At 50.8% G+C, this 137,114-nt stretch overlaps 1 protein-coding gene, 1 long non-coding RNA gene and 1 pseudogene across 3 annotated transcripts; all 3 read left to right on the top strand.

The window, feature by feature from the left end:
- On the top strand, window positions 1,094–118,587 carry FAM188B (family with sequence similarity 188 member B). 2 transcript variants are annotated; one of them, XM_018047112.1, is made up of 19 exons: window positions 1,135–1,236; window positions 6,070–6,109; window positions 7,079–7,198; window positions 13,401–13,636; window positions 17,462–17,708; window positions 21,641–22,068; window positions 58,301–58,359; window positions 63,220–63,326; window positions 66,553–66,669; window positions 67,869–67,957; window positions 77,160–77,258; window positions 78,869–78,932; window positions 80,006–80,071; window positions 85,266–85,333; window positions 96,709–96,772; window positions 100,141–100,302; window positions 106,600–106,780; window positions 107,360–107,432; window positions 118,167–118,587. In XM_018047112.1, the coding sequence occupies exons 2-19, from the start codon at window positions 6,104–6,106 to the stop codon at window positions 118,213–118,215; spliced, it is 2,235 nt and encodes a 744-aa protein (XP_017902601.1). In that variant the 5' UTR covers window positions 1,135–1,236; window positions 6,070–6,103; the 3' UTR covers window positions 118,216–118,587. The 2 variants fall into 2 exon arrangements, with proteins under 2 accessions (XP_013818813.2, XP_017902601.1); XM_013963359.2 differs by lacking the exon at window positions 6,070–6,109 and having other exon boundaries at window positions 1,094–1,236.
- LOC108635851 lies at window positions 107,494–111,251 on the top strand. The gene is made up of 2 exons (XR_001917972.1): window positions 107,494–110,212; window positions 110,645–111,251. It is a non-coding gene; the product is annotated as an uncharacterized LOC108635851 (long non-coding RNA).
- On the top strand, window positions 114,671–117,448 carry LOC102169550 (annotated as a pseudogene).

Consider the following 137,114-nt stretch of genomic DNA (forward strand, 5'->3'; position numbering starts at 1 on the left):
TAAATAATTTTTTAAAAAAGAAAGAAAGAAACGAAACAAACCCCAATTCAGAGTAAAAGCCCAAGCCCTTCTGAAATCACAGGCTTTCATCATGGATCCTGCTGCCCCATTCCCTCCTGGCCTCCCTGTTTCATAAGCACTCAGACTCGATGCGGTCTCAGGACAGTTACGCTAGCTGCTGCTTCTACCTGGAGAGCTCTGCGCTGAGCATCTGTGTGGCTTTTATCCTTCTGTTTTTTGCTGAAATACTGTTGTTATTATTCAGTTGCTAAGTCATGTTTGTCTCTTTTGGGGACCCCATAAAGTGGAGCCCTCCAGGCTCCTCTGTCCATGGGATTTCCCAGGTGAGAATACTAGAGTGGGTTGCCATTTCTTTTTCCAGGGAATCTTTCCAATCCAGGGATCGACCAGTGTCTCCTGCATGGCAGGCGGTTCTTGACCACTGAGCCACCAGGGAAGCCCGTGTGACCTTTAGCAAGGTCTTAACCTCTCTGAATCTCAGTGTCTTGTTTTTAAAGCATAGGCCAGTAGTAACCACCTGGACTGGAGGCTGCAGGATTAAAGATGTGATGATGCATGTAAATTCTTGCTGCTTAGTGACTGGCAGTGTCCTTATGGGAAAGCAGGCACCAAGGAGGCCAGGGACTCATCCTTTAAGTTCAGCACCAAGTCAGCAGAAAGCCCTGGGCCTCCTTTTCCCTGTACCTGGGCCAACTGACCTTAGCCAGCCTGTGGGAACCCAGGAGAAGGCGGAGGTGCTGGGGCTAGATCTCTAGGGGCCACTTCACTATGGGTTTAGTCCTTTAGGAATCAGGAGGCAGGCACTCTCCCCCATTCACACCTTGAGAGATAGGGACAGTAACTTGGAACAGTAACTTGATCCAGGAAACCCAGATGGACAAGGCCAGTGCCAGGACGCACAGGTCGGGAGCCCTGGCCTGGTCCCTGGGATGCACGGGGTTTGTGCCTTCTGGATTCTGCTTCCCGCTCTCAGAGCAAGTTTGAAGGATGCTCCTCCCTTTTCCTCCCGCCTTCCCAACCCGCTCACTCCCAGGGGAGGGGCGGAGTTCCCCGGCCCTGCTGACACCGTCACCACGGCAACGCGGCCATACTGGCCTCAACCGACCTGGGGTCTGCATCTGCGGCGCTGCGGCCTCGTGGCTAAAGCGGAGCATGGACAGTCTCTTCGTGGAGGAAGTGGCGGCCTCCCTGGTCAGGGAGTTCCTCAGCAGGAAGGTACGTGGCGCCACCCTTACAGTTATGAGAAGTTGCTTGATTGTGGGGTGGGTGAGGGGAGTAGTCTGGAGACTCTCTGGTCCTGAAGACCTTTTGGGAGGGAGCCCTTCCCCTGCCCGCTGCCTGCCCTAGAGACGACTGCTGTGAGAGCCCCTTTCCCCGGGCTTTGGGAACTACATTTCCCAGGAGCCATTTCTGTCTCCGCTCACTTCCCGTAAGCAGGGACAGGACAGCGGCTGCCCTTAGAGGCATCTCTCCCTTCCCGGCTCGCGAACCCCGGGGCTGCGCCCTCCTCATTTTCCTAAAATTCCCGAGGCTCTGGGAGCCCAGCAGGCCGGCATGGGTGCCCGACTCTGATGTAATCAGACTTACATCCCACTAGGAAAGAACTTCCTCCCAAAGGGAACCCAGAGGGCTAAAAGAAGTTCTTGCCAGTCAAACCCTTCAGTCCTGTTCATCAATGGGAAGTTCAGTCGAGGTCGTTTTAAGTTCTTCTGTTATCTTGTACCGGGCTTCCCTGGTGGCTCAGCTGGTGAAGAATCCACCTGCCATGCAGGAGACCCCGGTTTGATTCCTGGGTCGAGAAGATACCCTGGAGAGGGGATAGGCTACCCACTCCTGTATTCTTGGGCTTCCTTGATAGCTCAGATGGTAAAGAATCTCCCCGCAATGCGGGAGACCTGGATTAGATCCCTGGATTGGGAAGATCCCCCGGAGGAGGTCATGGCAACCCATTCCAGTATTCTTGCTTGGAGACTCCCATGGACAGAGGAGCCTGGTGGGCAGCAGTCCATGGGGTGGCAAAGAGTCCAACATGACTGAGCGACTAAACACAGTAGAGCACATTATCTTGTACCAGGAGAGTTTTCAGGGAACTCAGAAGTTGGGGCGGTCCTTGGCTGTCGCCTGTCCTGACAGTGGAGGTGAAGGCGGGCTGGGGAAGAGGTTGCTGGGAGTTGCACCATGTATACGGTAGGAGTGTAGGGAGAGTACCCATTGCTCTTACACAAGATCTCCTGGAGAAGGAAATGGCAACCCACTCCAGGATTCTTGCCTGGGAAATCCCTTGGACAGAGGGGCTACAGTCCATGGGGTCGCAAAGAGTCTGACAAAACTTAGCGATTAAACAACAACAACAGAAGAGGAATAGTAAGACCTGCCCATGGCAGATTTATAGTGAAGATTAATAATGATCTAAGGCAGGTTCCAGCCACTGTATCTGGCACACAGTAGGCATTCAACATCTCTGATGTGCCCTGTTATGAAAGTGTCTTTCTTTGCTTTTCGAAAATGTATTTTTATTTAAAATGTAATGTGGCCTCAACTGTATCCGCTCTGTTTTTATGACTAATTGACCCATCATCACCTAGTCCTGGGTGCACACAGGATATCAATGATACACCCTGTGAGGATGACCGCTGCCATCGTTTAAGTCTGGGCTACCGAGCTGAACTCCCTGAATGTCTTCCCCATGCCTATCCTCTCTTGAGTACAAACGAAATCCAAAATCCTCACCTGTTGTTCGAGGCTCCCGTGTAGCCTGACCCCAGCTTTCCAGCCCAGTTTCATTTCCAGCTTCTCTCACGTGCTTTCCCCTGTTCCATCCCGAGTCCCATTTCCTTCAAGAGGTCTCAGGTACCTGTGGCTGGAATAACCGACTCATTTGTCTGTGGTCTGCTCATGGGCCCTCATGTTATAGTTTATGCATCTGCCTGTCTCACTCACTAGACAGGTTCACATTGCTGAGACTGAACCGGGCAGAGCCTTTGCAGTTATCTGGTTCACCTGGTTTCCTCTCTTCTGACTTTTTGTCGGGAGACACTAACCCCCAAGAGGAGAAAGGAGTCTGCTACCCACAATCACTCAGAAAGGCGTGGAGAGCCAGGACTGCAGCCCAGATTGGCCGCTTTCTGCTCTGGGGCGGAGACTGTGGACTCTCCTTGGGGCTTGGTGCAAAGCGGGTACCTACCTACCTAACCAAGAGAGTTCCCATCCTGATATGAGGTACCTTCCAGGTGCCTGTTTATTTTCTCAAACCCTCATAACAGTGCTGAAAGACATGTATAATTATTCCCTTTCACAAAAGACTATGATCAGACTGGAGGTAAATAAACTTGCCCAGGGTGAGCGGGTCAGATCATGCCACTCCTCTGCCCAAAACCCTCGATATGTTTCTTTTGCAATTAGAATAAATCCCAGGAAAGGCCTTTCCCGGGCCTACCAGGCTCCCTACAACCTGGCTGCCAGCTCCCCCTTGAACCTCACCTCCTAATGCTGCTTCTTTTACCATCCATCCTACATCATGCCCAGCTATGCTGGCCCCCTCCAAGTGTGATCCCTCCACAGGGAGAATCAGGACAGTCTCCTGGCAATGGCAGGACCCACCAAGCTTATGCCCAGCTGCACTCTCCTGCAAGCACGTGTCCTAGCCTGCCTCTGCCACCTCTTGCAGGTGGTCATGCCCTAAGCTTGTCGTTGCCATAATCCCAGTTCCAAGCCTCCCATCATCCTCACTTCCAGCTCATTCCCGTCAGCAGTCCAATATAAACTATTCTTCAGCCTCACTCCCATCTCCATTCCACTGTTCTTGCCAACTTTCCATGGTCCCTCAGCCCTCTTGTGGCCTCTCCCCACATCTTACCCACACATCAGCCCTCAACACCCTGCTCAGCTCCCTTGTCTGTCTCTCCCTTCTTTATATTTGGCCTACTCCTTGCTTGCGCTGCAGAGCTCAATGAGGCTGGAGAAAAACACACTGTTATGTTGACAGTTCTCTCACTCCTGTGACGCCCCAGAGATGCCTGCCCACCTGGTTATACTTCTCCAGTCTTGTTCTTAGTCATTCAGTTGTTTCTGACTCTTTGCGACCCCATGGACTGCAGCCCTCCAGGCTCCTCTGTCCATGGCATTTCCCAGGCAGGAATACTGGAGTGGGTTGCCATTTCCTTCTCTAGTCTCCAGTGTTAGATGGACATTTCACACATCTCTGTCCTCAAGCTCCAAAGCCCTTCCGCCTCTTAATTTCACTGAGAAAATAGAAGCATTCATAAGAAAACTCCATCATGCCCGACCACTACAGTAACTAACCCTCTTGGGCCTGAAGCATTTGCCCCATCCTCCCTCCTGCTCTTAGGAATGAGTTCTCCATCCTCTGGGTAAGGCCAAGCCCCCACTTTGTGCCTGTCCTCTCTGTGAGCTCCAGGACACTGGTGCAGTTACCAGCCTCTATCTCTACTGTATTGTACATTTTTGCCTCTCTGCTGGGTTGGTCCTGTCAACATGTAAACATGCTTCTACAAATCCCATCTTGACCCCCAAGCCCCTCCAGCTACTGGTCTATTTTTCTTCTCCCTTTTATAGCAAAACTGTATGAAAGGACTATGTATGCTCTGATTCTAATTCTTCTTGTGTTCTCAAACTTTAATCAGGCTTTTTTCCCCGTCAATCCATGGAGACAGCTCTTGTCAGGTTCATCAGTGACTTCTTATTTTTAGTCTTTACATTTATTGATCTAACAATCGTGTTGAACTCAGTTGGTTATGCCCTTCTTGGAAAACTCATTCCCCTTGGCTTCTGGAGATCACCTCCTTTTGGTTTTCCTTCTGTACCTCTCTGGTCACTCGTTCTTGGGTTCTTGGCAAGTTCCCTGTGGCTTCCTGAGCTGTGCATGTGAAAGTTGCTCACTTGTGACCGACTTTTTGCGATCCCATGGACTGTAGCCTGCTAGGCTCCTCTGTCCATGGAACTCTCCAGGCCAGAATACTGGAGTGTGTAGTCTATCCCTTCTCCAGGGGATCTTCCCAACCCAGGGATCAAACCCAGGTCTCCCTCATTGCAGGCAGATTCTTCAGCTGAGCCACAAGGGAAGCCCAAGAATACTGGAGTGGGTAGCCTGTCCCTTCTCCAGCAAATCTTCCCGACCCGGGAATTGAACTGGGGTTTCCCGCATTGCAGGCGGATTCTTTACTGTCTGAGCCACCAGGGAAGCCGTGTGTGTGCCGGTGGATTTACAGCCTTAGTCTCTGACTCTCTTGTTTTCTCCTTTTTCAGCCACTTCCACCACTGTTGTGGGTTCCATTACTGTCGACATGCTGACAGTTTCCAAATGTCTGTCTCTAGCCAAGACCTCTCCTTGAACTCTTACACTCTTTCCAACTGCCTAGTTTACATTTCCACTTAGATATCCAATAAACATCTCAACTTCACACATTCAAAACTCCATTCCTGATTCTTTCTACCTCCTTCAATTTTCCCCACTTCAGTAAGCAGCATCACTAACTGTATGGTTGCCTGGGCCAAAGCCTTTCCCTGGCTCTTTCCTTCTTGTGCAGCCTGAATGCAGTCCATCTGTACACTTGTGGGCTTTACCATCAGAGCGCATAAAGAATGTAACTACTTATTTACACTTCTGCTACAACTACCCTGGTCCAAGCCACCTCCATCTTTCATGTGAATTGTTCTATAGCCTCCTGGTCTTAATGCTTAATCCCCTGTCCCATACAGTCTGTCCTCAACCTAGAAGCCAAGCAGTCCTTTGCAAATATGTTAGTTCAGAATGCTCCTTTTTTCCCAGTCCTCCAATAGGCTTCCCATTTCACAAAAGCCAACAAGGCCTTTGCTCAGTAAGCTCTGGGCAACCTCTCTGACTTTTATTTCCTGCCACTTTCCCCTAGTTATATGGCTCTAGCTCTACTGGCCTCCGTGTAGCTGCCACAGGGCCTTTGTACTTGTCGTTTGGGTGAGCTCTATGAGGGTCAGGACTTTGGTCTTTTCCCTCTTCTGCCTCCAGCAGACAAACTGGTGGACTTGTGGCTTGTTCCTTTCATTTCACAGATGGGGAAACTGGAAAACAGGAGTGAGCACACGGATGATGGTCAGTAAATAGCTGACTAGAAACTTCCTTTTTATTCTCTTTGGTTCAAGGTTGCATGCATATGTCGTTTCACAAATTCTTCTTGGCCCAGCTCATGGCAGGCAGCAGCTTTTTTCTTGTTTTCCCAGCGCTGAGAGCCTCTGCAAAATTCTGAACACAAAGCCTGGGGGAGCCACTGAAGCCTGACTCACACTGGGGTCTGGATCCATCAAGAGCAAGGGGCTCCCTTATTGCCAGGCTGATCTGCATGTGAGGCATCTCCCATTCTTCTGCCTTTCAGTGATCATCACTGTCTGGGGAGGTGGGCAGGCTGCAGCTGCTGTGGTTGTTTTCAAAAGAAGGAGCCAGACTCTTAAGGGGCCCCAAGGGCTGGGCCTTTTGGGAGTTCAGGGCTGGAGGATGGAAAGCAGCTGCACTGGAACACAGCAGACGCTTACCACGTGCTTCCTGTGAGTCTGGGTCCTGGTGTCACCTCCTCACAGTCTGGGATGGTCAGATCTCCAGCTATGTGGGTCCACTCTGTTATGCTGGACAAATCAACCCTGGCGCCCCATCTGCAAAAAGAAGGGAATGACTGTTGGCCTTTTGCTTATGTGTTTCCTCCTATTTATTTTTAAAGCTTCATATCCCGTGGCCCCAAATCTAAGCCAAACCCTGAGCTCCTGAGCGAGTGGTGGGCAGCGAGACAGTTACCTGGATTTCACTTTTTCTCTAAAATGTGCTGACAGCTTCAGCCTGGGTTCCGCCTACAGGGTGGCTGTAAGATTCGGAGTAATAATTATGAAGATGATGTCAAGTGTGAAATTACATAAGAGTAAATTCTTAAGTCAGTTTTCAGTCCTCCCAATACACTGTGAGGAAGGTGGGAGAAGATGACGGTAATGAACATTAACAGTCTTTTTGTTGTCGTCGGAGCTGGGAAGGTTTAGATTTAAAATGGTAAATAGTGATTTGGGATGCTTCCCTCAGGGCTTAAAGAAGACGTCTGTGACCATGGACCAGGAACGCCCTCGCTCGGATCTCAGCATAAACAGCAGAAACGATCTCCGAAAGGTTTTGCATCTTGAATTTCTCTACAAGGAGAACAAGGTACATGCTTTCCAAGTGTGGTGGGGAGTTCTGGAATGGATTTTGGCAATGTCAGGGTACTCACGAGCCCTGCCAGGTCATCAGAGACCAGTGGCTAGAGGCTTGCCGCACCGGCGGTTAGGGAGAAACAGACAAATCCCGACTGTGTGCTGGGTTTCTAGCTTCTGTCTGCCCCACCCCACTGTCAGAGCACGCAAGCACCGTATGGGGCTCATTTTTGCACCCAGGCCTGAGCCTGTTAACAATTATTCCCTGTGTTCCTTCCTTTCCCGAGAGACTATTTTTAGTAAGACTGTACTGAAGAATATAGCATTCAGTTATGCTAAAATTTTCCATTCTTTGCCTCCTGAAGAAGGAGTGGTTTTCCTTCTTCAGCTCGGAGTAATACATTTAATTCAGGCAGATGGGGGGTTTGGGTTCAGCTAACCCAGATGTGTTGAAGTTGAGATAGCAAATGGAACAAGTACCTCCTTGGGTGGTGATGGGGGTGCTTACTTGATCCCCCGCCTCGATCCCCACACCGTCTGTTAGAAGCCTTCAGGACACTGCATGGTTTTCTTCTGTTGTGCTTATTACGCTTATAATAGAATATTTGTGTGGGTGTTTACTTAGAGTCTGCCTCCCCCACTACTCTGGACGCTCCAGGATACCGGTTGTATCACCATACTTCACCATGATGCTTGATGATGTAGTAAATAGTCAGTGTGTATTTATGAATGAATGAATGAATCAGTAAAACTACCATCCTGAATTACTGGCTCTTTCTGTTAGAAGAGAGAATCTTATGATTTAACTTGTCGACCAAGAATGATGCACAGTGTGAGAGTTGTGAGTTAAGTTTTATCTGGGGCAAAGTGATCACTGCCGCCTGGGAGGCAGCACCTCAGACAGCTCTGAGAGACTGTGCCAAAGAGGCAGCACTGCTGCCGCTGCTAAGTCGCTTCAGTCGTGTCCGACCCTGTGCGACCCCACAGACGGCAGCCCACCAGGCTGCCCCGTCCCTGGGATTCTCCAGGCAAGAACACTGGAGCGGGTTGCCATTTCCTTCTCCAGTGCATGAGAGTGAAAAGTGAAAGTGAAGTTGCTCAGTCGTGTCTGACTCCTAGCGACCCCATGGACTGCAGCCCATCAGGCTCCACTATCCATGGGATTTCCTGGGCAAGAGTACTTGAGTGGGGTGCCATTGCCTTCTCCGAAAGAGGTAGTGGGGAAAGGGCAATATGTAAGATTTTGGTGAAGCAGGAGTTCAGTGCAAACAAGTGCTTACTTTACAAGAGATTTTGTGCTTGTCACAAGGAGCTGATGTCATCATGAAGGGTTTTAATGCTTTTCTAGGTATGAGGAGGTACAAGGATTAGGATCCTGAAATCAGTTCCTAAAAATATTTCAGGGTGGCTCAGAGGGTAAAGCGTCCGCCTGCAACGCGGGAGACCCGGGTTCGATCCCTGGGTCGGGAAGATCCCCTGGAGAAGGAAATGGCACCCCACTCCAGTACTCTTGCCTGGAGAATCCCATGGAGGGAGGAGCCTGGTAGGCTACAGTCCGTGGGGTCGCAAAGAGTCGGACACGACTGAACGACAAACTACTCTAACTACTACTATCCTGAAAATATCGGTTCCTGAAAACTGTCTTAAGACTTATTCCCCCAGTTCCCCTGGAGCACAGAATGCCTCACTCTCCATCCTGAACTCCCTCAGGGTGTGCCAAGAACTTCAGCAGCACAGGAGTCAATCTCTACAGAGGCAGACAGCAAATGCCCTTAGCAAGCGCCAATTTGTAGTTGACAGATTCAAGAACGGGCTCTCCAGCAGATGTTGCCTTGTGGGAGGGCGTAGTGTCAGAGGTGGAAAGAACCTCATGGACATATTGTTCAGCATTTATCACAAGTGGCAGCCAGGTGAAGTCTTTCCAGAAGCCCTGGAAAGACCTTCATGTTCTGAGTCCTGTGGTGACACGCGGGCCCCTCCATCTCCTGTACCTACTTGGTTGAAGTCCTGTAGACAGCAGACACTCAGCAGTCACCCACCAGCTCTCTTACAAGGCAGGAGAGTGGATTGTATATTTTACAAAGATTTTTTTCCAGAGAAAGTGAGACAGTTAAGCAGAAAATTCAATTAATCATTGGGGCACAGTGAGATTTTTGTAAAAATGCACCTTTACCTAACTTCCCAGAAGCATCTTTGTCGTTCAAGTTATTTTTATTTCTTCACTGTAGTATGGTCTCCCTAAGGTAGCTATTATCTTAAGATCCTTAAGATATTTTCATTCAGTTCAGTTCAGTCTCTCAGTCGTGTCTGACTCTTTGTGACCCCATGAACCATAGCACGCCAGGTGTCCCTGTCTATCTCCAACTCCCGGAGTCCACCCAAACCCATGTCCATCGAGTCGGTGATGCCATCCAACCACCTCATCCTCTGTCGTCCCCTTCTCCGCCTGCCCTCAATCTTTCCCAGCATCAGGGTCTTTTCAAATGAGTCAGTTCTTCACATCAGGTGGCCAAAGTATTAGAGTTTCAGCTTCAACATAAGTCTTTCAATGAATACCCAGGACTGGTCTCCTTTAGGATGGACTGGTTGGATCTCCTTGCAGTCCAAGGGACTCTCAAGAGTCTTCTCCAACACCACAGTTCAAAAGTATCATTTCTTCAGCACTCAGCATTGTTTATAGTCCAACTCTCACATCCATACATGACCACTGGAAAAACCATAGCCTTGACTAGACAGACCTTTGTTGGCAAAATGATGTCTCTGATTTTTAATATGCTGTCTAGGGTGGTCAAAACCATCCTTCCAAGGAGTAAGTGTCTTTTAATTTCATGGCTGCAATCACCGTCTGCAGTGATTTTGGAGCCCAGAAAAATAAAGTCTGTCACTGTTTCCACTGTTTCCCCATCTATCTGCCATGAAGTGATGGGACCGGATGCCATGATCTTAGGTTTCTGGATGTTGAGCTTTAAGCCAACTTTTTCACTCTCCTCTTTCATTTTCATCAAGAGGCCCTTTAGTTCTTCTTCACTTTCATCAAGAGGCCCTTTAGTTCTTCTTCACTTTCTGCCATAATGGTGGTGTCATCTGCCTATCTGAGGTTATTGATATTTCTCCCAGCAATCTTGATTCCAGCTTGTGCTTCTTTCAGCGTTTCTCATGATGTACTCTGCATATAAGTTAAATAAGCAGGGTGACAATATACAGCCTTGACGTACTGCTTTTCCTATTTGGAACCAGTCTGTTGTTCCATGTCCAGTAATAACTGTTGCTTCCTGACCTGCATACAGGTTTCTCAAGAGGCAGGTCAGGTGGTCTGGTATGCCCATCTCTTTCAGAATTTTCCAGTTTATTGTGATCCACACAGTCAAAGGCTTTGGCTAGTCAATAACGCAGAAATAGATGTTTTTCTGGAACTCTCTTGCTTTTTCGATGATCCAATGGATGTTGGGAATTTGATCTCTGGTTCCTCTGCCTTTTCTAAAACCAGCTTGAACATCTGAAAGTTCACGGTCCACATATTGCTGAAGCCTGGCTTGGAGAATTTTGAGCATTACTTTACTAGCGTGTGAGATGATTGCAATTGTTTGGTAGTTTGAGCATTCTTTGGCATTGCCTTTCTTTGGGACTGGAATGAAAACTGACCTTTTCCAGTCCTGTGGCCACTGCTGAGTTTTCCAAATTTGCTGACATATTGAGTGCAGCACTTTCACAGCATCATCTTTTAGGATTTGAAATAGCTCAACTGGAATTCCATCACCTCTACTAGCTTTGTTTGTAGTGATGCTTTCTAAGGCCCACTTGACTTCACATTCCAGGATGTCTGGCTCTAGGTAAGTGATCACACCATCGTGATTGTCTGGGTTGTGAAGACTTTTTTTGTACGGTTCTTCTGTGTATTCTTGCCACCTCTTCTTAATATCTTCTGCTTCTGTTAGGTCCCTACCGTTTCTGTCCTTTATTGAGCCCATCTTTACATGAAATGTTCCCTTGGTATTTCTAATTTTTTTGAAAAGATCTCTAGTCTTCCCCATTCTATTGTTTTCCTCTGTTTCTTTGCATTGATCGCTGAGGAATGCTTTCTTATCTCTCCTTGCTATTCTTTGGAACTCTGCATTCAGATGCTTTTATCTTTCCTTTTCTGCTTTGCTTTTCACTTCTTTTCTCAGCTATTTGTAAGGACTCCCAGACAGCGATTTTACTTTTTTGCATTTCTTTTCCATGGGGATGGTCTTATTTCCTGTCTCCTGTACAATGTCACGGACCTCCGTCCATAGTTCATCAGGCACTCTGTCTATCAGATCTAGTCCCTTAAATCTATTTCTCACTTCCACTGTATAGTCATAAGGGACTTGATTTAGGTCATACCTGAATGGTCTAGTAGTTTTCCCCACTTTCTTCAATTTAAGTCTGAATTTGGCAATAAGGTGTTCATGATCTGAGCCACAGTCAGCTCCTGATTATTTGATTTATCCAGTAGTTATTAGCTATTATACAATAAATTGGACCTTATATTTTACAGGAAAATAATATACTCATTAATCTATCTATGTCATCACAATTTTCACGTTCACTCAGCTCAAAACTAGAGTGATTCTGGGAAAGCCCTGCGATTTAATGTTAATTCTAGTAATTTGTTTTCCCCCTTTAATGTGCCATAGATAAAATACCTATATAAAACTACAGTTTTGAAAAATGGTATCTAGATTCATATAAAGGCTGTATCTTTATGAGCAAAATGATACGAAAAACCACAACTATAATTCAGGTATTTAGGGCCCCAAATCTTTCATACTGAAAGGAAAATAAGAAGGTTGAAGTAAATTATGTAACGTCCCCAGCCCCCCAACTCTCTTCCTTGTAAGTTTCATTTAGACTTAGGCAAAATAGTTCGGGTCCTATTCTAAAAAATAAAACTGTCCCCTGATTTTGACTGCCTGATAATTCTGTTGAGTTTGGTCATAACCTGTGGGTCTTGGTCCCAGAGTTATACTGCATAGGTCAGGGAAATAGTAAGGGGGAAAGACTGGATACACCCAAGGGTTCCCTCTGTGCCAGGCTCTTTATCAGGCACTTTATCACTCTGACTGCAAACTCACCACCATGCCTGGCTGCCTTTCTGAAGGGCCTGAATGTTACCCGGCAGGTGGGGTGCTGACTGACACATGGTCTATCTCCTGAGACCAGCTTGGATAACTCTGTGCAAATTATTTAGGAGAACTTCTAAAAGGAATCAGTGTTCTAATCTTGGCAATTTTGGTTTAGTGAGACTCAGCAAGGCCCGATAATTTGTCTTTGAAAAAAACCTTCAAAGGTAATATTTAGTGCTGTCAGGGTAAGGGAGTACTGATACTACTTGTTTCCAAAATCTACTACCAAAGAGTTTCATTTTATCTTTTTTAAAGATTGGGACATAAACTGAGTCAATCCTGACTGCCTCTCTGTGCTCTTGCACTAACCTTCTGCTGTTTGTCTCTGTCATTTCTTGTGTCCAGTGTTAGATGTAGAGTGCACAAGCTAAGAAGGGGCTTCCCAGGTGGCTCCGTGGTAAAGAACCTGCCTGCAGGGCAGGAGCCACAGTAGACGAGGGTTAGATCCTTGGTCAGGGTTAGATCTTCCATGGGAAGGTCCCCTGGAGGAGGGCATGGCAACCTACGCCAGTAGTTTGCCTGGAGAATGCCATGGACAGAGGAGCCTGGCAGGCTACAGTCCATAGGGTCTCAAAGAGTTGAACAAGACTGGTGACTTAGCACACACACACACACACACACACACACACACACACATTATATACAAACTAAGAAATCATGCAGTTCCCAAATGTTTATAAACTGGTAGAGTTAGTGATCATAAAGACTGAATTGTTTTTTGAATGAAAGGATATATATTTTATAAATTTATTTCCAGATGAAAAAAAAACAAGAAGAAATTTGATTAGGTATGCCTCTATTCATATCACATTTCATTACATTTGTTCACTGAGTCTCCTGTCTCATGCATTGGATGCTAGTTCTTTGAAGGTATTGGTTTTATTTTTATCCCTGTTGCTACCTAGCACAGAACTTGACATATAATAAGTAGTTAGTGAGTGTTTGCTGAGAGAATGTATGGATGAGTAAGAAGTTGATAAACTATGTCAAAGAATTTCAGTGGCTGCTTTTCCCACCCTTCCTCTAAAGCTGTAAATAAATTAAGGATTTTTTTTCTTCCAATGATAGGCAAAGGAAAACCCTCTAAAAACAAACCTTGAACTCATTACCAGATACTTTCTGGATCACTTTGGGAATATTGGTAACAGCGTCACTCAAGAAACACCAATCCCTGAACTCTCAGTACCAAAGAAAAGTAACAAATTACCATTGAGAAGCTCAGAGACCACTCTGGTAAACATATACCACCTCGCAGATGAAGATGAGAGTTGGAGAACACCATTGTCAGAGATAAGCAAAGCCAGGTACCTCTTCTCATTTATACTGTGGATTAGTTTCTTATTTCTTCTGTAACGAATTATGATAAACTCAGTGGCTGTAATAGTGGCTGTAATGTAAACTCAGATTCTCCAGAGAAACACGACTGGCAGGAGCCAGTAGGGTATATAAATGTGTATAGGTGTAAATATACATTGGCTTCCCAGGTGCTGCTGGTGGCGGAGAACTCGCCTGCCAATGCAGCAGACACTAAGAAATGCGGTTCAGTCCCTGAGTTGGGACGATCCCCTGGAGGGTGGCATGACAACCATCCTCCAGTTTTCTTGCCTGGAGAATCCTACGGACAGAGGAGCCTGGAGAGCTACAGTCCACGAAGTCTAAAAGAGTCACACACTACTGACGTGACTTAGCACGCATGTATAAATATATGTGTGTATAAATGTTATGCATTTAAATAAAGATTTAGTTTAAGGAATTGGTTTCTGTGGTTGTAGGGGCTGGCAAGTCTGAAATCTGTGTGGCAGACTAGTATGCTGGAAGCTCAGGCAGGTGTTCTGTGTTACGGTCTTGAGGCAGAATTACTTCTTTGGGAAACTTTTGTTTTTGTTCTGAAGGTCGTCAACTGATTAAATGAAGCCCACCTATATTATCTAGAGTGATATCCTTTACTTAAGCAGCTGATTGTAGATATTAATCACATCTAAAAAATATCTTCATAAAGACTAGTGTTTGAGCAAACACTTGGGGAGCATAGCCTAAACAAGTTGACCTACAAAACTGAACCGTCACGATGTCCTAAAGTGACACCAATTTATTACCTTACGGTTGAGGTCAGAAGTCCAGAATTGGTCTCACTGGGCTAATGGCAAGGTGTCAGGAGGGTTGAATCTGAAACTTTGGGGGGAGAATCTGTTTCCTCCCCTTTTTTGAAATCTGGAGGCTGCCTCCATTCCTTGGCTTGCAGCCTTTCCCTCTGTCTTCAGAGCACATCACTACAACCCCTGCTTCTGTTGCCACACCTCCTACTACTGACTCATCCTCCTGTCTCCCTCTAAGAAGGAGCCCTGTGATTGCACTGGACCCACCCAGTCAGTCTATGGTAATATGCCCATCTCAAGATTCTTTTTATTTATATAATTGCTTTACAACATCGTGTTAGTTTCCTCTGTACAACATCATGAGTCACTTGTGTGTAACATTTATCCCCTCCCTTTTCATCTCAAGAGTCTTAACATAATCATGTCTGCAAAGTCCCTTTCCTTTGCCGTGTAAGGTAACATATTCACAGGTTCCAGGGTTTAGGGTGTGAACATCTTCAGGAGGCTGGTCACTCAGCCTCCCACACTCTACGTTTTCAGAATCCCTGTCATAGAGCACGGTTATTTTTCTCTAGAGGCCCTGGGAATGGACCACTTTGTGATGGAGGATACTTATGATTCAAAATGTGTAATTTAATTTCCATGATTCAGAAGGTTCAAGGGCTTCCTTTGTTTGCATTTTCTTAAAGACAGGAGTATAGAATTCTGAAAGGCCATGGAACACTGGAGAGATGAAAATATCTGAAAAATAAGGCCTTTTAGAACTCAGGAAAAATGAAGCGGCATTCTTTTAAAAAAAACTATGTATTTATTTATTTGGTTACACTGTGGAAAGTTCTGAAAGAGATGGGCATACCAGACCACCTGACTTGCCTCTTGAGAAACCTGTATGCAAGTCAGGAAGCAACAGTTAGGACTGGACATGGAACAACAGACTGGTTCCAAATAGGAAAAGGAGTACATCAAGGCTGTATACTGTCACCCTGCTTATTTAACTTATATGCAGATGCTTTTGAACTGTGGTGTTGGAGAAGACTCTTGAGAGTCCCTTGGACTGCAAGGAGATCCAACCAGTCCATTCTCAAGGAGATCAACCCTGGGATTTCTTTGGAAGGAATGATGCTAAAGCTGAAACTCCAGTACTTTGGCCACCTCACGTGAAGAGTTCATTGGAAAAGACGCTGATACTGGAAGGGATTGGGGGCAGAAGGAGAAGGGGATGACAGAGGATGAGATGGCTGGATGGCATCACTGACTCGATGGACATGAATTGAGTGAACTCCTGGAGTTGGTGATGGACAGGGAGGCCTGGTGTGCTGCAATTCGTGGGGTCGCAGAGTCGGACACGACTGAGCGACTGAACTGAACTGAACTGAACTGAGAGTACATCATGAGAAACGCTGGGCTGGAGGAAGCACAGGCTGGAATCAAGATTGCCGGGAGAAATATCAATAACCTCAGATATGCAGATGACACCACCATTATGGCAGAAAGTGAAGAAGAACTAAAGGGCCTCTTGATGAAAGTGAAAGAGGAGAGTGAAAAAGTTGGCTTAAAGCTCAACATCCAGAAACCTAAGATCATGGCATCCGGTCCCATCACTTCATGGCAGATAGATGGGAAAACAGTGGAAACAGTGCCTGACTTTATTTTTCCGGGCTCCAAAATCACTGCAGATGACGATTGCAGCAATGAAATTGAAAGACACTTACTCATTGGAAGGAAAGTTATGACCAACCTCGACAGCATATTAAAAATCAGAGACATCACTTTGCCAACAAAGGTCCGTCTAGTCAAGGCTATGGTTTTTCCAGTGGTCATGTGTGGATGTGAGAGTTGGACTATAAAGAAAGCTGAGCGCTGAAGAATTGATACTTTTGAACCGTGGTGTTGGAGAAGACTCTTAAGAGTCCCTGGGACTGCAAGGAAATCCAACCAGTCCATCCTAAAGGAGTTCAGGCCTGGATGTTCATTGGAAGGACTGATGTTGAGGCTGAAACTCCAATACTTTGGCCACCTGATGTGAAGAGCTGACTCATTGGAAAAGACCCTGATGCTGGGAAAGATTGACGGCAGGAGGAGAAGTGGACGACGGAGGATGAGATGGTTGGATGGCATTATTGACTAGAGGGACATGGGTTTGGGTGGACTCTGGGAGTTGGTGAGGGACAGGGAGGCCTGGTGTGCTGCGGTTCATGGGGTCACAAAGAGTCCAACACGACTGAGCGACTGAACTGAACTGAACTGAACTGGGTCTTATCTGTGGCATGAGAATCTTCGATCTTTGTTGCAGCATGTGGGATCTAGTTCCCCAGCTGGGGATCAAACTTGGGTCCCCTGGATTGGGAGTGTGGAATCGTAGCCGCTGGGCCACCAGGGAAGTCCTGCTCTCTTACTCTCTTAAACATACACACACATACACATGCACCGTCTTTCTTTCTTATTCTTTCTCTCTCTCAATGCCAAGCAACACAGGAAGAGAAGCTATTTCCATGCCTAACTTTGCTGAACTTTAACTGGGAACACCAAGTTTGCCAAAGGTCTCCATCCACCACCATCAATAGTGTGCAGTAATGGGGCTCCACCCCTTTCAAGACTATGCAATCCTCCCCCTTATCCATGGGGAATACATTCCAAGCCCCCCAATAAATGCCCAGAACCCTGGTTAGTAAGTAACCCGATATATACTATAGGTGGCGTGGGGTGGGGAACTATTGTATTGAAGGGCGACAGTTCTCCTTAATCACTGGGTCTGGAAGAAACAAGGATGCTCTTTATGTTGACAATTCAAGGAATCCTATCATCAGTCATCAACCCTGACTTTGTTTCTTGTTTCTGGCCTCATTTTGTAGGCCAGACCTGCCCAGATACAGAAGTCTTTTCTTTTCCTTACCTTTAATGATAAAGCTGGTTAGAAACCACCACAGATTTGTGAATGGGCTTACTGTGAGTGCCTATGGACTGTGCAATTTATTATTATTGCTAGCGATTTTCTTTGAGGACTGTTTTAATGGAAATATCCCTTTTTTGCAGACATGACAGTCTTGATGGGGATGTACTTGGTCATTTTGTATCATCCAAAAGGTCCTCGCACAAAAGTAGGCCCATAAAGACAGTCCCAGGTGAAAGGCCCCCTGTGGCTTCTGCTTGGGAGAAGATGGACAAACTTCCAATGTCAGAGCCTTCCTTGGACACGAAGAGGATGGGAGAGAAGGTCAGGCCAAAGTCTGGCCTGATTGTCCGAGGCATGATGGCCGGGCCCATTGCCAGCTCCCCGCAGGTGGGCCTGATGCTTGAGCTATGAGCATGATGAGCTATGAGCTATGAACTATGAGCTATGATGCTTGAGCTTGATGCTGTGAGCATGGAAATTGAGGATGGGCATGGCTTAAGGGGTGCCTGGGTTTATTTAGGGTGCCCCACAAGACAGCTCCAGAAGGGAGGAAATATATCGTGGGATGGGCAAGAATAAGGGGCCTTTTATCAGTCCCTAGCTCTACTGCCAGCTCCTGGGGCCATGGTCTCGTCACCTTCCCTGCCCTCAGTTTACGCATCTTATCAAGCAGGTAGCTACCATGGTTCTGTGTTCCTGTGCCGAGTGAGAACACATGGACCTAGGTTTATCTTTGCAGTTCAGGAGTGGGGGACCCAGCCAAGCCTAGAGAACGTACTTATTATTTTTAAAAACATGATAGTGAAAAGAGAAAAAGAAATCTCAATCCTTATAGTTCGGTTTTGCTTTAAAAATGTTCTAAAAATTTAACACCGATGTTTTATGGTCTCCCTTAAAGAGAGGCGACTGTAGGCTCCTGTCAGGTGGGAAACTAAAGCAAAGGAGAGAATGAATGTAAAAGGAGTTTGTGAAACAAAAGAGAAACAGAACAACAAAAGAAAATCAGACACCAAACTCATAGTGTGGTGTCAGTCGAATCAGGGCGCCTAAGCAATCCAAAAAACAGGTCATCTGTGTCCACACTGGTCACCCCACTCTCGGAGCAGCGTGTGTGCACGCAGGCAAGGCTTCAGGGGCCAGCACTGTTCTCCCAGTTCATCTGGAATTAAAGGCAAAAAGCAGCGGACCCTCTCTCCGCCCCTGCCTACATCTTGTGAGGTTTTCGGACAAGGTCTTCAAAGGTCTTTTGGACGTGGTCTCTTGGCCATGGTCTTATTTGTTAGACCCAGGTCTCCAAGAACCCTTTGAGATCTGGAATTTCATGGCTCAGAGATGGTCATGCAGTTGGAAAAGGGAAAAGTTTCTTCATTGTCTTTTCAGAAAACTAGGGGTATTCTTTACTAGTACATCAAAGCTAGACAAGTTGTTTCTTAATGTGGAATGTGAAACCATCCCAATGAACTATTTTTGTGTTATCGGTTTTCATTGGTTTGTCTTGCACTTTGAATGAATCTTTTACCACTGCATGGCTTAGTAACATGATGCATTGGTCACGTGAAAGTTATTGTTTTATGAAGTTATATATCCTCTGAATGTTGATACATTTCATTATACAAGAAACCATATAAAAAATAACATTTGTTAATGTCATCACTCAACTCATCAGAAAGCTTTTAAGTATCGAGAAGCCCTCAAGTTCATAATGGCAAATATGTTTCTCCAAATTCTGATTTTTAAGGTAGCTTGTATTTGATCACTGGCAACAATATATAATTTGTTTCCCTTGAGTTCAATTTATTTTCAAGAAAATGCCTGCCAAATATCTGTCTGAATTAACCGTAGTTCATCTGTCAGTGGTTCCATGAAAAACAGCAGCCAGTTCAGCTCACAACTCAGATGGCTGCATATAGGGCTTTGCCTAGTCACAGCCTTCATCATCTGCATCCCGCACAATGTTTATTTATACCTCCTACTTTGTCACACAGACTGTTAAAGAGATGTCTAACACAGGATCAGGATCGGATGCAATTAACGTTTTCTGTGCATCAGCACAGACATTCTTAAGTGAAATTGGCATTTTTATTGTAAGTGCGGTGGAATACCTCGAGCACTGGTATAGTTTGGTGCCTCTGCCTTGGTTCGTGCTGAAGGCCCAGGAGGTTTTCCCCCCAGTGCTTTTGGATCATCACTGCAAACATCACTGTGTGTGAAGAACGCACATCATATCTTATTATTATAATGAAAATAGTTTTGAGCTCTCTGAAAGGGTTTGGGCATGGACCCCTAAGGTTGATGGGCTATACTTTAAGAACTGGTGGGCCAGATGAATGTTAGGGTCCTGTCATAACATGACTTGCTTTTTTTATACGTATTTATTTGTTTGGCAGTGCCGGGTCTTTGTTGTGGCACGAGGGATCTTCGATTTTCACTGTGACATGAGGGATCTTTAGTTGTGGCATGTGGGATCTAGTTCCCTGACCAAGAATTGAACCTGGGTCCCCTGCACTGGGAGCTCAGAGTCTTAGCCACTGGACCACCAGGCAGGGCCTGCCTACCGTGACTTTCGAATCATCAAGTCTGTGCAGTTCAGTCCCCTTCAGCACTGAGGTGTGAGGGTGAGGGCTTGGACCCGCTTTTCTACTGAGAGATTGCCACAGACTCCTCCCCAAAGAAGAAAGCAGTTCTCCTCTGAGGTGTTCTTTTCCCCTGGGGTATCTGAATCTTGTGAAGGGACACTAAGGTGGCCTTTCCCCAGGTTTTCTGGAAGGTGTTCTGTGGGTTTTTGAGTGCTTTGGCCATATAAGAGAAAAGAGCAAGCTTTGCTAGGTATTGCATCATTTTTTACTGCTAGGTCAGCTCTGCACTTTTGAAGGATGAGTAAGAGGCTGGGTTCCCTGCCCTTGGCCGGAAGTTTGGGTCTCCTTGGGAACAATGACTAATGTTTTCTTTGCTCTGTGGCAAGGAATGCCCTGGGTGGCTTTCGGAGGAGGTTTATGATGCCTAGTAATTTCCACTGGGTGGGAACAGGACAGAATTAGATGTTCTTTTTTTGGCACAGGCTTTATCATTTGGCTCAGGATTATTTCTGGAATTGCTGAGAGGTCCAGAAAAAGCTCAGCAGGTGTATTTTTGTCCCCTCCCTCTACTCCTCCACCTCAGATGGGTAACAACATGAGTTCCCATTTCACTGGTTAATGATTGATAGAGAGGACACTTCAGTTGACTCCTCTGAAGTTCCTGCATTTTGAAAGTGAGCAAGACTTGATTGCTTACTAGGTATAGGTCACTGAACTGGGAAGCTCTGGGGAAGCTTCCCAGAGAGGAAGGAATAACGGCCTCCATCACTTGGTCTACTGGTAGGAAAGGGTAGGGCCATGAGTATGTCCCCGCATGGGGACAGGGGCAAAGATACTAAGCAGTGGTGTTATAACATTTGCTGGCTGCTTTGAGGGGTTGGCTCTGTGCTACTGCCGTACATGGGTCTGGGTCTCTCCTTTAGCCCTCACCGTGGTCTTGTGGGAAGTCAGCACTGCAGGTCCCCAATCCTTTATCCAAAACCTTTGGGCCAAATATGCTTTGTAATTTAGATTTTTCTTTTTAAACTTCAGAAAGGAAATACTGTGCATAAACCATGTACCACAGAACACCTGAAGTAGGATTTGGTGTAGCATCCCGTAAACAAAACATATCTGCCACAAAACATATGAATATTCATGCTTGAAAAAAGACCACAAGGGAATTCCCTGACAATCCAGTGGTTAAGGTTCCTCACTTTCACTGCTGAGGGCCTGGGTTTGATCCCGGGTCAGGAAACTACGATACCCCAAGCCCCGTGGTATGGTGGGGGAAAAAAAAAAAAGACTACAAGTAACTTCATAACAATTAAAAAGAATTTGCCATAGGACTCCAACAGAAATGTTCATTTTTTTAGAGGTTTTGGGGTTTAGAAATTACAGACAGCAGATTGTAGACAGATTAGATTACAGGAAGGGCAAGTGAGGAACAAAGAAGTTCAGTGACTTGTCACAGGGGACATAGCAGGTGGCGATTCAGGAATTAGAACACGTCTGACCCTGGAGCTGTCTGTAAGGGGTGTGGGAGGAGGCTGAGGCATGCTCCTGGGGTTTATGCTCGTGGGGTGCTGTGAAAGCATGGGATAAGTGGGGCCCCCGAGAGTCTCCTCAGTGGGTAGGCAGAATTTTAAGAGAAGGAATTGAGGATGGAAAAGGTGGGAAGGGAACAGCATAGTCTTGAAGTAGGTTATTTCCCACCTCCCTCCAAGGGATCCTCACCTCTGCTTTTGTCCTTGTCCCTTCCAGGATTCCCTCCGCAGACGCTCGCTGAGGCGGTCCCCAGCCTTGAGCAGCTCTACCCAGCCTCACAAGGAAGGGAGCCCACAAGAGCCTGAGCTCTCTACTCACACCCCCACCTGTCCCACCCCTCTGGAGGGACCAGCTTCCAGCACCGCCTCCACCCCTAGGAGCCCTCGGGGCCCGCTCAGCGAGCTGACCTGGGAAAAGCGGAGAACCTCGCCTGGCAGCCCGCCTCACCTACCAGGCAAAGGGGTGCTCCCCAGGGGGAGTGGCAGGTGGAGAGACCTTTCCGAAGACAGTCCAGCTGTGGACAGTGGCTCGGAGGCCATCAGAATCGCCTCGAAGTTCTCCCTGTCCAATGGGAATGTCCCGAAGATGCAGGAGAGGCCAGAGAGAGCGTTACAACGGCAGGAGAGCCAGCCCCCACCCCTCAGGTGAGCGTACTATGCCCAGGTGATGGTTTCTCAGAGAGCCATCCAGTCCTGACTGGCTCCTTGGGCTCTGAGTGCGGCTGGTGAAGTGGGGGAAGTGGTGGTAGTCATCCCACCAGGGAGAAAATAGCCTAGAGCCCACACACTAGGAAGGTTTGGGGAGGTTTCTTTGGCTCTTCTTACTTCTCAAAGGTCAGGCTGATATGGTTCAAGAGAGGTATGGAAGCCAGAGGTATGGAAGCCAGGGGTATGGAAGCCAGAGGTATGATGGTGAATCAGCTCCCACAGGGCTCCTTAAGGGGCAGTTTTTTAAAACCCTATCCTGAATCCTTCTCTTTTATTCTTTCACAATGAACCTTGAGGATTCCTACACTGATTGATTTTTGAATGTTAAACCAACCTTACATTTCTGGAATAAAATACACTTGGCTATCATATATTAATTTGATATATTGTTTGATTTAATTTATTAGTATTTTGTATAGGTTTTTTGTATATAAATTCATGGAGGAGACTGGCTGGCAAATTTCCTTTCTTGGAACAACAGCCTTGTCAGATTTTTTAATCCAAGATATGCTAGAAGTAGTTCCTTTTTTTTTTTTTTAACAGTCTTTAATAGTTAGTATGAGATTGGTGTTATTTCTTCCTTAAATATTTGAGAGAATTTTCTGAGCATTGACTTAAAAGGTTTTAAATTATGAATTCAAATAAAAAAATTTAAATTAAAATTATCTTTTTAAAATGTTTTTAAAATAACATTTATTTCTTAGAAGTTAGCATGTGCGTAATAGGAAACCAAAAAACTCCGGAAGCAAAACACAAAGCCATTCATAATCACAGGCAGTTTAGCATTTGTTTGTCTTTCTTGGTAGCATTTGTGAATTTTCACAACTAAGCAGCCGTTTTTATGTGTACTTAAAATTTTCTATTTCATTTTGTGTCAGTTTTGGCAAGTTGTATTTTTCCAAGGAATTTAACCATTTAATTTATATTTTAACTTTGTGTATATAAAATTGTAATTATAAGATCATGGCATCTGGTCCCATCACTTCATGGGAAATAGATGGGGAAACAGTGGAAACAGTGTCAGACTTCATTTTTTTGGGCTCCAAAATCGCTGCAGATGGTGACTGCAGCCATGGAACTAAAAGATGCTTACTCCTTGGAAGGAAAGTTATGACCAACCTAGATAGCATATTAAAAAGCCGAGACATTACTTTGCCAACAAAGGTCCGTCTAGTCAAGGCTATGGTTTTTCCAGTGGTTATATATGGATGTGAGAGTTGGACTATGAAGAAAGCTGAGCACCGAAGAATTGATGCTTTTGAACTGTGGTGTTGGAGAAGACTCTTGAGAGTCCCTTGGACTGCAAGGAGATCCAGCCAGTCCATTCTGAAGGAAATCAGCCCTGGGATTTCTTTGGAAGGAATGATGCTAAAGCTGAAACTCCAGTACTTTGGCCACCTCATGCAAAGAGTGACTCATTGGAAGACTCTGATGCTGGGAGGGATTGGGGGCAGGAGGAGAAAGGGACGACAGAGGATGAGATGGCTGGATGGCATCACGGACTTGATGGACATGAGTTTGGGTGAACTCCGGGAGTTGGTGATGGACAGGGAGGCCTGGCGTGCTGCAATTCATGGGGTCGCAAAGAGTTGGACACGACTGAGCAACTGAACTGAACTGAGCTGAACTGATAATGTCTTCTTATTGTCTTCAATCTTCAAGATTGTCTCTGTTTCCATGCCTGATACTGGTAATTTGTGTTCTATTTCTCAGCTAGTTTTAGTAGGCGGTTGTGAATTATATGCTCTTTCTTTCAAAGAGGTAACTTTTAGCTTCATAGGTTTCAGTTCAGTTCTGTCGCTCAGTTGTGTCTGACTCTTTGAGCTCAGTCGTGTCTGACTCTGTGACCCCATGAACTTCAGCATGCCAGGCCTCCCTGTCCATCACCATCTCCCGGAGTCAACCTAAACTCATGTCCATTGAGTTGGTGATGCCATCCAACCATCTCCTCCTCTGTGTTGTAGGTTTGGTTTCTAATTTATTGATTTCCACTCTTTCATTCTGCTTTCTTTGAGTTTAGTTTGCTATTATTTTCTATTTTATTGATATGTATCTTGAATTATTGATTCTCCGCCACTTTTTCTTCTTTGTCCCTTCTTCCTCCTCCTCTTCTTCTTTTTGGCATTTCTGATTTTAATTTTTAGAAGGTTTGTTGACTGCTATTCCAGAATTATTTTCAATATTTCTTACATATATTAACTGCTCCCATTGAGTGTTTACTTAGTGCCTGACACCCTACTGGACACTTTTCATACATTATTATATAATTCTTAAACCAGCAAGGAGGTATTCCTCAACTTACAGACGAATCCAAAGCCCATCATGCCTGTGACAGCATCCTATACTCTTCAGGTCATTGTGTTTTTGTTTATATGTGTTGTATATGTTTTAAGAAAGTGTCTGTGTGCTCAGTTGTATCTGACTGTTTACAGCCCCGTGGACTGTAGCCTGCCAGGCCTCTCTGTCCATGGAATTTTTCAGGCAAGAATACTAGGGCGGGTTGCCGTTTCCTACTCCAGGGTATCTTTCTAATTCAGGGATCGAACCCATGTCTTCTGAATCTCCTGCATTGGCAGGTAAATTCTTTACCATTGTACCACATAACAAGCCCCTGTGTACCGAGGTCCAGCCTCAGCAGAGTCCAGGGATATCCTCAGGATGGACGACGTCAGCGAATGAAGAAAGATAGAGAAAGAGATAAGGAAAGAATGACACGGGGTGACCAAGCTTCAGTGAGCGAGGCCCCTCAATTTATTTTCAGAGAGGGCTCTTATACCCTGAGTTGTACATACAGCAAGGTGAAAAATGAGAGTCAACTCAACGTTCCATCAGTATTAACTTTTATCGATATCAGGTTCCTTCCTGCAAGAGTCTTATTTTTTGTACATTATCTTCTGGCCTGGAGGCCTGTTGATATTTTATGACCCTTTTTGATAAAGGTTGGTCAGCCAGAACAATAATTTTCCCTTGAAGTGTTTCTTCTTAAATTTCTAGCCTGCGTCACCCTTAAAGTACAGGGTTACATTTTTATGGAGCAAAGATTCAGTGGGTTACAGCAAAGAAAGAACTTATTAACTCAAAGTCTAATGTTACTAATGCTAAAGCTGCTGCTTGTTTTTTCTACACCCTGACTATATGCACTCCCAGGAACACAATGGATAAGGGAGGTGAGAACTTGGCAGCAAGCATTGGCTCAACAATGTTGCAAGAGTCTGGATGAACCTGCCAAGTAAGCTAGAATGCTAACAGGGGGTTTGAATTGAAACACTCTTATCTTGTCCAGGAGACTTATTAGCTAAAGCCCTAAGTTAACACTTTCCAGAGAAAGGTGGTCGGGGCAGCCCCCTGTTAATGTCAGAAGAGTTGGTGAAAGACATAAAATAGTAAGACAGACAGATTCTGGTTTTGTGGTAGATGCTTGAGCAGGTCCAGGGGATCCGTCGAGTCCTGAGGCCTTGCTTATCAGGACTCTCCCGCATGACCTTGTCATGGGTGGGATGGCCCAGGGAGTCCCTCGAGTCCTGCATGACCTTGTCATGGGTGGGATCTCCCGTGCTGGCTCCTGGCACATGTGTATGTTTTAAGCACTAGTAATTTACTTGCAGTGTTTTAAGCACTAGTAATTTCTGCAGGATTGGTATAAGATAGACATCCTGGTTGTAATACTGCTCTTTTAATCATTTACTGTGCATCTAATATGTGCCAGACTTTGGTCGTACAAGGGAAGCTAAACAGATGTTGTCTATTAAGTCCCTTTGTGACCATGGATAAGCTGGGCCTACTTTGCTTAGACATTTTTGGGCTAGTTTATTTGGTACATATACACATAGAATTATTATAACTTCCTGTTGGAGAGACTTCTATTATTATGAAATTTCTCTTCATTTCTAGTAATGCTTATTGCCTTAATGTCTATTTAGGTATAGCTACCTCAGCTTTCCTGTGATTAGTGTTTTTATGGTATATCTTTTCCATATATTCCATAAATATATATTTGTTCATATTTAAGGGTACCAACTAAAAGCCTTTGGGGTTTACCAGGCTTTCCCCCTTTAAAAGCTAATTATTTAAACTGAACTAAAACAAAGCAGAACAAAAACAGGTGACCCATTTTTCCCACCTTCTACCCACCTCAGCCTTCTTCTTTTGTAATATCTTTAAAGCTACAAATTTCCCTCTAAGTAATGCTTTGTCTTCAGCTTCTTATAGACTTGGATAACTGTGATATTGAATGGTTTGGCTTGGAGACGAACAGAGATCATTCTGTCGTTTTTGAGATTGCATCCAAGTACTGCATTTTGGACTCTTTTGTTGACCATGATGGCTACTCCATTTCTTCTGAGGGATTCCTGCCCGCAGTAGTAGATATAATGGCCATCTGAGTTAAATTCACCCATTCCAGTCCAGTTTAGTTCCCTGATTCCTAGAATGTCGACGTTCACCCTTGCCATCTCTTGTTTGACCACTTCCAATTTTCCTTGATTCATGGACCTGACATTCCAGGTTCCTATGCAATGTTGCTCTTCACAGCATCGGATCTTGCTTCTATCACCAGTCACATCCACAACTGGGTATTGTTTTTGCTTTGGCTCCATCCCTTCATTCTTTCTGGAGTTATTTCTCCACTGATCTCCAGTAGCATATTGGGCACCTAATGACCTGGGGAGTTCTCTTTTGGTATCCTATCATTTTGCCTTTTCCTACTGTTCATGGGGTTCTCAAGGCAAGAATACTGAAGTGGCTTGCCATTCCCTTCTCCAGTGGACCACGCATCCCACACGTTAATATATTATATAATCATATAATTTAGTTTAAATATTTTCTCATTCCTGTTGTGATTTATTCTTTTGACCCATGGGTTATTTAGACATGTATTGACTAATTCAAAGTCTTTGGGCTATTTTTATGGTTATCTTTTTGTTGTTGATTTTTAGCTTATTTCTACATTGTTCATAATATATTCTCTATGATTTCAGTCCTTTTGATATTTATTGAGATTTCTTTATGGTCTAGTGTATATTTAAAGTTTATATCCTATGGGCAGCATGTATTTGGATTTTTAAATCTAGTCTGATAATTTTTTGCTTTAGTTGAAATAATTATTGCATTTGCATTTTCCTTTTGCGTAAAGAACTTAACTTTCTTTAGTATTTCTTTAACAGGTATGTTACATTTTTTTTTTCAATTTTTGTTTAGTGATGTCTTTATTTTGACTTTATTTTTGAAGGATATTTCAAAGGGTATAGAATTCTAGATTGGTGGTTTGTTTTTTCAGGACTTTAAATATTTCATTCCATTGTCTTACCTTTGTATTACTCTTTTGAAGGTAGTGTGTCTTTTTTTTTTTTTTTTAACTCTGGCTGCTTCCCCCTCCCCCCCCCCCTCTTTTAAGATTTTCTCATTCTTTGATTTCAACAGAGTTACTATAATGTGCCTCAGCGTGGTTTTCTTTGATGATTCTGCTTGGGATATGTAGTGAAGTGAAGTGAACGTTGCTCAGTCGTGTGTGACTCTTTGTGACTCTATGGACTACACAGTCCATAGAATTCTCTAGGCCAGGATACTGGAGTGCGTTGCCATTCCTTTCTACAGGGGATCTCCCCATCCCAGGAATTGAACCCAGGTCTCCTTCACTGCAGGTGGGTTCTTTACCAGCTGAGCCACAATGGGATATGTAGAACTTCCTGCAACTTGGGATTGATACCTTTCATCAGTTTCAGAAATTATTATCTTTTCAAATATTGCTTTTATCCCATTTTCTCTTTTCTCTCCTGGCCCTCCAGTTACACATACACTAGGTAGGAAAGAATGTTTTCCTGTATTTTCCATCTTTGTTTTTCTTCTCTCTCTACTTTAACCTAGATGTTTTCTTTTGATCTACCTTCTGGTTCATGTTTCTTCTCTTTTGCCATGCTATTAAATATATATAATAAGTTCTTAATTTAATTATTTTTCAGTTTTATAATTTCTATTTCTTTTTAAAAAATAGTGGTCTTTTGTGAGATTCTCCATCTTTTATTTTCTTGAGCATATTATTCGCAGTGATTTTAAAGTCCTGTTTGGTAACTTCCATATCTGGATCACCTATGGGTTTATTGATACTGTTTGTTTTTCTTTCAGGTTTTGATCATTTTGTCCTGTTTCTTTCATTGATGAACTGATTGAATTCCAGATGTTGCATAGGAATAATTGCAGTGATTAATGTTGTCTGGTTAATATTATCTTCCTCCAAGAGAATTTAATTTTCTTTCAGTAGATATTAATCTCTAATTAGTTTTAGACTTTGTAAAATAACTTGTCATTCTGTTATTTGTCCCATAACTTTGTCCATTATCTCCTTTGTTGAACAGAAATTCTTAATTTTGACATAATTAAGAAATTTCTTGTTTGGCATATGATTTGCATTTTTCTTTATTAAGTTCATTCTTTTCTTTAAATTTTGCTGATGTTCTCTTATGTTTTTCCATTAACTTTATAATTTTAGCTTTTACATTTAGGTATTTAATCTTTTGTATTTGTTAGGCTGAAAGACTCACTTTTATTTTTCTCCATATATTCAATAGTAAGACAGTTTTCCTAGCATTACCTACTCTACAATTTGTTCTTTACCCCATAGATTTATGGAGCTGTCTTGATGCTTTGCTAAGTTCCCATATAGATGTTGTTGTTGCTAAGTTGTGTCCAACTCTTTTGTGACTCCGTGGACTGTTAGCCCACCCAGCCCCTCTGTCCATGAGATTTCCCAGGCAAGAATACTGGAGTGGGTTGCCATTTCCTTCTCCACCCATGTAGACGTGAATCTGTCTTTGATCTCTCTGTATTTCATTGTTTTTTTTTTTTTTAATAAAAAAAACACATGACCATAGCTTTTAGTACTATGACATTGTAGTTATAGCCTATTATCTTAGTAGGATCAGTTCCCTATTTCTCCTTTCTTTTAGGATTGACAATATAGATCTTTATTCTCTGTTCACCCAACATGTCTAGCTTCTTTCTTTCTTTTTTTTTAATTTAAATTGGTTTTGCCATACATTGACATGAATCCACCATAGCTTCTTTCTACATGAGGCAGAACTGGGTCATCCCCTTGCTGTAAAGGTCCTGCTCTCAACCCATCTCATGACTGTCTCTTTCTTGTCAATCAGATGTTCTGTACTCATAGTGGTTTTCTTTGACTAACTTCACCTCCACCCCGTCACCTCTAGCCTATTTTATTGTTATTACAGCATCTGGCATTGCCTGAAATGGACTCTGGAGTCTGATGACCTGAACTGGCAAACCACCTCTGCCCTTTACAACACCTATGGCCTTTGACCAGTTATCAAACCTTTGAAAGATACTATGAACTTTGTCTTATAGGAAGAGGGAGGTCAACATGCTGCCACTGGCCCCTTCCTCAGTACCAGGTGAAGTACAACTAGGAGTGTTTAACATGTGATGTGATCACAGTGTTGATCTTTTTATCAGTAAACATTTTGGGAGCTTTGCTGTTTACCTTCTACTTACTCCCTGTACGCTGAGCACCATGCTAAACACATGTGTATATTATCTCATTTGCTCTTTAGGATAATCCATTGAGGTGGATATTATTAGTTTTTTTCTGGTGGAGAGGGGAGTTTGTCATTAAATAGTATTCTGAGTTTGGAACAAATTGCCCAATAAAACAAAGGGTATTAACTAGATTGGGGTAAAATGCATATCATCTCTGAGACTGATAATGGATAGAAGACACAGCAGACCGCGAGTCCTGGCATGCCCAGCGTGGGACAGACTTCCTCACCTCATCTCAGGCCCAGGCCACGAGGTGGGGGTGGGGGCGGCCCTGGAAGAGCAGCTCACTCCCAGAGGAGATGGGGTGCAGCTGAGCCTGAGGCTCCTCTTTCCTTTCTTTCCCCAATTAGCCAGTCAGACAAGACACACCTCATTCCTCAGGATGGAGTGAATAGAAAGGAGGAGAGGAAAGGTCCATGGGGTAAACCAGTAGAATTTCCTCCAAACACCCAGGACACTCTGGGCACTGAGAACAAGCATCTTCCCTCCCCAGCGATTATTATTCCATTTTTTGGTGAGAAAGCTGAGGCACGGAGGATTAAAGGAGCCTGTCAAGTTTCTGGGGAGATGCAAGTCACCTCCGTTAGGCAGCTTTGTGCTGTTTGCAGCTATACGGCTCAAAGCTGTAGCACGCTTGGTTTGAAACCAGGGCCAAAGTAATCCCACTTGATAAATCACACAGGACACTGCCTCCTGTCCTTCCCAACCCCTCTCCAGCAGTTCTGTCTGCCCATCACTTGTTTTTTTTTTTAATGCAATTCAGTAAACATAGGTCTAAGTTCTAGTGTGTGTAAGATCCTGTAAACTCTTCAGGTAGAGAGTTGTGTGCGTATGCAGTTCTTATAAAACTGACAAGGGGCAGTGAGAAGACAGCAGACCTGGCTCATGCGCATTGCACATACTCCATCACTGGGGCCTAGTGAAGCTGGAGGGAAGGTGGCTACCGGGGGCCTTTGCTGGGCCTTGCAGCATCAGGTTCAGGGATGGCCATAGATGTTATACCCGGGGGCGGGGGAGTGAGCATGTGTCCTGGGAGAGGGGACAGGTGGAGGACGGGACCTGCTGAGATGTCAGGGAACATGCATGTCTGTGCAGTCAGGCCCCTTTTGACCCTGGTTCCTGAGATCTGACTCAGTTGCTGAAGGAACTATTTTCTGCTTTGATTTTTGTTTCTTTCCAGTGTCCTTTGACTTTAGAAGATACTTTAAAAATATTTAAATCGTCTGGGCTCTCACAGTGGGGGTCGTGGCTGTTTGGGGCCACCTGTCATTTGTTGCTGGCTTATCAGGACTGCCCTTGGTGTGTTTCTCTCACCATCAGTCAGATCTGCTGGGACTCTGGCCCCGACCAAGGCGATCCTGTAACGCTTGCCTCACTCTGCCTCTTCTACACGTTTGCATGTCTTGCTATCACCTACACGCCTGGCCCAGAGGAGGCCCTCCGCAAATGTCACGTGCAGTACTAAGAACCTATCTTCCAAGTCTTTATTTACATTTCCCAGAGCTCACTGTTTCAAGCCTGCAGTTCCCCAAGTGGCACTTGGGGAAGGTTGACAGTCTGGTTGGGAGCAGCCTCACTTGTGGTGCTTACAGCACTCTCTCGGGGTATGGTGGCCAGTCATTTGTCTGAGTCTGTCAGAGTGAACCCCTGGGCCTTCTCAGGGCCACTGGTACCATGCTGTGGTTGATTTTCTGCATATTAGTTCAAAGCACAATATGCTGGATGTTTGAAAATAGGAATTGTCTTCCACTTATGTTTTCCAGATGTGTGTGGGCTGTGGAAGCTGCAGCCATGTACTTTTTGCCCAGTCTCCTTTGGAACCATGGGTGTAATCGGGATCAGGAAGTTAAAAAGCACTGTTGGCCTCCCTTGGGAGTTCAACCCATGGCAGTGGCCGCAGTAGCAGTGTCTAGCTTCTGAAAGATAGAGATCAGAATCGAGTCTCATTGGGCTAAAGTCAAGGTGATGGCAGGGCTGTGTTCTTTCTGGAGCCTCTAGGGGGAAAGGGGGCGACAGAGGTTGGATGGCGTGACTGACTCAATGGACATGAGTTTGAGCAAACTCTGGGAGATAGTGAAGGAACAGGAACGCCTGGTGTGCTACAGTCCATGGGGTGGCACAGAGTAGGACACGACTGAGCGATTGAACAACAGGCGAGAATCTGTTTCCTTGTCTTTTCCAGATTCAGAAGGTCACCCACCTCCCTTGCTCTGTGGCCCATTTCTCCATCTTCCCAGCCATCAGTGTTGGCTGCATCCTTCTCAGGCTCCCATTTCTGTGGTTCTCCCTTTTCTGCCTCCTTCTTCCCCGTTAAAGGATCTCTCTGGTTCCCTTGGGTTCCATCAGGAATATCCAGGGTAGTCTGATCTCAAGATCAGTGGACCAGCGACCTTATCTCCATCTGGAACCTAATTCCCTTGCCATGTAACCCAACATTTCACAGGTTCCAGAACTTAAGAAATGAGCATTACTAGGGGTGGGCATTAACCTGCTTGCTACAGAGTGCAACTGTTTTTTTCTTGCAGTGTTTAAAATCTTTTTTGGTCTCCTTATGATTTTTAAAGTGGTTACTTTTAACCTCTCAGGTATCCCTTTCTACCACTCCCAGAAGAATTGTGTTGTTTTCACCTTTTCCAGGCATTCTCCCCTGTTTGATTGTCTTCATGTCTGTCTTTCATGTGGGTCACCTGTGGGAAGGGAACAGGAAAGCCCGGTCAGTCCCTGGAAGCTCTAGGATTAGGCGTGGGGAAGATGTCTGGCTCTGGGGCTGCCTTGGTGTGTCCAGTGAACTCAGGGCAGTTGTGAATTTCCTGAACGCTGATGGATGTCACCTTGGGGACGGTGAATGTTTTCCCAGAAGACAAGCTTAAAGAATGATGGGAATCCATGAAATTCAGGTTTAATTTCATTGGATTTTTTTAAAAAACGATATTTTCAACTGGGTGTTTTAAAAGCAGAGCAGAATAGATGCTGCTTTAGGATCTGTCTCAATTCTTAACTTTATAGTTTGTCAAGGGTAGAAAGGTCCTTAGGATCCTAGCCCTTCATCTGGCAGTTGGGGAGCAGGACTCAGGGAGCAGTGGGGAGATGACTCACCTGAGCTCTTGCAAGGGTCCTACAGTCCTTCTATAAGCTCTGCTTTCACTGGCTATGTTTAGAGCTTTTGCTCAAAATATGTATGACCCTTCCTGTTCTCAGTATAAGCACAATTGTCACCAGTCAACACATGACATTCCTATTCCTCATGCAGTGATTCCCTTGGTTTCAGAGAGACTTGACTTTAGACCCTAGTTCATGGAGTTAGTCCTCAAAAAATCCACATCAATTCACAGAAATATTCATTTATTCAATTAACTTATTAATAAGTCTTTAGTGAATGCAATAGTGTGTTATAGCCAGCTTGTCCTGGCTCACAGAGCCCATTGTTGCCATGACTGATGTCAAGCTAGTAGCTTGAACTTGGTCATGGTAGGAGTGTTTAAACCACGTTTAGCTATGTGTGCATGCTTAGTCATGTCTGACTCTTTGTGACCCCATGGACTGTAGCCCACTAGGCTCCTCTGTCCATTGAATTTTCCCAGGCAAGAACACTGGAGTGGGTTGCCATTTCTTACTCCAGGGGATCTTCCCAACCCAGGGATTGAACCTGTGTCTCCTGTGTCTCCTGCATTGGCAGGCAGATTCTTTACCATTGCACTACCTGGGAAGCCCCAGAAAATTGGCAAATGCTGAAAATTAGCATCCCCCTCACTCATCCTGGAAAGCTGATTAACTCCTGCCAGCACTCCACCTGTGATAGGCTCCTGTGTGCCAGACACAGTTCTATCCACTGGGGATTCCATGTGGATAAAACAGACTAAGTCTCTGTTCTTGTGGAGTGTATACTTCTGGTGGGGAGAGGCAGCCAGCATAACCACCCAACAGGTAAATATATAATGTACCTGTGTGCTGCGAGGAAAAGTATTAATAAATCAAGGAAGTGTGATGGAGAGCCCTGGCTTTGGGGCTGCTATTTTACAAGGGGTAGCTGGGTAAGCCTTTTTTGAGAAGATGCACAAGAGGAGACCAGAAGGAAGACAGGGAACCAACTTTTGATCCCTGAAAGCAAATGCAAAGAGAGAGCAGCCATGCATAGGTCCTGGGGTTGCTTGTTCAGGCTGAGCAAAAGAGGTAGAGAGGAGGAGAGGGAGGAGGTGAGGGAGCAGGGGGATCTGGAGGCCTCTGAAGGTGCTGGCTTTATCTCTAGGTGATGGTGGAGCCTTTGGAGGTTAGGCAGAGGCAGGGCCTGTGGTGACTTGTGTTAAGTAGGATCCCTCTGGTTGCTGGTTGGGGTTGAGAATAGATTCAGGAGACAAGGCTGAAAACGGGCAGGGGGCAATGCAACCGTCTTCAGGAGAGCTGATGGTGGCTTGAATCGGGTAGTGGCAGTGAAGGTGATGAGACATGAGCTAGAGGAAACACACACACACACACACACACACACACACGCAGATCTTCTGCTTTTTCAGTTTAGTTTTACTCCAGTTCACTTTTACTAAAGACCTATATTAGTTAAGCAAAATAAATCTAAACAGGATTTTCACTTTTAAGGAAAAGACAAAAAGTGAAAATAGTGATCAGCGCTTTGCACTTCAGTTCAGTTCAGTCGCTCAGTTGTGTCTGACTCTTTGCGACCCCGTGAATCGCAACACGCCAGGCCTCCCTGTCCATCACCAACTCCTGGAGTTCACTCAGACTCACGTCCATCGAGTCAGTGATGCCATCCAGCCATCTCACCCTCTGTTGTCCCCTTCTCCTCCTGCCCCCAATCCCTCCCAGCATCAGAGTCTTTTCCAATGAGTCAACTCTTTGCATGAGGTGGCCAAAGTATTGGAGTTTCAGCTTTAGCATCATTCCTTCCAAAGAAATCCCAGGACTGTTCTCCTTTAGAATGGACTGGTTGGATCTCCTTGCAGTCCAAGGGACTCTCAAGAGTCTTCTCCAACACCACAGTTCAAAAGCATCAATTCTTTGGCGCTCAGCTTTTTTCACAGTCCAACTCTCACATCCATACGTGACTGCTGGAAAAACCATAGCCTTGACTAGATGGACCTTTGTTGGCAAAGTAATGTCTCTGCTTTTTAATATGCTATCTAGGTTGGTCATAACTTTCCAAGGAGTAATCGTCTTTTGATTTCATGGCTGCAGTCACCATCTGCAGTGACTTTGGAGCCCCCCAAAATAAAGTCTGACACTGTTTCTACTGTTTCCCCATCTATTTGCCATGAAGTGATGGGACCAGATGCCATGATCTTCGTTTTCTGAATGTTGAGCTTTAAGCCAACTTTTTCACTCACTTTTGCACTAAGTCGTTTCAAAGGCAGCTTTCACCGGGAACGGCCGTCAGAGCGGCACTACTAAGCCCCTTCCCCTGGAACCAGCCTCAGCTCTGTGCCTGTAAGCCTCTGGGCTTGATCTCAGTTTGTTCTGTGCCTCTGTTAACAAGATGTGTCCTGAGGTCATTGCTTCTTGGCTTTACCCTACTTCAGCCTAGGAAAGCTTTCATGGGAAGGCTTTACTTTTGAGTGGAAGGGGAACCTGTAAGTGGTTGAGTCAACAGGATTTGCCCATGGATTAGATGTGTGCATTAGAGAAAAAGAGAGGCGAGGATGATGCCAGAGTTTTTGGCTGAACAACTGGGAGATGGGGTTGCTGTTCCCTGAAATGAGGAAGACGGTGGAAGGAGTAGGGTTAGGTCATGGACGTTGGGGCACAGTCATTGCCCACCTGTCGGGATATATTTTATCAAGTCAATTGTGTTTCTTTGTTAACTGGCCTCCCTGTAGCCTGTGAGTCAGGGACCTTGTGTCTGGAATCTGCAGATATGAGCAGTCAGCTGTCCTGTGGTTTTCATTTCAGGCCCTGTTGATGCTGTTGTGATGCAACTGTGCATCAATTCTCTCCTCTTCTGTCCTCGGGGTCTTAGTGAAGCCGTGAAGAGGTAGTTTCTCACACCAGGACTGTTACTAGAGCCCATGTAATAGGATTGCTCACGGCTCTTCTCTGAGGACAGTAAAAGCAGTTGTCTTGCCTTTAAATCGAGCACTTATTTTTCCTGTGTTTGCAGGTAGAATGTCTGCTTTGGTCAGATCTCCAGCCCTTTCTGGGCCTCTGTGCTCCTGTCTGTAAAGGAAGGGATTGGATGGACTGCTGTTTAGGGTCATCTCCATCTCTGAGGACTTCCCTGGTGGCGCAGTGGTAAAGAGTCCGCTTGCCAATGCAGGAGACATGGGTTTGATCCCTGGGTTGGGAAGATCACCTGTAAAAGGAACTGGCAACCCACTCCAGTATTCTTGGACAGAGGAGCCTGGTGGGCTCTCCGTCCTGGGGTTGCAAAGACTCAGACACAACTTGGGGACAATAACAACCACCACAGTCTCTGACAGCCCCTCATCCTCCACTTACACATGGCCTTGGATGTGTCCAGATCAAACTTTCACTTTGTCTGAGGTCCAGGAATCAGTCTTTTTGGCTGACCCCTGATGTTCATCTTGTGTAGAGAAGGAGCATTCAGACGGGGTTCCTGTGCCATGGGAGTCCCTCCTGGACTGTGGGCTTCTCTGAGCTCTTGTAGCCTTGCAGGCAGGGCTCAGCAACCCAGATTCTCCTCCAGCCCTGAGCATGGGGTCTGTTGCTGGAGGCATGATGATCTCCTGTTCCAGCTGCAGGGTTTTGAGTGGGAGGCAGGCTGAGTGCTACATGGTTTAATCCTGACACCCCCGGCCCCTTTGCCTGTTACTTGTTGAATGATTTCTATCTTAGGTCAAAGTCCCAAGAACAGCTATTCTCAGACTCTGCTCCCTGGACCAGGAGCACGTGCATCGCCTGGGAACGTGTTAGAAACACAACTTGCCTGACCTGCAGAATTGGAACTTTGGGGGTGAAACCCAGCAGTGTATTTTAACAAGCCTTCTAGGTGATGGGCTGCAGGTCGAGTTTGGAGAAGCAGTGTCCTGAAAGCTAAGCCTGAGATGGAGGGCCAGGCACATGTAGTCTATCGGGGGTGTGCTCTCAGGAGAAAGGCAGTGAGGGACACATGCAAGGGCAGGGAAGGACGTGGGGGTGGGGCAGGCTCCTCCCGGCAGGGAGATGAGAGTGTGGACTGACCCAGAGCTGCTTCCACCTTTAAGCCAGGAGAGGGCCTATTTTTCTTGTATCAGCCATTGGCTATGGGGGGCCCATACTGGGGGGCAGTGTGCCACCTCCTGGCTGACTTTTATGAAGGATAGGTCTCTGGCAAAGGGTGCAGCTGTGAGCTGTTAGCAGCCAACACAGATGGCAGCTGGGATGAGGGTGACCAGGCAAGGGACTCCTTGCATCTTCCACATCAGTCCTCATGATTCCTTCTACACTCTCCCAGCTCCCAGGGGCATAATGGAGATAGACATTTCCAAAGCTTGCTCATGGCTCTCACCTCATAGGATGCCCTGGTGAGGCAGGCCAAACAAGGGTCATTTACAGGTGAGGAGACAGACCCCAGAGGGGCAGGTTGGAGTGAAACCTGATATAGGCCGGCAGACAGCCCCTCCCATCGACACCCCTCAGCTCTCACTGTGAGAGCACCGTGTTAACCCATCACTGGTGTCATAGCTGAGCAACGTCTCAGACAGGAGGTGGATTTGAGCTTTCTTGGTGTCCAGATCCGGCACTGGGGATGTGAAAGGATGAGATGGCTCCCTGCTCTGAAGCCCATGCTCTATGTAATCGGGTGCTAAACTGTGGTCCTCGAAGAGTGGAAGATCCAGGAACAGATGGGGGCTCTGTCGACAGGGCAGGGCAGCCTTGGGCTTGAAGAGGCTGCATTTAATGCAAAAACCTCCTGGTGAACTTGTAACACTGGGTGAGGAATAGCTGTGATTAGCCTGCCTTGTTCTGCGTGGGTCTCTGCAGCCTGGGCACAGCCACTGCCTCACCACTGCCTCAATGTCCCCGTCTGTGTCAAAGCCAGTAGTCAGTTCCAGGGATTCAACGACTGGTACTGGGTGTGCCCCGTCCAATTTTCGGGTTTTGCAGGAGAATGGACAGTAGGTGGCAGCAGACCCGCATCTGTCTTCAGGACCCCCAGAGACTTTGGGTGGCCCTGCTGTGTGACCCTGCCCAGGCCCCTACCGACGAGGATGACAGTGCACTTGGGTGGGAGACAGATGAATGAGATCCAGTCCCTCTGGTTCTCACCCTGCCCAGGCTCCAGATCATGAGCCCAGGCCTGTTTGCGTCGTGAGAGGGAGCAAATGTTGCCATCTGGGGCCTGGCAGAGGCTGAGCAGAGGATGTGGCATTTGCGGTTTATTGACTGTTCCCTCTATCCGAGCATCCTGAGTCTGACAACTGCTGTACTGCCTGGGATGAGTAATGGAGAGAATCCCATTTTCATTTGTCTCTGCACATTATTTGGACTTTATGTCAGACTAACGTTTGAAATTAGCTGACTCTTGAAACATACGTCACACACAATTGCTTTCCTGTGGGCCAGAAGCCCCGTGTAGACAGGTGGCCTGGCTGGGACTCCTGTGCTGTGCAGCTTCCCCTTCTTGCTGACCCCAGGGACCAGTCTTCTGGGGTGGCACGGCTGCCCTTCACACCCGCCGTTGGTCCCTATGCCCAGCTGGTTCTCCTTCCCACCTCTTGCCCACATTCACACTACATGTGCATCCCCCATCCAGTGGAATGCCACTTCTGTCTCCTCCGAATGCTGGCCTCTCCCTAGTATTGCCCAGGAGAGAAAACATGAGAACCGACTCCAGCACATGTTAGGGGCCACTTGGAGCCCTCCATGAGCGGGGTTGACGCTCTCTCCCCTGTGCAGTAATTAAAGCTGCCACATACCTTCAGTTCTGGGGTTTCTGAGTTTCTTTGATCCAGTGCATCCCCCAGGGCAAAGAGACTTCTCATGACTTGAATTTCCTTTGAGATCAAGGAAGTGTGGCTAAAGAGGGAAGAGAGGTTGTACCCCCGTCCTTGGAAGGAGGAATGGTCTCATTTTGTCCATCTCTGGACATCAGAATGGCAGCTCTGAGAGCCTCCCCTACCCACGCCCGAGCCTTGCCAGCTCTGCTCCAGGCCCAGGTCCATGGCACAGACAGAAATATATTCCATGCAGGGGAAAGCTGCTGCTGCTAGATGGAAAGAGGCCATTAATGCTCAGGGATAATTTGGGGAAGATGAGTGCCAGCAGAGGAGGTATATGGAAGCTCTTTATTTCCTGGGGGCTTTTCCATCCTCATTCCAAGATGCCTATCAGCTGAGCTATGAGCTAGCTTCCAGCAGACTCTGGCTACCAGACCAGAGAGAGGTCCATATAGAGATCAGCAACAGAGTCAGGATGAGAGTGAAACGAGAGAGGTATCTGAGGTGCGAAATTTAAGGAGGCAGTTACTCTTAAGGTGTTTCACCTGTGGTGTAGTCACCTCCGTCGACTTGAGACTGAGTGCCTCCTTAAATTTTGCATCCTAGGTACCTAATTCCAGCCTGTCCCATAGTCTGGCTGCTTCTCTTCTGCTCCTTAGTATCACGGATAATCCTCGATAGAGCACAATGATTGATAACTCGTTTTTACTTCCATGAAGTCTCTGAGGGTTGGAGAGGGCTGTATTTCTTTGTTGTCATTGTTTTCCTAGCTGTATCCCTGGACCTGGAAATCTATACTGAGCAGAAGAGAGCATGTGCATCATAAGGGGAAAGAAAGGGAAAATCATGCTGATTTTTTTGGGACAGTGTCATGAAACTTAAACTGATCATCTTTAATAGAACTGGAGCAATCCAAACTTTATCTTCAAGTTCACTTGGCTTTCATTCACTCCTTTATTTCTTATTCATGTATTCATGAAACTAACCATCCATCCAGCCAACCAACCAACCAGCTGTCCAACTCACCAACCTATCAACCCACCAATCTACCAGCACAGCCCATCACAACTGTGATGTCCCATATGGAAGTCATCTGGAATGTTGCCTACTTTAGGAAGCCTTTCTGATCTCTTCCCTTCTCCTATACCTGGACGTAAGCCCCTTCTCGTACTTTTCACAGCACATGTCACACTGGAGAGAGCTGACAGGCTCCTATGTTTCTCCTGCTGGATTGTCAGCCATCTGAGTATGGAGGTGAGTTGTCTGTGCCTCCTTTAGTTTTGTTCAGAATTGTTCCAAATGTATCGGATGGAGCTAAATGATAGGCTTTGCCTTGGGGACAGGGGGAAGTGAATGTGAGATCTTCCCTTCACTCAGGGGACACATAGGAGAGTGGCACTAGGGGTTTAGCAAGTAGGGAGGTCACTTAAAAATAGGAGGCAGCATCTGTCCCAGAGCCAGATGAATGGTGCCCCTTGAGGTGCCATAGGATCTTAGAGGAATGGGTGTCCTGGGCTAGGCCTTGGAGGCAGAGCAGGGCTGGGATAGACCAGTTGGGGGCCAGCCAAGGGCCTCACTACTGTGTCTGACATACTCATCTCTTTTCTGTACCTTCCTCCAAGTCTGAGATTTTAGGGGGAAAAGTTTGCTCGTGTCCTTGGGATCTCATTCCTAAAGACTAAAGTGGCTCCCTGGATCTTCCTCAGCCTCTCCTTTTTTTTCCTGGGGCCTGCATTGGGTTCTACTGTATTTGCGATATTTTTAGATGATGGGCATGTATGGTGGCTCATGGAGAAAGAGCCTAAACTTGGAACTTTCCAAAGGATTGGAAAAGGGCATTGATTTAGGACAAAAATGGGCATCCTTGTTCCCACCCTAAGTATAACTCTGACAGTTGGCAGGTACCTGGGGGCCTGGGAAAAAGAGCTGAAGTCTTTCCCCTGCCAGAGCCCACTCCGTCCTGCTGGAGGGGACCTTCCCTCGTGAGCCCTCAGCTGCTTTTCCTAAATGGTGGCTGTGATTCACTTGGGCTGCTGTCTCCACCTTGAAAAGATGGCCTCTGAGGCTGAGTTCTGTCGGGGCATTCGGGGCAGAGTTCTGCAAATCAGAGATGACCCGCCGGGGTGGTTTCCTGTATAGCTGGATTCCGTGTATGTGCCTCATTCCAGAAAATTCTATTTTGTTTTCTCTGCTCATTCCACAAGAAGTTACTAAAGCCGTGGGATTCCTTCCATTTCCTGTTGAGGCCAGTTTCGCAGCCATGGGTCCCTTAGAAGTAGGGCCGCTTCCCGATAGAGTAAACAGTCCTTGATCTCTGTCGAAATACCTGTTATTTAATTTTATTCAGTTCAACAAAGTGTTTATGGAGCGCCTCTTGCTTGTTCGAATAGTGTTGGGGAGAGAGATGCTGAAGATGTGGTTCTTGCCCCAGAGAGACTGAGACATCCGCACACATAAGTGTCCACAGAACTGAAAGAAAAGAAAGAATGTGAGAAGGGTCTGGAGCTGGAGTGTGGATTGTTTCAGGGATAATTAAGCTGTTGATACCTATCGAATACTCATTCTGTTGTAAGATTGTAAGAGCGTTTGATGTATTACCTCATTTAATTCTGACAGTACTAGGAGGGTTATCAGTCCCATTTTACAGGTGGGAATACTGAGGCACAGAATGGCTAACCAGCCTGAGTACTTGCAGGCAGTCTGGCTCTTAGGCACCTCAGTCTTAACCCCTATCCTGAGGCTGTCTGAGGAAGGGCTGATTGGGAGCTGACCTGGGCAAGGACTGAGAGGGTTGGTCTGGCAGTTCAGGGAGTGGATGCATGCCAAGCTGAGAGGCCAGTGTGAGCAAGTGTGAAGAGGTGGGCGAGGTGGTATAGCTGGAAGCCAGGGCATGTGTGGGGACCAGGATGAGAGGAGACTGGAAGACTGGATGGTGCTTGAGAGTCAAGTTAAAGAGCAGTAGAGAGAAAGTCCTCTGGCATTTTTAGTTAGGTGGTGGTGGTGGTGTTTTTTTTTTTAACTAGTTAGTGCTGTACTTCAGGAAGATTAGCCTGGGCGCGCTGCAGGACTAAGAAGGGTGACCGGGAGCAGGAGCCTGACATCCAAGGTGTGGTGGGCCCTGACCCAGCTGGACAGAGGGGTGAGGAGCAGGGGATCTGGGAGGAGAGTCCTTGGGACTTGACGTGCAGGGAGGTTGTAGGCCTGGAGGGGCTGGGAGGCCGGGCATGCAGACGGCAGGGAGAGGGGACACGACGGGAGAGGGACTGGGTCAGGAAGCAGAGGAGGAGGCTGTTCCTGGACGTGTCCAGTGGGGCTATTATTTCCACAGTCAGGAGTGAGGCAGAAACACAGTTCTAAGAGGCTGAGAGAGGGGTGTCTGGGAGGGGCTGAGAGCTGAAGTCCTTGGAGGGGGTGGTCATGTCCAGGGGTCTAGGATAAAGGTGTCAGGGTCAGAGTCCTGCAGTGTTTGGTGTGGTAAGGACAAGGAGTGATCGGAGTGGAGAAGGACTCCAGAGGCGAGGGAGGAGAGGGTCTGCAGGAAGCAGGAGGTGTGGACAGCTGTCTTCGAGCCCTTGACTGGGAATTTGGGGAGGTCGCTGGGACTGGTGATGGAGTGGTTTTGGAGAGAGCACTTTCAGTAGAGACTGGGGACAGGACGTCTCCTGCAGCGGGGTGAGGACACACGGGAGAACACGGGGCTTTTTCAAAGAAGTTAGAGGGGATGGGGAGGTAGGGACAGGACGGCAGTTCAGAAGGGGAGAGGGTTAGGGAGCAGAGTCTTTGTCTTCAGGACGGGAGAGATGTGAGCACATCTGTAAGCCAAGGGCTGGGTGCCAGCAGCAGAGGGGAGAGGCTGATGGTTCAGAGAGACCCCAAGGAGGCAGGAATCACGTGCTGGGGCAGGCTGGGAGTGGGCAGCGGCCACAGCAGTCAGATTAATTTTCTGCCACGCTCCACAATGATAATTGATGTCCATAATGACGGGCCCGGGGCATTACAAGTTCCCAGAGTACCTTTGAAATCCTCAGTGAAAGAGCTAATTCTGCTCAGCAGTTTTTAGGTTCTTTGAAATGTATCCCAATTAAGCAAAGCTTTGTTAAGTTACTGAGGACTGCTGTTTGGGAAACAGCATTTTATTGTATTCTGAGACTGTGCAGTGGGGCTTTCCATCTGTAATATATTTGGCAACTCAGCATGGTGGGTTGAAAGGGCCCAAGATTTAGAACTGGACAGATCTACCTCTTACAGGGTGACCTCAGGCACAGTGTGTATGTGTGTGTGTGTGTTAAAAAAAATTGTTACAACTTCATTTCTTCATCTAAAAAATGGGACGAGGTACCTACTTTTATGTTTATGTTATTTTTATATTGTGAAGAGTCAGCAAAATAATGTGTGTAAAATGTTGGGCTTACAAAAGTTAATAAATACTTATGTTCTTGCCTACTATTTAGTTACCCTGAATGCCCTGTGTCTAAAATGGATGGATGCATTCCTGAATAAATGGGCATTTTGTAAGAAAGGGATGGGAAGTGAGAGATTAGAGGCAGATTATACACGATGGTGATGGTCAAAGAGGAATGTTCAGCCCTGTTGCGTGGGTCACAGTCGAGGACGCTGAGGCTCAGAGTGCGGGCTGGGGTCCCAGACCCGGGCTTAGGGCAGTCCCTGCTCTGTAGGGGGTGGCCACCCCGTGCACTGAGGGCCCAGGGGAGGTGTGTACACATCATTCTGTTTTCCAGAAGCTCTCCCGAGGCCAGGCCTGGACAGTGGGCTGGCACAGTGAACTGCCCTTGCTTGGCCCACACAGCTGTGGTCCCTGCTCTCAAGGCTGCTGCTCAGGGCCCTAGGCTTCATCAGATTCTGAAAGGCGGTAAACAGCAACGGGAAGTCCATGATGGAGGATGGAGCTTCTATAAGTGATGACAATGTTTCCTTTAGTCCCAGTTCACTTTGGCCTTCTCCCTTCTTATTTTGAATAAGGAAGAAAAATGGAGCAAACTCAAAAAGTCACTGATGGAAACCAAATCAAAAAGGACTCTGATGCTGGGAAAGATTGAGGGCGGGAGGAGGAGAAGGGGACCACATAGGATGAGATGGCTGGATAGCATCACCGACTTGATGGACGTGAGTTTGAGCAACTCCAGGAGATAGTGAAGGACAGGGAAGCCTGGCATGCTGCAGTCCCTGGGGCTGCAAAGAGTCACATATGACTTAGCAACTGAACAACAACAACAGCTCATCTGAGAACTGGAGGCTCTTTTGCAAGGCTGCCTCATTTTTTTACTCACCTCCTCATGGAACAATGACACATTGAGTGTTCCTATTCCAGAAGCTACTATGCAGAGGGCAGATGAACTTATAAGGGCATTTCAACAAGTGTCTAGGAACCAGTGCCAGAAGCTGCCAAGGAAATCTAGCCACACCACTCTACAACCCAGAGCCTCACCTCCCACAGTGTATTAAAAGAAGAAAAGAGAAGTTGAAAGTATCCATGTTAGACAAAACCCCAAAACAGATCTGGCCTATTAAAGACATCATGGCTAATTTATGATTCTTTTTAAAGAAAATAACTCCAAAAGGATAGACTTATCAGATGCAGGAATCTGGGAGAGCTTAAACAAAGATCCTGGTTTTAAAAAGCGTTGTCATACAAATAAACCCCATGTGGATTTTGCAGGAGACTGTTCTTATTCTTACGAATTAAGGCCACAGTAACATCTGCAACTTGCTTTCAGATAGTGCAGCAAGAAAAAGAAAAGTGTGTGCGTATGTGTGTGTGTTTGGAGAGAGAGAGGGAGATGTAGAGAGGGAAAGCAAATACCGCAAAATATTAACAATTTGTCACTGTTGGTGAAGCGTATACTGATGTTATTGTATGCATTCTTTCAATTTTCCCATAGGTTTAACATTTTTTCAAAATAAAAAGGGAAAATATATATGGAACAAATAGGAAAAATGAATGGTCAGTAGGATCTATTTTTTATCTCTCAGTAAAGATCACGAAGAATGTAATAGGGTCATTAAATGCTAGAATCTGGGTGAGGTGATAGTATAGACCCAAGGCGAGCCCAGGAGACACAGGGAACACCCTAACTCAGCCATTTCTTGTTTTATATGGGCATCCTCACGTCCTTCGATCTCCAAGGAACCGGTGACTGTGACAGAAGCAAGAACTTGAATGTGTTTTCCGGATGCACAGAAAGCAGCCTCCACTGGTGTTGTCCTGGGGGGCACTGGGAAGCCCACTCTTACCTCCCTTCTCACATCCATCTCCCCCTGCCCACGCTGCTGGGCCTGGAGTCTGCACGCCCACACTGCAAGCTGGCCACATCTTCGCTCTCCGGACATTCTGGATGTTTTCTCGAAACTCACAGTCCTTTGATTACACCCACACCGTGAGGCTCAACGTGACATTTCCAACAGGAGACTGCCCGACGTGGGTCCAGCTGCTTCATCTGGTTTTTCTATTTGTCCTGGAAAAGGCTCCAGATACATTTGGTCAACGCTCTTCCTGTTGGCCGTGCTTCTGGGACCATTTCTCACCCACGCAGTCCAGCAGAGGCTGCAGTCTGTAAGTCCTTGCACGTCCACCCTGCCGGGGGCCAGGTCACCCCTGCAGAAGGGTGTGGCCGCCTGGAGGAGCAGAACTCGAGAGAGTTTTGCAGGGCGTGTGTTTTCAGTCTCCTTCGTGGTATGTTATTCACATTTAGATCCCTAGAAACCAAGGGAGCCAGAACCTTGCCAAGGGTCTCCTTCATTCCACTTCTGCAGAAGTTTCACTATCAAGGAGAAAAGAGAATGTGCTGCTTTGATTTTTTTTTTCCTTCTTAAACTCTCACAGAATATTGTTACCGCATAAGGATCTGGGAAGGAATACTTGCTCTGTGCTAAAATCCAAAGTCTCTACTTCCTGACTTCTGTGTGAGGGGGGTCCTTTGCACCCCCTACTTTGGGGCTCATGGAAAGTTCCAGCACAGTTTCCCCACCTTTGAGCAGCTGTGTTTATCAGCATCCCAGCTCCCACTGAGTGCCCAGGTTCTCCACCTGTGAGCCCCCCATGATGAGTTCCTGGGAATCCTCCTGGGAGGCAGGGGTGGGAACCCCAAGAGGGGAGAGCAAGGGCTGTCACACTCTTGTTGGTACCTGGGGACCCTCACCCCCCACGTCAAGTGCAGACACTGCCTGAAGAGGCACAGGGAGGCGGTCGATCTGGCTCAGGGACATGGCTAATTTTAGTCCAGGGTGTGCATGTCCTGATGGGGACTGGCTCACCTAGGGAAATTCCACAGCTCTCCAGTTTTATGTGTTTGAGTGGTGTAATGCTCTAAGTTTGCAAAGCTCCCTTGGATCTAAAGCAGCGTCCCTTTCTCCTTTTTCTAAGAAAGACCCATAAAACAATAAGTCTTCTGTGTTTTTGGAGTAGGTCAAAATTTCCTGGAGATTCCTTTTGTGTGTGTATGTGATGGGACAGCGTGTGGTGGAAGAAAGAGGGGCTCCAGGAGCCAGTCTTGGCTGGGTACAGAATGCTCTGTACGAACTTGGACAAGACAGTCATAGGGTGCCTGGGGTGGAGGAGACGGTGGGCTTCTATTGGTTGGATGGGTCATCTCTGAGTGGGAATTCATGGATCAGCAAAATACAAACAAAAATGCCAAAACAAACTGCCTGGAATCAGGTTCATATCCAGACGTTGTGGGCCTGAAACTTACACCGTTTGGGTGTCTCTTGAAGATAAAGAACACACACCTACCTCATTTTTGCAAACCTGACAAAAATAGAAGACTGTGCCAACACTTGGGCCTCGTGACAGGGCCTGTGTGAGACGATCCCTGAAGCTTAAGTCCCATTAACTTCATGGTAAATCAGACACATTACTTTGCCAACAAACGTCCGTCTAGTCAAAGCGATGTATGGATGTGAGAGTTGAATTATAAAAAAACCTGAGCACTGAAAAACTGATGCTTTTGAACTTTGGTGTTGGAGAAGACTCTTGAGAGTCCCTTGAGAGACTCTCGCAGACTCTTGAGAAACTGCGAGGAGATCCAACCAGTCCATCCTAAAGGAAATCAGCCCTGAATATTCATTGGAAGGACTGATGCTGAAGCTCAAGCTCCAATACTTTGGCCACCTGATCTGAAGAACTGACTCATTGGAAAAGACCCTGATGCTGGGAAAGATTGAAAGCAGGAGGAGAAGGGGATGACAGAAGATGAGATGGTTGGATGGCATCACGGACTCAACGGACATGAGTTTGAGCAAGCTCCAGGAGTTGGTGATGGACAGGGAAGCCTGGTGAGCTGCAATACATGGGGTCGCAAAGAGTCGGACACGAGTGAGCGACTGAACTGAACGCAACTGAACTGAACTGAAATCAGATACTCTTCAGGTTGTTATTATTATTTGCTTTTCTTGCTAAGTAAGAACATTAGAACAATTATGTAAAATTTAAATATATATCCAATCTTGAAAGAAAAGTCCCAGCTTTGAAATGAACAAATTAAACCTAAGGAAAAATTCACTGTATTGTTACCTATGGCCCCCATTTGGTCATAGACCTGTGTGCCAAGGACTGGTCTGTGTTGGAATATTTCTGACTTTCCAAACCTCAGTGTCCTCATTTTTGAAATTAGGGCTAAAACGTCCCTTTGCTGCTTCTCTGCAGTAAAGCTGCTTATGAGGAAAAAAAAAAAAAAAAAAACCTGTGCTTTCAAAGTGCTTGGTAAAGTAGAAATAAGCACCCAAATAAACCCTTCTTACTGTAAAGACAAAAATTAGAACCCTTAGACTGTCACAGAAAGGACAGTGGAAGCTCAGGGCAAGAGAGGATTCATCCACGTCTGCTTGGGGAAAGACAGGAGCTCCAAAAAAAGGTGTTATTCAAGTGTACACCTCCTCACCTTTTTGAAAAGTAAATGAACCCCAGTTTCTTTATTTTCAAATTGATATGAAGTTAACCTTGGACCCAGACAGTGTTGTTTCAGACTTGCTGCTTTAGGCCCTTTTATCAATGCTTAATGCAGGGAAACGTTTTGTGAGTTCAAAATGAAAATATTTCACCCCAAAAGTTGTTTTAAGCCACCCTTTGGCCTATTTTATCAAACAGAACTCAAGTGGGTTTAACATTTAATGGGACTCGGAAAAAGTCCCACTTTCATTGGGACAGCTCCTTCCCAGGGTGTGTTGTCCTTTATTCGGACAGTAAAGAGCAGCTGTGGTGCCAAAGAGCAGCTTCTCCTAGCAGCTAAGTAAATATCTCCGCACAGCTTTCCAATCCACGATGGAGACCGGCGGCAACTCTTATGTAATGCCTTTCAGGCACACTTTGGAACCTTCCCTTTTATAACTCCGAGTGTGACTTTGGACTTCCTGGGACAGGGCCAAGAGGCAATCCTTTCCATCCTGGGCTGTCACACGAGACTTGGGGAGGGCAGGGCTGGGGGAATCTGTGTCTCTGACAGAATCATCCCCTTAGGTCTTCACTCCACAGTCGGGAGCCCTAATCAGAGACAGCCTTAGTGATCCCACCTGCTGGGTGCGCAGTCTGGGGCTCCTGGTGGGAGGGGGCGAGGCTGCTGGTGTGGGCCAGGTACCACCTCATGCCTCTCGCTGCAGCCCTGGTGGCTGGGCTCTTCCAGCATCCCACAGGGTCTTCCCAGGTGGCTCGGAGGTAAAGGACCCGCCTGCCAGTGCAGGAGACGCGGATTTGCTCTCTGGGTCGGGAAGATCCCCTGGAGAAGGAAATGGCAACTCACTCTGGTATTCTTGCCTGTAGAATCAATCCCATGAACAAAGGAGCCCGGAGGGCTGTAGTCCATGGGGTCGCAAAAAGGAGGACAAGACTTAGTGACTGAACAACAACAACAAGCATTCCACAATGGTTGGGCTTGGCTGAGCCATGCAGCCACGTGCTGGTGGGCAGAGGGGAGGAGGGGAGACCAAGGGGAAGGAGGATCGTGGGCTGGCAGCATTCTGCCTGTTGAGCTGCACAGTGCGGGTGGTGAATGAGTGATTACTCAGTGATCTGGCCGCATCCCAGAGCTGTACTCCAGGGAGACCACTTGTCCTTCAAGAGGATATTTTTCTTCCCCTGGAGCCACCTCCTCTCTACCCACGTTTTCACTGCCTGTTGAGCAATGCCTGCCGCTCGGCACCAGTCACCTTGTGGAGCTGAGTTCAGCCACACCCAGGAAACTGCAGCCTGCGAGAGGGGCCGAAAGATAGGAGTTGGGAGAGCCGCAGATCCTGCTGGTGTGCATTCATTAAGGGGAGAGCGACCACCCTGACCCAGTACATTTTGGGTCTTTAGAAAACACCGTTGGTGCCTCCAACATCCAACAAGGGATAGATGAGAATGACCTGTGGTGAGAGTCTGGAGCCTAAAGTTCTGTTTCTGGCTTTGCCCACTACACAGGGCTTCTAGGTAAAAGCTCTCCCTCCCCTTCCCACCCCTGACAGAGTGGCAGGATTAGATTAGATGGTCTGAGTTAGCGTTTCCAGCCCTTACAAAGGCATGAGCCTTATCTGGGTGAGGCTTCCCTGGTAGAGAATTCAGACCATAAAGAGTCTGCCTGTAATGCAAGAGACCCCGGTTCAATCCCTGGGTCTGGAAGATTCCCTGGACAAGGCACTGGCTACTCCGGACACCCGCTCAGCTTCCAGAGGGAGCATCCGTTGAATACTAGTTGTATGCCAAGGCCTTGTGCCAAATTGGGAGAATAACATGAAGGAAGGTCACAGCTGGTACAGTTTTGTTTTGCGAATTGTGTGCCCTTGAGGAACTCTCCCAGTCTGATGCTTCGGTTACCCAGGGTAAATTTCTTCTCTGTTCCTGGAATGTGCCAGAATCCAGCCCTGCTCAGGGAAGGAGAATTGTCGGCCTTGGTTTTCGATCTTGCTCTGGCTCTGCACGCTTCTGGCCAAGGGTGTGTGTGCCAGAGTTTGTGGGGAGGGACGCACACAGAAAGATAGTTGAACTGAGAGATCTTCACCCCACAAAAACAATGGTTCAGGTTAGAGTACGTGTTTTCTCTCCAGCTCAATGGGCCAAGCCGATGGCTTTTCCAGGAGGATGCAGGGCCGTTGGGGACCCCCCTCCCAGTCCGTTCTCACCAGGCGATCCCTATCTTTGTCCCACCTTTGTCCAGCCCGGATGAGAGAGTCTTGGGTTTGCAGCCCAATTCCCAATTAAAGTCATTCACTTGTTTCAGGAAGATAATTTATTTGGGCTGAATTGTTAAGGCAGATTGCTTTCACAGTATCCAAGCAGAGTGCTTTCTCACAGGAAATGTCAGACCAGGCAGTTCTAGTCAGGTTTTCCACATCCGTAAGAGAAAAGAGAGGGGAAAAAAAAAAGATTCCTTTTATATGTTGAAGGTCAACAGTTGGAGAACTGACAACTGCCGGGTATAAAACCGAGATGTGTACACACGATGACTTCTTGATAACCCAGCCCTTGATGAGACCTCCTGTTCTTTGACGGCTTAATTTTAAAAACGCCTGTGGATGTGGCGGCCCAGGAAGGTGGAGCTCTTCCCAAGGCTGGGACGTGGATCCCTCGGGCTGAGTACCCAGAAGGTGGAGACACTGGCGGAGCCCCCTTTCTTACTCCAGAGCACGGTTTCCTAATCTGTAAGCCCAAAGGTTATGCCAGGTGACTATCCAAGTGCCTTCCAAGTCTAACTCACCGTGATTCTGCACCTTGCGCCTTCTTCTGGGGGAGTTTGGCTGAGCCTCTCTGGGAAGCCAGAGGGAAACAGAGAGCAGGAAAATCGAAAGACGAAATCTTTTCTTCTATGGAGAACTTTGTTTAAAGTTCTTTTTATATTCGCTTGCCCTCAGGGATCCCCCTCACTAAGGCTAACCCCTTCTGAAGTTCAATCTTTAATAAGAGCCTTTAAGGCCAGGGCTGTGCAGAGTCACTGTTAGGAGGACAGGAATGCTGGAGTGGGTAGCCTTTCTCTTCTCCAGGGGATCTTCCCAGTCCAGGCATCGAAACCAGGTCTCCTGCATTGCAGGCAGATTCTTTACCAAGAGGTGGTGGTTACGCAAATTTGTGGATGCATTATATGCCGCTGGATTGTTCACTTTAAAATGGCTGATTTTTTTTTTTTAGAAGAAAACAAAGAAAGTAAAAGTATGGCAAAAGGAAAGTGTGAAATATAACAGGACAAATGACTTCAAGTATATCAGTAATTGCATTAAAATTAAAACTCGCACAAATTAAAATTGCACAAATTAAACTCGCCAGTTAAAAGACAGAGACACTCAAATCGATTTTTTAAATTAGCACCACGGTATTTCATATGATACATGTGGGAAAAAGGAGAACAACCAAGCACAGGGAAACGGGGAAAAAATAAATCACTTGGATGCCAACCATTTAAAAGCTAATGTAGCTAAACGCTATTGGATAAAAATCAAAATAGGATGAAAAACATTATGAGTGATAAACCTGCTTGTTACAGAATAACAAAAGGAGGAATTCGACATGAAAATTTAGCCCAACATGAACCTCTGTAAAATGGTTAATGATTGTCCTGCCTCAAACATTTGTGGTGAGAACTCAACAAGTTAATACATCAAGTGCTGAGAATAGTATCTGGCAGAGTAATTGCTATGTGTTAGCTGAGATGACTTAAAGTTTTCAGTTTAATCAATATCTCTACTCCCTCAAAAGAAATGCAAGGATTTTAGAAAGCTTTAATTCTGCTCATTTCCCCCTTCCAGGTTCCCTTGTTTCCTATTGTCTAGTATTGTCCCTTTGTTTTCAAAAACTTTCTCTAGGTTAGTTGTTATTGCCAGCTCTCATTTAGGTTCATCTACATGTTCACAGATTTCTTTTCTGCCGTTGCTTGCATCCTGCTCTTTCCCTCCGGGTTCAGTTTTCTTCTCCTGCAGTTAGTCTCTTAGTGGTTCATTCAGTGAAGGGCTGTGATGGTTAACATTTTTGTTGAAGTAGCAGTTGTTTATAGATGACCTGCCTTTCTCTAAGGTTTTTCTCATGTCTTCAGTATTCTGTAGTTTCAAGATGAGTGTCTAGGTATGCATTTACTTTCACATGTACTGTTTGAAATTTATTATGTTTCTCTGAGGATTCATGTCTGGTGGATTCTTAGCAATTATCTTTTTAATAATTTCCTCTCTCATATTCTCTTTATCCTTTCTTTCTGGAACTCCTTTTATTTTTTTTTTTTAAACTAATTTATTTTCTGGCTGCACCATGCAGCAAGTGGGATCTTAGGTCCCCAGCCAGGGACTGAACTTGTACCCCCTACAGAAGAAGTATAGTCTTAACCACTATACCACCAGGGAAGTCCTTGGATCTCCTTTTAGATGTATAATAGGCTTAAAATTTTTTCCCTCCATGTCTCTTATTTGTTCTTTCATATATTTGATCTCTGACCTGCATTCTGAATGTCATCTCATTGTTACCCGTGATTTATTATCGCTTCACTGTATCTAATCTCCTTTTTTAAGTTTTCCAACAATTTTCCCCCAACTTTAAAAATGTTCTAACACATAGAAAAGTTGAAAGAATAGTACATGAAGCCTACTTTCTGTAATTCTAAGATTTTTTTGGATTTCTTTTCTCTCTCCTCTTCTTCCCTCGTCCATAAATATTTTTGATGGTTGATTTGAAACTGAAATTCGAATATTATGGCATTTCACCCTTAAATATTTCAGTTTGCGTCTCCTAAGAACAAGAGTATAACCACAGCACCAGTATCAAAACCGAGAAATTTCACATTGACTCAGTAACATCCACTAATGTAAAGCCCATGATCAGATTTCTCCCAGATGGCTCCAAAATGTTCTTTGGGCTTTAGTTTTTCAACCCAGGATCCATTTAAAGTTCACTTGTGTTTGGTTGCCATGTCTCTCTAATCTTTCAGTCTCAAATAAATTCGCTCTCTTTTTAGTTTTTCGTGGAGAATGTAGGCTCTTGTCTCATAGGATGACCACATTCTAGATATGTCTGTTTCGCTATTGGGTTTATGCTAAGCAGTTTTGGTTAAGGACAATACTTGCGTGATGCTGTGCGCTTCCCATTGCTTCGCATCAGGAGCACAGGATGTAAGTGTATTTTTGGTGATGCGATGCTAAGTTGTGTCGGTCCTCTAGGGTTTCTGCCAGTCTCTGTTATCATAAAGGCAACCTTCCCCTTTGGAATTAATAAGGACTCTGTAACTTTTAGACCATGTGAATATCCTGTGCCTCAGAAACCTCTTAACCTACGGTTTGAATATCCGTTGATATTAGAAATGCAAAAAATGGCGATTTCCTAATTTTTGTCATTTTATCATTCCTTTTCTGTTTACTAGGCGGCATGTTTCATAGAGAAGAGCTTTCTGTTACCTGCCCCTGCCCCTCCTTCCTCCTCTATTAGCAGACTCATGGATTTAAAACAAAATATGTATTTATATGGTATTGTCCGTCATCATCGTTGTATGCCCCAAGGTTTCTCTTTTCTCATGACTGTATTTGCTTGTCGGAGCAGCCCATCCTTTTCTCATAGTGTCTGTTTCTTTTCATACAATTTCCATTCCTTTTTAAACTGTTCCCCTAGTCTCTCTAATTACTGTTTAGATTGCTGTCTAGATTGCTGTTCTGTTATCTCAAGTTCCTGAGAGTCCTGTTTGTTGTGTCAGTTGACTTTCACTTATGGTGGATCATCTCATATATTAACAGGTTTTTTGTTTGTTTGTTTTAAGCATATTTTTAGTTGGGACTTTAAAAAAAAAAAACAAAAAACAAAACTCTCTCCTGGGGAAGCTAGATTGTAGAGCTTCTACTTGCTTTGTAGAAGTGTCTCTCCAGATAATTTTACATTGCTTCAGTGAGGTGTGCTGGGAAATTTTATGTAAATTTCTTACATTCTGGATTCTTGTGCAACATGTTGTTGTTGTTAGTCGCTTGTCCAACTCTTTGCGATCCCATGTTCTACCCACGGAATTCTCTGGGCAAGAATACTGGAGTGGGTTTCCATTGCCTTCAGGATCTTCCTGACCCAGGGATTGAACCAAGGTCTCCTGCATTGCAGGCAGATTCTTTACCATCTGAGCTACCGGGGAAGCAACATGAGTGGGATCAGTTCACACTGGGTTCAGTGCTTTCACCAAATAGACTATATAGTAAGTGATCAATGTCTTTCCTCTCATGGGACAGCGTTCGTTTGTAATCATGACTAGTTTAGTCAAGTATGCAGTACCAAACACAGGGGAAAGAACAGCTCCTTGTCTGTTTTTATGCTAAGATCTGGTGAACTATTCTGAGTATTCGGTGCAAAAGCGGTTGAACATCATAAAGAATAGCACAAGCTGGGCATGTCAGTCCTCTCAGAGTCTGCCCGCCTGGTCATGTTCGACAGCCATGCTCAGGCTTTCTCCAAAGTATAGCTGAGGCATCTGATGCCCACAGAGGTGAGTGTCTTGCCTAGGGTCACTCAGAGTTGGGGGATCAAGGACAAAAACTCTGGTCTCTGAGTGGCTCTTTCTACCCACCCAAGACCCAGTTATCCAGGGATTGAGTCCTGGCTCTATGTAGCCCTGAATACTTGCAGTGCCCTAGCCTTTGCCCCTCCTGGAATGGGGTTGTGGAGCCCACAGAGGATCTTGGCTGGAAAACGGAGGCCTTGGTCCCAGCAGGCAAGTGGGTATTTCCAGCCTGGCTCCCCTAGATTTATTAGATGCACACTCTGACACATGTCTCTAGGTTATCTGTACAATCGCATTTTGAAAAAGTGTTTTGAATCCTTGATTTATCTTTTTGTCATTGTTGCTCATAATAGTTTTCACTCAAAGGCAAGAACATGCTTTTAAACTGACCTTTTCAACTGTGTAATGCTTATGGCACAAAGGGACACATGAAAGGAACAATAGCACATTCCCTAAGTGTGAGCATGACTGAAGTCTCCTCTGGTGAGGATATTTATGGGAAGTGGCACACAGCATCTGAGCCTGACTCTCGTGGCTGATGGATGGCCTCAGGGTGGAAGTCTCATGACCGGGAAGAGGCCCAGCTGTACCCTGCACAGCGGGAACATCATCCCTGCCCTCTCCCCATGGCTCCTGCCAGTCTGCGTGCTCCTGCGGCTTTGCCCTTGGGAACTAAGGGGACCATGTGGGAGGTGTAGGTTTTGTCTTCTGGTCCACAGGCAGCCATGGAGAGTTCTGGGCAGGGAAAGGAAGCATCAAGTATAAGAAAGAGCAAAACAGCATTTGGAGCCAGCGGCCTGGGTTTGAGCCCTGGCTCTGGCACTTCTAAGTTGAGTGACCTGTGTGAGCCGCCTAGCTTGTGTGAGGGTCATTCTGGTATTTGGCACCCATTTTTGGAGCAGCGACTAGGTGCAGGGCACACAGGACACAGAGGCCATCAAGAGAATCCTGTAGTCTATTGTTCCTTCTCGGTGTTTCTCTCTCTGTGTGTATTAGTTTCCCACGGCTGCTCCAGCAAATCACCCAGTAATTTAGTGACTTAAAGCAACATGAATTATTGTCTTGCTGTTCTGGAAGACTGAAGTCTGAAATCAGTTCCACTGTGTTAAAGCCAAGGTGTTGGCAGGGCTAGCTGTTTAACAGCTAGAATCTGTTTCCTTGCCTTTTTCAGCTCTTCATGGCCACCCTCATTTCTTGCCTTGTGGCCCCTTCCTCTATCTTGAAAGTGGATCGTTTCAACCTCTGTTTCCATTACCATCCTACCTGTTCTCTGCTGTGTCCGATCTCCTTCTGCCTCCTTCTTATAAGGACATTTGTGATTAGGTTGGCCCCATCTGGATAATCCAGGATGCTTTCTTCCATTTCAAGATCTTTAACTTAATCTCTTTGGCAAGTTCTTTTTGCCGTACCAGTTACCATTTTCTGTTTCCAGGGATTAGGATGTGAATATCTTTGGGGGCCGTTATTCAGCCTACCGTGCCATGTCATATTGCAATTTGCGTCTGTTTATTGTACACAGCTGGGTCTCACTGGGGCAGGGAGACAGACCTAGTGCGTGGATAATTGCCACGCGCTAGCTAGGTGACTGAGTGAAGAAACGAATAAATGCACACTTTGGAGTTGAGAAGAAGGTAGCATTCCAACTGGGCTGAAAAGGATAAGTATGAGTTTGCCAAAGGATATTCGAATAGGAATGAACAGCTTGTGAAAAGGTATCGAGGCGTTAGCATGAGAAGTTAGCATGGAGGACATGCAGGTGGAGCGGGAGGGTGCAGAGGGAGGTGGCGCTGGGGTGGTAGGTGGCCAGGTCACGGGCAGCCCAGCGTGCACACTAATGGGCTTGGGTTTTGTTTTATGAGGAAGCAGTATATATTGTGTTTGCTGCCATTATCTTTGGCGTTGTCAACCATGAATTGGAACTTAGCATGGGTGCTTGGCATCTAATTCTGCAAGGATTAAATTTTGTGCTGCTGCAGCTGCTGACTTATAACATCTGCCCTAAAGGAGTTCAGGAGGAAGAGTGAGGCACTCTGTGCTCTGAGAAACTGGCAGGACAGGTCTTTAGATAGTTAGATATTCTCAGGGTGGAGTTTATGAGCCCAATTATTGTATCTCCTCATATTTAGAAAAGGACTAAAATTCTTCATGGTGATGGTTGTTTCTTGTGACTAGCAGAAGCTTCATGAGGCCAGCAGAAACTTTCTACCAAAAAGTATGTGCTGGACGGCATACACTTCTCCTTTTCCAAAATCACGTATATACTGCCTTTCCCCTCTATGCCTTTGGAACAGTCTTTCAGAGCCACCTGAGGAGCTGTCTCCCAGGCTGTAGACCTCATATTGCCCCCAGTAAAACTTAACTTGCAGCCCTCACATTGTACTTTTTTTTTTTAGTTGACAGTGTCATTGCCTGGGCTTGTATTTCTGTACTGCCACCACTTGCTGTGTGACTCTGGGGAGATTACCGGACCTCTCTGAGACTCAGTGCACTGACCACTTCATAAGGCTCTTCTGAGGAGCAGGTGACTTTTGATGCTGCAACACTCAAAGAAATCGGAAAGCATCTGCTGTTATAATTGCCATCATTTTTATAAATAAGATGACCACTGTTGATGATAATGATGATGGTGAACTGTTGAAGAATTTCAGCCAGGCCGTGGTGTGGTCAGACTTTCTTTATAGAAAGATGTCTTTGACACTCGTGAAAACGTAGGGTCAGTACCAGGTAGGGCATCACCCTGGGGTCAGTTAGAGGGCTGTGAGAATGATCTGGGTGACAGACAAAGAGGCAGAGAGCAGAGATGGGTACCAGAGAGATGTTGGCAGTGGGATGTGCCAGAGGCATCTTTATTCCTGATATTTCCAGCTCAAAATGGTTCAAGGTGGCTCTTAGAGGCCATCTAGCACCTGCACCCAAGTCCTTGCTTTTCAGACTGGGATACTGAGGCACAGCAAGGAGAGGGCCCTTTGCCTTAGTCTCTGAATGGAACAGTGACAGAGGGGATAGAAGAAATGGGACTTTGGTCCTTGCCTTCCCTTGCAGCACGAGTGGTAGGGGAGAGGTGAAGTCGGCGGAGGCGTCTGATGAAAGCACAGTTCTTCATTGCTGGGCACTGTGCTGGGGGGCACAGCCTCTCTTTTAACTCCCTGCCCACCCCAACCAATGTCCTTCTGCTGCCCCTCCGTGCCTTAGCTCTTCTTCCAAGTTAACTTGTTCTTTCGCCACTCCCAAGAAGGCTTGCAGAACCCTGGTAGCGTAGGAATTTTGTGGTTTAGAATTGAGGAAAGTGGGCTTGGCGGAGTGGAGGAGGACACGGGAGGCTTAGGGCTGCCTGGGAGGAAGGGGAAGGCACTCTGTATTCCAGCGCCACAGACAGGAACCCTGGGGTCCAAAGCGGTACGTGCTGGGGGATTCAGTACTGTGCGTCCTCTGTGGTCTTCCACTCACGCCCCTTCATACATCTTCAGGAGGAAGCCAATTCAATAGAACCTGCTGTGGCAAGATTACGATTGTTACTTCAATCATATCTTATCCTGCAAGGATGTTGGAGGAAAATACATTTCAATGCTACGTTCAAAAGAGCTGTCATTTTTAACATAGTAAATGGGAGTTTTCAAGAGGGTGATGTAATGTTAATTTTTAATACATTTGAAAAAAAAATGATGTTACTTTAGTTCAGATGAAGCATGCTGAAGGAAAAGAAAATCTGAAGAGAGCTGAAATACAGGTGAGCTGTTTAAAGAAGGCTCTGTGCACACATCCCTAAATCTACTAGTCAGAATCCCAGAAGGTATTCTGTCTGGTGCATTCTAGAGATTTCTGAGAAATGGCTGCTGATAGCTTTACAAGAAAGCTGGGATAAAGGAAACCAACAAAAAAATGAGATGAGAAAATCTGTGCAGTGATTGCAGGAACTTGATTCGTGTGTGTGCGTGTGTGCGTGTGCACGTGCGAGTGTTTCCCAGCAGTATCACAGTGGCATCAGCAAAATAGCTTGCATTCAGTTCTTGGCAAGTGTCAAACTACAGGGTTTCTCATTCTGTATTGGCTGGGGTGTGCTCGTGTGTGTACACAACTGAAAAGTGCCCCAGCAGTGATTTGATCTCATCTGACATGGAACCTGTGGCTCAGCGAGAGAGAGTGCTGGTACATGGCACACACAGAGCGGCGGGGCCAGGCCTGGAGAGAACCCCCTCCTGGAGGCCCAGCCAGTGCTCCTCCCATTCTTCTCTGTTGTTTGCATTTCTCTGGTATTCTCCTATGGTACGTTGACATTTCCCTTCATTTTTTTTCCTCTAGGAAAAATCAGTTGTCAGTGTCCAACAAGGTCGAAGGTGATCTGGATGTGCTGCAGCTTGGTAGGTACCCCTGGGGCCTCTGTGCTTGCCCCACAGGGTCCAGCGGTCTTCATTTGGTCTGTCTGGGAGGTAATAAGTAGTGGGGCTTTCTGCTGACTGCGGCAGGGCTCCTTTTCTCCCACCTGACCTTGGGAAGGAGGGATTGGCCCAGAGAGTAGAGCAGGTTTCTCTCATTTTTGGTTGATGTCCAAACCCATTTTCCACTGCCCGTCTCACCTGGAGAAATATAGAAATCTACACGTCTAGATCTACACTGGGAGAGAGAGGGTAGAGTAGCATTTTCTGCATTTGGGGGTTCTTTTAGGGTTTCTCAGAACCTACAGAAGTTTCTAGAAGATAGTTCTCAGTCAAAATATTAGTACGTCTTCTCTGCCTGGAGAGAAGTTTTTACCCCCATATCCTTGGGGCTTCCCCTGGTGGCCCCAGATGGTAAAGAATCTGCCTGCAATGCAGGAGGTCTGGGTTCGATCCGTGGGTCAGAAAGATCCCCTGGAGAAGGGAAAGGCTACCTACTCCAGTATTCTGGCCTGGAGGATTCCATGGACAGAGGAGCCTGGGGAGCCACAGTCCACTGGGTCACAAAGAGTTGTACACGACTTTGTGACTAACACACACCACCTCACTGAGGTGTAAAATACAAATCTTGAGGTGCGTCAGCTCATGCCCTTCTACCTGTGAATGCATCTGTGTATCTCCTCTGTAAGATCTAGACAGAAACTTGTCCATCCACTCTTTCTCTTTGAAGCCACCTTTTTCCCTCTTTCTGGAATTCTTTATTCCCCAAAGACTAGTATGTTTGCAGGCCTTGGCAAAAGCCAGGAATAGAATTAAGGATGACAACCAAGGACCAGACATGAAAGGACGAGGCTAGAGTGCCATTGACCTTTGCTCTTCTCCTGGAAGCCAGCAATGTATTGATACCTTTTGGACCATTTTGGCATACAAGAGCTGGGAGCTACTCACATCCTTTTCCTCTCCTTTTAAGCACTCCCCTTTACACGAAGGAAGAAAGCAGCTTGCCCTTTAGAAGTGACTGGTGTGAGACAGGCTGTCTGATGGTTTGCTTTGATGAAGTTGAAAGGCAGGGACTGGCCTCCGAGTGATGGAAGCAGGGGTTTGTTTATTCTACTTTGTTTTCTTCAGAGGTAACCGTTCCTCCCAGGAATGGCCGGTGGGATCATTGGCCCACCCAGGAAGGGGCAGATTTCACTGGGCACACGGCTGCGCAGAATGAAGCATGGAGCCAGAAAACAATGGCATCTGAAACCTTTCTGTAAAGTGTTCTAAGGTTTTCTAATGAAAGCCACTCCTGTCTGGATGTAAAGTGAAGCGGTTCCCGGCCCTCAGAACCCAGAGGGCTTCTGCTGGGAGGAAGGCTTTTAGCAGTTCTCTCAGAACCCAGCTCTTTGAAGTGTGTGTGGTTTTCCAGAGGGAGGCCGGCCTCTCTTTGCTGGTGGCTCAGCTAACGATTTAGAGAAGGGCGCTGAGATAAAAGATCAGAGGTCCAGAGTCCTCTCATGGAACCCAGTTACCCCGAGAGAGTGGAGGAGGAGTTTGCGGTGGGGGAATCAGAAACAAGGAATGCGGTTTGTTTAGAGGGACAGCATTCCCTTCCTCACCCCAGTTCATCTTTGTTGGGTTCACGTCTGCCCACTTTGGTTAGCTCTTACATGCCAGGGCACAAACAGGACTGTTGAATATGGACGGAGGTGATGACAAGTGGGCTTGCTTTCCTGGAGGGTGGGGTTGGGTAGGATGAAGGAAGAGAGGTGTTTTGTGAAAACCACACCAAAGTAAATGACCAGCAGCTCTTCACTGCTTCAAGAGATGATTTAGCCAAGTCTGTGGTGGGTTCCACAGTTGGGTATCATTTAGACTGGGCTTTGAAGGATGGACAAGGTCTTATCAAGCAGAGATGTGAAACGAATGATGTTTGAGGCCATCTCTGGATGTGGGTGGAGAATGAGTTTTAGGGGTAAGAGCCTGGATTTTGGGAGACTGGTTGGGGGGCTCTTGGAATAGTCTGAAAAAGAGGTGACTTGCCCCTGTCCTATCTGGGGAAATCCTCTGGTTATTTCAAGACCCTGCTCAAATACTTACCATTTATGTGAAGCTTTTCTGACCCTATAGGCAGGATTACTTGCCTCTTCCTCTCTGCTCTTAGAACCTTTGCCCTAACCCCCATTTTAGCCCTGACGTCATGTATATGTTTAGGGCTCTGTCTCCCTCTTTAGTTAGTGAGCTCCTTGAAGGCAGGGATGGTGCTTTCATCATCTCTGGACCTCTTCTGTCCCACATACCCAGTGGCACATCATGGGTCTTCAGTAAAGTGCTTGATGAGCAAATAGGAAAATAATGACGCATTGCTATAAAAGTGGAGAGGAAAAGTGTGGGAGGTGGGCAGCGTTATGAGGCATTCTGGGGGCAGGATAACCTGGAGGCTAAAGCAGCGTGCTGTGTGGGAGAGGGTTGAGGTTTTGGCCTGGGTCCCTGGTGGAGGGCTGGGGAGATGGATTCTGTAATCAAAATAGAAGCCTGGAGGGGTTTGGTGCTGAGATTCCTGAGTCTGGGGCATTGGGGCACTTCCAGCAGAAGACATCTTGTAGTTACAGTGGGAAATACTGAGTGGGGACCTGGAAAAAGAGATAGGCCTCTATTAAGTACTTCCAAGGTTATGTATATGTTTTCCTTCTCCAAAGGGTAAGTTAAATGGTATGGGAAATAAAATCCCTTGCTTTTCTTTAACCAGATATTTACACCGGGCCTTAAAAATAGCAACTGAAAACCCTCAGCGTTTGCAGCTAGGTTTGTCTGTTTGGCCAACAGGTCACGCCAGAGTGCTTTGTTTTCCCTGCATGGCGATCCCGCCACATCTGCACCTGCCTAGCTGCCTTGAACCAGTTCCCTGTGCAGGCGCCAGCTGCCTCCTGGCAGAGGCTGAGAGAGGCTGCCTCCTCCTGGGGGCGCCACCCAGTCAGCCTTCCGTGGGCCCCAGCCTCCCTCCTTAGACTTAGTTCATGGGCTTGAGCAGAGCACATTTCAGCCCTGCTTCCCTATGGGACATCCCAGATTAAACAGCAGCCTCCAAATAGGCTTAAATCCTGCCCTCTCTGGGCCTCCCGGAAGCAGTCCAGGCTGAGGCATTGCTGAGGCCTGGTGGAATTGCTCAGTTCTTCTCCCACTGTTTCTGGGCCTCAGATGCCTAGGGTTGAATTAATCACGCATCTCCATACCATAGTGAACATTCTCAGTTTTGATCTTTGCAAGACTGCCCATTGTCCGCCGTCTTACCTTTCTGTCCTGATTTCGCTTGAGCCCCACCCCACACTCTCATGACCCTCCTCACTATCAACCACTCCACCCCCGTGTATTTAGTGATTTCTTTTCACTTGTGTGTGTTCTTGCAAAAATGTTGAGTTGTTTTGCGTGCCTATGTTTATACTGGATGTAAATTGTGTTGTGTTATAAATTTCATTTTTTTTCTTACTTTCCCTATCCAGTGGCATGCTTTCAAGACCTGTGTATGTTACTGTGTGAACATCTGGTCTTTATTTCAGGTGTTTTTGTAAGACTGTGTTCACAGGGTGGCTTTTCTCTGAGACCCTCACTAAGAAAGTTTCTCATTTAAATTCCAGCCTTACTGGAAACTTTTGTTTCAGCCTTTTCAGTGCACTGAGCCTCTAGGAGTTGGCCTCATGCTGTGCCTAGTCCTCCTCCAGGGAAGAAAAGGAGGCTGTAGAGTAAGATGTAAGGCACGTGTCCTGGGATGTTGACCTTTGAACAGTATCTCAGAAGATGCGCGGCAGGGACTGTGACATTTCTACAGGCTTATGGCAGATAATGTTGAGGTCTATACAGTGTGGTGTGCTTTTTAAGTAACCATTTAGTCTTGGGAAAAGGGTGGGAGGAAGTCTCCAGAGGCTGTCTGGAGACCAGCCTGCTGAGCTCTGCCAGCATCATCGCCTTGGGCTGTTTTCATGTGGGTCCCGCACCTGAAGGTTCTGGTAAGTGGTGCCACAGCAGGTGTAATAGCGAGAGGGAGCCTCGCCTGCCAGGGAAGGCACAGGCTGGAGTGGCCAGCACTCACTCCAGGACCTTCTCTGGGCCTCCATCACTCCAGCTGTGAGAAGGCTGTATTTGGAATGTGACTTAGTGTCCCTTTCGGCTGGAGATCCATGGAGGTCTGATTGGCAGGATGGCAGAGCTGTTGGGAGCTGGCCTGGGTGTATATTCTATCTCTGTAACTTTCCACCTGGGTGACTTTAGGTCAATGACTTAACTTGTCTCAACCTCAGTTTCCTCATCTATAAATGGGCGTGATGATAATTACTCTCTTGAGGAGAGAGTGCTGCTTAGATGATAAACATAGGTCGTGAAAACCACAATAGTGATAATCTGTTATAACTGTCATTATTCTCTCAGGAAGGGCAGCACTTTCTTTCCTACTTTTGCCCTTTTAATGTTTATCCTCGGGGGGACAGATCTGTGGGTCATGTCCGCCTTTTGGAGGAATCACATCTGGGCCAGGCTTTTCCGGGACTGAGTCAACAACTTAGGCCTAGGCCTTTGTTTCTGCATGTCCACAAGCAGAGCCTTCTAGTGGGCTGAGAGCCATGTCCTAGCTGCCAGTATCCTTGGACCAGCATGGGGTGACAAGGAGCAAGGGCTGTTGCTCTGCCTTTTTCCTTCTGATGGGGGCTTGGGAGCCCCAGAGGGTCCACAGGCGGGTGGATGGTAGAGGACCCCTCCTCTCATCCCAACCCTCTCAGCACTTATCAGTGTCCTGGGTGTTAAATGGCCTCCTAATCTGTTCTCTGTGCATCATAACGAAGAGCTCAAACGGCTGCGATTTTCTTTCAGAGGATGTGGAAGATGAATTGGTAAGGGAAGAAATCATCCTGTCTCCAGTCTCATCAGTGCTCAAGCTGCAAGTAGTATCCAAGCCCATCGACCTCTCGGTGGCAAAGGTAGGTGTCAACTGCAAAGTGTGACGTGATGTGTTTCTTAATTCGAACTGGTGTGAATTGGTGAAGAATTGATGCTTTTGAACTGTGGTGTTGGAGAAGACTCTTGAGAGTCCCTTGGACTGCAAGGAGATCAAACCAGTCCATTCTGAAGGAGATCAGCCCTGGGTGTTCTTTGGAAGGAATGATGCTAAAGCTGAAACTCCAGTACTTTGGCCACCTCATGCAAAGAGTTGACTCATTGGAAAAGACTCTGATGCTGGGAGGGATTGGGGCAGGAGGAGAAGGGGACGACCGAGGATGAGATGGCTGGATGGCATCACTGACTCGATGGACGTGAGTTTGAGTGAACTCCTGGAGTTGGTGATGGACAGGGAGGCCTGGCGTGCTGCGATTCATGGGGTCGCAAAGGGTCGGACACAAGTGAGCGACTGAACTGAGCTGAGCTGAGCTGAATCGGTGTGGTGTGACTTGAAGGCATCTTGACTTGAGTTGGTGGGAGGAGATGATCTTCCTCTCTCTGCCTTCATTCATCTCGTTGTAATCTCTCAGTCATTGTTGAAATGGGATTTGCATGTGATGTGGAAAAACACATGAGCGGAGAGTCAGGGAAATGGGGACCTAGTGCAGGCAGCTCCCTCTCCCTCTCTGAGAGTAAAGGTGAGGATACAACGTCTTCTCACAGAAACGTTCCAGGATCCAGCTTTTCTTTTGGCCCAGAGCTGCTTCACCATGTCTGCACCTGCTAACTCCAGAGTTGAGCTGGGAACAGAATAATCATCCTCATTGGCTTGACTCTGCTCCTGCACTGGACCCCTGAGTGGTGCTCAGGCTGGGCAGCGGTGAAGGGAGGACAGGGGCGTGTGGCTAATGTCTCAGCACAATCTAGGGTCATGCTAGTGGCCTCCTGGAGTCACTGGTTCCCGGCCTTAGCAGCCCCGTCTGCAGGGATGTCCTGAGGGACACCGGACTTGGGGAGCTGGTTCCTGGCTTTAGCAGCCCCCTCTGCGGGATGTCCTGAGAGTCACAGGACTCTGGGAGCCAATTCCTGGCCTTAGCAGCCTCCTCTGTGGGGATGTCCTGGCCTCCTCTCCATCTCCACTGCCAGAGGGCCTCACCCTTCCCTGTGGCCAGCAGTTCCTGCAGGATGGAATGAGGCTCCTGCTGTCCTCCACTGGCTTTTCAGCCAGGATTCAGGAAGGGAAAATAAAACTCCTGGGGACACAGCTGACCCTCTTCTCTTCCTACTTAACAAGTATTTGCTGAGCACACAGGTGAAAAGTCAAAGGTTTTTCTAGAGGTTTTGTCCCTCTTCATCCCTCCCCTCTCTTTCTCTTCCTTCTTTGGAGACCACAGGGAGAGGGTCAGGCAAGTGGTCTTAAGTAGTCCCATGCCTGGGAGTACGTGCTCTGGCTGTCCTTAGCTACAGACATAGCCACAGTCTATGATTCTTTGTAGTGGGTACTATCATTTTGGGAGGGGTCCTCAGAGGCCCCTAAAGACCACCCAGAAGTAGCATCTCAAAAAACAGCAGAAAGAACTGAGGCCCCCACAGAGAAAGGACAACCCAAGACACACAGCACCCACAGCAAGTAGAACCCAGGTTTCCAGGCTTGTAACCCTGTGACCTGGCAACTGTACTATGCCTAGATGAGAGCTGTCACTCTGTGGTTGAGAGAACAGACATAGGCTTCAGCCAGAAAACTCAAGTTCCTATAGTTTCTAGGCTCCTGGGAAACTCAGTCCAAATACATGGATGACTGTAGTTGGTGCAAGAAGGGGAACCAAGCCCTGATTTAGCCACCCCTGTCTCCTGTGTGGTGTCAGCCCACATCTGATGACGTGGGGAAAAGTGCTCGGCCACCAAGTTTTCTCTGTACTTAATGAAAAGAAGGGCTTCCCAAGTGGCACAGTTGGTAAAGGATCTGCCTGCCAGTGCAGAAGTTGCAAGAGACGTGGGTTTGATCCCTGGGTTAGGAAGATCCCTTGGAGAAGGAAATGGCAACCCACTCCAATGCTCTTGCCTGGGAAGTCCCATGGACAGAGGAACCTGGCAGGCTACGGTCTGTGGGGTCGATAAAAGTTGGACACTGTTGAGCATGCACGCACAATGAAAAGAAAGAACTGACCTTAGAGGGAAAAATGAGTCTGTAGGAAAGAGAGGACCTGGAAAGGGGCTCTGAGCGTGTAGTGACAGAATCCACACGTTGGCCCCTCAGATCCTCTGAAGTGTAAAATCACGACAGAGAGAGGAGAGGCAGCCAGCATAGGGAGGGACGTCTGGGGAAAGGCTCTGCTTTCCCGTCGGAGGGCTGGTCAGTGGGGAAGTGTTGGTGCTTGCTGGGGCTCTGGAGGGTGGGGCTTGGTTTGATGGGAGAGTAATGTCAGCCAGAAGTTTGAAGAAGATAGAGCTGCGAAAAAATGGAGGGGCTGCCTTGAGAGATAGTGGGAACCCCTTCACTTGGTGGTTGGGGTGTTCAAACCAAGTTCTGGGGGACACTAGCACCACTCTCTGGAGATGTTGAGATTCTGACATATAGGAAGGGGTTATACCGGTGTGGGGTTGGCAAACTTTTTCCACAGAGGGCTAGATCCTGTATTTTTGGCTTTCGATTGCAACCATACAACTCTGCCATTGTAATCTAAAAGTAAACACAGATAATATGTAAACACACGGGTATTGCTGCGTTTCAGTAAAACACTATTTACAAAGGAAGTAGAGGGTTGGATTTGGCCTGTGGGTCATAGTTTGCTAGAGGTTCTCAAACTTGGCTGTGCCTTGGACTCATTTATAACTGCAGATCACAGCATCTGACGCCCAGGGGTTGTGCTTCAACTGGTCCAGCATGGGGTCTGAGCATCAGGATTGTTCGGAGATCTGTAGGTAATTATAATGTGCAGTCAAAAATCCCCAAGGTCCCATGTAAGACTAAAATTTTGAGTATCAAGGAACATCTAAGGAACCTAAAAAAGATTTTGGTTTGGATCAGCGCAGGCTGGTTGGGTTTACAGATGTTCTAGAGGTAAGACCCTCAGGGTCAATTTTCTCTTTCCTCAAATATGATAAAAATGGGTTTGCAAAACAAAAAGGGAATAGATGACCCTGCTGGAAAACAGACTACCCTGCTAGATAGAATTCAAGACCAGCTCCTGTGGGAATGCAAACACCCAGCCGTGTGTTGTTGTTTGCTTTTAAAACAACCAATAAAATTCTTTCTTCTTTTGACAGGACATAAAGACCATTCTGTTTGGTTCCAGCTTTTGCTGTTTCAACGATGAGTGGAAACTTCAGAGTTTTTCCTTTAATGACTCAGTATCCTTAAAATATGGCATTGTGCAGAACAAGGCAGGTTGTTTTTAAGTGCCCCCCGGGACCCTTCCCTGGGCCCATCAGGGACATTGTCACCGAGGACAGAAACTTCACTGTGGCTGGCAGAGCAGGGCTGGGGAACATGACCCCTAATATAAGTGATGCGTGATGTGGGAATCCTCACTGAGAGGGAATGGGGTGGGGGCCCCTGTGTCTACTTGGGGTTACCATAGAGGGTCCTTTAGCTGAGTACCTCGAGTGGTGATTTTACAGGTAGAGCTGGAGAAAGGATGCTGGAAACAGGTGGCAGCTTGAACAAAGGGAGACTTGTGAATACCTAGGAACTGCAGAAGAGGGCAGAAGTATCTGGTGTGAGAACCAGGAGACATGAGGAAGAGAGGACATAGGCAGGGACACGCAAGTAGCTTGTGGCAAGATCTGAATGTGGCTTAAACACATTTCCCAAAAGGCGTATCTTCAGGGCCAGAAGATACTATGAAATCCAGCGGCTCATCCAAATTCCATTTCTCAAGCCCCAGGAGCCTCCTGCTGCCCCACACTGCCCCAAGGAAATGGGGCAGGGGGAGGGAAAACCCCAAGACCACCTGCTTCTGTCCCTACCGTGGGCAAGTCGGCACATTTTCTCGCACCCTGAGTTCAAGAGCACCTGCGGGCCCTGCTCTGAGAGTCCTCGTACTTGTTGATGGCTGCAGGGCTGAGCTTCTCAAGGAGCCCCCTCCCTCTGAGACACAACTGCTAGGTGCTGAGGCAGGCTATGGGCTGGGGACAATGTTGCTCACACAAGTGGAGGTGGCCCAGGGGGATCGTGTTTAGCTGAGGTGGTCAGGGAAGCCTTCCTGGAGGAGGCGGCCTTTAGGATGGGTAGATAATTAACGCCCTCAGCCTGTGGACATGGAAACGTGTCTCTGGATGAGTGGACATCTGTGATGGTGCCTCTGGTGGGTTGTGAAGAGTTGCTTTCCTCCCCTCACACACCTCACGTTCACGCATCACACATGCATTCCTCTAGCAGTGGGTTCCGGGGTCTTTGCCACCTTCTCCCTGTGACTGAGGGTCGGCACTCCAGGGAAGCAGACACTGCGACAGAGACCCCTGTTTGAGGGGCCTGGGCTCCCCGTGTTCTGTAATCTGTAGGCGGAGGTTGGTTCTGGAGGGACAGAAGGCTGAGCCCTGGGTCAGTTCTCACAGGCACTCACGCATGTCCTTCTTTGCAGGGTGGTCCCTGTGGGGTCCTGGCGGCTGTCCAGGGCTGTGTCCTGCAGAAACTCCTGTTTGAAGGAGATAGCAGCGCTGACTGTGCTCGGTAAGTCAGTGCTCATTCCGGCAATATCTTCTTTTCCCAAGGCTTCTCCTCACTGTCCAGAACAAATAAGCAAGGAAACGTGTGTTTGTTCCCTGATATTTCCCGTCTTCTGGAAAGGGAAATGGAGGCTGGCTAACAGGGCCAGCACAGGCCTGTTTAAATGACCTGCATGTGTTTGTGTCTGGTGAGCGGGCAAGCTTGTTAAGTCCTGTTCCACATGAGAATCAGAAGCTGGAATAGCATCGAAACTCAGGCCATCCCCCGCCCCCCCAACCCAGGAATGGAGCAGCAGCTGCCCAAATCCTGTCCACACCCAGGTCACTGACCCCTGTGCTGAGCCCAGGCCTCCCCTCCTTCCCCTTGTTACCCCATCTCTGCCAGCAGCCATCTCCCCACACATGGTCCAACCAGCCCCACAGGACATGGCTTCCACCCTTGGCCATTCATTCTCCACCTCACACGCTGAGTTTTTGCACACAGCTCATTCTCACGCTCACTCTCTCAACAGATGTTTCTGGAACATTCTGTGCAGGCACAAGTGATATAGAGAGGAATAGATGCATTCTCTGTTTTCCAGGGTGCTCTGTGAGTTTGAGGGACAGAGAGAAAACCTTGATCCTAGCCTGTGGTCGGTGCTCAGTTAAAAGGATTATTGAGGGGCTGGCTGGGGGCAGACCAGCTTGGCCAATTTGAAGAGGCAGCTCTCTTAACCTATAACTTCATTCCCAATTGTTTTGAGTAACCCTCAGAGTTAACAGAACTTCTGGCACTTGTTCTTTTTTTTTTTCAGTTGAAATCTAACATACATACTGGAGAAGGAAGTGGCAACCCATTCCAGTATTCTTGCCTGGGAAATCCCATGGTCAGAGAAGCCTGGCAGGCTATAGTCCATGGGGTCACAAGAATTGGACATGACTTAACAACTAAACCACCACCACAACATACACACAGAAGAGTACACAACTCGGGAAAGTGCACAACTCCTGTATGTTCTGTTTAATGAATTTTTGCAAAATCACACACCCGTGAACACATCCCCAGATGAAGAAAGAAAATAGTCCCAGCATCATGGAAGCGTCCTACCCAGTAGACACTTCCATTCTCTTCTCCAAGGTTGTAATTAACCAGATTTGAAAATCATAGTTTAGTTTTGCCAGTTCCTGAAAGCTAATTAAAGGGACTCGCTCTTAACCTAGGCATTTTGGTAGCTTTTTTTTTTTCAAAGACAACAAGGCCCATACCCCCCATTCATTCATGTTCGGTTTACTGGGAAAGATACTAGTTCTCCAGGCACCCTGCCAAGCTTGGTGCAAATGAAACATGTTTTACCAGCGTAAAGGATGTGGCCTTAGACAGGGTCCAAGTGAAGGTATCTTTTCATGCTTGCCATTTTATAGTTTGTCCAGTAAGGTGATGTGTCTAATTACTGTACGAAGTAATAATCAAGGTGTTTGATTTCAAGCCGAAAGATGCTATCCAGAGGCATAGCATGTCTGTCACCAGAAGCCCAGTGACATAGCGTTTCCACAGCAAGGTCAGACTTTGTCCTGTTCTTCTCCCCTCTGCCTGCTCTGGGGTCCAGTCCAGTGAAGTGCTGCCCATGGTGTGGTTGGGAGAGGCCCATGTAGTGCGTGATGGTCCCGGATGCTCCTGACTGGCTGGGTGGGACTGGCTGAGTGAGGGGCCTCTGGCTGCCCACTCTCAAAGGGTACAGGGACCCTCTCTGAGCACATATGCACCCCTTGTCCCCTTTCCCTCCTTGCACAGGAGAGATGCACGCGGAGAGGAGTTAGTAGGCATTTGGAGGGAGTGCGGGGCCCAGCATGGTAACTGTGGACTTGCCCTCATGGGACCTACACCTGAATACAAGAGCCAAGACGAGTGGGAGGTCACAGGACAGGCCAGGTGCTCAGGGCCCACCTGGGCGTGAAGAGGGTTGCGGGGGGCAGGGGTGCTTGCTGGAGACGCCTGGCACTTTAATCTTACTGAGATCTGGATTGTGAGCAGGACTCCCAATCGGCTTCACACGCGTCCTTGCATGAGCTTGTTCCTCCCTTGGTTTCTCCTTTCCCAGCAAATCCTTCAGACTCCTCCCCCTGGCTCTTCACTGTGCAGAAGTTGTGACCTCAGGGCGGCCTTCTTCGTCCTCCCCAGATGCTGCCTGCAAGCCCCCTGCCACAAGATGCCCTTTTTATCCAACTCATCACCTGCCCATCGCCTGCACCCCGGAACTCAAGACCCCTGAGAACAGGAGTCTTCTTGGACTTCCTGATCCATAGCTCGGTCCTGGCATCCAGCCCCAGACCTAGTCCACGGAAGAGGCCCTCAGAATTTTTGTTGAATGAAGGCATGGACAAATGCATGAATTATCCAGGCTGATTGGGAGGGGAGGGGATGGTATTCCAGTAAGGAGAACAGCATGTGCAGAGGCCCCAGGGCAGGGAGAGGAGCTGAGAGTTGCCTGGGGTGACCAGGGCAGAGTTGTAGAGGGGCAGGGTGAGGCCCCGGCTGGTGGGTGGGTAAAGGCCGGGCTGCCAGAGGGCGCTCAGGGCCCAGCAGCCTACTCAGGTCAAACCTTGGCTTTGGCCATTGTGGGAGATGTTTTATAATTTATTTCAGCCCCGTGCCCCTTCAGAGCTGCTTTTGAACTTGGACTTTGGGCTTCTCAGAGGAAGTTGTGGATCATTTCCCAGCAGTGAGGAAGCTGGTTCCCTGAGGGGCTGTTTGTGCGCACGGCAGACTTGGTTTCTTGTCTCCCACCCTGCAGCCCTACTGAGGGGCTGTGACAGCCTCTGGATCCCCAAGCATGTCCTCGGGAAAGAGTTCTGCTTTCCTTCCACACCCGAGAGGGAAGCCAGGGTTTGGGAGGCAGAAAGCCATTCTGGCTAGGGGCCTAAGACAGGCTCAGGGTGGAAAGAAACATGTACCAGCTGAGAGAGAAGAGTTGGGGCCAGCCTTGACTGAAGGCCCTCTGGGGCCAGCATAGTGGGAGGAGGTTGGAAGGAGCTGCTGGCTGCTGGGGTTTATGTGTGGGGTGTGCCTGGTGGGAAGGAACCCCCCTCTGGGGGAAGGCGGCCTGGCTAGGTTGAAGGAAGCCTGTGCGGATTGGCCTGGAGAGCTCAGCTGGCTGGCCAGACAGGGTCCCCTCCCCCAGGAGGCATGGAGAGATTCATGCTACAGAAGAGTGACTCACGTTTCTTTGGAGCCCCACAACTGAGGTGCTCCTGGTAAGTCCCTTTCCTGTTGCCCGGGGCCCTGTACCGAGAGCTGCTCTCCACGCAGGCCTAGCAGAGTGGGCTCCCTTCCTGCTCACGCTGATGGCCAAGCAGACCCAAGAGTGGGTGCTCTTCATGACCAGCCTAGAGAGAGGGACAGAGAGCTTGACCTAGTGACCCAGGCTCCCTTGTTTAGCCAGAGCCACTGCAAGTGCCTGAGGGGACTCAGGAAAATGTGGCTCTATGGGGCACCAGCTCGGGGAGGTCCCAGTGGTGACAGGTTGTGGGCAAGGGACACCAGCTGCCTCTATGCCTTCCTCCCGTGTCTCCTCCTCCCACTGCCCTGCAGTGGGCCTGACTTTGCCGAGGCATGAACCTGCCTTGGGACTGGAAGGCGACTGGGGATGAGAGGAGAGAGTCCTCCTGGGTTCAGGCTAGGGCTTAGGTCAAGCAAAGGTCAGGGGAGTGTGGGGCTGGGGCCTGAGGCTGGCAATGGAGGGATGGAAGGGTGAAAGTCAGGGTTTGCTTGCAGAAGTGAGGCCCTCCAGATCAGAGGCCTTAGAGAGTTGTCCGTGCCAAGTGGGTGTCGGTGCACCCTGTCGGTGCCTGTGCTGAGGCTGGGGCAGTGCCTGGGCTTAGCCTGTTTCAGGATGGGGGCTGCTAAAGAGAGTCCTGGACTAGCCAGAGACCTGGATCACAGCCTGTGGGCCAGCAAGGTTTCACTTTATCCATTTGTGAATCTGTGTCCTGCCCACGTCTGACTTAGTAAGGAAATGCAACCTAGTCCTTCATAAATGAAGGGCTGTGCAAGTGGGTGGGACCTGGGGATCACCGACGAGGGTATATCCAGGGAAACTGAGGCTCAGAGACAGAAAGATGCTGGCCCAGGTTCACACCTGGCCTTCAAGGCAGAGCCAAGCTTGGAACGTGACACCCTGTGTGTCACACCATGCTGTGCCCCGCAAGAGACTCAGGTACCAGGACGTCCAGAGAGGCCAGGAAGGGGCTGGCGCCAGGAGGCTAAGTGCCATGGCCTTAAAGCGCCCAAGGGCTGGACCCCAGGCAGACTCTCAGTGACGAAGATACGGCTCTGTAGGTGCTATCGTTCACAAAGGGCTTCTAGGCAGAACCTCCCCTTTTTTCCTAATTTGGAAAAAAAAAAAATCAATGCAGAAGAGTCCAGTGAACCCCCAGGGATCTGCTGCCTCGTGTGAGGAAAGGGTGACATTAGACGTCCCTGCAGGAACCTCTCGCAGCCCCAGCCCCTCTGGCTGCATGGATTCATTTGTATGATCTCGACATTGATTGGGTTATTGACATTGCTGCATGAGCTGTGTGTCCTGAGCTGGATTTGAAACTTCAGTCCTCCCTTTTGACTCTGAAATCCGAGATTTCAAAAATGATCCGGCTTAAAAAAAAAAAAGCAAGCAAGCTCCTCTGTTCCGTCTAGGAACACCGCAAAGGCCCTCACGCCACGCACGGACAGGGACAGCATCCGCAGCTGCTGTGCTGGGCCCCTGGGGGTCTCTTGGAACGAGGTTGGTGGGCCTTCCTGAACTGGGTCTGCAGGCCCAGTGGGGTGCCCCCTGCTCGCTGCCTCCCCAACAAATGATGGGGAAATGGTTCTGTGAAAGCCGCACAAGGATGTGACTGCGCCCTCCAGGGAAATCATGCTGAAGTAAAGGCTTCTTGGCAGCGGTGGTGTTTTTTCTGCGGGACTGTCTGCCTTCATTAAAACTCATTCCATCAGGCCGGCAGCCGGCCTCTGCTCAATCGGGGAGGATGGAGCCGGACGGCAGGACTTGGTGTTTTTCCACTCTGGAAGGGGCCGTGCCAGCGGCTCAGCTCGTGGGAAGCGATGGTGAGCCTCATTCCCCTGAGGGCCTGGGATACACCATGGGCCAGGGAGCTGTCCTTCTGCCTCCACTTCCCTCCTCAACTGGGGAAGTTGAGGCCCAGAGAAGGAGGGGCGCTTGTCCAAGGCCCCTCCAGACACTAGTCAGTGGAGCCAGGCTCAGATTCCAGATCCAGTGGTCCCCAGGCCTGCCCTGGCAGCATGTGACCCTCAAAGGGGGAAGAAAGACCCGCAGTCATTCGCCGGCTCTCCTCTAATTTTTCTGTAGGCTCAGACTGGCGAGCATGTCATAGTGGACAGGCGAGCCAGCTTTGAGTTAATGAGGATGGGAGAACCATCTTTTTAATCTGAAAGACCTGGGTAATTAAGCCAAACACAGGACGTATTCCTCCCTGACCCCCATCGCCATGCCTAGACAAATCCTGCACTTCTCCTGCGAGGAATTAGACTCTTTAAGAGAAACTTCACTGGTGTCTTAGCAGTAAAGAATCTGCCTGCAATGCAGGAAACCCTGGGTTCAATCCCTGGGTTGGGAATATCCCCTAGAGGAGGGCATGGCAACCCACTCTAGTACTCTTGCCTGGAGAATCCCATGGACAAGAGGAGCCTGGTGGGCTACAGTCCATAGGGTTGCACAAGAATTGGGCAGGACTGAGTGACTGAGCAGCAGCAAAGAAACTTCTTTTGGTTTAGGAGCGCGGCCAGGTGCTGGGTTCATGGTCGGGGTTGGAAGAAGGCAGTTCAGCCCCACCCTTGTCAACAAGGTGAAGGCAGTGGCTGAGTTCCCCCAGGGAAGGTGGAGGCCCAGTGAATCACCACAGTACCTCCCCACTTCCTCTGGCCATCTGCACCCACCACAGCCCTGGACACCCTGCGGCTGGTTACACGGCAGAGGGCAAGGCTGGGAGGATGCTCGGGACATCTGGTCCGGTGTCTGCATTTCCAGGTGGGGAGGTGAAGGCCAGCGAGAGCAAGGGGCTTCCCCGAGTGAACCAGAAATGAAACGCAGTCCCCACCACTGCACTTGCCCCCATGCTGCCATCTTTTGGAAAGCTTGTCTCAAAAGAAAGAGCCAGAGGAGGCCCAGGGAAAGATGGAGAGGCTAAATGGAAGGCAATGGAAAGAACCAGGATTTTGTACAGAAACATGGACATTCAGGGGGTCTGTAACTAAAGCCTGTGAGGCCAGGAAGATAGGCCCCTCCCAGGAGCCAGGTCTCTTGATGGCATTGCAGGCGCAGGAGAGACAGGCTCAGAGGCAGAGGGATGCTGTGCTCGATGCTGGGGGCTCCAAACAGTGGATTCCACCTCCCAGCCTCTCCTGCTTCCCTCACTGTTGTTTCACTTTGTCCAGTTTTTACTAACTGTGTGACCTTAGGTGAATCATTTAGGCTCTGTGCCTCAGTTTCCCCATTTTAAAAAGGGACAATAACAGTATCTCCTTCATAGGGTGGCTTTGATGATTCATGCAGTAATACGTGTGAAGTGCTCCGAACAGCTTCTAACATGATGAGTACTTATTATAATATATGCTGGTTTTTAAAGTCTTATTTGTGGCCACCCCGAGAAGCTCTCAATGAAGGGTTACCTGCTACAGCAAATTAGTGTGAGTGAATGTTTGGAAGCTGACCCAGTAGCTCCGTTTGGGGGTTTTCCAGCATAGACGCTCTAGGCAGAGTATACAATCTGGGCATAGCTTTGCAGCACTCTTGCCCGTGTTGCAGGATTTAGGTGTGTGTGTGTGGTGTGTGTGCGGGATGGCTGGGGCCCCCTGGTCACACCTGTGCTGCAGGAGGAACCTGCAGTGAGTATGTTCAGTGAGGGCTGGAGGGAGGGCAAGACTGAGCAACAGTGCTGGCCAGCTCAGCTGAGGAGCAGGGGCAGGAAGGGGGCAAGCATGGGTGCTCAGGAGCTGGGACTGCCGTGTCTGACTGTCACCCGGATGGGGGCAGGGCCAGAAACAGGAGCTGTGGGGATGATGGAGCCCACATCCATGGGCTCTGATTCCAAAGAGATGAACGTCCAGCCATTTCTCCTTTGACAAGCCCTGTCTTCCCGTCCCTCTGTGGTCCTTGGCGGCCACTCCTGAGTCCCAGAGCAATGTTTCCTCACCTTTGTTTTCATAGTTGACAGTGGCCCGCAGCCAGTGCTTCCCAAGTGTCAGGTGCTGATGGCGGGGTAACTGTTTCCAGAGGAGTAGGCAGGCTTCCTGAGGCTGCAGACACCCCAGGCACTCTGAGTCTCATTTCTCAAGTGGTTGAGCGCTCACTTGTTTCATTGAAAGATTGCCTAGTGTTGGTGGCTTGTCACTTTCACACCAGATGTCAGGGGTTCACTGTCCTGTCAACTCTTTGGCCACAGCCAAATGTCAAGTGGGGACACTTCCATAAAGACAACAAGCAAAAGGTGCCCTTTAACGAGCATCCTCCACACGCCAGGCACTGGCCGTGGACCTGACGCACATCATCTCATGTAAATCGCCCAACACGATGCAGGAGGTACGACTGCTGTGGCCGCTTTAGGAAGTGGGACATGGAGGGACCCTATGTCACATCGCCTCCCACTTTAAAGACACGGCACCACACCAGCCTAGGTGCAGACAGCCGGCTCTGTGTCCCAGGTTCTAGGCTGTGAACATGTGCCACCCCCCATGGTGACCTGTGTCCTGGTCTCCAGGTTCTCCTTTCCTCCCCTGGGGAGGAAGTACAAACAGCAGTTTCCTCCCAACAGCTCAGCCTGGAGCTTAGGGTACTTGGTAACGAACGCATGGGAACTCCTCCGTACTCAGGAGCCCCGGCATCAAGCCCCTTTTGTTCCTTCGGTAGCGGAACACTCAGACACTCAGCCTGCGTCTGTAGGAATTTAGCCCAGGATCCAGGGCTGGGCAAGAAGCACAGCTCTGTGGAGCCCTGGAGACAGAAAGAGCGTCTGTATTTGACTGCTGCTCCTTCTTCCTTATTGACTTCATGCACTAGGGGCCTCTTGTGCGTGTGTGTGAGTGACTTCAGTCACGTCCAACTCTTTACGACGCTGTGGACGGTAGCCCACCAGGCTCCTCTGTCTATGGGATTCTCCAGGCAAGAATACTGGAGTGGGTTGCCATTTCCTTCTCCAAGGGGTCTTCCCGACCCAGGGATCGAACCCACATCTCTCACGTCTCCTGCGTTGGCAGGCGGGTTCTTTACCACCAGCACCACCAGAGATCTCTCTGCCATTGTTGACACCACTGACTACCTGTCCTTCTTAAACCATTTTGGTCCTAAGATAGTACTGGCCCCTCTCCGAGATCTGCCTTTCCTGCCACCCTCCCCGCCTCCCTCATATACTGGAGTCCCACCAGGCTCCAGCCTTGGCCCCGCCTTTGCGTGGTTCATCCTCTCTCTGGGAAATCATAGCCACTCAGAGTGCCCAGGACACCTCACAGGCTGGTGGTCCATAAACCTCTACTCAGCCCAAGCTGCTCTTCTGGGCTTTAGAGCGACAGCTTCACCTGGGGCTGGGGGGCGGGCATGGGGGTCCCTCAGGGGGAGGTCCCGCATGCATCTTCTGTCTCCCCGCTCCCCTTCCTGTGCCCACATTTCAGCTCCACCATACACTCACCCCAAACCCTGCAGTCATCATTAATCCTTCCTTTCCATGTCTCCACATCCCGTGTCTAAGTAATCAGCAAGTCAGGCCACTTCCTGTCCACACTTTGGGTCTCATCCCGTATCAGCTGGAGGAGCACAGGGCACCTCTTTGCTTGTATGAGCTGCTGTCTCTGGGGCCCAGGTGTCAGGACTGGCCCAGCTGGGGTGGGTCAGGGCTATGCTTGTGCGTAGGGTGGCAGCAGTTCTGGGCCCAGTCTCCCGGGCTCTGTCAGAGCTCGCAGGCTTTTCTTGCACACACCTCTGGGCCCTGCCAAGTCTCCAGAGGCCCCTTTGCTCCCATGGGTGATTTTCTCAGCCTGCTCCTTCTCCAGCCCTGCCGGGGCTCCCTTCCTCTCGGCTCTTTTCTTGGTCCTCATCTGCGGAGGCCCCGGTCCCAGGTTCTGTCTGGGTGGCAGAGGAAAGGACGGGTCCTCTGCCTCACGGCTGTGTCGTCTCTAACTTCTGCCACTACAGGCCTAAGCACGTTTCCCTTTCTGTCCGCAGGCTGCAGCCTTCAAACACTCGCAGGACCCATTGCCTGGCCCTGGCCATTGCAGACATTGTGTGGCGGGCTGGGGGCTGCGAGAGAGCCGTGGTCACACTGTAAGTGCTTCCCAGGGCTGTGTCGCTGCTGTTCTGCCTCGGGCGGGCCGGGCTGCAGGCGAGCTGGCTGTGTGCCTCCTCGTCACCGGGGAAATCGTCTTCTCATGCAGGCGGTCTGGGCTGAAGGACCGTGTCTGTGTCCTGCTAGACCCCTACCCTGTGCTCCAGGTCAGGGGGAGCCCAGACAGTCGCCCTGATGTGCTGGGCGGCCCTGCCCTGGGAGAGGGCCATCCCTCCGCATGGCCCCAGTTGAGAGGGTGTCAGATCCAGGGACCCCATCCCTAGGGAGCCCTGGGGGCTGTAACCCACCAGGGAAGACCCCTGGGCCCTGGCAGCCTGTTCCCCTCTGTATATCTCTGATCTGAAGACCCTGGAAAGCAGCCTCTAGGCCGAGCCAGTCCCCAAAGTACGCTCCCATTTGCTGCGTCTCTTGGGCCCGTGTTCAGATGAGGAGACTCAGAGAGGTGAGATGCGGTGGTGGAGCCAGCGCAGTCTCTCCCTGCCCTGTCCTGCCAGCGGAGGACCCCACCCCCATAATCCACAGAGACCGTCTGCGGGTTCCTCAGCCTGACCCTTGAGAGGGGAAGCCTCACTTCATTCCAGCTGTGTGGCTGAGCTTAGTCAAGGGTCACCCTGCTGGGGCGCAGCGGTCAGGAGAGCACAGCACTTAAGAGGCTCTGAAGGCTGACTTCCGGTGCTGTTGCTTATGGGCTGTGTGGCCTTGATTAATTGACTTGACTTCTCTGTGCCTAACTTGTTTACTCATCTGGGAAATAGGGGTGATAGCAGTGATTGCTTAATGCAGTGACTGTGAGAATTGAATGAGTCAGTGTGAGTGACGTATAGTAAATGGTAGTGTCATTGATCAGCTTAATCACTTATTCATGCAAATAAGTGATGAAGAGTCACATGAGGCACTCAGGATAAGTTCTGGCACATGCTAAGTATCAGGTCAGTGTTAGGCATTACCGTCGTCACCACTGATGTTCTCATTGAGTGCTTGTCCTTGGTGCCCAAGTTCCAGTTAACCTGCAAACCCTGGCCCTTAGGATCTGCATGGCAGCCCTGAGAGCAGATGGAGAAAAACTCAATTTCTCCTCACTTTACAGATTAAGAGACAAGCCCAGAGAGGGGCAGTGGCCAGTCCAAGGCTGCCCAGCAGGCTCATGTCATAGAGGCCCCAAACCCAAATGCCACGTCTGGTCCATGCCGCTTCTGGCTGCACATACAGAGGCTGTGTAAACAGATGACCTCCAAAAGGACAGAGGCTGGACTTGCTCAAGTCCCTAAAAACCACGGGCAAGTCAGCATTCCTTAGTCTGGAAATATGCTTGACTTTTGACTGCCAGGATCTGGGTTTGGTTATCCCAGGCTCTCCTTCAGCTGTCTTTCTCCCCACTCTATATCACCCCCCTCGCCCCCCACCCCCGCCTGTTAGTGGAGTTCTCCGGACCAGCTTAGTGGGTGACTTCAAAGAAGCACTTGGCTCCCTTCTTTCGTCTGGGCCACCTTTCTGTTTGTCCTCCCTGAGTGGCTGTGTGGTTTCGCCCTGGCTCTAGGGCATGTCTTCTCTGCAGGCAGAGACTGATGCATCTTCCTTTCCTTTTTAGGGCTTCGGGAACACAGCACTTCAGTCCAACAGGGAAATACAAAGCAGATGGAGTCTTAGAAACAGTACGGCTCTCTGGAAAATTATCACGCAAACTTTGGCTTTGTTTGGGGACAGTCTCCTTTCGTATAAGTAAATCCCTTGGGGCTGAGCAAGCCCTCCCTTTGCCCAGGCCAGCAGAATCCTCTACCTTGGGTTGAGGTGGGGGGCTTTCCAGGGGACTCCAGCCAGAGCTGGCTTTATGGCTAAAAGGCTCACAGGAACTCTGTCCCACTGAGGTTGTACAGACTCTGAAGTCCCTGCAGCACTCTGTACGTAATGCCTTTTGGCTTAACCCAGCCTTCCCTGTGTCCTCTTATGTCATAGCATCCTCTCTGGGATTGCAGTGGGAGGATGCTGGGGGTGGGAGGGAGAGGAAGTGGAGAGCAGAGAAGAGCTTTGATGGACAAAGCCGGACTCGAAGGAGACAAGCAGGGGAAAATGTGCGATGTGTGGACGTGCAGAAACTGTGACACTTTCCCACACGTTAACGGCTTCACTGAGAATTTCTCGTTTACTTTGTTTATTTCCTTTTGGACATATGTGTCCTGGGATCCTACCTGAGGATCTCACTTTGTCGAATGTTTTCTAGAAAAGTGTTTTTTTCTGACCTGCCTGAGAAAGCCCAGGAAACTCGTGACCACTGCTTTGCACTGAACTCAGGACGCTGCCTGCTGGACTTAGAACTGGCTGGTCACTCACCCTGTACCCCCCTGGACACCCTGCCCTCAAGGTGCTTCTCAGAAATCTGAGACTAGCCCTCAGGGTGCAGCCCCACCCATCAGCCTCACATGATATGCATGCAGACTCCTGGGCTTTTGTCCCACGATGTCTTGAATCCTCAGATCTCTAAAGGCAGGTCCAGTGTTGCAGCAAGGTGGCAGCCCCAGAGATCCCAAATGGACCCTGCAGCCCTTCAGTCACACACAGCTGCGGGAGCCCCTCTGCACCCCTGCTCCCGAGGTCACCGCTCTCTGACTGTAGAGTCATTCCCCAGTGGGGTCCGCTAGCTACGGGAGTCAGGGCCACAGAAGCTCATCCAGCATGGGGTCCATCCACCGGGCCTGGGTAGTTCACCCTGTGTGTTTTTGTTTCTCAGCTCATCCTCCACAGTTTGACCTGCTATGAGGAGCTGGTGACTTTTCTTCAGCAGAGCATCCATCAGGTACGAACCGTGGTTTAGTGTGTGGGATGTGCATTGCTCAGCTTCTGCTTTCTTTGCGGAAGAGATGCTGGTGAGCTGGGGTTGTTCTGCATTCATCCCCAGCCTGGGGCGGTGGAGTGATGTCAGCTGGGAGGCCGAGGATCTGACCTCTGTCACTGAGTCCTAGCTACAGCTACAGATAAAGGGAGCTGCCACAGTGAGGGCTGCAGAAGCAGAGTGGGATGGAGTGGGATCAGACTAAGGGAAACTGTGATCAGACTGTGATTATGAAAGCCTTCTCTTTGTCTGAGGGCGAGCAGCTACCTCTGCAGGTAAAGACCCCTTCGTCAGTAGGTGGGGCCCCGTATCAGCTAGGGAGGTGCCTAGGACGTGGATCCCTGGGCTGGGTTGGAGTTATGCTCACTGTTGTTGGAGACCCTGGTAGTAGAGGACCTTGTGTGGTGTCCTGGGAGGCAGGGCTGGGCTGGCCAGGGCCACTAGAACATCCGTCTACTGGAGGAGAGCCAGTCTGCTCCTGACTGTGAGATGGGGCAGAACCCAGCCAGCATTCAGAGAGCCGAGTGAATTGAGAGAGTGGCTATAGCTGCGGGGCTCCAGGAGTGAAGAACATTGTCTCTGGAGCCATCTGCCTGTGTTTGCCTCTAGGTTACACCCCTCGTAGCTCTGTGACTTCGGGCGCCCTCTGTGCCTCAGTTTCTTCCTATGGAGTGTGAGGACGGTGGCGGAGCCAGCCCCAGAGCTCTGTGAGCAGAGTGCCTGGAGCACTGTCCTGTGCCACGTTTCCAGTGGCCGTTAGCTTTCACTGTGGGTGTTTATCACCCTGGTCGTGGTCTCCTAAGGCAACCTTGAGACAGGCTAGTTATAGTCAGGTAGAAATGGGAGGGAAGCGTGGCTGAGAGGAAGCAGCCTGAGCCAAGGCTAGGGATGGATTCCCAACAACCAGGCCACACAGTTCTGATGTCTATGTGCCGGGGCTGCAGGAGAGAAAGGCAACAAGGCCACCCTCTTCTGGGGCACAGGCCAATCTCCCGCCCTCCTCTCTGCCCTCCCTTCAGCTGTCCAGGCTGGGGGATCGGCCCTTTCAGGCTCCAGAGAAGGCATGAGAGCATTTGGTGGTGAGCCCAGAGGGCGGGAGGACTCACTGGTTAAGGGGCCAGGCTGAACACGCCTGCTGTCAGAACACCCTCCTCGGGCACAATTCCTGGAAGACGCTGGGGGTCCGGGCACGGCCCGGGGAGTGTTCTGGCCCTGACTGCACAGATGCCCCTTGGGTAGGAAAAGGGGGCCTGTACTGAGACCTGCACAGGGAGGGTGTGGTCCCTGCGGTGCCGAGCTACCTGCAGTCCACTCCCTCAGAGCTGATGCCTTGGGCGTGACTTTCCCTGAGGAGAGGCCCAGAGCCTGGCCTGTCCCGGAGTTAGGTGGGAGGGGCTCTGATGTAGGAGGGGTCCTGACCTTGGTGTTGGGAGTCCTGGGTAGGCTGTCATTGCTGCCTGTCCCTGGCTTTCTCTGTTTCTTCATGGGCATCACCCAGTGGGCAGTCTGTCAACACAGCGCGCTCACCTCCGACCTGGAGCAGGGGCCCTGCCCTGGGACCTTCTCTGTTTTATTCCTTGGTCACGTGCGGCCTCAGGAATGTCACCAGGTTTCAGTGGCCTCATCTGGAAAATAGAAGATGGAGCAGTTGGTAGGTAACTTTTAGCTCTTTGTCGTCCAACTGGGATTCTTAGAGAGGAACCTTAAATGCATGGGAAGGAATGTCTTCCAAATTACATAGGAGGCAAGCTAAACAGGCAGAAAGGATGCCTTTGATTAAACGCACCAGAGCGGTGTGAGCTTACAGCAATGCATCTGAGAGATGAGCAACTCCGGGCAGCATCATGTGCTTTCAGGAAGGCCAGGACCAAGGCCACCTATGTCCACACTGTCAGGTGAAGCCGAGTTGGGAGAGAGAAGCCCTGTGGGGCTACTGTGGGTCATAGGAGGGGGTGATTGCTCACATTGTCCAAAGATCTGAGGCCCTGTCATTGCCCTGATGGCCCTGGGGTGACTCTTCAGCACGAAGATCGTCTGCATCCTTGTCTATAAATGGGGTCTCCCTCCTCCCTTGGCCTGTACCCCCAGGAGTTTCAATGATGCCCAAGCCAGACATTGAATGTAAAAGAGGTTCTGCAAGTGGGGTCCTCACAGCAGTGGGAGCTGCCTTCTTCCTGCCACACCTCTGGGCTCAGGGCAATTCTCCGTCCTCTCCTGGCATTGATCTCTGTGGGTCAACATTGCGAGTGGTCAACATTTGGCCCTTGCTCTGGAAGGCGGTGTTTCCCGCCTGCAGTTGAATTTGTGTTTTTGCTGGAAACCGTTGAGCCATCTCAGCACTACCCTCACCAAATTCATTTTTCATGGCCTGGGCCTAAGAGGGGCTCCTCGTGCCAGGCCTGGAAATGAACACTGAGCCACGTCTGCCCAAAATAAATAGCCTCCTTGCTGTGTTTTCATTACAGCTCACCCTCCTGGTGAGATGTCTGGCCACCGCCCCCTGCGAGCTGGGGGATGGTTCCGCCCCTGCCTCCTACTGGGGTTCTCAGTGGACTCAGGTCTCTCTAGAGCCCCAACAGCTCAGGGGAATGGCCCCTTCTTCCCAAGCAGTACCAGACATTTTTCCAGACCCTGCTGGTGCGTTCCGGCCCATTTGCCTGCCTGGGCTCTCCTTTCAATGCAGGCAGTTTGCCCTGTGGCCTTCCATGGCTTGGCAGCTGGAATTTGATGAGATAATTTTAATAAATGTTTTTTAAAACCAAGTGGGATATTTGGTGTCATTCAGTCGTGTTCCGGCAAAGGCCAGATGCTTCGGGTGAGGGTCATGTCCAGTCTAACCATGTCCACACAGACAGGCATATCCTTGGCTCAGAGTGAGTGCCACTTGGAGATGTCCTCAGGACGGTGGAACAGAATAATAGTTCTCTATGTTTGCAGAGGGAGTTAGGCTTACAACGGGCATCTGTGTTCATTACTTCATTGCAGTCCTGCAGGTAGGGGGAAATAGGCCCTGGAAGTGCCGTGGGCTCCCCAGACAACTGGCAGAAGTATGTAGGCATTTCGGAAGGGGAAGCTGAGATCCAGAGAGCTTTGTCACTCCCTAAGGCAACAGGCAAGCCTGTAGTAGAGCCATGACAAGGGTAATCGTGGTCTGAACCCTCCCGGACCTCTGTCTCCCCCACCCCACCCACCCTGTCCCCATGCAAGGACATCAGCATTACTTTTTGCAACTGGCAGAGCATTTCCACCGACCTGGCCTCATAGGATGTCCCCCATAACCCAAGGAAACATGCAACGGAGATACTCGTTATCCCCATTTTGCAAATGGGAAACTGAAGACGACAGAAGTGAAGTGACTAGCCTGAGGTCACAGAATTAGATGGAGTTGATTTAAGATTGCTGTTCATTCATTCGTTCCATTCCTGCTCCACACCCCCCCACCAAAAAACAAACAAACAAACAAACTTAAAGTTACTTAGGAGACGCAGGAGATGCAAGTTTGAGCCTTGGGTCAGGAAGATCCCCTAGAGTTGGACATGGCAACCCATTCCAATGTTCTTGCCTGGAAAATCTCATGGACACAGGATCCTGTGGGCTTCAGTTCATGGGATCGCAAAGAGTCAGACACTACTGAGCTCACACAGAGAGTCTGTTTCTGCTTTATTATATTAATTCATTTATTTTTTAAATCCCACATAAAAGTGGTAACATATAGTATGTGTCTTCCGCTGATAGATTCTATATTTTGACGAAAAGAAAATATTATCAGAAGTTTGAGCTAAAATAGTTTGTGTAGTTGAATATCATATTTGGCTCTGAGCTTCCTAGCAGCCAAGGCAAAACCAAAATGGAAATACGGTAAGTTATATAATTCTCATTCTTCCAGGAAAGTAAACTTTTTTTTTCAGTTTTCAGTTCAAAAAGAAACTGATCACCCGTTAATAACAATGACTATAATTACAGGCAGCATTTCCAACAATAACTCACAGAAGTGGTACTGTCCCCATAGGAGGATGAGTAATGTCTTCACACCCTTTTGCAGCTGGCAGAGCATTCCTCTAGGAAGCAAAAGTGACATGGTCCATCCTAGTCATTCGTGGCCTGCTGGGCCTGCTGGGCTCACTGGACAGGTGGGCCTTGAGGACCCAGCGCCAGACTGACTGTTAACATAGGTGTCAGGCCCTGTTTGAAGTACTTTACCAGGGCGATCTCACCTAATCTTCACAACAACCTTATGAGGATGGCTCCTGGTTGTATTATCCTTGTTTTACAGATGAGAAGACTGGGGATGAAAAATTAAGAAATGTCCCTGTGGTCACATAGCTAGGAGTCAGGGTGGAGAGCTGGGATGTAAACTCAGGCAGCAGACCTCTGGCTGCAGACCAGGGTTGAGACTAGGGGAAGGCAAGTGGGGCACTCCCCAAATTCAAAGGGGTCTGCTCAAACCTTAGTAATCAGCATAAATAATATTTTAGTGCAGTAGTTTAAAACTATTAAAATTAATTTGAAATAAATTCATGATGAACAGCAAAATATTTTGAAAAGACAGACTCTGCCCTTGCACTTGCCAGGCTCACCTCACTAGCACCTCCCCACCTGACCCTCCTCCAGCCTGCTCCCTGCCCAGTGCAGTTCTTAGGACCCCTTAGGAATAAGGGATTTGGAATCAGAGGGAGCCCCCTGGATTCCCAGTGGGCTGCCTGCAAGTTGTGTGACCTTGGGCCAGTTGCTCAATTTCTGAGCCCAAGTTTCCTTGCACAGCAGAGGGCAGTGAATATGGTATTTATCATATAGGCCTGGGGTAGTTTTAGTTGTGATAATGAGCAGAAGACACTTGCACGGCAGTGGAGGCCACCACTGTCCACGAGCTTCCAGGACTCCAAGGCCGTGGGTGTTTACTTCCCTCGGGGGCACTGTATCTGCTCCGCTGTCGCTCAGGCTTGTGTGTTCCTCATCCCTTTGGGAATCTGGTTTGGGAGACCTGCATGGAGTCTGCTGTGGGCTCATCTGGCAACCTCTGGGACCCAGCTCAAAGCAGCTGGCTGGCTTGGAGTCAGCCTGCTCCCCAGGGTGTGGTCCCCAAGCAACCCAGAGGAGGGAGGTGCAGACACATGATGGAGGTGCAGACACAAGACTCACTGCTTTCTCCTCTTTCCAGTTTGAAGCAGGCCCTTACGGATGTGTCCTGCTCACACTGTCGGCCATCCTGTCCAGATCCACAGAGCTGTGAGTATCTTCCCCACTTAGTTCCCAGAGCTGGGTATATCTGTCTGGTCACTGAAGAGCTTGGCACACAGTGGGTGCTCAGTGAGCCTGGTGGCAGTGAACTGGGGGCTCGGTAGGCTAGTGGAGAGAACAGTTTCATCCTCTGTACACATGGGCAGCACTACCTTCTCCTCCATCTCCCCACATGTACTGGGGAGTGCAGGGGACTCGGATCCAAAAGACCCCCAACACCCCCTCAAAAGCTCATAGCACCCCTGGGGTCCTAGCAGCACTGCAGTGGGCGAGTGCTTGAGGGTGCACGTGGACTCTCCTAGATGTGTGCAGGGCTGGACAGTTGAGGCTGGGAGCTGGGAGATGACCACGGACCCTGTGGACATGCTGGAGGCCAAGGCAGTCCCAAAGGCTTCCAGGTTCGTGTCTAGAGCCAACACTGAGGACTGAGTTGAGGGGTGCACCGGGGCCTTAGAGGCTGGGGGAGCAGGGAGGTTGGGTCCCCGACTTGTACTCTGGGCATCCCTGTCAAACTCAGGCTCCCAGGCTGCCTGAGAGCTGGAGCTCTGCCATCACCCTCATTCCCTGGGTGCTTTTAGGCCTCTTTTCCATAGTTGTCACCTGAGCATTGTGTCACCAGGGAGGGTAACAGATTAATAGCACATTAATAGGTTTGTAAAGTAGAATCGATTACCCCATCTACTTTCAAGCAGAGCGCAGACCCCAGAGGACGTGGAGAGCAAGGGGGATAAATTTTCACTTGACCGGGGAGCAGGGTGTGTATGGTGTTGGGGAAGATTTGAAAACAGCTCTGAGTAGGGGAGGTGGAAAGAGTAGCTATGGGGTGCCCAGGCTGGCGGGGGGCCAAGCAGAAGGAGATGCTTGCTCCCGGATCCTGGGCCTGGGTGGGTCTTGTCCACATTCCCCCAGGCCTTGGGTGCCGGTGGGAGGAGAGGGAGGCCAGAGCTCTGTATCCTCGTGCTGCGGGCCGGCCTGCTGCTCACTGCTACTGACCTTATTAAATGCGTGTGTGTGCACTTTCTAATGGCATTTTTTCTTCTAATCCTGCCATAATGATATGATTCATTCCTGGCTGGGCTCACGTGCACGGAGACCGTAAGCTGCAGCGCTGCCTTCTCCCCAGGCCTGGGTTTGCTAATCCCTGGGCTGACCAGTGTGTGTGGGACAATCCTGAGCTTCCTGACTGGAGGACCAGGCCTTTTTGCAGTCCTCTGGGCCCGTTTCTTCCTCTGCACGGGGGCCCCCTGACTCTGGGGGTTGAGGTCTCTGTGCTTAGAGTGTCTCTGCTGTTGGTGCCACTTGCCAGCCTGGAAGCTGGGCCCCCTGTTCACACGCATGCTCCTTAGGGAGCTGCTCAGGCAGCCGTGTCCATCTGAGGGGCCTTCAGGGCCCCCCGTCCAGACTCTGCTTCATGTTCTCCAGAGCTCCACCAATGGGGTGGCTTCTGCCACCTCCCCGCCCCATCCAACCAAGTCAGACTCCTAGGTGCCTGCCTCAGCCATGGCATCTGTTTTGGGGTAGGCTGCCCCGCTGGACCAGTACAACCTCGTGCCCATGGGAAGGGGCTGCCAGGCCCCTCTACCTCCACCATGCACAGACAGAGAAAGGGACATACACATACTCAGACACACAGATACACATGCAGACACACACAGCACTGTGGGGTCCTCTTGGACCCAGAGAGAGTATGTAAAGATGGTCTCTCCTGCTCAGGGCCCCTGAGGACCTTCCGTGTGAACTGCAGGCCTGTGGTTCTGAAACCTTCCTGGGCAACTACAGCCATCCTGGCCCCTGCCTGCCAGGAGGACCTCACAGAGACCCGCTCAAGCATTGGCCCCGGCAGCACACTGGCGGGGTTTGTCTTACTCCTGTGGCTCCCCTTTCCCTTCTCCTAAGCAGACACCATAGAGAGCATTCTCATCAGAAGTAGGAAGCACAGCAGCCAGCATGCAGGAAGCTTCCTACCTGCTGGGTCCTTGGCTGTAACATTTTACACAAGATGCGTTTAATCCCCGTAGCAATCCTGTTAGGAGGCACTCTTGCCACCTCCGTCAGCATCTCTTTCAGGTGAGAAATGAGGCTCTGAGAGACGAGTCGAGTGTTTTGCCCAAGAGTTACACAGCTCACCTCGGGCAGCCAGGTCCCAGACAGGACTCTCTGGGTTTGTTGTTTAAGGACTTGAACTTGGGAGTAAAACAGACTTGGTTTCATGCCTGCCTCCATACAGCTTTGAGCCCGAGTTTCTTAACTCTGTAAAATGGGGCTGATAATTCCTACCTCACAGGGTTAAATGAAGACGTGCCTGTCGTGTGCCTGGCAGGTCTCCAGGGGTGGAAGGTCTTGGATGGCGGCTGTGATTAGTCCAGTCCCATCCTAGCTGTGCTCAGAGCCTCTCTTGTCCTGTGCTGTCCTGTCTTGCCCTCAGTCTTGGCTGGGTGCCTCGTGGTGTAGATCAGGCCATGGGGATGTCCTGCAAATGGGGGATGGGTCCTCCTTGCTGCCTGGAGACTCCTCTTTGCAGAAATCCCAGTTCTGCAAGCACTGCTTAAAAACCACAGGACCAGGTGAACCCAAGGTCCTCCCTGCTCTGGGGTTCAGATTTAGCTTTGCTGAATCCTTTGATACGATTTCAGGGTGATCTGGGGCATAAAGTGGGTAACCCAAAAGAGAGCGTAAGTCTCTCAAATCATATGCTGTTCAGCCAGGAGAAGCGGAGCAGGGATGGCTGGGAAACACACCAAGTTCTTCGCAAACATAGTGTGAGTCTGTGTGCGTGTGTGGTGGGATGAGTGTGGATGAGAGATGAGTGAGTGTGCAGGCCCAGGTGTGGGATGATGTGGGTTTTGGTGATTGTATCTGAGACTGGGAAGGGTAACTTGGTTGTGTGTGTGCAGAAGTGTGAGTGTGACCGAGAGCACGGCTGACCCTCCTCTTAGCAAGGCTCTGAGATGCATGTCTGAGTCCCAGGGGAGGCTGTCACCTCAGAGTCAGTTCCTCGTGTCCATGGGATGTCCCCAGCGCTGGGTGGAGCCAGGGTGAGGGCACCATGGACAGACAGATGCAGTAGGGTGCAGCCTGCCCCCTTCGCCCTCAGAGGCTGAAAGAACCGCAGCAAAGCTGGCCTTTGAGTTTTGTTTACTCCAGGCTGAGTGCAAAGCCTTGAGAGGGCTTTATTATTTTTCTGCTTGATTTCAAGCCATCTATTTTCTTTCCTAAGATCTCGAGTTGCTTACAGTAAATCTCATGCAAGCTTTCATGTTTGCCTAGCCCCCCTTTTTTCCAAACTGCCTGGCCCAGAACTTTCCCCAGCACATTCTCAGAAACCCCAAAGATGCTCAGGGTTGTGGGGTCAAGGTCAGCTCCGTGCCAGGCCTACAGAGTGCAGCACAGGGGTGTGCCAGCCCCTTGGCACAGGGAGGGCTTGGGCGACGCCCCTTGGGTGACTTAGGCCCAGAGAGTGGGGGGAGATGGCTTGTGAAGAAAACCTTTTCATTCAGTAGACCTTTGGCATTCATTACAGTGGCAACTTTGGATGCCCAAGGGCAGTCTTGAAAGTCCAGAAGAGGCAGTACTTTGTCATTTGCTGAAGTAATTTTTGGGCAGCACAAGCCAGGCACTGAGGGTGTGGAGCAGCCCCCACGCCATGTGGCTCTGTGTTCTTTGTAACCGTCTCCAACACAGTGAAAACAGCAACACAGCTAAACAGCCTGGAACTGAAGGCCAGCCATGAGTGCTGGTTAGGCAAAGGCAAGTAACAGAAAGGCGCTTCTTACCACAAGCAGAAAACACTATTAACTGATTCATGTCAAGCCCAGGGCTTTGGGAGTGACTGGATCTAGAAACCCAAACAGTGTCTTTGGGACTGGGTGTCCTCCCGTCTCTTCACTCTTCCTCCGCGTGTCTCCGTCATGTTCCCAGGGGAGCCTCCTGCATGGTGGGCTTCAGGGAGCCTTTTCACTGGCACTCCTCAGCCTACCGGGAGCTGTGTCGTGTCCCCACTTCTGATACCTCATAGTGGCCAGGCCTGGGCTGCACCTATTGTGGGGCATGTGAACTCAGGGAGCTGAGCCGAAGGTGGTCAGCCCCTCCTCCCCCTCCCAGGGACCCGCCACACTGCTGGGGAAGGGATGGGCGAGGGATGGGCTGTATGCTGAGGACCTTGAGGTGTGGGACATATCCAGGAGCTGGAGGGGGCTTGAGCTTGGGGGTGGGTTAGATCTGGGCCCGGCAGGACATCCTCAGAGATGGAGAAGCAGCGGCAAAGCTTCCGGTCTGGCTGAGGGGGGCTGGGCTGGCTGGTGGCTGGTGACATAGGGATTTGAGCAGAGGGCTGTTCTGCTGAGAATCACAGGATCTTGGGGGCCCCAGATGTGCTGTCCTGGTGGGAAGGGATAGACAGGATTCTCGCCAGTGTTCTCCCCCACCCTCCTGTCGCACTCCCGAAACCCGAGCCCGGGGAGGGAGGTGCACACAGAACCACCCAGACCGTGTGCCCTGACTCCACCCTGAATGGAGCCTCGCCTCTCTCCCTTGTCTCTTCCAGGTGGGACACGGAGACCAAGCAAAATGGTTAATGGCCCTCCTTCCCAACATGGCAAGTTCTTTTGACTATAGGTGGGAGACTGGAGGATAGGAACTTTCTCAATGAACAGGTCACCTTTAACCTGGATTTGAATTCCAGTGGAGGCCATATTTGAAGGCAAAAGGAAAAGAGGGCAGCAGAGGATGAGATGGTTAGATGGCATCACCAGCTCAGTGGACATGAGTTTGAGCAAGCTCCGGGAGATGGTGAAGGACAGCGAAGTCTGGCATGCTGTAGTCCATGGGGTCACAGAGAGTCTGACAAGACTTTGCGACTGAATGACAGCAAAGGAGGAGGGGTAGTGAGCGCTTTCAGCAGTTGCGTCTGAAGAGGCCAGGGTGGTATGTGGGAAGCAGACCCAAAGGGCTTGCCTATACTTTGTCACTGGAAATAGCAGACACTCTCCCCAGACCCCCTTCCTTCGACTGACCTTGCTTCCTCCTGGGTTCCCTTTCTGGGAGCGCCCAGCTCCCCTGTCTCCCAGCTCTCCTGTGCAGTACCAGAGTTCTGTCCTGTAGCTCTCTGGTCCGCTCCCTCACCCCGAGGAAGCCAGGATCTGAGGGTGCAGCCTCGGCTGGAGGTGGAGGGGAGAGGGAGGGGCCCTGGGCCCCTGCAGGTGCACAGCAGATGGGCCCCGAATGATGTGAGTCTGCCCACACCCAGCCCCTGGAACAGCTTCCCGAAGCTGGGTCTCAGGCAGTGTTTGGAGGCGGACGAAGCAGGCGTGCCTCCCACTCAACTGAGGCTGACCAATAACAGCCTACCCTAGGCTTTGCAGGCTGATGGTAGCCCAAGGGGCAGGCCCATAGGCCTGGGGTCATTATCCCATTTTGCAGATGTGGGGACCAAGGCTCTAAGAATTCAGGGCAGGTTGGCACACAGCTGACACCATTGCCCGCATATCCTGTGCCTACATGGCCCTTCCTGGGCTGGGGGAGGAATGACAGGCTCTGCTCGGCCATGTCTGTCCACTTAGAAGGAGAATGGGAAACAGGACACCAGGGAGTCCCAAACAAATTGATGTTTGTCTCCTGGCTTCACTCTCTACTTCATTTCAGCCAGCATGGTCTGCTCCTAGATGCTGAGATGGCAAGTCATGGCCAGTGAGTGCCAGCAGGGTGTGGCTGAGGGTGGCAGGTCCGCCCACAGACAGACCCCGGGGGCTGGATGCAGAGAAGGGTGACCAAGCCCAGACCATCCCAGGGTTAGTGGCAGAGCTGGGAGGGTCTCTTGATGCCTGGTGACCCAGCAGCCCTACCCATTGACCCTAGGGCTACACCTGCTTGTTTCACGAAGGGCTCGCTCAGATGCCTGGGTAGAGAGGACTGGCCTCAGGAGGAAGAATAGACCATTCACCTTTGGAAGGAATCTCCTGTTCCAGTCTAGCTTCAGCTGCTTGGGCGGGAAGCTTGTTTCCGCCTGCCTCTGACCACGGCCTGGGACCCCACTTCTAGAGGCTGTTCCATAAGATGGGTGTGTGCAAGCTCACATCATTTCGGGTCCATCCGCTCTGCACCTGCAGGGTTAGGACCCAGTTCTGGATGCTGCTGGGCTGGATGGACAGTGTCACCCTGACCCTCCAAGTCCTTGCTGCTTGGAGGAGCAAGGCTGGCACCCAGAAAGCAGTGGGTATGGGGGAGCACTCTTCGGAAGGGGGTATCCACAGAGAGATGGGGCATCTCTCTCCTGGGTCATGGGAGGTGTCTCTTTATGGAGGAGATGATATTTAGCAGAGCTTGAGGGCTTCATTGGAAGGGTCGTGGCCGGCAGCAAGGATAAAGCAGGTGAAGGCCTGCTGAGAGGTCTTCAGGGAATGGTTCCTCCAGGTGTGGTTGGAAGGAAGGTATGGGCCTGTGGGGGGAGGACCAGGAACAGTGAGGGGGAAAAGGGATGGGGAGGGAAGGGCTTGGGCATCTCTATTTTCTCTTTCTTCATTTAGGTCCGTCCCTCTCTCTCCATCCCCATACCTTGCCCTGTTCCTGGGTCCCCATCTAGCCCGTTCCTCTTTAGGAGCCCTGCCGGCAGAATGGAAATAGCACCTGTTCCCTCCCATCTGGGGAGCTGTCTAGGGTTTGCAAGTCTTTTTTATGGGCTCATCCCTTATCGCAACAACACTTTGAGGTGGTTATTGTTATCCCTGTCAGGCGATGCCATGCTCAAGGCTCAGAGGTAGAAAACAATTTACCAAAGGTCACAGCGCAGGTGGCAGAGGGGAGCTGGCACCCAGATGTTCTGACTCATTGTCAATCCCCTGCCGACCTTCCTGAGAAAACAGTCAGTATCCACCACATCCAGATCCTTTTTAGATATCCATGGCCACAGTTCAGTCGCTGGGAGTGGAGCTTCCATCTATTCTGGGTTCTTGGCCGTGATACGAATAGTCGAAGTTCCAGGAATCGCGGCCGCTCAGTCATTGTTATTTTTTGTTGTTGTTGTTGTTGTTATGGCTGTTATCATAGGAAACAGGAAGTGACATTTCCCAAATGTCAAGTGCTTTATATAGTTCATCTCATCCAGTTCTCACAGCAATTCTGTAATAGAAAAAGGTGTCTTCATACCCATTTTGCAGGTGGGGAAACTGAGGCTCAGAGAGGGGAGCAATTCCAGTGTCCCTGAGTTGAGGGCCCAGGTTCTCTTAGTTGTTCCACAGCTGTCCTTTCACTGTTGATGTTGCCCTCAAGAGTCAATAGAAGTCCCCGCAATAGGTGGTGGTTTCTGGAGGCCACTGCAGGTGGCGGGGAGTACAGTGGAAGGTGCATTATCTGGGGGAGGGTCTCCTGGGAGGGACAGGCAGGAGCTGGCCCAGTGGGGTCTGGGGGTGCCCTGGGCCTGGCACCCCAGAGGTCAGGTGGAGGGAAGGTGGCTGGTGAGGTCCTCCTGCTAAAAATAGTTGGTTAATTACCAACTATTTTTAAGCATGATGTTTTAAATATCAGAGTTGTGGATCAGACACACTTGTTCACATCCTGGAAGGTCCCTGGAGACCTTTCTGCTCCAGGCCTCTGGTTTTATAAATGAAGACACAGGCTGAGAGCGAGGCAGTGACTTGCCCGAGGTCACCCAGCCAGGCCAGGACCCCACTGACCCTGCCTCTCACGGACACTGATTTTAGGCGAATTTTGGCTGTAGACCAGAACCCTATTTCTCGGCCACTTGGGCGTATCCTTCTTATTCAGAAACTTCTGCACAAAATGCCCAGATTCACACGTTCACTCGCGTGTTGGGTAGGCTTTAGAGTGAAGGGATAAGCTGTGTCTCAGCCAGGGAGGGTGGCAACCAGCAGTGGGGTTGCAGGGCTCCCGTAGCTGCCTGGAGCTGGCCGACCGGGCTGACTACGATCATGTGTTTCAGGCTGCACTGTGTGATGTTGGTGTCAGGTCAGGGACACAGTCCTGGCCTGCTGACTCTGTATGACCCCAAGTCTCATCTCCTTTCTGGGTCTCAGTTTCCCCATCATCACAGGGATGGTGGTTCTTGCCTGCTGGCCTCCAAGGCTTTAGGGAGGACTTTTAGGTGTTCTGAAAGTGTCGGAGACCGCAGACTCTGCAGGTCCGAGGCTTGTGCCCTGGAAGCTGCTCAGAGGCAGAACCTTTGTCCCCCACGAGCCCTGTGCTGGAGGGAGGGTTGGACAGAGCCAGTGGAGCTCTCAGAGCAGCTTCAGCCTGAGAGTGAGCTGGCACCTGTCACTACCTCTGGGCCAGCTGCATCCTTTCTCTGGCCATTCATTCTCCCACCTGCACAACGCTGGGCCCTGGGGGATCTGCCAGCCCTGACGCCCTCTTTGTTCTGTTTCTTGGTGCAGAGCAGCGTCTCAGGACCTCCCGACATAGGCAGAGCTGGGAGAAACTGTCTTTGCTGGCACCCTGAGCAGAGCCCCCTCCTCTGTCAGCAGGTGGACTGGACACCCCCAGGGTTGGGCCATCACCCCAGACCATTGATCCAGGGTCTGGCCCTTGGCTTCCAGAATGCTGAGGAGGTTGGTGGCAGGACAGTTAGGGCCAAGCCCCTCCTCGTAAGTTTCCATGCCTTGGGCAGGTCCGCTCAGGCTCCCACCACTCTGTGTTTCCTGCAATCTAAAATCCAGGCAAGTTCCTATTCCTTGAGGGGGTCCCCAGTACAGGACAGTCTCAGGGGACAGACTTCATCAGGCCCTGACTCCCCCTGGCTCCTGTCACCCAGTCTGGTGCCCGGGTCCTCGGGCTCTGCAGAACTCCCCTGGGTCCAGTGTTGTCTAGCCCCCGGGAGGACCATGGAAGTAATAACCTGCTCATTAGACTGGAATGCTGGTCAGTCCTAGGGGAGGACTGCAACTTGAAGCTCAGAAGCTCAGAAGGTAGGGACCCTAGAGCCCTGCAGCAACCACCCCCCCCCGTTCAACTGATTCAGCCTCTACTCCTAGGACACTGCTTGGCCTTGCACAAAGCCCCTCATATTACAAAAGGGGAGACTGAGACCCAGAGAGGGGAGGTCTGTGGCCCCACAGTGAATGAGGGCTAGAACTCAGGCATGGTGCTGGCCCTGCCATGTGAGTTGCCTCATCTCTAGGCAGAGCAGAAGCTGCTGTTTCTTTGCTCCGAGACTCCTCACATTCAGCTCTCCAGGGATTTCCCCTGGAGGGAGGTCTGGGCATCTAGATTTGCCAAAGTTGTAAATCTTTTAAGCCATAAGCTGCTCCTTGGCGTCTCCCAAACGCCCTGATATGAAATACAGATGTTACTCCCTTTTAATATCTAAGTCTACTTCTGAATTTCCCATCATGTTTGCACCTAAGGATGCAATTACCATTTCCTCCCATTGTCCTCTCTGCCCGTCCCTCTGCTCTCAGCTGACGCAGGCGCTCAGCCCTTCTGGGTGAACATGAGACTGTGAGATTATGAAGATCAGACTGCTTCTGAAAGCTTCGGGGTGGCTCGGGGCCAGCGATGCTTATCAGTCTACCCAGGGCCCCTCTGAGGTTATTTTCTTCCCTTCAGAAGATGCCTGTGTATGCCATGAGGAGTATTTCCATCAATTCTTCTGCCCGGGCCAGCACCAGCTGCACGCCACCCTCGGCCATTTGTCCCCCTGTCCCCCCAGCTGACTCCTTCCCAGGCCTGCTGGGCCATGTCTGGTGGGCCAGCCACCAGGGCCCTTCCGAAGGACTCCCACCTCAGTGGTTTTCGGCTGGGCTCTGCAGTGCTAACCCAGGGCCGTGTGGACCACGGACCATCCCTGTTTGACCACAGTTAGTAAAAACCACAAGAAAGGGTCCTCTTGTGGAGTCGTGGAGCTGGGGTTTCTATGGTGGAACCAGGGTGTATGTTTTAGGTTTATGGACTTATGACAAGTCTTAGATTTAAAGCATGAAAACTGAGGCCAGATTTTTCTTCTCTTCCACTGTAAGGAAAAACAAACGTTATGATTACTTGGCTCTTCCTACCTCTGGGACACCTCTCGGCACTCTCTTTGGGGTGGGGTTGTAGGGGGCAGGCCAGGCCATGGCCCGTGCTGGGTGGGCAGCTATAGGGGGAGCCAGTTCCCTGGCCTCACATAACACCCCTACCCCCAGTGTTAATCTCTGAGCTTCTTTCCACGTCTATAAAAGCTCAGTCATGTCTGACTCTTTACAGCCCCATGGACTGTAGCCTGCCAGGTTCCTCTGTCCATGGAATTTCCTAGGCAAGAATACTAGAGCAGGTTGGCATTTCCTACTCCAGGGAATCTTCCTGACCCAGGGATCAAACCTACCTCTCTCACATCTCCTGCATTGGCAGGTGGATTCTTTACCATTAGCGCCACCTGGGAAGCCCTTCCATGTCTATAAAATACAGTAATTGCCACTTCCCCCTGTGGCTGGAGGTTTGAACTGCTGTCCTCTATAAGTGCAGTCTGTGGAGGGGAGCTCCTTTCTTACTACCCATCCCACAGCTCTGTTCAGCAACAATGCTTTGTGTCCTGAGGGATTTGCTTTGGGGTAAAAGGAGTACTGTCTTCATGGTGAGCTTTCCATACAATGCGATGGTTTTGAGATTTAGGGGCAATTACAGGGCCAGTGCTGACGGGACACCCTGCATTGCTCTGGCCCCCAATAGCATACAGTCCTAGAAACCTCTTCCTTTCAGTTTGATGGGTTTCTTTCGGCAAAGTTGCTTTTCACCTTGTGTCTTTGCGGGGGCACCCATGCTGAAGGTGGAGCCACGGGGGTGACCTGGGGCGAGGGGAACACAGGCCACTGAGACTGGCAGCTAGATTGCCCTCCAGCCCCATCACCCATGAGCTGAGTGTCCTGGGCAAGTCAGTTCTTGGAGCCTTGGTTTTCCTTCAAGATTTAGGAAACATTGGTTATACTCGGCCTGATACAGTGTTTGTGCCCAGGTGGCGGTAGCTATTGTTTTTGGACTCAAGGAGGTATTCGAGGCCATTCCTCCTATTTAACTGACTTGTACTCTGAGGACAGGGCTGGGGATATCCAGCCCCTACCATCAGTAAATGACGGAGTGTGAATGCAGGGTATGGATTCCGAACCCAGGGCCCTTTCTGCCGTGGCATGCTTCTATCACCAACCTCTGGTTGTCCACAAAGGGCCCGATGAAGCCAGAGTGGAGGCCGTTGCCCAGAGCAGAGTTGAGTCCCAGGCTCCGGCCCCAGGGTGGGCACAGAGCTCAGAAACTCGGGTTCCTGACAAAGCTGGAGTCCTGGGCCTCAGCCTGGAACCCAGGGGAGCCCCGGCCACCCTTGAGGTTTGCCTGGCAGCCCGAGTCAGGCAGAGACATGCTAACAGCCCTTTCTTCTTGCTCTCCAGTGTTCGCCAGGACTTTGACGTCCCCACCAGCCACCTGATTGGAGCACACGGATACTGCACGCAGGTCAGTGGGTAGGGTGGTAGGGTGTGGGGCAGCCTAGTGCGTCTTTCCTTTTCTCTTCCTTTCTGGCTTTGCTCCTGCTAGCTCTCCCCGAGCAGCTTTCAGGTTCTGCTGGGCTTTCTCATCACAGAGACCTAGAAAGGGAACTTGGGTTAGCTTCTGGTTCTGGGCTTTGCTGTGCCCAATATGTGTGCCTGGAGCTGCAGGAGGTGCCAAAGAGACAGACCCAAGCACTGCCCAGCCCAGAGCCCCGGCATGGACGAGGGGCCCAAGTCCAGCTGTGGCGATGACAGCCCTGGCCCCCTGTATTTGTATAAGATATTGTCCTTAGGACCACTCTCCCCTCTGCATCTTCACAGAGGGGCCCTCCAGGGGCCTTGTGGAGAGCAGGGCTCCCTTAGCACAACTGCTTGTCTTCAATCCTCCCGGTCTCCCGGTGATGCAAGGACAAGGATCTGTTTAAGATCCTATCATGGCAAGCACTTCCCTGGAAGTCCAGTGGTTGAGAAAACACGCTTCTGTTGCAGGGATCACAGGTTCTAATCCCTGGTTGAGGAACTAAGATCCCACATGCAGCAAGGTGCGGCCAAAAAATAAATAAAAATAAATTTAACATCTTGTCATCAGGCGTCAGGACTGGGAGCCAAATGCTACACCTGACTTCTGCCTGAGCTTTTCTCTGCAGGGCAGGGCCTCCCTGAGTGGCCACCTGGCCATGGTTAAACCTGACCCTCAGTTCCTCTGGGGGTAGCATGTGTAGCACAGACTGGGCTAGGTGGAGCATCTCTGGCTGCTGGGCCCACAAAGGACCCAGCTGTCCTAGGGGTCCTGGCTCAAACATGCCAGTCCTGAAAACAGACCTGGGCACCATGCAAGGGCTAGTTCAGGGCCTGTGGTTTGTCTCAGGCACCCAAGGACATGTGAGGTTGGCTGTTGCCCAGCCCCCAGAGAAAGGTTTCAGGCTGAGGGACTACCGGGAGTGCTCTAGCCCACTCTGGGTGCCTGTCCTCCCTGTGGGAGCTTCCCCACGCAGGCAGAGAGCAATGCCACCCAGGGGAGGTCACTTAAGCAGCATACAGAGCCTGAGCTGAATTCTGAGCAGTGTTGGCAGTTTCACTTGTGGCATGGGCTGGGACAATTTTCTTCCCCTCGCTGAACCTTGGTCTCCTCATTTGTAGAGTGAAACACTGGGATGAGATCGGTCTTCTTCTTCTTCTTTTTTTTAAAGTATTTATATATTTATTTGGCTGCATCAGATCTCAGTTGTGGTGCACAGGCTCTTTAGTTAAGGTGTATAAGCTTAGGTACCCCGTGGCAGATGGGATCTTAGTTCCCCAACCAGGGATTGAACCCAAGCCTCCTACATTGGAAGGTGGATTCCTAGCCACTGGACCACCAGGGAAATCCCTAGGTTAGTGCTTTTTGAACTTGGATGTGCACATGAATCCTGCAAAATCTTGTTAAAGAGTCAGCTCAGATTCAGTGGGCCTGGACTGGGGTCTGAGGTCTTGAATTTCTCACAGGCTTCCAGGAAGGGCGATGCTGCTGGTCCACGGATGACACTTTGAGTTGTGAAGAGCCAGGTGACCACTAAGCTTTGCCATTGTGTGATTTTTGAGACTAGGGTCAGGAAGCGGCCTGTCACCACTTCTCATTTTGAGAAGACTTTCTGCTCTGAGGAAAGTTTTGGGATACCCCTCACATGGGGGTCAGGACCTGTTTTTCCCCTTGAAAACCATTTGGGAACACTTGAATGTGTCTGGAGAAGGCTGTGCCTTTCTTCGGCAGCCACTGCCCCCAAGGTGCAGTATCTCAGAGCAGACATTTCCTCCAAATTCCTTCTCGCTTCCTCTGCAAGAACACAATGAGGCCCCCTCAGCATCTCCCTTCAATAATGGCCCCTCTGCGGCCATCAGAGGGGCCTCTTTTACTACCTCTGGGCCAGGGATACCGCTGTTGACGGAGAGATTTATTAACCTGCACATCGCTCTCACAATTCAGGGGGAAACACTTCTGTGAACTCTGCCCTCCAGAGTTGATGATGGGCAAGGGCTCTTACGGCTGTTCCCACGCACCACTGGGGAGATTCCTGCGGGCTGGCCTTAGACACGCAGCAGCCCTGGCAGGAGATAGGTTAGACAGAAGGCCCTGCCCCAGCGCTAAGGCTGGGCTCATGCAACCTTCCTTAGTGGTGCAGCAGATACTTAAAGGTTGCCCTTCGTCTAGAGTCTCTGGCTGGCCAGATGGTCCCCTGAGGGGTAACGAGTGAGGGAAGAGGGAAGGGACGCCGGAAAGGGAGCTGGAGAGTGAGGGTGGGAGTCTGGCTCTGTCGCTAAGTGGCTGTGTGGCCCGGGCAAATCCTCTCCCAGCTGAGAGCCTGATTCCCCATTCCTAACAGGAGGCTGGAGCCCTGGATGCTCTGCTTGGGGAAGGGCCGTTGCAGCCACCCTGGCGCAGGAGGCACTGATTGAGGGCGATGGTCAGAGAGTCACTGCTTCACGAGTCTGGTGGTTCTGGGGCTGGCGGGCGCGTTGGCCTGTCTGGTGCGCAGCAGCTGAGTCCCAAGGCCGTGCTGCCGACAGGGCGAGAGACAGAGCAGGACCCAGGCCGGGCCCGCCTGCCCCTCCTCCCCGCCTCTGCTGGCCTCTTCTCTCCCCCTCCCTGGAAGACCCTGCTCTCACCGCTGAAATCCTAGTACAGCCTGGATCTGAGTTTCTGCTGTCTCCCCATTGTCAGCTTCCTGACGTTGAGAACATGCTCTGGTTATGCAAGATGTTATCTGTGGGGGAAGCTGGGCGAAGGGTACACAGGAACCCTCTGTGCTATTTTTACAATTTCTTTTGACTCTCTAAAATTATTTCAAAATAAAAAAGCTTATTAAGAAAAGAAAGTCCAACACTTCAGGACCCACCCCAATGTCGCTTCTCCACAAAGCGTCTCTGACCCAGTCATGTGGCCCGCGTCCGTGTGGGCCACGAGTGCTCTGTGCACGCATTTTTTACAGCTCTGGTCACTTCCTACATTGTTCTTCAGGCATGCAGGCCCATGCCTGATCCTCCCTGCTCTAGACCCGGACGCCCGAGGTCAGGGACCACTCTTTCCCTCCATCAGGAACACCACCCCCCGCCCCCCCAGCGGGGTCCCAGGTGCAGCTGATGCTCAGTGACTGCTTGTGGGGTAAAGACGGATGAGTTCCCAGAGTCACTTTGATGAGCAGAGCTGGCAGCTTCCCCAAGGGCTGGGGGAGGGCTGGGTATGGCCCCGCTGATGTCGGGCTCTCGTTCTCTTTGCTTTCTTCCTTCCTTCTCCTCCCTTTTTCTCTTGTTCCCTGCTTCACCTTGACAAGCCTTTCCCCTTTCTCTCATCAACAGGAACTTGTCAATCTGCTCCTGACCGGGAAGGCCGTGTCCAACGTTTTCAACGATGTGGTGGAGCTGGATTCTGGGAACGGGAACATCACACTTCTCAAAGGCATCTCCACACGCAGCGACATAGGCTTCCTGTCCCTCTTTGAGCACTACAACGTGTGCCAGGTACCCTCGGAGAGCTCAGCGCCCCGGAGACCCAGGAGCCCAGCTCCTGGGGACCCGCAGGAAAGAGGGAGGAGAAGGAGAACTCGACTCCAGGTCCCGGGAGCGGGGTCTAGTCTCAATCACAGAGGCTCCAGGAAAAGTGCGGCTTCCCTGCCATCCAGGGTTCATACCCACAGCCAGCAGACACCCGGAAAGGGACTTCAGGGGATTTGTAGCGTGATTGTGCGTCAGAACGGCTGCAGTTGCCGTGTGTGTCTGTGTTGGCTAGGGGGTCTTCTGCAGTAGTCAGGTCCTGAGGTCTTGGGCCCCGTGTTAGCTTCCTAGAGTTGTCTCAACAAAGCATCACAAGCTAGGTGGCTCAAAACCTCAGAATGTGGTGTTTCATGGCTCTGGAGGATAAGTTCTCCTAATACAAGTCCAAAATCAAGGTGTTGGCAGGGCCACGCTCCTCCTGAAATCCACAAGGAGAGTCCTTCCTCGTCCCTTATAGTGTCTGATGTTTTCCAGCGATCCCTGGTGATCCTTGGCTGGTAGAGGTGTCACTACAGTCTCTGCCTCCACTGTCACACGGTCTCCTTCTAAGCGTCCCCTTCTAAGGAGACAGTCATGTGGACTGCGGGCGCACCCTACTCCACTAACCTCATCCTAGCTAAGTAACCTATAGCAGTCCTGTTTCCCAATAAAGCCACATGTTGAGGTACAGGGGGCTAGAACTTCAGCAGATCTTTTTTTGAGGGGACACAGTTCAATCGCAATAGGTCTCACTCAGTCTGTTTGCAAGCGTTTGGGTCCCTCTCCCTCCCCTCTCTCTGTAGCTGGAGTCTTAGAAAGGATGTGGCCCCCAGGTGAAGCTGGGCAGAGGGCAGAGTGACAGCATCTCTGGCAGCATGGGCAGAGGACTGCTGAGCCCTGTGTTCTTGTCCCTGCCTGCTGCCAAGCCTTCTCTGAGTCTCAGACTTCATGTCTTCAAGGAAGAATTGTTCTGTGGTTGATTTTGTGAAAGAGTTGTCCTGATGGAGTAGCAGGAGGTCTTTCTTCAGTGACCAGCACTGCAGAGGTTGTTGGAGGGTCAGGATGAGGCCTCATAGATCTTACACCCCCAGAACCAGGGATGCAGAGACTGAGCCAAAGGGACGCTCAGAGGATGCTAGGTGGGTGGGATGTGGGGTAGCTCAATTTCATCAAGGCCTTCCTGCGTGATCACCTGTTCAAGTGTGCTGTCTCCATTGAACACTACTGTTTGGGTGGCCCCATCCCCAGAACCCCTCTCAGGGTGACCCCCACCCCCACGGACAGGAAGCAACCCTATGGGTTCCAAAGACTTGGGGAGTAAAGAATGAGTGACTCACTGTCAGATGTGCTGATGTCGGGAAAGCACCCAGGAGTGCAGCCACGTGGCCCATGAGACGCACCAGGCACCCTGAGCCTTGGACCCTGTGTGGGCTCTGCAGGCATTCACCCGAAATTCCATGGGCTGAGAGGTAACCTTGACCAGGCTCACAGAATCCCAAGGCTTACTAGGAGCCCTGATCTCACTTTTGTGTGGAGGGTGTTAGTCAAGATGTAAACTATTTTCCTTTGGTCTGTTGGGGGTGATTGAGAGGAACATCAGTTGGGCGTCATCCTTGGAGTGAAATGCTGATTGCAAAAATTCAGATCCTACAATGATCCTAATCCTCAAATCCACATGGAACTCCCACCCCAGCCCCCACTGTTTGTTTGATTGGAGATGGGTGCTCTCTCTCCCTGAAACAAGGGGTGGTTTGCTCCTCTGCCTTGGGACAGCAGCCTTGCTAAAGAAGGAACCCTGGGCCTCTCTCCTTCTGCCCAGAGCTCTCTGAGGACCAGGCATCTGAAGGAGAGGGTGGAGGCCTGGCAGTTGACCAGAGTGCTTTCATCTCCTGTAACTCCACCCTCCATCCTTTTGGTTCTGAGTTCCCCAGAGAATTCATGATTAGCCACATCAAACAGAAGGACTCCAAGGAGGTTTAGCATGCAGGCCCAGACCTGGACCCAGAGCCAGGGCCCCCACTCAGCCTGGCCTGGTCTTTTTCCACCAGGCAGCGCAGATGTTGTTATGGGGAAGATCTAGTGTTTGGAGCAACCTAGAAATGATGTCCACAGCAAAGCTGTTCCGATAAGGCTGAAGCCTTTCTTTCATGTAGATGGCAGAGCCAGGCCTGCCTTCACTCACAGCCCATCCCCAGGCTTCTCGGTGCAGCCTCTGGCTGGGAGCCAGAGTTCTGGGCCCTCACGAGTCTGTGGGGGGTGATAGGTCCTGTCAGGTGACCCACACTCCTCCTGTGCCCTGGGAGAAGCAGAGGCAACTCTGGGCCAAAAAATGCACCCCTGCCATAAGTAACAAGCCCCTACGCTTCCCACTCCAGCCTGGCTGTGTCCTATGGAACCTAATTTGTTCTCCATGACCAACTGGACTGGCCTTGCCCATCTGACTTCCCCTTACTCCCTCCATTCCCAGGTTCAATGGCTAGGCTGCACTGGGAAGACCAGCTCCTCCTGGCTCCTGGTGGCCGTGGTGATGGGGGACTGACCGGCCAGGGAGGAAAGCACAGCACAGGGAATTTCACTTAAGGGCTTCCCCATGACCTGTGAGTCACGTTCACTGCTTGCCTTCATGGAGGGACCTGGGCAAAGACTGAGCTTGGCAGGGAGAGATCTACAAGCACCACCCTCCTCCCCTTTGTCCAGCTCCACAAACAGCACCATCTGCCCAGTTACTTGAACCAAGAGCGCATCCAGTCCATCAAGAGGTCACGGGGTGGCCACCCTAAGTTGTTTCTCAAGTCCTCTTTCAACCCTGTCCGAGCCACCAGCCTCGCTGGTCTGAACACCTGTGTCAGCCCAGCTGGCTTCTGGCTCCTGTCCCCACCTCCTTCCAATCGGGCTCCTTCTCTGAAGCCAGTGTGATCTTCAAAAGAGTAGATCGATCACATTATTCCATTGCTTAACAGCCTTCCATGGGTTCCCAGTCCTCTGAAACTTTTATGGGATGAATGGCGTCTTCTCCCCAATCCTCAACGCAGTACTAATTTGTTGAAGTCCTAGCTGGCAGTACCTTGGAATGTGACTATGCTTGGAGATAGGGTCATCAAAGAGGTAGCAAAGGGGAAAGAAGTCCGATGGTTGGGCCCAAATCCAGCTGACCGGTGGTGTCCTTATAAGAAGAGGTTGGGACATGGGCACACACTGAGGGCAGACCACTTGAAGACACAAGGAGAAGCTGTCCATCTTCATGCCAAGCAGAGGGGCCTCAGAAGAGACCAACCCCATTGACATCTTGACCTGGGACCACCAGCCTTCGGAATTGTGAGAAAATTAATTTCTGTTGTCTGAGCTGCTCAGTCTGTGGAACTTTGTTACGCAGCTCTAGCAAACTAATACAGAGACTATATAGTCCAGACCTTCCCTTGATCCATAAGGCCCTACATCCCGTCCCTGCTTTTCCTACCCTTCGTGTTTTGACTTCACTGTCACTGCTAAGAGGAAGCCTTTCCTAACCTCATCACTCTTATCTCAGTAGAGGTCTCCTCTTGTGGTCCCCTGCCCACCTTGTCATTCTCCATCACAAGAATCTTAGTTCTTTCCTTCACAGGCCTCCTCTTGGTTTTACATATCCCATTTCATTGCTTTTGAGATGCAAACTTGCCCTACATAGGAACACTTCGGAGATTTTGATGTATAGTGCCTGTTGATGTGTCCGGCTTTAATTGCCAGCCTGTGTTCTTTCTTAGTGACATACAACTAATGGTGACTCTGACGGCGTCTTAGTTTCAGTGACAGGTGGTGCGAATGTGTCTGTGGTTATTTGTTTACTATCTCCACCTCATTCATGGGTAGCCCCGCAGGGGCAGGCTGTTCTGGGGTCCTTCACCACTGATGCCTGGGACTGAGGTATAAGTCACGTTGAAAGGATGCGATCTTTGGAGATGGCGGACTGTCACTTTGCCTGAAGTCAAATGTTGGTCCCTTTAGATTAGGGCTTTAAAGCTGGCAGTCTGTGAACAGGTTGGAGGCGTTCACACACCTCTGCGTGCAAAAGATGCAAGAATCCATTTAAAAATACAAGTTGACCCTTGAGCCACTCAGGGGTTAATGTACATATAATTCATCATAGGGCCTCCGTATCCGCCATTCCTCTGCATCCAGAGTCAACTGGCCATGTAATACTGTAGTAGTTACTATCGAAAAATACCCGTGTATGAGTGGACCCACACAGCTCAAGCCCACGTTGTTCAAGGTCAACTGTAATCCCCAATGATTGTGCTGCATGTTCACTCACTAGGAGAAAGCCTGGGGCTGTGCCGGGGGATGGGAAATGTGCCCCCACCCTCCTTCCTCGCCCCAGGCCTTTGGTCAGCTACCCTAGAATCCACAGGAAGCGAATTTCGTCTTTGGAAAAAAGTCACCCAATTGGAAGGGGCTCCTGAATGAGAAAACTCATTTATAAATTCCCCGGGCAGCTTTTTTTGCCCTTAATCTTTTGACCATTGCTTAGATGGCAAGCTGCCCTTTTGTCCCTCTGCTGGAAAATTCAAGGTGGCTGATTCTGCAGACGCTGGTTCCTGGCAGGCTGCACAGCACTTTTTCTTGCAGTGAGTGAGCACTGGCTTCCCAATCTGCAGGGCTCCCTGTTCGAGGTGATGCCCTCACCAGAAAAGCCTCTTTTAACTGGAACGGAAGCCAAGTTTGCAGTGGGCTTTAGGCACGTCCAGCCACGTCCCTTAAGACAACGAATTCCCTGCCCCCCTCACCAAGGAGGGAGCTCTGTAGTCACACTTTACTGTTCCCAGGGGGCTGGGGTCAGGGCCAAGTAGGGAGTGGGCAGGGTGCTTGGATAATGAGAAAGTGAAGACTTCGTGAAGTTCACCCTGCTACCCTCTGTTGAAGGTTCACAAGCAAGCATTTCCCCAGAGCACAGCCTCTCTGGCTGAGACATGCCAGCTCCAGGTGGGCTATGGGAGGCCCAGTCTTCTGGGACGGGCCTCGGAGAAAGTATGCCCATCTCCCCACTGGAAAAATAATTCCCATTCTTTCCTTAATCCACAGGCTGCGGCTGTAAATACCTGAGTGTGCAAACATCTCCCCGGGGCTGGTGGGGATTAAGCCGAATCAAGCCTGGCCCACTGCATGTACAGAACTGAAGCAGCCAGGGCCCAGGGTTGGGAATCACAGGTGACAGGGAGAGAGCGTGTCGAAGTCTGGCCACCAAGGGGCAGGCCAGGCATGCATCTGAGTGGGGTGGGGGGCCGGGCCTTGCCTCTCCCCTTCGCAGATCCAGCAACAGGAGGGCCCTGATGTTGATCCCAGGCATCTGCCTTGCCCGCAGCGCTCCTCCGCCATGAAGGTCCTCTGCTGGGGACTTTCCAAAGGACTTCCTCCTCAGGAACTTCCACCATTATTCTCCCCTTCCCTGCTTTTCCCTGATGGCTGCTGTTCCCTGAAGGTCTCTGGACATTTGTCCTGGCATCACCCACTGATGCTCACCCAGAGGCCCTCCTTCCCTTCTCCCCCTGGCTCCAGCTCCACCTGTCTTCAAGCTAAATTCTTAGTTCATGTTCCATTTCAATCACCAGGACCTTCGGTTATCAAACATTTGCTTATGTCGACTGATACTCCCTGCACTGCTGCTAAGGGTATATAGTCCGTGCAAGAGGCAGGCAGACACGCTGTCGTAGGGCAGAGGGATGGGTGGCAGAGGAGGGTGGGTACTTGGTACCTAGTTCCTGTCCTCACCCTGGGAGCCAGAAGGGGGACATGATGAGTGCTCTCTGACTAGGTCGTCTGGATGATGCGGGACCTGAAGGAGAAGGGAGGTGTACTCATGGACAGGGCGCAGGCATGAGGCTTGCCCTGCTGGATTAGTTTGAGGACTGGTGAGAGGCCCTGTGCTGCTGCGGCTGGGGAGGGGAAGGTATAGGAAGAGCCGGTTAGGAGGTCATTGATGGGGGCAGAGGGGCTGTACATGCAGGGGCCTTCAGTGGCAGGATGGGCAGCATCACATGCCAGCTTGCTGCTGGAGATGAGGGGAGGGTGACGCCTGCCTTTCAGGCTGGGGTATCTCCCTATGACTGTCTGTGGGGCAAAGGCCCTGGGAGTGCTGGGCTCAGTGGGCAGGGACAGCCCTGTATCAGTGAGCAGCATACACAGGCTGGGATCCCCCACAGGGCCTCGCTGAGGTCAGCCCAGGCCTGGGGTTGGACAGAAGATGCGCCAACCTGCTTCCCTGGGTGGCACGTTGCATCAGGTATCTCCGTCTGCTCCCTGTCCCTTGTCCAGGTGGGCTGCTTCCTGAAGACCCCGAGGTTCCCCATCTGGGTGGTGTGCAGTGAGAGCCACTTCAGCGTCCTCTTCAGCCAGCAGCTCGAGCTGCTGCGAGATTGGAGGACCGAGCGGCTCTTCGACCTGTACTACTACGATGGCCTGGCCAACCAGCAGGAGCAAATCCGGCTGACTATCGGTGCGCCACCTCCCCACCCATCCTGTGCGACCGGGGAGCCTTCAGACTGGTCGGGGACGCCAGCCTTAGCACGCCCACTCAGGGCAGGCAGAGAACAATGCAGACTCGACTGTTGGGACTGGGGGATCAGAGGGCGAGTAAGAGCAGGGCCTCCTGCAGGAGGGGGCCAGCACTGGGCCTTGAGAAACAGGGGGCTTAAAGGGTGGAAGGTGCGGTGGAGGCTACGTAGGAAAGAGCATCATGCCAGCAAGTTTGGGGTTTTATTCTCCAGGCAGAGGGGAGCCATGGAAGGTTCTGGAGCAGGGGGAGTGCTGGGATGAGATGTTTTTGGAAAGAACTATTCTGGTAGCTGAAGTGGAGCAGGAGGGTGGGGTAGAGACTGGAGATGGGAAGCCAGTGAGTAGGTTCTGTGGTATCTGGGTCAGAGCTGACGGGCAGGAACCAGGGAGGGTCCAAATGAGAGAAGAGCAGTAGCTGCCTGAGAAGTCAGTTTCGAGGAGTAGGGTTGTTGATGCTGACCTCGGGTGAGCCTGGGCCTGGCTGATGACCGTGTGCCTCTCTCTCTCCCTTCCTCCCCAGACACCACCCAGACCGTCCCTGAGGACAGAGACAACGGCCTCGTCCCTCCCCTTGAGCTCTGCATCAGAACCAAGTGAGTCAGGCACATCTCTGACTTCGGAGCCTTGCCTGAGTGGTGGTGGAAGGGTGGGGGGTGGGGTGCAGCAGTGGTGGGGGGTGGCCTATAGGAAGGAGAATGAGGTTCCTGGATTGTCCCCACCTAGGAGGGGTGTGTGTGATGGGAAATGGAGGACCCCCGCAAACTGGAAAGACTCAACGCTTGGGGCTGGTTCATATGTGGCGTTTTGTGGTCACTGGAGCCCAGGGAGAAGCGTGTGATTTGTGAGATGACGTGTCTTCAGACAGCTTGTTAAAATGCCCCCTGTCAGGTGGTGGGGGTGGTGAGTTGGTGCCTCTTGAGACCCCTCCTCATTCAAGGCAGCAGCTGCCAGATGTGATGAGTACTGTTAGGCCCAAAGGAGGAAGAACAGGTGAGGTTACCTGATGGTGTCGGGGGTGGGGCAGTGGGGCGCTTGAATAGGATCAGAAGCGAGGAGGACCCGGCCGGGCCAGAGTGTGCTCGGCCACGGCCTCCTGGAGCAGCGACGCCTCTGCGTCAGGGAGGGGCGGCCCCGGACCTTCTGCTGGTGCAGGTGGAGCCCTCTGAACACCCAGTGGAGGCACCCTGGAGCCTCCAAGGCAGTGGGGGGAGCCTGAGGATCAGGCCAGGGGACTCCTTGACTCAGGAGTTCTCTGACCAGGCCCAGAGCTGGGGCGGCACTCAGTGGCGGGGAGGCAGGGGGAATTGCCAGCGCTCAGGCTGACCCTTCGCAGAGCCTCTGGGCGGCGACTCAGAGGCCTCAGGGTGCCGTGGGACAGGCAGGCCGGGAGGGAGGAGACCCGGCTTCCAGCAGGGGAGCGGGAGAACTTGCCAGTGTGGGTCCCAGAGTTTGGATCCCGGCCTTGCCGCTTTCTGTCATTGAGCCATCGGACTTCTGTCTGTGCCTCACTTTGTCGTCTGTAAAGTGGGGTTGCTGGCTCACACGGCTGTCATGAAGAGTACCCAGGACATCACCAAGTGCCTTGCACAGCCCTGGTTATTATTGTCTCAGCCGCTCAAGACTCCCAGTGACCTTGGGCGGAACTTCTGTTTTCCTGTTTGTGAAGTGGTGGCGGTTGGGGTGGAGGATGTGGGCCATGTCTGGGGCCCCGCATCTCTGACCGCCTGAGATCCAGGGGGCTCACCAGGAGCCTAGGTCTGCTGCCCAGCCACCCACAGGCCAGTGAGCCCTTGAATGGAGCCAAGGAGAGAAAGTAGGCTCTACAAACACAGGAAGGGACATAGAGGAGGTGTGGGGACATCTGCCTATCCCCCATTCGTGTGTCCATCTGTTCATCCATCCACCTGCCTGCCCGCCGGGCCGGGGTGGAGCATTCCTGTGGGGTCATGTGCCGGCGTTTCTTTCGTCGGGAGGATTAAAGGCACACGCAGCCCGCTTTCCTTTCATGTACAAAGGGCCACTCATTCAGAGTGATGAGAGACGGGCAGCAGTGGGGGAAGGAGGTGACACCGACCTTGGCGCCTCCTGCAGGACAGGGTGGGGGCCGCCGGGCATCCTTCCTGCAGGAGGGTCTGCCCAGTGGGGCTCCGGACCACGCCCTGGACACAGGCTCTGCCCACCTCCAAACCCCTGGGCCCTTTCTCTGAAGGCCTCTCCAGGAAAGTCTGTCTCTGCAGCACCCCTGGTGGCCCACTGCCCGAGCCTCTCCACTGGCCCTCTCTGGAGTAACTCTTCCTTTCCTGAGAATGCTTCTGCTGCAGAACTCGGCTCACCAGGTGCCTCCCAGGGGTCCAGGGACTGGGCTTTGTAGACTCAGCCCTGAGTGACAAGTGCTTGAGAATGACTTGGGGCTCTGGTCAGTCCAGAGACATCCAAGTGTGAACGTGGGCCTGAGTCTCCTCTCCCTCTTCTGTCAGCTATCTCTCCTCCTAGGACCTACCCCTGTTCCAGGGTGGGGCCATGAGCCCTGAAATGAACCAGTGAAGTGACGGCATGTGAAATGATCTGGAGAGGCTGCCCTGAGCCCTTGGCCCGCGGCAGGCGGTCCAGGCTGAGTCCCTGCCCCGCCCTCGTCCATCCCTGCTTACTGTCACGGGAGCAGCCTGGGCCAGACTGAGTCCTGGCATCTCCTCCAGCAGAGCTCCTTAGTGCTTGTCACAGATAGGAAGTTGTCATATGTGGGCAACACACAGGGTTTGGGACAACTGGCCTGGGCTCCTGGTTGGCCCAGACTCCACACAGTTCCCTGATGGCTGAGGGGATCAGTGGTCCAGCATGTCTGTGTTTGTCCCCTCACAGGGAATGTTTGCTCTAGAGTGTGGTCCCCAGGCTTCAGTGGGCCTCCCCTGGAGGGGCGTGGTTAAACACAAATCCCACATCCCCCCACCCTCATCTCCGAGCTTCTGATTCAGTCTGTCTGGGATGTGGCCTGAGAACCTACATTTCTCAAGTACCCAGAGGCTGTAGGTGCCACTGTCCTAGGGCAGCTCTTTGAGAACTGATGCTCTGGTGGCTGGTGGGGGTGGTGTCCACCTCCCCCTCACCCTCCCTGGCTGCCTGGTGAGGGTCAGACATCAAATGAGATGCTGAGCCTCCAGCGTCTGGCCTGCTATGACACACTGGCCCTGAGGTACTTCCTTCCTGGCTCTGCTGGCTGCCCCCTGCCCCCCCCAGGTCTGAGTGCTGCACCCCCTGTGTGGACTTTGCTGAGACCAGTTCAACATCTCCCATCACTTGCTCTACCCTGATGGGTCCTTCTGGGTAGTTAACACGGCACAAGTTTTCCCAGCGTCATTCCCGGAAAGCTGAGTGGGTGAGTGAGTAGAGGGAATGTGGGATTTTTCCCCCTGTGTACCCATCAGATAACATACCACTGTAATGGGAAACAGCAGGCCCGGCCTCCTGGAATCCTGTTCCAAGGGGTTGGATTACAAAGGCTTTGCATTTTGTTTTCATCCCAGATTCTCAAATAGCTCAAAGGGAAAAACTTGGGAAAGTGGCCTTCAAGGTCAGCGAGACCCGCTAGAGCTGGGGCCCGGTCTCTTGGGGGATAGGTGCCACTGCCTTGACAGAAAGCACGTATGGCCCAAGCTCAGGTCCTTTCCAAGGCCAGTTAGAGTCCAAGCACCTGCTGAAAGACAGCGAGCTCTCACAGCAGCATAGACCAACTTGAGGGCAGGTGGGATTTCTCCATCATCACTCCAACCTCATGAAACTTCTGGACTTGACTCTATGCAAGAAACAGCTGGATGAGACTTGCGTCTTGCTCTCAGAGTTCACAAACGGACAGAAGTCAAGTTCAGAATCAACTCTGTGGAATCCAGGAAGAGACGCACTGCCCACCCTCAGACTCAGCTCTTGTGGCCCCGTAAGAGCCTCTGACACTCACACTAACCCGCACGAGGCATGCCACATGCCTGGCCATCTGGCAGCCTGCTTGGATCCACAGAAAGGCCCTTGGACAACATCTGACATGGCCCTTCCTTCTACGGACAGGGTTCTCTAGGGTTGGGGTCTGGTCCCAGGCCACACCCCGAGTCAAGAGCAGTGCAGAGCCTGGAGCTTAGGCCCATGCTGTCCCAGCCCAGTGGAAGGTCACTGAACGGGCAGGGTGACTTCCCGCCACCTGGCTTTGTTGCCATGGTGACATTGCATAAGACCAGACTGCCAGACTTTGGAGAAGAGCATCCTAATTGGAACCCACCCGAGGTCCTGGACCACCTCCACTCTCTAGTGTAACGCATGCCTCGGCCTCAGAGAAGCTCCTTGTTACCTTTGCTTGTGTCTGTCCCCTACCCTCCTCCCTCCTCTGTTCTCTAACTATCTCAAAAAAAAAAAAAAAAAAAAAAAAAGCCTGATTTATGGTCATATCCAAACAAGGCACACACAGTAACCTCTCTCAAGCTTCCAGCCTCAGTAGAATGGGGGAGAGAAAATGAAACGGTTGTCAACAGGCCAGAGAAAAGAGGAAAGAACTCATAACTGGGGCCTGGGGCTGGGCCACAGATGTTTCTGTTTGGAGGATCAGACGAAAAATGGAAAATGTAATTTCAGCTGGGACGGTGCCTTTGAGGGGCTGTAGCTGAGCACCCACCTCCCTCTGCTGCTTCCCCCGGCCTGAAGAATCTCTGCAAACACCCTTCTTGCCTCGGTGCCGTCTTCACAGTGCCTCTCACCTGCTGAGGGAGGGTTCCCTGAGTGCTCCTGCCGCGCAGCCCCCCTCTTCTGAGTCCCCTCCCTGCAGCCCACAGGCACAGCTGCCCGTGGTGTTCCTTGTTCATGGAATATGCGACACCATGATGCACAGCATTGAACGGGAGTCTGGAGGCCCCAATTGAGTCCTGGCTCTGCTACCGTCACGTGGCATGACTTCCAGGTCTGGCTCAGTCTGGACCTCCACTTCCCATCTGTCGACTGGGTATAATGGTGCCTTCCCTGAGCTGTTGTGAGGTTGAGAGAAAGCATTCCCTTTCCTTTGGAAACCTTGGGGGACTCACACGCGAGGTTGGCCGAGGATGTGTGGGGAGGAGACAGAAGGGAAGGGAGGGGAGGTGGGCCTTCTCAATGCCCACTGCGGTCAAAGGAGAGGGGGAGTGCAGTGTGAAGACTCAGGTTTTCCTGCTGGTGCCCCGGCTTGAGCAGGGGTAGCAGGAGTAGTGGGTGTGCAGGGGGTGTGGCCGCTCAGCAGCACCCCTGGGAGCCCAGCCCTGAGCCAGCGGTCATGGAGGGGATGGAGGCAAGTGAGACCAGCTCTGTGCGTTAGGGGCTCACAGTCTAGCAGGAGAGGGAGACCGCACGACAGTATGGTGGGGGGAGCCTGACAGCAGTTCTGAGGAAGGATACTTCTGGAAGGAGGGGTCCTAGAGCTGACCCTGAAGGGTGCGGGGTGGGCAGGGAGGATGGTCATTGCAGGTGGAGGTGCTGCGGGAACACCAGTGGGCTCTTGTCTAACACTCCACTGTCCGGGGAGACAGCGGTGCTGACAGCGCAAAGGACTTTACTGGGAAGGGCGCCCGGGCGGAGAGCAGCAGGGTAAGGGAGCCCAGGGGAGCTGCTCTGCCCGTGGCTCGCAGTCTCGGGTCTTACGGGGATGGGATTGGTTTCCGGGTGGTCTCTGGGCAATCGTTCTGACTCAGGGTCCTTGCTGCTGAAGCACGCGTTGCTCAGCCAAGATGGATGCCAGCGAAAAGGATTCTGGGAGGTGGTCGGGCATGTGGCGTCTCCTTTCCACCTTTTCCTGAACTCTTCAGTTTGATGGTAATTTGTTCCGTGTTCCTTACCAGGACCTCCTGTCGTAAAATAACTCACGCGATTGGTTCCTGTGGTTCCTGGCCCGGGTGGGTGGTTTCAGCCTGTATATTCCCCTAACAGAGGGCGCAGCCCTGGCCAGGCTCTCAGGTGAGCGGCAGCCCGTGGGGCTCATCCTCTAGCTGCTCTGGCTGCCAGCGGCTGGCACCTAGGATGGGATGCTGGCACACTGGATGCTTGTCTGGAAATCCAAAGCGAGTGAGAGCAGTTCCGGGGTGTATCTCTACAGGTCAGCTCTGGTGGCTTTAAAAGCACGCCTGCTCTCTTCTCCTTGCTGGTACAGCAAGTCTTTTTTTCCTCTGAAATACACGAGTTCTGTCAGTGTTCAGAATCTGTGGAGGCAGGTTACTATTCACTGATGGCTGCCGGAGAGAAAAGAGATTCAGTTGTGATCATGAGATGGGCCTGCCCATGACGCTGAGCGGACCTGAGCTCGGGACCACCGCATCTTCCCTGAGCTCAACCCCTGAGCCAGTGGTCCTTGACTGGGGGCAGTTTTGTTCTGCAGGGGATAATTGGCAACATCTGGGGACATTTTGGGATGTCCTTGGTTGGGGGGAGGGTGTCAGATGTCATGCGGTATACAAGACAGCCATCACAACAGAACTATCCAGCCCCGAATACCCACTGTGCCCACGCTGAGGAGCCCTGCTCTAAACTCTCACACCTTCAGCCTCCTTCTTCATAGCTGAGTGAGCTTTGATGCTGCCTGCCCACTCAGACGGAGAAGGCACCCCACTCCAGTACTCTTGCCTGGAAAATCCCATGGATGGAGGAGCCTGGTGGGCTGCAGTCCATGGGGTCGCTAAGAGTCGGACACGACTGAGTGACTTCACTTTCACTTTTCACTTTCATGCATTGGAGAAGGAAATGGCAACCCACTCCAGTGTTCATGCCTGGAGAATCCCAGGGAAGGGGGAGCCTGATGGGTTGCTGTCTATGGGGTCGCACAGAGTCGGAAGCGACTGAAGTGACTTAGCAGCAGCAGCCCACTCAGAAGCCGCTCCATTTCACCCTTCCCTTTCTCTGTCAGCCCCTGATTGCATGTTTAGAGTTCTATTCATCCTTGTAATTGGCCCACAGACTTTCAGAACCATACCCTCTGGGGAACCATTCAACCCCTTCATAAACAGCATCCCAGCATTTCAGCTCTTTCAATTTTAAAATATGCTTTCCTGTTGTAGTTATAGACTGCTTTCTTTCTGTGTTTCTACTGCTCTCCCTGCCTCAGCACCTGTTGGCCAGGGTGCGGTGGGTTGGTTACCTCTATGGAAAGCGTCAAAGCCAACATCAACCCCACAGCCTGACCTTAGGATTCAGTGACTGATCGGTGTGACATGGGCGGCTAGCAGCAGATGAGAGTGACTCACCCCTGCACTGAAGCCAAACTCGATTTTGTCAAATTGGGAGCTCAGAGGAGAAGCTTCTGTCTGCCTGTCAGTATGGGGAGGGTGAGGCTGAGAGGGATGGAGAGGGATGAGGGAAGGGCGTTGGGGACCAGGCTAAGGGTGGATCTTATAGGGATACAGGAAGTCTGCTCTATTTCTGACTCTTCCCCTCATTCTCTCCATGACTGGAGGCAAGAATCCAAACTGGTCTTGGCAGTAGTTTCTCCTTTGCAAATCTGGGTCCCTGGTGCCTGTCTGGAGGCAGGCTGTGGGCAGGAATGTCGCTCCTTTCTCTGCCTTTCATCTGGGCATCTGGATTCAGGATGTGCTCCTAGTGTATAAGATTTTGGTAGGAGCTTTACCGAAGCTGATGCCCCTCTACAGGCTCCCCTGGTGGCTCAGTTGGCAACGAACCTGCCTGCAATGCAGGAGATCTGTGTTTGATCCCTGAGTCAGTAAGATTCCCTGGAGTAGGGGATGGCAACCCACTCCAATATTCTTGACTGGGAAATTCCATGGACAGAGGAGGCTGGTGGACTACAGTCCACGGGGTGGCAAAGAGTCAGACACGACTGAGTGACTAACACACGTACACACGCTCCTCTGGAGTGGGCTGCCGTTGCCTTCTCCACTACAAATCTTAACAGTAAAAGGCTTTTAACGATGTGTTTCCAAACTGCAAAGATGATGAACAGAGAAAGCAAACTGAAAACCTCCAGTTGCATGGTAGAATCAGTGAAGCTCTGCCTTGTGTGGCTGCGGCTGCCCAAGTGCTGTTAGCCCAGTAGGTCCACTTACTCCCTTGCAACCTGTGGTCATCGCAACCCTTCTCAGCTTATCTTACCTCCAGAGCCTGGTCGGTTGTGGAAGTCAGAGCTCTATTCGTCTTCCCCACCAGCTGGACCTCTATTAGCTACCCTGAGATGTCATCAGGGTCCTGTGCCAGTAGGGCAGGCAGTGCGCACTCAGGCAGTGGGCACTCTTCACCAAGGAGCAGCCTGACTCCTTCCGGGGCTGCTAAGTTGTCTGCAGACACCGTCCCAGTATCTCTGCTTTAAGCAGTGATGGATGCTCTGATGCATCAAATTAGCTCAACCCCAAAGCGTCTAATAGATTCCTCTAGATCTATCTCAGTGCCAACAACACAGCACCTCAGGACACCATCTAAAGCACTTGGGTACCAAAGAATCACTTAATCCACATTCCAGTGGAACAGGTGATGCTGACCTTGTTGATGCACAAGACATGACTGATGATGAAGCAGAGGTTGGGTCCATGGAGGAGCATGAGAGGTTATCCTGCATTTCTTATCACAGGTTAGGCTTGGAATGGATCTTGTTAAGGTAGTTCTTCCAACAGTTACTCTTGGGAGAAACTCTCTTCTAGAAATGTGTATAAACTTTTTGCATATCCAGACCTGCCTCTGAGTATCTGAGACTGGAAGGATTCCAGGGACCAAATGGTTTGGGTGATGAAATGGTACCTCTCTTAGCTTTTATGCAGGAAAAAAGAACCAATTTGCCAAAAACCATACAGCCCCATTTTGGGTGCAATCATGCAGTATCTCAGGACACTACCAAATGACATTGAAGGGAATGCAGAGCTAGTTTTGGAGGGTTTCTTAAAATAGTTTAACATCCGTGGCTGAGCAGCTATTCCATCATCCATAGCCTTTTATGCTGAGTGTTTTAACAAGAAGATGCATTCCAATGTTCATATTTGGACCAGATGAAAATTTCTTGAACTGTCACTTGACACACATGACGGAGGGCAGGGCTGTGCCTGGTGTCTAGACTATGACAGCCATTACATTCTTACTTTCCCTGGGGAGTTATGGAAGCCCTGGACAGGGTGGAGGCCTTGGTGGAGCTAGGAGGAGAATGCCGTATTAATTGTTCCAAAATGAGCTATATGCAAATATTGTCACCCACACCACACCTTTCTATGGGAGCAAGAAGCACAAAATTACACTAAGATTTTTTTCTTCTTCTCCAAATGACAAGCAATCTTTTTGCTCACTTGAAGGGAAATGGAATGATGTAAAGTGTGAAAAATCCTCCGTGGGGGTCGTACAGTCTTTACAGAGACCAAGAAGATGCTGGTCATCGGGAGGAAAGTAGGTTGGAAGAACAGAGCGAGTATGAATCCCCCTGCCTCTGCAAGGCTGTCCCTTTCAACTGGAAACTCAGAGACGTAGATGGGGTCCCGAAAGGCAGGCACAGTCATGAAGAAAGGCAAAGAGCAGAAGCCTGAGGAAGGAAGGAGAGAAATTCAGTGGGGTTCTAGGTTATTCATGAAGACGGAAAGTGCTGGCTTTATGGTGAACCACAACTGAAACTTCGTGGTGCTTCTAAGCACTCGGTTGGAAAATGCAACAGTCTTACTTTGAGAGAAGCTGTTCACTCCCTTCTTGCTGCAGGTGCAGTCTCAGGGACACAGACCTCAGAGATGTTGTGGGTTCATTCCAGACCCATGCAGTAAAGCGAGTCGTACGAATTGTTGGTTTCCCAGTGCGTATGATGTAGTTAGGTTTACACTATCCTGTAGTCTGTCAAGTATGCAATAGAATTATGTCTAAAAAACAATGTGCGTATCTTAATTAGGAAATATTTTATTGCCAAAAATGCTAAACATCATGATCTTCAATGAGTCGTAATCTTTTGTGATAATGTCGGAGATCACTGATCATGGATAACTGTAACAAAGATAGTAATAATGAAACAGCTTGAACTGCAGAGTAAGCAAATGCTGTTGGAAAAATAGTGCTGATAACTTGTTCGATGCAAGGTTGCCATAAACCTTCAATTTGTAAACAAACAAACAAACAAACAAAAACCCCCACCGTATCTGCAAAGTGCAATAAAGAAAAGCTCAATAAAATGAGGTCTGCTTGTATTGGGCTTTCCAATGCAGATGTACAATTAAAGTAAGAAAAATGTCCCATTCTTCCCTCTCTGTGACAGTTTCCATTTTGACTTGTAAAACTTTAGGTTTTGAAAATGTCTGCTCCCCAAACCCCACACCCTGGGAAACATTTCAAAACTCCAGCCTCAAACTCCATGTTCTAGCACTGCTATTGAGGTATGCAACATCTGTTTCCTGGTTTGTATAATGTTAGGATGTACGTTTGTGTATAATGCACCCAATGCCAGAGTTTTCCGAAATATTCTACCTGCTATAAATGTGATCCTCTCAGTCCTTTATAGAAAACTAATTCCATGTATTAATATTAAAATTAAGTGCTGGTCTTTCCTATAATAACTTTAATTTGGGGATTGAACTATTATTAAATTATATCTAATTCTGCTGAAGTGTGAGTTGCTCAGTTGTGTCCGACTCATTGCAATCCCGTGGACTGTAGCCTGCCAGGCTCCTCTGTCCATGGGATTCTCCAGGCAAGAATACTGGAGTGGGTTGCCATTTCCTCCTCCAGGGGATCTTCCCAATCCAGGGATCGAACCCAAGTCTCGTTCATTGTGGGCAGATTCTTTACATTTGATCCACCAGGGAAGCCCTGTCTAACTCTGGACTCCTATTTAATTATACTCACTGCTTCTTAAGGCTTCCTAAAGTAATTTTTTGAAAATGCAAACCTGTGTTTTACTGAACTGCTCACAGCACTTCATTAACTTCTTGTGGTTTTTAGAGCAAAGGCCAGAACTCTTGCGAATTCTCCTAGGTCCTATATGGTGCCGCCTCTGCGGGCTCCCTATGCCCCCTGCCTACCTTTCTGGGCTCCAGCGACTGGACCCCCTTCCATGCCTTGAAACTTCCAGGATTTCTCCATATCTGGGTCTTCCCATGTGCCTTTAAAGTGCCACCATCCGGCCCCCCCACAAAGAGTGGCTGGACTCAGATGTGTGTAGATCACTTGGCTTGTTGAGGGGTTTGGGGTGCGTTTGTCTTATAGGGATCTGGTGTGTAGGTTTGTCTGTGGGTGTGGAAGGGTGACGTGGACATGATGAAACTTGAAATCCTCGAAGCCCTGGAGATGGGAGATCAGGTGAGTGAGGACAAGAGATCGTTCCTCTGTGGCCCCGAAGCTCTAACTCTCTGTCCCTCTCTTCTTAGGTGGAAGGGGGCATCAGTGAACTGGAATGGCTCGGAACCCATCCTGTGACCCTCTGTGGGGATGAGCCTCATGGCTCCAGTGCTCATTACTAGGGGTGATGGCAGAGCTCTCAGGCCTCAGGGACATGTCTGGGCCAGCACCTGAACCAGCACTGTCGCAGAAGCATCGGAAACCTCCCTGCCTCTTCCGTGAAGGGCCTGCCAGGGAGTGACTCGGGCCCAGTGCGCTGCTGTGTGGCCCCTCCCAGCAGAGCTGTGACTGCCAGGGGAGGCTGGTGGGGCCCCTGCTGCCTTTTCTCTGCATCCTGCCCTTGCTCTCTGCTGGGCCATCCCCTCGTCCAGCCTCTGATGTGGGCAGCTGGGGGGATCCAGGGCACTCGTTATTTCTGAGAGTTGGCTTCTATAAACCAGGAGTCAGATCTGTGCTGAGGGCCAGTCTCATTTGTTCTGTTGCTGCAAAGAAAGCATGAGGTTTGCGAGGTTTATAGCTGGGGGGATGGTGACAGGTGGAGGGGGCCAGAGCCCTGGAGACCTGTGGGCTCAGTCATCACCCAGTAAGGGTCTCTATGTGAGCCATACCCTGTGGCCCAGAGGTGTCCCTGGCTGGGCTTATGGTCTGGCCTGCCTTCTTTTGATCAGCCCCACGTCTGAGGCACCAAGCTCCATAAGCTGTGCTCACCAGGAGTAACTCAGGCCCCCTGGGATCCCGTCTCAGGGCTGACCTCGATGCCTGCGAGGCCCCATGAGGACGGGCATGAGCATCTGGAGGGTATGGCCAAACAGGTACGGGGGAGAGAACCTTCTAGGGAGGGGCCTTTTGGCGCCGGAGGACAGTAAGCTGACGATGAGAAGAGGGACTAGGTGTGGTCCCTTGTGTGACTGCAGTGGGGCGTGTGTGGGGAAAACCGGCTGAAATGTGGGTGGGCAGAGCCCGTGGAGACCCTCACACTCCAGACTGAGGGTAGAGTAGGTGGGAAGGGTAGAGCACGTGGGGACGGGGAAGACTCCATAGTCACCCGTGAAGAGAAAATTGTACTTGGAGCCTCCTTCATTCCAATAATTTACATCCCACGGATTCCAAACAGGAGCACGAGCAAGCATAGAAATGAAATGGGAGGCTGGTGAAGGAGATCAGAGAGAGTTTTGTCAAAAACTGAAGCTACCGACCCCTCTGCAGTGGCTCACAACGGTGGACTGAGCGAGGGCACCCAGAAGTAGAACACGGCCTCCAGGAACCTCTGTCACCTGGCTGTCCACGTGGGAGTCAGGAGCAGCATCATGGAAGAGGCCCCCCCACCCCCAGCCCACACGCGCCTGGCTGTGCCCCTCAAGTGCTTGGCTGGGATTCTGAGTGGGGCCTGCAGAGGAGAGTGTTCACACTCAAGGACCAGGCACGCGCTCCCCCCACATCTGCCCTGACCCAGGGAGAATTGTAGACACTGGATGGCGGCCACTCTCCAGCTTCCATGTCCCCCCTTAAGGCTCAGGACACAAAGAGCTCGGGGGTTTTGCTCCCCCTGCAGTGCTGGCTGAAAGGAGACCCCCCTTCTCTTTAAGAGCCAAGCATACAGCAGACAAAGCTGGCGTTTGGTGGTGACCACTAAAAAGCCTGGCTAGTGCTTTCACGGGCTGGGTAGAAGCAGTGGTGGGACTATGGGTCTTTGGGGAGCAGCAAGTAGGAGCCGGGAGGGAAGTGAGAGGCCAGGAGTGTATTGTCCCGGCTGTGCCGAGGGCCCCGTGGGGTTTGCTGTGTAAACTCCAGTGGCCATTCACTGCAGGCGTCCAGCAGAAACGCTTCCTATATGTCCCTGAAATGTTTACGCATTTGTTTTCCTTGGCCAGGGTTAGGCCGCTCCAGCTGAGCAACCCAGGGGAGGAAGTCGGTTTCCCTGCAGCAGCCTTGTTTATCAGCCTGGGAAGGAAAAGTGTGTCTTTTCAATAAAACACTTAACCTCCTGACCAGGGCACCATTGGCGGAGCTGGAGAAATCAAAATATTCCCAGCATTGCTTGAGGAGCTCAGTTCCAACAAATTACAAAAGCACTTTTTCTAGAAGCCAAGACACAGGTACAAGTGCAGTATGACGCCCCTGGCCTGGAATTTTCTGGAAAGGAAGATGAGCAAAGCCTGACACCACCCTCTTCCAGGTCTACAAATCAGAATGAGCCCACGGTGCCGCTGCCAAACTTGTAAGAATGAATTGTAGGCCCTGCCTCCTTGTACATGGCTTTCCCATCTGGGCTGTGGAGTTTTCGAGGAGACTGTGGGTGAGGGTCCATACTGCCCCCAAATTATATTAAAATTTTTGTGCACGTGTACATTTGTGTAATTTTCTGTGGAGAGAGTTTGTAGCTTGCCTCACGGCTTTGATCTTGCAACAAGTCCCTCTCTTTCCCCCCAGAAGGTTAAGAACCATATTCTAGAGTTGAGTGGCCTCTCAAGGGCTGAACCTGGGCCTGGCTGCTCCCTCTCTGGCCTGCATGTGCACGGGGGAGCCAGTTTGTTGAACAAGCAGACCTCTGTGGGGTGCGAGCAGGAAGCAGCTTTACTCTTTCTCATTACAGTTGGCTCCCTCTATCCATGGATTCTGCACCAGCGGATAGTGAGAGCCCAGCTATGGGACTTGAGCATCCTTGGGACTTGGTACCCTTGGGGCCTCCTGGACCAGTCCCCCTCGGAGACCAAGGGGCGTTGTCTGCATTTCCGCTTGGACTTCTTTTCAGTGGTCTTGGTCTCTGGATGAAAGGGCAGTCTGGTTCCACTGCTCTTCTGGCAGTGTGAACAATAAGACCAGGCTGATGGCAACACCGAAGTTCATGCTTTCATCCCTGGAAAGTTCCTCCTCCTCCTGCTAGTCTTATGGGGGACCGCTAACCCACAGGGGTCCCTCCTGAGTCAGGTGACTCATCCCCAAGCTGGAGCTCACGGAGGCGCCCAGCACTGGCCCCACCCCCACTTCTAGTGGCGTCAACCTCCCTCCTTCCCCAACTCCAGAAAGACTGGAGTCTTCCTTCTGCAGGATCCATGCTTGGACCAAGCAAAGCACCAGCACGTCTTCAGCTCCTCGGACCTTTTCCCCTCAGGCTGCCTGTCTGCTGCCACCTGTCAGGAGCAGTGGCATCTTATCCCCAGGCGGGAGTCAAGGACAGTCCCACACTGTAGGGCTCACATGACAGGCTTTCGAGGAGTTTTCCTGAAGCCTCCCTCCCTTGGCTTTGGGAGAGGAGATGCTTTATTAGGAGGAAGTGGGGAAGGGGATCCCAGCACATAGATGCCTCCTCAGTGAAGCCCTTGCTACCTGCTGGCCTGTTTCACTGCCAGCCCAGTGCTTTCTCACCTTCTCCTGCAGCTGGCAGGTGTGATGGGCCAACCTTGGCAGAACTGTTCACATCTGTCTCTCTAAGTTCTACACAGTGGATGCATAAATAAGAGTTTCCAGAAGAGCTGTAAGAACTCCCTGGGGATCAGAGCTGGGCCAGGGATTAGAGGGGCGTTGGGGGAAATCCTAAGATGGGGTTTCGTCCAGGCCCCACCTGACTGCTCTCCAGGGTCTCTGTGTGTGTCAGAGCCAGAAGTCAGGAGCCGGGCTGGGGCCTGGCCCATCAGAAGCACTGCCGATGGAAGAGTGGGCAGCCGTGGGCCCAGGTTCCTGGGAGGGCTGGGAGTGGTGAGGGGGAGCCTTGGAAGCCCTACCCTAGAGCTTAGTGGGGTCACAGTTTGGAAGCACAGGAGTCATCCCCATAATGAAGAAGTACCGAAGGAGCGAGCAAGTGGAGCATCATATAGACACAGGGGGAAGAAGTCACATCAGGACCAGAAGGCCTGGGTTTAGTCCTGAATCACTGCTTCCTGCCTGTGTAGCTGTGAGCACTTGACCTAAGCTCTCTGGACCTGTTTCCTCATCAGTAAAGTGAGCCCTCATCAGGTCATCATGAGGACGAGGGGCATCAGTACACCGTGATGGGGGGAGCAAGGCTGCACATCACAAGGGCTGGGGAAGTGTTTGCTCATCATATTTCCAGCATGAGTGAGGAGAGGCGCCTCGACACCGAGTCTAACCTCGACCGTGAATCAGGATGGGTTCTGACAAGCGGAGAATTGGATGGAAGATCCTTCCAGGTGAGCCCATCAGAGTCCACGATGTCGGTTGGTCTCATTGGGGATGACGTGAGTGAGAGGCTCCGAGGATTAGGAGAGGGGGCTGAGGAGGTGAAGACCTGAGACAGCAGGTCCCGAGATGGGGGTGTTTTCTCTGGAGACAAGGACTGCTCAGAGCTCTCCTTCACCCTCCTCCTTGCTGGGGGTGTGGATGTGGGGCAGAGAAAGGGGCACATCCAGGGCTACTGGGGTGGCCCCAGGGGGGCAGTCCTAGTGGGAAAGCAAGGAGCCAGTGGTGGGGGGGCCAGTGCTGTGGCCTTCGCCAGTGGTGGCCCCATGGATGATCCTCACTGGCCACTGATTCCTTACATGATCCTGACACTTGCAGGGGGTAAAGAGGCCGCTGAATCCATCTGCAAGTATTTCTCCCCAACCACCAGAGTCCTGCTCACTCCCTGCTGCTCCTACTGCTACTAAGGTGCTTCAGTCATGTCTGACTCTGTGCAACCCCATAGGTGGCAGCCCACCAGGCTCCCCCGTCCCTGGGATTCTCCAGGCAAGAACACTGGAGTGGGTTACCATTTCCTTCTCCAATGTATGAAAGTGAAAAGTGAAAGTGAAGTCGCTCAGTTGTGTCCGACTCTTCATGACCCCATGGACTGCAGCCCACCAGGCTCCTCCGTCCATGGGATTTTCCAGGCAAGAGTACTGGAGTGGGGCTCCTCACTCCCTAATCATGCCCTAATCCTCAGAGGCCTGTGGGAGCTATAATTGCCAGGCAAAAATGCCAGGCATTTGTGATAATGGAGATTGCTTAATGAAGGACGAGAGATGGGCTGGACCAGTGGGCAGGCAGACTTCCCGTGGGTTGGGGTGCACAGGATAAGGGCCTCTACGTTGCTGGGGTCGCTGCTCCAGCAGACTCACTGTGCATGAGAGAGGGGAGAACACCCACCCTGACCAAATACTCAGTCTGCCTTTCCACCCCTCCTTCCATGCCATTTTCATATCATGGTGTTTCATCCTGCTGTCCAGCCCACATTCCCATAAAATACCCATCCTGTTCCTCAGAAAGACACCAAAGGACTTCTCTTTACAAATGGGGGAACTGATCAGAGAGAAATCCATAATTAAGGGTCCTCCTAGGACGTTTCTCCTTCACAGGCGTCTCTTGGAAACCAGACCACCACAGAGGTCTTCAGGTGGAAAAGAGCACGTATGCTGGGAAGGCTGACTCTATCTGCCTCTAATTCCGGCTCCATGCACTCCCCGCCCTAGACCATAGCAGCTCCTTGCCCAGTGAACTCCTTGCCGCCTGAGGCCTTCCCTGGTGCTCCTTGCTGCACCTGGGTCCCTGCCCTCCAGCTCCCTGTGTCCATCTGTCAAATACTGCCCATCCCTCAGGGCCTGTGTCTAAGACCTCACCTCTAGAAGCCCTCCTGGATTACCTGGCTGAATGTCCTTGATCAGCTCCTCTCTAACAAGCCCAGAGCCCAGTGAGTGGGGGTAGGTCACATAGCTGCAGGTTTCCCCCTTTAGTGTGTGTGTGTTTGCATGCCTGCCACACACACACACACACACACACACACACTCATCTATACCACACGCTGTGGCTGTGTTTCCTTATCCCTGACCTGGAGGTCCTGGTCTTCACTCTCTCCCTCCTTCCCGCCAGCAACCTGTACCAGACCTGTCATGGGGGATGAAGCCCAAGGTTCATTTTCCTCTTTGAAGAAGCCCCTTCCAGCCCACACCTGCCCCCTCCCTTCACCCTGGGCCCCAGCTCCAGCCCCAGTCACTGGGTGTCTGGCTGAGAAAGTGTGGGCTGCCAGGCAGCCCAGCTGCCTGAAGTGTCCAAACTGTTGAGTTAGGTGTGGTTTTGAGATTAAAGCCAGCGCCTTTCCTGTGGCCTCTGATAAGGGTGATCCTGGGTGCTTATCTGGCAAGGTCTGTTTTAAGGCCCATGGACATCTGTGAGCCTAAGCCAAGTCCCACCTCCATGCAGAATGGAGCCCTGGGGGATAAGCGCCCTTTCTCTCCATCTCCCCAGGCCCTGCTGGGGCACCCCAGGCAGGCAATCTCAGACCGTGGGTGGGGGACACTGGGCCCTACCCCTCTGCCTCACCCCTCCTCTGCCGCAGTGCAGGGGCCAACCTGAGGGGGTGCTGTTAACAATGATGTCAGGACACTTGTGTCAACAGACTGTTGTGTGTGGGAAAGCTTAGTCTGAGAAAGAATTGTTCCATTATCACGTTGTCTCCTGACACCCTGTCCTCCAAATTCCTGGGCTCAGATCCTTCTTGGATTTTACTGGGGGCACAGAGCTCAGAGGAGGAAACTCGTATAGGGGGAGAAGTTGCTTCTTTGAAGCCTGACCCTGAAGGAGGGTAGGGGAGTTGGAGGGGTAGGGCACTCCAGGTGGGATGGGAGCAGGGCAGAGTTGCCAGGGGAAAGGGGCGTGGGGAGTCCAGGGGGTGGGGGTGGGCAGGAAGATAGAGGATTTTAGGGCTGGCTCCTGAAGGACTTTGCATAGCAAGTGAAGAAGCTTGAGCTGTCTCTGTGAGCACTGCAGAGCTACGGGGGGTTTCAGAGCAGGGCGGCAGTAGAGCCAAGTTGGTTTAGAAGACTGAAACTGCAACAGTGTGGAGGGCGAGGCAGCTCAGAGAAGACGCCAACTTCCAAGCTAGGACACGGAGAGGAGGAGCAGGAGGGTGACACCCTGCATTTTAGTGATCCAGCCTGGGGAGCAAGGTGGAACCCCTTGGGCCTGCCTGGAGTCAGGGCCCCCCTCTCCCCTGCTTCCTAGCAGGCAGACTTCAGCCATGAATAACCATCCCCTCTGTCAGCTCCCCTGTCGGCACTGGCGACTGCGATTCTCCTGGGAACAGTCTTTGCAAAACATGCCTGCCCTCCTGATGAAGGCTTCCTCCATCTCCTGCCTTGGCAAACCATGAAGGAGGGGGCCTCAATGTGAGGAAGTGCCCAAGCCTTTGTTCTGGCCCCGGCCACGACTGGACCCACTGCTCATTGTTTCTAGAGCTGTTGGTGACCTTGGGCCAGCTGGACGGGACCGGTCAGCTCCCTTGGGCCCGGCCACCTCTAAATGCACATGGAAAACAGCCAGTCTGGAAGGACGGTTCTTGGTCCCTTCGTGGCCTTGGAGAGGTCCTCTGCCATGGCGGTCAGGCGGTGGGGAGGGGCGGGGCTTGGGGCCTCATTTGTATTCTCAGAGGCTGAAGTCCCCCAGCTCTGGCCATTTGGAATGCTGGTGGTTATTCTGGAAACTGCTCCACTCCCGAGGATCAGGAGTTTCTTAGGCAGGAAGGTAAAGAGAGCTTCCAGATCCTGGTCCTAGGTCATGCTTCCTTCATGTCTGCTGTGTCACAGCCTCAGCTCTCTGGGACTTGTTGATCAGAGGGCCCGAGTCTATCCATCTGCTCTTCTCTCTCTGGTTTTGGAGGAATCTGTCTTGCACCCACCATGGGGTGTGCACTGTGAGAAAGGGGCCCAGACAGCTTGATTACTTGGGTTTAGATCTTAGCTCCAATGTCACCTAAGTTATAAAACAAACAAAATTAAAACCTCTCTGAATCTCAGATTCCCTCCCTGTAAAATGGGAATAATCACATCCCATGCCTCTGAAGTTTGGTGTGAGGAGTAAGTGTACAGCGCTTGGATCAGAGCCCGTCACCCAGTCTGGGCCCAGTAGATGCCAGTCTTTTACTGGGAGTTGGGTGGAAAGGCACAGGAATTGGGGGGTGGGGGGCGCGGAGGTCTCTCTCACTGAGTGTCCAAGAAGTGTGACCATGAGGAAGCTGAGAAGCAGCGAGGCCAGATGGACCTTAACCTGTCCACTGAGCCCTGGAGGTCAGTCCCTTTCCTCATACCTTTCCAGACCCATCCCAAAATAGCTGTCCCTCTTCTCCCTTCCCCAGGTCTTACTGCTTCTGAGTTAGATGGAGAAATGTCTTCCTCTCTGGTTACCCCCGTAAGGCCCTGCCTCCCGACTCTGGACTTTGAGCCCCTCTTGTGCCGTTTGTGGAATGAGGCACTTGGATGACGTGGCCCTGGATAGCTGGGCCCGCAGTCTCAGTAGTGACTGCTTGTGAGTTAAGACCCAGACCAGCACCCGACCGGCATCTGCCTCCAACCTCCTGCTTCCAGATGAGGAAACAGAGTCTCAGAGCGTCAGGGCACTCTCCCAGGGCCCCAGGCTGACAGAAGGCAGGTGCCAAGCCTTCCTATTTGCTCGCCTGCCTCCTGAAGGTCAAGTGGGCGGAGGAGGGGCTGGGCTTCCTGGAACCCCTCCTCTCCTATCTTCCCTTACTTCCTGCCCTGTCGCCAGCTCAGGCCTGAGACTCTGGGGGCTCTGGAAACATCTGCGAGTGTCCTGGTTTCTATACCAGCCAGCGATTGTGTGGGAGCCCAGCCTTTCCTTCAATTCAGGCTGCAGACTTCTCCCCTTGAGCAGCCCGGAGAGAAGGATGGGTCAGAGTCCCCGTTTGGCCCTGCCCAGAAGGAAGCCTGGCCTGCCAAGGCAGGAGCAGCCACCTAGCCCCAGAGTCTCCTGCAAACCCCATTTCCTATGCCCCTTCCCCCAGTTCTCCCCATCCACTCCCAACGACTTTGGCAATCACAGAAAATGCCAAGAGCTTTTGTCTTTCTTCCCTGCTAACGCAGACACACCTTGGCTTAATTTGTCTAGATTTTCCATTTCCTTTTCTGAGAAATCATCAGAGCCCTGCACATCTCTTTCATCACAAAGAAGGCTGGGGAGAGAGGGTAAGTTCTGAGTCACCATGGGAAGAGCTAGTGAGGAAGACTGGGGACCCAGCTCCCAGGTGACCCCGCTGTGCTCTATCTGACCCTGCTTCAGGCTGAGATGACCACTTGGGTTGGCCTTTCATAGGAGCAAACCTGTTTACGAGTGAAGGGCCTTGGGCGGGGCCAGTGACCTCCCAAGGCCTCTTGACGTGAGGCTGACCAAGTCTCTCTCCTCCTGGGTCCGGTCCATGGCCATGCCCATGGTCATGTTCTGAGGCCATACTGGAGTTCCTCGCTCAGCCACAGCTCCCACCGTCCCCAGCCTGGAGCTCTCTGAGGCCACAGCCTCTCCATCCCTGGCATGGGTGCTGCCTGAGTAGGCAGGGCCCAGGCCTTCCCCTCCACACCAGCTGGGATGGGAAGCAGAGATTCGGGCTGCGAAGAGAAGATAGACTCACACAGGATGTCCCAGGCGTGAGGGGGCTGCTGTGCCATCCCATCTCCACCAGTGCCTCCCTGCGGATCTGAGCCAGCAACGGAGAGAGGGGCGGTAGGGAACCTCCCCACCTCTGCTGTAGCTGGAAGCCCACCCCATTGCATCCCTCCTTCTGCTTGGTCTTTCCTCTCCGCAGACCACCTCCCTTCCTTTACATAAACAGATTTGTCTGCCATGTCCCCTCCTCCGGGAAGCCTTTCCTGATTATTGGGAAGAGGTGGGGTTCTTCCGCTGCCCACAGGTCCACCTCACCCCTTCCTGAGGCTCAGGCCCTGGCCTTAGCTGCCCTCTTCTGCACTCTCAGGGTTGAGAGGTGAAGCCTCAGAGCTCCAGGTTTGCCTGTTGTCAGGGCCCTTGAGCCAGCTAGTGTCTGAGCCAGTAGGTGGTTGGAAGAGTCATCTCCCATGAGCATTGACCACGGCATTGACTCAGGCTGGGCCCAAGGGGCACTGTGTCCCTCAGGGGTGCATCCCACGGGGCTGCCCAGGCTCAGTCCTTCTCACGGAAAGGCCTGCTGTGCCCCTAAAACATAGCCTGTTTCTCAAATCTGATGGTGAGGGCTGCTTCATCAGTTCCCTGGGCAGCCAGAATCAGGGGAAAGACAGAGAGCTGTGTCTGTTATCATAGAGTAAAAGTAGATAAACACTTCTTTCCTTTCTTGCCATGGCTTCCAGGAAACTCCAATGGAAAATGATACTCGGTTGCAATCTCTCTTCTGTATCATGAGAAGGTTCATTCCTTTCTGTGCTTGTATTTTAACTAGACTTAGATCAGGAGTTTATTTTGCTTGCCTGTTTTGGTAATTCAGCTCCTTGCTGCTCGAGGTCCTGAGACCAAGGGTCTTGAGACCAGCAGCATTGGTATCACCTGGGAGCTTGTCAGAAATGCACACTCTTGGGCCCCACCAGATCTGCTGAATCAAAATCTGCATTTTAACAAGATCCGCAGGGGATTCGTGTTCCCATCAAAGTCTGAGAAGCACTGATGGTCTCCTCAGATGCTTTGGGAACAGATGTAAAAGAGATTTGAATAAGACCAGTAATGATTCTCCTATTTCCTACCCTGATTTTTTTTACCAACGAAATTTATCTCTGCTGAAGCCTTGCTCAAGCTGACCCCAGCCCGTCACACCAGCCCTGGCTCTGATTTTGGTCCTCAGTTGTGCTCTCTAGCAGGCTTAGGTCACTGAGGGGATGGGATGGGAGTCTTCTTAAGTTGTCATCTATAGGATGAGACAGGTGGTGGGCATGTGCCCCAGGACAGGGGTCCCTCCATGGGCCAGCTGTCTGCTCCCTCAGGAATCAAGGTCACCTTTCTAGAGTACTGGGCTCCGGGCAGTGGCTGCTCCTGGCCACTCCCGGGGGTGATGGAATTGTCCTGCTGTGGTCTTGCTGGGCTTGGGCTCCCTACCACCAGCAGGATGAAGCAGGAGTGCAGAAGGCCGGAGAGACCTGGGGATGGCCCCCCTGATACGTGATCGCCCCTGAAAAGTAGTCCTTAAGTCCCCACTCCTTCTGCGAAAAGCTGGTGATGACAGTGTTTGGAGGCACACCTGGTCTGTGGCCCTGAAGGGCAGTGCTGGTGAAGGTGGCAGCATTGCTGGGAGGTGACATATGAAGAACCACTCACTAAACACAAGAGCTCCTCACCAGGAGCAGATGAGGGATTCCTAGGGGGAGAAGTATCCACAGGGGAGCTCATAGCCCTCTGAAAGGGAAAATATTAGGAGCTTCCAAGGTCTAATGAAATGCAATTCTTAGCCAGCCTATACGATCCCTTCAGATTCCGAGATTCTATGATTCAAAGTCCTCCTCCTCCAAGAAGGCTTCTATGACTTCTCCTGCCCTCACCGATCACTCTCTCCTCGCCAGCTGGTAAACTTGCCCAGGCTCTTCTCTGACTGCTTTGTACTTGTGAGTCTGGGACCCCTCAAGCAACCTGGTAGCTCACGTCTAGGTCTCCCCCTCTGCCCCTCTGTCCTATGACTGGCAGGGTAGAGACGAGAGGAAGATGAGAGGAAGATGCCAGCAGCTGATCCAGGTCAGTGGGTCCCTTTTCCTGCTGACTCAAAATATAGCCACTTCCAGGGCATCTGGCTCTTGAACATGGAGGGCTCAGAGGAGGACCTCTCACCACTTCTTAACCTGCTGCCAACATTCTGTTTATTCACTTTCAGGCCTGACCCTGCCTTGGGCAGAGGCAGGATTGACATGAGGGGACCCGGGGTTCCTGAGTTTAGGGCAATACTTGCCTCAACCTCAGGTGCTGGCTCTTCAGAGGTCCCAGTGATGTCAGCCTGGAGGGGGTGGTGGGGAGGGGTGAGTCCTGCCTTTCTCAAGCAGCGAGTCCTTCCTGGTCACTGTGTGCTTGCCTGACTGCCACTCTGATGGTGGGGAAAGGGCTTAGGCTGAGACTACTTCACTGTGTATGACACTGCGAAAGCCACTTTAGTCTGTGGCCTCAGTTTACCTTTGTGCAATAAGGTGTTGATGACCTGAAGACCCTCCTATCCTAATGGTCTAGTACTCAGGAGATCAGAGAGGCCCAGTCTTGGTGGCAGGGGGGCCCTGGAAAGAGTTACACAGGCACCCTGTGAGTTGACTTCCTAGGACTGACTGGTATACCTGTAAAACAGTAGCACAAAGCAGGAGGTGTGTGTGTTGGGGTGAGGCTGCCGGTACTGGAGGCTGGGGAGTTAGGGCCTTTGTGGGGCCCGGGAGCCCAGGGCAGGGGGCCATGTCATCATTTTCTCATTAGGCAAGACAGCGATCCGCCTGTGTGAGATGATCTTGCTGGCCCTGTGGGCTCCAGGAATGTTGGCTTCACATGAATAGAATCCCCAGACTGGACCACAGAGGGAGGGGGCTCTGGCGGATGCGGACAAGGGCAGCTCTGCCTGCCTCCTCCCACCGCCCTCGATTTCCCCCACCAGCCCCAGCCCACAGAATTCTAGAAAATCAAAGAGTGAAAGAGGGGGGTCCCCATAGCTGGCCTTGCCCCTTTGGGCACTGCAGGGGCTCAGCACACTCACCCTGACACTGACTGGTGGGCTGGCAGCTGGCTGGTTCCATTCACCTTTGGACACTTGCCCAAGCTGCCCTGCACAGTGAGCTTGCTCCCCAACTGGATCAGACTCAGTACCCCTAACCACCCAGGACTGGAGGGCCGTGTCCCATCTAGAGAGGAAGTGAGATAAGATAATTTCCAAGAGAATCCACAAAGCCACTGTGTCACAGAAATGCCCACTGCTGCGTTCCTCTTGCCCTTGGCTCCTCCTCTCCACCATTTAACTTCAGCTTCATGTTGAGGAGCAGAGGGAGGTCCCGGGCTTGTGAACAACATGGGTGGCTGCAGCTGTGAGTGCTCGGAGGTGCCAGAGAGGCTGTGCAGATGTCCCCGGGCTCAAGGTATAGGCAGCAGAGGCCACAATGTACGTGGTAGAGTGTTTCAGAGGTGCAGGGGTTTGTGGGCCATGATGTATATCTTTACTCTGTGCGTTTGCATGTGTGTGCACATGCAGGTGTATATATTTGGGCATGCACACATGTTTATATGAGTGCAACGTGTTTTGTGTATGAAAGCCAATGTGTGTGCATTGCATACATATCCATGGGCAATGTGCGTGTGTATGTGTGTACATGTGTGTGAGAATATGCTGTGTGTGTATGTGCACACGTGCATGCAAGCCCGTTCACTGTCAGGGAGAAGGAAGGGTCAAACTGGCCTGTGTTGTAGCAGCTGGGTCAGGTGTGACTTGGCAGGGCAGTCAAGAGGGATGAAGGACTCACGATGAAGGAGAGAGTCGCGGATGCCGCTCAGCCCAGGGCTACGCTTTACTTGTCAGAGGGGTCAGTCTAAGTGGGCACTGCTGGAGGGTGCCCATCTCTGGCACCTCCCTGAATAGTGCCTTTGGCCTCAGTGGTGGTGGCGGTGGCACTCCAAGCTGCACTGTGATTTTTGTGAGTTTGGGGATCTTTTGCTTTCATGGGTCCCTTCCTCCATACAAAATATTAAAAGTGGAATTTGATGACTAGGTGGATATAAAGACAAATGTATTAATCATGGTGGTGAGGCACAAGCACAGTGAAAGAGGGATTTCCCTAAAGCTCTGGAACCTGCAGGACCCAGGCAGTCCCCCTGTGCGGCCTGGAGCGAACACGACATGGCACCAGCTGGCACCTGCTCCCATTGCTAGAGCCCAATGGCAGCGTGCTGGCTGGAAACGCCACAGAGCCAGCAAGGCTCGGGCCCTAGGAAGTACTCAGGCGTCCCAGCAGGGCCCAGAGGCGACCATGGCATCCAGCAGGTGTGAAGGGAGCAAGAGCCAGATGGAGCAGCGTCCAGCAGCCGGGATGGTTCTCAGGAAGAGGCCCTGGGAAATGTCGTGAGGAGGGGCAGAGGCAGTGGGATCCACAGGATAGGGAGACCTGGTGGCCAGAGGGCATGGGGGCATCTAGGCAAGGGCAGGAGAAAACAACAGGAAGCCTAGAGTCCTGGCCTGCTGGACTTACAGTGCCCACCTGGACACTTCCTCTGAGCCAATGAGGTGAGGTGAGGCTGGGATGGCGCAGGAAGTAGAAGTCAGGCTCCCCCAAAAGATATCTTCCAGCTGCCCAGACACTTCTCTGAGTCCTTGCTGGAGCCCAGGGAGGAGGTGGCCTCTTGTCCAGCAGAGAAGGGAGGAGGAAGAGGCTGGGTGCGGCTGGCAGACTGGGCCTTGGCAGGAACCTGAAGACTTGCACTCTAGCCCTGGCTTCACTCTGACCCACCAAAAAACCTCGGACCTGTTACCTGGCCTCTCCGAGCTTCCGTTTCCCCATGTGCAAAATGAGGGCATCAGATCCCTTGTTCTCAGACCCGCCCCACCCCACTCAAGTCTTCATGCTTTGTGATCCAACAAGGCAAAGACAAGAGATGTTTGAGGGTCCAGGGCAGGAGGGTGTGTGGGTCTTGGAGAGTCAAATGGGAGCTGCAGGGGCAGCCAGCCCAGTGAAGCAGGCGGTGCCCTGTGTGTGCCCAGGGTGAGGAAAGGCTCCAAACCTTTCCTCAGTATGCTGAGGTCGGCTCCAGGTGGAGCCCCCGTATCCTGCCAGTGTTCTCCTGAAGGGTGTGGGCAGCAGCTTGGGACAAATGGCACCACCAGCGTTTTCTGGAAGTGAGAGATGCTGCCCTCCTCGCCCGAAGGGCAGGGCTGGGGAAAACATGGCCTCACTCCCTCTTGGAGGACCTCCTCCAGTCCTAGCAGACAGGGGCATAAGGGAGTGAAGGGGGCAGGGGCTGTCCTGTGTCCTCATCCAGGCCTAGGAGCCTAGCCCCCCCCCCCCCCCGCCGCCCCCAGCCAGGCAGGGGGTCAATTTTCCCATTCTGTCTCACTGGATCCTCTTCTGCAGCTTCAAGTAAGGGCTATTGCTGGAGAGTTGCCAAGACGTCAAAATAGAAAACACTGCTTTCCAGAAAGAGGTCTGACACTGTCCTACCCTCCCTACCTCCCCAACAAGCCTTGATGTTACACAGGGTAGGCAGGGAGGGGGTGAGGGCAGCATGGGGGGAACTGAATGGGAGGCAGTAGTTTAGAAAATTACTAAATCGTTCCGCTTCTGGTGAATCACTGGTGGCCGCTAAATCCAGTTTTGATTTAAGGGGGATCGCGTGACGCCTCAATGGCCAGGAGTTATCTGTCACACAGGGAAGAATTCACATGCTTTAAGAGGTGGGTACCTTGTCTCCGGGGGAAGTTGGACAGTCAGCCAGCAGAAGTTTCCAAGATCAGGTCTGCCACGCCCAGCCCGGCACTCAGTTCTGTGGGGGATCCTGTGGCTGGGAAGGGAGAAGACCCAGGCCCTTGGGCCCCACCTCACCCCACCAGGTCAGAAGGGGACAGCCCAAGCTGCGGTGAGCTCAGTGCTGTAGCTGTGGGTGCTGCTGTGGAGGAGGGGTCAGAGGAGGCTGGCGTAGCAAGGAGGCAGGAGACAGGGTTCGCGTGCAAACATCTGGGCAAAGTGAGCCTGTTGGCTCAGGGGCCCTGGCCTTTGTCTGGGGCTGGAAGGGGTGGTGGCAGGTGCCACACAGGGTGGTTAGTGGAGAGCATTGAGGAGGTAGCCAAGGATTTGAGTCTCCGTTTTGATCTCTGTGCTCTGGGCTTCGGTCCTGCCTCTCCTGCCTCTTGGAGGGGAATGGCCATGCCTCCCAGGAATGACAACTCTGTGCTGGAGCCAAATCCTTGCTTCCCAGGCAATGGGGGCAGACAGGCCCCATCTGGGCAGCCCAGGTCAAGGTCAGGGTGGTATTGTAGCCGGTGTGCTATTGAGGGGAAGAGCTATGAGGACCAGAGGGATTCTCTGGGAGTGGGCGTTCGTGGCTTCTTCTCCAAGACCCCCAGGGACTTTGTCCTGTATCTCCACGCTCCATCGGTGCACTCTGCCAGATTCAGAAAAGCCTGAGGGATTTTGGGAAATTCATCCAAGCTGCTGGTGAGCTGATGACTGTCACAGCCAGTCTGCTGTCTGCGTCTCCTCCCACCTCGAACTCCATCTTCCTGGTGGGCTTCCTGGAGGGAATGAAGTCATTGTTCCCCACAACTCAGCCCATGGGTGGGAAATCCCTGTGGGCCCAGAAGGGAGAGTCCATCCGCTCCGTCCCTCTGCCCTGTGATCCACAGAAGCTCCTGGCGCTAAGAGTGACAGCCTCGGCCACACCCGTGGGTGTCTCCCACCAGCGCCCCCCTGCCCCCCCCCCCCACAGCCCGGGGCCGATCCTTGGCCAGTGTGTGAGTCTCTGTGCGTCCACCTCTGGACCAAGCGGAGGTCCCCCCGCTGGATCCGGTGGGGACCGGGACCAGACGGCCCTGGGAACAGCCAGCTCTGACTGGAAGGCAGGTCTCCTGGGCACATCAGGAAGAAGAAAGCACATCTGGAAAAGCGTTTGCTGAGGCTGCTGCTCTGGCAGGGCCAGACAGTGCCCAGGCCTCAGGGGCAGGGGAGGGGGGCAGCCCCCACCTTATGTAGGCTGGCTCAGGCCTGTGGGTTCTGGAGGCCGGGCCCACATCACTGCCCATGGGAGGGCCACGGAGCCCGAGCCAGGCCGCACGGAGGGGGGAGCTGGGTGGGGGAAGCGCTCTCCTCGGAGCCCAAGCTCCCCAGCTGGTGGGGCTGCACGGGTGACTCCCAGCTTCTCCATGTACCCACTCTCTCCCTGATGCTCCCTTTCCCATGCACCGCTGACCCTACCGGAATTATGTCGGGGAGTTGCAGGTGGTCCTCTCACACCCAACTCTCACCCATCCTATTGCCTCTGAGGCCAGCTCCCCCAGTCCTTGTACTTGTTCCTGGGCCAGCAGCACTGGGGTTTCCTATTAGGGGCCCTGATAGGCTGGCAGAGAACCAGATTGGGGCTACTGAGTCCCCCAGCTCTGCCATTCCTTGGCAAACCACTTACCTTCTCAGCCTCCCAGGGTTGTGGTGAGGATGGGCCCTCAGATAAAGGCTGTTTCCATTTTTTTCCTTCCCTGATTGGGCTGATTTGCAGCCGACCAGCAAGGAGGTGGAGGGGTTTGGGGGCCTTTTAGCATCTGTGGCTCCCCCTTCCCTGTTGGAATGGTCAGGACATGGCCACAGAGGCCCTTTTGCATAACAGGAGATGGCGGGCCAACGAGGAGACATGTCTGCCATTGTTCTGGAGATGCCTGCACTCTGATGGCGCCTCCTGCTGATGGCAGTGCCTTCATCCAGAGAGAGGCAGCTGCCACGCTGGCCTGGGAGAGGGGACAGGAAATGCAGGGGGCTGGAGGGTACTGCCCCGAGGACCCTCGTATCATCCTGAGATTGGTGGCTGCCTAATTTGCCTGGGCAAATTGCTGTGTCACAACCCCTCCACATCCCCCATCTCTGCCCAGCTCCAGATGGACGTGGGCCTCCAGCAAGCACAAGCACACACTCGCACACATACAGCCCCGCTGCCACACGCCGGGTCACCCACACAGAGCCTGCAGGCTCATATGCTAGGCTTCAGGGGGACGAGGAGCTGGGCCATCGGGCTGTGCCCAGAATGTTGTTTGGCACTTGGAAAGTGCTCAGCGATTATTTATTGGATGAATTAGTGCTTCCCAGGTGAGCCTACCCCCATGCACCGTCACAGACCCCGAAGCCCACACAGGCCCGTGCAGACTCCTGTTCCTGTCTCCGGGGTGCTGCGCCCCCACGCCAGCCTGTCTACGGGCCCCTGCTGCCTTCCTCAAGCTGTCTTGGCTGGGTCCCAGCACCTACCCGCGTCAGAACTGGTCGCTGCCCAAGCCGAGGGTGTGTGCCCCTCTTAATGGACATGGAGTCTGGGACTTTGAGGGAGCAGTCCTGCTCCAGAAGACCCTTCTCTGAGGTGCACCCCAACCTTGTCTTCAGAGCCTGCTCTGAGGGAAAACTGGCCATCCGCCAAAGCCTGAGAATGTGGGGATCCTGGCCACATGGAGGGAGCTCTGGTCAGAGGCTTGGAACTGACCAGAGAACCCTTCACTGAGGGGCATGGTGGCCACCAGGCCATGGGGCCAGGGCTAGGGAGCGAGGAGCCTCCCAGGGTGTGGAGAGCCGAGCTGGGCCTGCCCAGAGTGAAGGACGTGGAGGAGGTTTCGGGAAGTGGCCCAGTGGGGCTGGCTCCCTCTCTCAGACAGTTAATAAGGCACCAATTACCTCCGGCCGCCGGCCTCTCTGGGCAGGCTGGGCCCGTCGCCACCATGCTGCCTCCCTGCCTCACGTCCACTCCATCCTGTATTGACAGACGCTTAGGTGTGCTTAGGGGCACACAGCTCCTCACAGCTCCACCCTAGGGGGTCTCCTCTCCCAGTAAACACCAGGCTGACAGCTGACCCCAGAGTGAGGGCATCTCTGATGCACCTCAGTCAGGCAGTGGGGAGGCCATGAGGGCTGGCATCATCTTCTGCAGGTGGCCCCTGGACACACACAGAACTTGAAGCCCTTCCCTTCCCTGGGCCTCAGTTTTCCACCTGTAAAGTGGGGAGAAGCCAGCATTCTCGTGGTGTAAATGAGGTAGGGCCGTGGCGAGGCAGGTAGGAGAGGGCTAGGAAGACCCTCCCTCCTGGGTCCAACCTTACCCAGGGTCCCACCCGACTCCTCTTCTCACAGGATAACGCGCAGCCGGCTGGTGGCTCCTCACTGGGCTCCTGGCCCAGGGATCCAGTTTCTTCTCATTCCCTTGGTTGCCTCCGGGCGTCGGGTTTGGGGACGCACAGGGTAGAGGCTGGACTGCAGGGAGGGGTGGGGGCGTGCATGGTCTGCAGAGCAGTCTCCGCCCCTGCCCTGCTGGGGACACTGTCTGATCCCTCCCCCAGCTCCTCCTGCTCGCTCATCTTTCTCTTTTGGACTCTTGCCTCTGGGTCCAGTCCTGTCTCCCCTCTTTCCAGGTTGTGTCCTCACCCTGCACGCCCTCTCTGTCTCTCTTACTCAGCCAGACCCGCCTCCCTGTCTCTGCCTGGGGACCTACCCCTTTCACTCCCACTTTTGCTGATTCTGCTTCTCTGTCCATGCTTCTCTCTCTGTCTCTCTTCCTCTCTGTCTGTCTCCTTTTCCTCTTCCTTCTCTCTG

Source organism: Capra hircus, chromosome 4 (genome assembly GCF_001704415.2).
Source record: "Capra hircus breed San Clemente chromosome 4, ASM170441v1, whole genome shotgun sequence".
In the NCBI taxonomy this organism is placed as follows: Eukaryota; Metazoa; Chordata; class Mammalia; order Artiodactyla; family Bovidae; genus Capra; species Capra hircus.

What these genes read in the sequence shown, in the direction of transcription:
- FAM188B (XM_013963359.2), top strand. Translation starts at nt 1,174, where the DNA reads ATGGACAGTCTCTTCGTGGAGGAAGTGGCGGCCTCCCTGGTCAGGGAG. An exon ending in CCATTGCCAGCTCCCCGCAG is followed by an intron (nt 17,709 to 21,640) that starts GTGGGCCTGATG and finishes TGTCCCTTCCAG; the next exon opens with GATTCCCTCCGCAGACGCTC. An exon ending in AGCACTACAACGTGTGCCAG is followed by an intron (nt 100,303 to 106,599) that starts GTACCCTCGGAG and finishes TCCCTTGTCCAG; the next exon opens with GTGGGCTGCTTCCTGAAGAC.